The sequence below is a fragment of the Pteronotus mesoamericanus genome, unplaced genomic scaffold, assembly GCF_021234165.1.
Source record: "Pteronotus mesoamericanus isolate MK-2021 breed Mesoamerican mustached bat unplaced genomic scaffold, CSHL_Meso_final contig_46, whole genome shotgun sequence".
Classification (NCBI taxonomy): domain Eukaryota; kingdom Metazoa; phylum Chordata; class Mammalia; order Chiroptera; family Mormoopidae; genus Pteronotus; species Pteronotus mesoamericanus.
Window position 1 is genome coordinate 1486304 of NW_026555170.1, and position 138659 is coordinate 1624962.

Below are 138659 nucleotides of genomic sequence, written 5' to 3' on the forward strand. Positions count from 1 at the left end.
TTTCTGGGACTTGCACTGAGACTTCTAATTCTAGGCTGATCTCTTAAAATTCTTTCTGGATGGGGGAGGATGGCCTCTATTGTCTTCAACACATAGGAGTAAATTTTGGTGACCCCAGAATCTGGAAATGAGTTTTGAGAGTGAAATGAGGAAGGAACCCACGAGGAAGGAGGCAAATGCATAGGGCATGCCAAGAAACTAGGATGTGACTGGTTTGAGGTGCTTCCAATCCAGTCACTGTGCCAGAGCATCATCCCAGACAAGCAGGACTGAAGCAATGAATCTATGGCTTGGACTTCGCTTGTGGCAAATGGCTGGAGTGATCCCTCACCTGTGCTATGGCTCACTTGTTTCACCAAAGCCCCAAGCCCTATGGACTTCCAACATATTGCATTTATCAGCCCCTCAGCTTCTCTTAAGAGATGGTTTGTCCAGAATGATGGTCAGCAAAAAGCCTGGAAAAGTGAAGGGGCTAAACCCTCTTGGGTTAACCTAAGGGAGAGGGCACCCAGGCTGGCCAGCAGCACTCTCCAGCGGACCAGAGCTGTCTTGTGGCACAAAGCTGATTGGGGTGATCTGTTCAGCTTAGCCCTTTAAAAGGCTTTTGTGTGGCCAGCCTCTCCACGTGCACTTCTCTTAATAACATAGTTTGACAACGAGGTCTCAGAGAAGCCCCTGGTCAATCACCGATCATCAGTGTCTTTCCAGTTTGCTAGTTGTCACTCTTTTGGGCTCTTTCATCTTTGGGGGGGTCTCAGCTCAGATACCATCTCCCAAACATCCTGTCTCAAGTCTCCTTCAATGGCCTCTCCCCTCATCACCCTGTTTATTTCCATTACCAGCAACTGTCAAATCTGTGACAGATCTTTTTTTAAAAATCTACTTATTTTTTGGAGCGGGGCACTTGGGCCTCCCACGAGGGACAGCAGGAGGTGGGTCTTCTGTTCACCACATTTCCTGTGCCCTGACGGCTGGACTGGGGTTTGGCCTTGGGCTCCTTCTTCTTACTGAGGGAATCCTGATTCGTTTCTTTTCCTGCGCTGATTAATATGCTTAAATTCAGTGGGTTGCCACATCTGATCTGAGGTTACATTCAATTCACTTATTTTAACTAATTAGTTTATGTCCATTCCACATTCACAGTACACCTTCAGAACTATGGCACATCGTAGGAGCCGAGAACCTGCTGAATGAACAGCTGTTAATTTCCATAAACCCCTAAAGGCCTCCTGTTCACAGTGTGCGCCCCATAGGTGTGGCTCAGGGACACAGACCTGCCCCCGCCCCACCCCCAGCTCCCAAGAAGCAGTCAGGGAACGAAACAGTAGGGTTTATTGAGGTGCATGCCCAGGGCCTGAGGCCCAGCTCTCACCAGCTTCTTGTGGGGAAGAGCCCCCTGGCTTCTCCCAATGTCCACATTCTGGGCGATCAATGTCCTGCCCTCACTCTCACCCAGCAGAGAGGCACTGGGTGACAGCCAAGAGAGGGGCTCCGGGTGGCCCAGGTTGCAGCCACCTGATTCTCTGCCGGGCCAAGCTTCCAGAGGTGGGTGGCAGTGCAGTGACCAAGTACCTCCGTCTCAGGCTGAGAGAGGAAGAGTTCAGTTCCTCCCTGCTCCAGAGGGCCTAGCACCTGCTCCTGACAAAGCAGGGAATAATATTAAATAAAAATAATTTATACAAAATGGCTCATACAAAAAGCTGTGGGATGGGAGGAAGAGATGCCTCTGTGAGAGACTGAGATGACTGGAAGGGGCAGGAATGGGGAAGTATACTGCCGCCTCTCCTACTCCCTGAAACAGAGCCCGCCAGCTGCTCAAAGACTGGAGTGGGGCCCTGGCAGGCAGGGTAGGGTCAGAGCAGGGCCAAGGGATCCTCAGGGGGCCAGGCTGGTGAGCAGGGTGGTGAATTGCAGGGCCTTTCCTGCCAGCTGTGTCACACACTGTGCCATCTTTTGGGCTGCAGAACCAGATGGGTAGCCCAGGGCGGCCCCCTTGACAGCGAGCACAGTAGCCCGCAATTCCTGGCCCAGCGCTGTACCTGCAGCCCCAACCTGTGCTCGGAGAGGGGCAGAGGTTGCCAGCCGGCCGAGTGTGTCCCCAACAAACACCAGGCGGTGAGCAGCCACCACCAACCGCTTGCCATGGGGCACGAAGAGGCGTGGGGGCTGATTGGCCCTGGTGCTGGCCCTCAGGGCTGCCACAGCTGCCTGCAGTGCTGAGTAGTGGCTCTGGCACTGCCCTGCGTAGAAGTGCAGGAGCTGCAGGTCTCCAGCGGGCAGAACCAGCGGCTCTCCTGGGGAGAGGACCTCCTATGGGAAGAGGAGTGGTCAGTGGGCACGCTCTCATTAGTGTCACGTCTGCTCTCACGTTCTCTCTCCTCCCTCCTTTTGCTCCTCAGTCCTTCCTTTCTTCCTAGTGCAATCCCTTTAGCTTTTTCCTCTGCCATCAGAATATTTAGATGCTCATAGCAAGCAAGCGACAGGAAAGTGCTTCGAGTTGATGCCAGATAAATCCGGGTTCACTCAACCTCAAACAACTCTTTGAACTTTCTTGTTTTCTTATCTCTAAACTGGGGAAATCTCATACTGCACTGTCCAAAATAAATGTGATTTTAAGTTTTATAGTAGCTACCACATTAAGAAACTGGTAGGCTTTTAAACTCCGAATATAAAAAATGTTAGTCTGCAAAATCTGGTATGTACTTTATATTACAGCACATTTTAATTAGGACTAGCCACATTTCGAGTGATGGATAGCTGTATGTGGCTAGCGGCCACCATATTGGATAGTGCCAGTCTTAGTATCTGCCTCCTAAGGCTGCGGTGAAGATGAATGGACACAATATACAGAAAAGGCTCAAAACAGAGCATTGCACTGTGCGTCCTGTATGAATACTTAGTAGTACTGACACATGAGATGCTCAGTACAGGGTCTGGCACTTGGTAAATACCTGATAAATAGGAGCTATTGTGATTTAAGACCATTTTAGACAGAGTCAAGGAGACCACTTCACTTTCCTGAGGCCCAGAGAGACTAACTGGCCAATTCAGAGCCCTTGGCTTCTTAATGGTAGAATGGGGATTAGGAGGCAGGTCTCTTAGGAACCCAGGAATTCAGCTGGAAGGAGCCTCAGAAGTCGCCTGGCTCAGCTCTGACCCACAGCCCAGAAGCCTTCTGCTCCTGACTCCTTGGTTTTCTGATTCCTCTCCAACACATTCTTTCCCCTCTTTCTGAATTCCTGATATCCTTTTCTAAGTTCCGGCTCCTTCTCACTGAATTTTAACTCTTGTCTACTCCAACTGCTTCATTTCACTGAACTTTTACCCAATCCTCCTGTAGTTCTGTCGTTGGTTCGGTTAAGAATACCCCTTCGCTGTTCCTGCCCCTCTGCCCGCAGTCCCTTTCTCTAGCATCACCGCCACAGGATTACCTGCTGCTCCGGTGGGCCCCTCTCCAACAATTCAGGATCCCCAGGGAAGGTCTTATCCAGGGGCCTAGATCCCTGAGCTTTATCCATACCCTGCAGGAAGGGGTCAGGGTCTCAGTGCAGGGGTGGGGGGGCAGGGCTGGGTGGCCTCCCTAGTCTCCCTGGCCCTCCCTACTTCCCATTCCTTCTGGAGGTCCCTCCTGCCATTAGAAATTGCAGTCCCTGGACTCCAGATCTGGGAGAGCTCTGGTGGCCAGTCAAAGGGCTCACGGTCCCCAGCCTGGGTTTAGGGGGAGGAACGCGGCACTGGTACAAGTGGTGTTGCCAAGTACTGGGGTCCCAGGCCAGAGGGTGCAGGGCCAGTGGAGAAGGAGGGAAGGAAGGAAGGGAGGCTCTCACGTGGGCCCCAGGCTTTCTCACTTCTCCCTGTGGTTCAACAGGGGGCACTTTGGTTGGGGCTGGCTGGAGGTGAGCTCACCTTCAGGTGGACATAGTCGTACTCCTCGGCCATCCGGATGCCCTCGTACTCATTGTGTTCCTCTGCTGAATCATCCTCCACCTCCTGGCCCTCTGAATGCCCCTCACCCTTAGGGCCTGCATAGCCAGACAGGCGGGGTGGGGGTGGAGGCAGAGGCCTGTCCTGGATGCTGCCCTTTCTTCCTGGAGCAGGAGAGGGAGCCGTGGAAGGGCTGGGGGCCTCAAGGACAGGCAGGGCAGGCAGAGGGCGTCGGGACAGGCTCTCAGCAGAGGGCAACCGGGGCCTATGAGAGGGGGGAGGGCTCCTGGCCAGAAGCAGGGCCCGGGTGTCTGTGTCATTGAAGGCCGAGGCTCTCAGGAGCTCTGGAGATGAGGGTGTCTCTGGCCCCAGCAGGGGCACGTCGTAGATGTCTTCGTCACTGCCCCCGCCTTCCCCATTTGCTAGCAGTTCCTCTGGTGCTTCGTACAGATTGAGCAGGGCTGATGCCCGTTTCAGGTTGGAGGGGGCAGCATAGAGAGGGGGCCCTGGTTCTCGGCCCTCCTCCCACTCCAGATCTGGCTCCAGCTCTGACGGTGGCTTCGGGGCCAGAGGCACATCATAGGGAGCTTCATCCTCTCCAGGGGTTTGCGAAGTGACCCGGGCCAGAGGGCGGGAAAAGGAAGCAGGGGAGTCATAGGGGCCACTGGAAGGAACTCGGAGGGCAGAGTGGGGCACGTCATATACCTGGAGAAGGAGTGGCTAGTTACCATCAGGTTCAGCACTGGTCTCCGTCCAGAGCTATCTGTTTTCTGTGCGACATACGCACAGACCTCTAGCCCTCACCTCCGAGGCATCTCCAGGAGCAGCCAGTTGGGTCCCACCGCCTCTGGGGACCTTGTAGATGGGGTCAGGAGAGGGCAGGCAGGGTCCAGCTGGAGATCCTGAGGTCAGGCAGGGCCGAGCTGGGGGTGGCACCACATACACCTGGGGGATCAAGGGGTGGGGGTCAGGAGAAGGGGGCCCAGGGAATCAGATCACGTGTGCCTTGGAGGAGTGTAAACACCTCCCAACCCCCTCCCTGTCCCAAGGGGAAGGAGAACCCAGAAAGGGTTGGTGGGCAGGCTTTCTACAGCAGAGCCCTGAAGAGCTGTGGTCTTAGGGCTCTCCCTGCCCAGCCTCGCTGCAGGCACCAGCAGAAGGGAAAGGGGCTGTCCTGGCTGGGGGTAGGGAGGGCTCCAGCTCTCACCTCCTGGTCCTCATTGCTGTGCTCTGGGGCTGGATATGGTGAGCCAGGCACCTGGGAGAGGCTGGGCTTGGGTGCCGGACCATCAGGAAGGAGCTTCACTCTGTTGGCGGGCACAATGCCCTGCTGGCCATGCAGGGAGCAGAGGCACCAGCCGTCCAGCCCACCAGCACCCTCCCTCTGCAGTACCCGTAGAACGTCCCCTCGGCGGAAGGACAGCTCCTGGGGGGACTCAGCGGTGTTGTCGTAGAGTGCCCGGGCCAGCAGGGCCTGGTGGGTGAGGTGGGAGTGGGAAGAGGGGTCTTCACACACACATATTAAGTCATGGCACCTCCTGTTCAAAACACTTCAGAGCTCTCGGTTTCCCTCAAGCTAAAAATCTGACCTCCTGTCTCAGCCCTTCCTGACTGGGCCCTGCCTTGTCTCCCACTTCATTCCCTGCACACTCCCTCTTCATTTCTATTCCTGGAACTAGACAAGCTCTTTTCCACCTCAGGACCTTTGCACTCGCTGTTTCCTTTACCCAGAGGGCTCTTCCCCTGACTGGCTGTTTTTCTGTGAGAACAAGGACTGCTGTAATCCTAGCCTCTGCAACAGAGCCCAACCTGGAATCCGTTCTCAATAAACATATATTAAATGAATTTCTTCCAAAGCTTCATGTATTCAAGGAAGTCCTGCTAAACTCTCTCACAGAATCTCCTTTACCTTCCTCGTTCCCCAGTCAGCATCCCCCACAAGCAAAAGGTTAGATGGAGCAGCTGCAGAGACCCCTCACTCTGAGAGGGATAAAAAAACAGAAACCCAAGCAATTGTTTTGTTCTCAGTCTGAGCAAATCAGGTTCTCAGAAGAGACAGAGGTTACCATGGAGAAAAGTGTATAGACTTGTGTGTGTGCACGTGGGCACATGTGTAGTGGGGCTGGTGGACCAACCAAGAGCTAGTATTTATCAGCTTTTTTCCAGTCCTTTCTGGTAGGAACATCTAAGCTTTTTCCTTGGAGAGCAACATGCTCAGGTAATAAATCACAGAGACCAAGCGCAAATTATGTATCCAGACACTGTGCAAGTCTTTGCACTAATCGTCTCATTTAATCCTCACAGCAACCTTAGGAGGAAAGAGCTATCCTTACCCCCATTTGGAAAGGAAACTGGAACAGAGAGGTTAATACTATTCCCCAGCTGGTACAGTTGGTGGAGCATGATTTGATGGAATCAGGCTCTTTGATTCCAGAGCCTGTACTCTCAATCACTCTTCTGCCTCTCCACAATCACAAACCTTATGGATTGACTTCTCTTCTTATTTTAAAACAGTGGTTAAGTCAAGAAAGTCCATGACTCAAACGTGACTCAAGCACATATGAAAGCTTCATTTTACACAATTTCCCTTTGCTAGTCACCCTTCACAGGGCTCTGGTTCTTGGTTAGAATCTAGCTCTCACCACTCACAGTATGGAAATATATTCCGCTTCAGTTATGTTTGCAAAGTGACTATAAACCAGGCAGTGATGGCTTACACAGTGATGGTGGAGAGCAAGCAGTTAGGCATTACTGAGCAAGTGATTCATATGGGTTAATTCAGTAAAATGTCTCAAACTAAAGATCTCTGGCAGGCTGTATTTGGTCACCAGGCCATGGGGAAAAGGATGCCCTGCTCAGCCAACATTAGTGCATGTTTCTCTTGGCTGGTGTTTTCCTTGGCTGGAGAGGCTGTCCAGCCTTCCACGGTGAAATTGTGATTTCAACAATTTCAACAAACTGACTTCTCCTCTTCCAGACTCATCAACCCATTTTATGATTATACTGGCTTCTAAAGGACATTGTCCCACAGAAAGAAAACATGCTAACCAGTTGACATAAGTTCCTGATTAGCATGGCACTTTTCTAATTATAAAATATAAGTCAGTGTTTTGGATCTAGCCAGGGTTTTAAGAGCACAGTTCGGAGGCAGACAGAACTGGGTTTGAGTTCTGGCTCTATCCATTTCTAACTGAGTGACTTTGGGCAGGTTCTTAAGCTTTTCTGAGCCTCGCCCTGACTGGTGTGACTCAGTTGGTTGAGTGTCATTCACAAAGCAAAAGACCTGCCTGTTTGATTCCTGGTCAGGGCACATGCCTGGGTTGGGGGCCAGGTCCCAGGTTGGGGATGTGTGAGAGGCAGCCAATCGATGTTTCTGTTTCTCAAATAAATAAATAAATACATACATAAATAAAATTAAAAACAAACAAACAAAAAAACTCTTTCTGAGCCTCAGTTTCCTCTGTAGAATTCCATATCCACATCTGAATATCCATTTGATAATAAGAGTACTATCCTCACAGGTATGTTGTGAAGACGGGACAAGATAATGCATCCAGCAACCAGGACAGAGCTTAGGGCTAGTAAATGCTCAATAAATATTAGCTGTTTTTAGAATCCTGTGAGTTGGATTAGCACAAATACCCCCACCTCTGTGTAAAAAGAAAAATCTACCTCCTGGGACTACATAGCTGACTAGCTTACTCCTGAGCCAGCATCTTTATGTCAGAGTACATCCCCTGTTCTCAGGATCTCCCCCTCTCCCAACTCCGAACACTCTGGCGGTTTTTCTCACCATCATACAGATGGAGGAATTAAAAGGAGTTTGGTCTGAGAAGGAGTGAAAATTGAAGTCTTCCTACAGGGATATGGGAGGATGTCAGGAGCCATACTTGTCTTTCCAGCCTCCTCTTGCAGAGAAACCATTCAGAGGGGGCAAGAAAGCAGGTGGCAGCTTTGGCTTTGCTTTCACTGGGAATCCTAGGGCCTAGGGAAAGGTGGAAAGGGGACAGAGTTGTTTGGCATTCGAACCGAGAAGTGCAAGACCGAATGCAGAGGTGGGGCTGTGGAGAGCTCCTCCCAGTGTTAGGTTTGAATTCTGTCCAATGGGACAGAACTTGTGGGCCTCACACTTGCAGGAACTCAGGCCAGAGCTGCTGATAGACTGATAGATGATGGGTGTGGTCACCCCTGCTCTACCCTTCCTCAGGGACTAGGCTGACTTGTGAGGGAGGGGCTGCCTTAATGGGGTGGCAGTGGGCCACACGCTTCCTAGGACTCCTCCTCCCACTGTCCCATCATGCAAGCTGTCTCCTCCCTTTGTCCCCAGAAAGTGGCCAGAGGCTAGCTGACATCACCTCCCCCCTTCTTCTATATTCTCTTTCTCCCTGCCTGATCTCCCTCTTTGCTCCATTTCCTCCCTTTCCTTCATCCCTCCTCTAGAGATGGGCCTCCTTGGGCCCTCCCCCCTTTCCCGATTTCCTGCAGTCACCTCCATTCTTCCAGCCCCCTCCCAACCTTTTACTTGCCTCCCAATCACAAGCCCCAGCCAGCCACCAGTGGCCATCTGTTCCCGCCAATAAATGAGCAGATAGGGCTAGACTTGCCCCCTCCCCTCTATCCAGGACAGCCTTTAGAAAGAAAAAAGAGAAAGGGGAGGGGGAAGGGAAAAGGGGGAGCCCAGACCCAGAAGGAGCTAGGGAAGAGGAGAGAGAACGGAAAACAAAAGTGAGAGGAGAAGGACACAGCCTCCTGGGGAAGGGACCAGGAGAGAGACAAAGAAGACAGAAATAAAAGTGACAGGCGTGCAGGGCAGCTGTGGAGTTCTCTGCCCAGTAGCCTCCTCTCCAGGGTGGACTCACCGACGTGGCTATGGCCATGGCTTTGGCCTCTCGCGCGGCCTGCTCCAGGCCAAGCTCGGTTTCGCTGACTTCAGCAGCGGCTGCCCTGCACCATGGAGGCGGCCCCCGGCTTTGGCGCCTGAGTCGTGGCCTCCGCAGAGGTTGGAGGAGGAGAAAGAAAACCCACAAAACTCCCCAAATGGGAGGCAACTTGGCCTGGCAGGAGGAGGAGCAGCGGGGCGGGCTGGGGCGTCGCTGCGGGACCTCATCCAAGGGTGCGCTGTCTGTACTGTCCCCGCGGCCTCCCGGGGGCCGCCGAGTTGGCCAGGCCCCCGGAGCTGCCTGCCCTAGGTCGTGGAGGCACCCCAGGTCCGCAAGGTCCAGCTCCCTTTCAGACTGCGGCAGGCGAGGACGGAACTAAGACGCTCGACGCCTCTCCGGGCCGCTCAGGACAGCCCCGAGGGCTGGGAGAAGCCGCCGGGGCGGTTGAGCTGGACGAGCGAGTTTAGGAACCAACCCCACCCCACCCGGGGTCTGAAAGCAGGGCTCCCAGGGGCTGCGGTCGGGGTGCCTGGGGCATGCGACGGCCCCTCTGCGGGGGAGGGCGGGAAAGTTAGAACTGAGCCCTGTATCCCTCTTCAAACTCGCCCAACTTGGCGAAAGGAGGCCAGGCTGACGCCAAAGGCCTGCGCGAGCGTGGCCGTGCGGTTGCGTTGCCTGAGTGGCTGTTTTCGGCCCAGGCACTCGCACCCCAGGCGGCGAGTCGGGTCGCGCTCTCGCACTCACTCTCAGCACGCCCCGGGTCCGGGGGCGCCGTGAGGGCACGCGGCACGGCTCGGATGGACGGACTGCCTTTCCAAAGCCAAAGAGGGGCTCGCCGGCCCCACCCGCCCTCCTCCGCCACTCGGCAGCAGAGCGCAGGGCCACCTGCGCCAACTCCCACCCGCGGCTCCCTGCCCTCGCCGCCGGCCCGCCGCCCCGCTCACGCGCACCCTAGCCAGGGCCTCTCGGCTCCCCCAGACCTTGGGGCAGCTCCCAGGTGTCCCTGGGAACGGAGTAAAAGGCCACGAAGCAAAAGGAGCAAAGACGAGGCGAAGGAGGGGCAGGGACCAGGGGCCTAGAGGTGGGGTGGACACTGAGGGCTGGGAAGGCTCTGGGAGTCGCGCGGGGCCTCTAGGCTCACCCCGGCTCGCGGCTCCCCTTCCCTCCCCTTCCCGGGCTCCAGGCTCCCTCTCAGTGCAGTTCCTTTCTCCTCCCCTCGGGCCCTCTCCGCTCCGGCGCGGGGCTCCGTCCTGGGGATTGAGAGAAAGGAGGGAGGGGAAAAGGGAGGGGGAGGGAAGGGGAGGAGGAGAAAGGAGGACGATCCCTCCAAAGGCGGGTGTTGAGTTTCAGCTCAGGACCCTCGGGCCAAACTGCACGCCCCCTCCCGGCCCCAGTCTCCCTAGTCTTCTTTCTCCAGACGTCGCGTCGGCCCTCCGGGTGGTCCGGTCGGCTCACTCCTGGGGGCTTGCCTCTCCCTGCCACGCCCCCGATCTCCCCCGCCAGTCCCGCGCCTCTCTCTGCCTCCCTTTCAATAGCCCTACATCTGTCTTCCCCGTGGGAGGGAGTGCACTCCTTCCGCCTTTCTGTGTCCTCCGTAGAGCCTCTCTTCTCCCTTGGCGTTGCCTTTGCAGAGGTGACGGGGTTAACGGCCTTTCCTGCGTGAAGCAAGCCGGGGGCCTGGGTCTGGACGTGGACTCCAGCCCTGGCAACAGAACGTGAATCCTGGGTGTCTGGTCCCAGAGCTTCAGGCAGGCTAGTCGTGCTGCTTCTTACACTCCTCTGCCAGCCTGGGCCTGCCCCTGGCCCTCTCCCTGGCACAAATCTGCTGCCAAGAAGAGCAGGAGAGGGGACCACGGCCACGAAAGGGCAAAACTCTTTCAGAGGAGCTGTGGTCTGGCCTTCCAGGAGTTTCCACGGAAAGGACAGGGCTCTTGGGTCTCCACACCTCTCCTACCATATTACTGCTGCTTGGTGTGAGTGCACTGTCTCTTTCTAGCTACCCACCCCCCTCCCCATCCCTCGTTTTTTTTTGTTTTTGTTTTTTTCCTTTTGGGGCACAACATGTATCAAGGCCTTGCAGGGACTGGAGGGAAGACTTTCTTCTCTTTTGAAGGTTTCTGGTATTTCAAAAGTGAGATGCCAAACAGGATTGAAAAGCTGTAGTCTATTTTTAATATTTACATTTAACAAATTAATACTTCAAATCGTTGACGTAAGAAATGTCCAGATATGTAGAGAATTTTTAGGTTTTTATTTGAGTCAAACTGAAGACAATGTCTGGAAACAAGATCTCAAATGCTCTGGGGAATGACAGTTTTGCCGTTTCTTTTCTACATTTGGAATTAAGGAGGGAATTTAAGGAAGATTACATGAAGGTGGGAGAAAGCAAGGCACAGGATAGTTAACTAGATTATGTGCTCCCTTGAAGGGTGGTTACCCTTCAAGAGGTCTGGAAAAGAAGATTACTGGTACTTCTGGCATTTCAAAGGTGTGTGAACCTAGAACAGTGGACAGGGCTTTCTTAAAAACCTTTACCAAAGAAGTTATAAAAGCCTGGGGCATGACTACCCAACATGACCTGCTCAGTCAAGAATTTATGATCAGATTTCCCTGTGAGGCTATTTTCAGTCACTGCACTTGTTCCTATCCCCGTTTACATCCACAAAACACAAAAAATAGACTATGTATAACCTCATTTGGCAGTAACTTCGAAAATCTAAGGCCCTTTGTGAACTTCAGGCCTCGGGCAGATAGATACTCCCCTCTCCACATTCCACAGGCCCACAGGCATTTTCCAGTGTAGGGAGGAGGTAAGGATACCTGCTTTGACTGGTATTCTGAGAATACCCCCCACCCCCTTCTTTCCTTATTGCCTGGACACCTATGAAAAAAAACGCTCTGGAGCCCTGGCCGGTATGGCTTAGTGGATTGAGTGAGAGCTGGTTTGATTCCCAATCAGGGCACATGCCTGGGTTGCAGGCCGTTCCTCAGCTGGGGGCGTGCCAGAGGCAACCAGTCGATGTTTCTCTCCCTCTCTTTCTCCTTCCCTTCCCCTCTCTCTAAAAATAAATAAATGTAATCTTAAAAAAAAAAAGTCAGAAATCTCTAAAGAAAGAAAGGATACTCTGCAGAGGGGAGGGGTAAAACCTATGGGGCTGATCAAGGAGAGATTCTGGGATGAACATGGGAATGGACAATATTGGTTCTGGGCTTGGTTCAGAGATGGCAGTTCAGACCTGGGCATGGGGCTCGGAATCCTGAATGGACTTGGACTCTCTTAGGATGGGAGAGGAACTTTTAAATTTCTAGAGGCACCTGAAGAGAAAGTTCTTCCATCCCAGCTCCAGCCTCATCCAACTTCCAACAGACCCCAGCCCTAGGAGGCCTCGGCTGCTGGGAACACACACACTAAGGCAGTGCCTCTGTGATCCCTGCCCAGGGGACAGCCAAGGTGAGCACTCTGACTGGTACATTGGAAACAGATGGAGGCCGGGAAAGGCTAAGCAGGAAAGAAGCTCTAGGACCAGGCAAAATTGTTGTTTGGGAGGTGGACAGGGGGGCTCAGTACTTGGGGAAATGCAGGTGTGGGCAGCAGAGTGCAAATCTGCAGGAAAAAAAAGACTGACTCTGAGCACACACAGACTTGGAAGTGAATCCTATAAGCTGTGCGATTTTGGTCAAGTTACATAACGTAACTGAGTCTCAGCTCCTCACACGTTAACAGTGATTTTGGTGAAGAGTGAGTATGTGTGAAGTGCCCTGCACAGTGGTGATTTCCCTCCATGGCTTTTCCTCTTTACCTTGGCTCTGCCCCCATCTTGTGCTCTCGTGAAAGATGAAAGGTTTTTTGCTGAGGGCAGGAAGAGCCTTTCCCTTGTCTTGTACCTCGTCCTTGCCTTCTCTTTCACAGAGGTTTAAGGTGATTCTAGCTTTTTCAGGGAGAGCTGTGGGCTCCAGGTTAGGTTGGAGAAAGCCCAGGCTGGGTGGACAGCTAAGGCCCTGGGAGGCAGCCTCAGGCAGCCAGGCCCTCAGCTTTGAGACCTTACTTTGCTATGTTCAGGGGAAGAAAGGAAGGAACCCCTCCATCTGGCTTTCTGGGCCTCAGTCTTCTCTCCCCTTTCCAGCAGGGCCGCCCTGCTGGCCTCTCCCTCATCCCACCCTGACTTCCTTGACCTGTTCCGTGTTCTTCCTGCTACTCAAAACTTCTCAAATGAATTCTTCCAGTTCTTCCTCCTTTGGAGCCCTCAGCATCCAGATTGCCTGGGTTCTTATCCTTGTTCCAGCACTCGCTAGTGACTTTGGCAAGTTACATGACCTCTCGGAGCCTCTGGTTTCCTCTCTATAACGTGGGTAATAATGGAACTCATGATGTATAAATGTTGGATAAAAGCAACTATTACTGGTATTTGATGTCCGCCTCGAGTGGGGGGAGCAGAATATCAAGGACTCGGGGCCTGCGCTCAGCCAATTCCCATCACCGAGGTTGTGCTTAAATCCAGCCAATACCTCCCCACTGATCTTGGCATAAAATCCAAATGCCCCACGACGTCACCCAACATGATCTGGCCCCTGCCCACCTTTTCCGCCTCATCACATCCCACTCTCTGCCCCGCCCTTTGCTTCCCATCCCCATTGTCTTTTCTTATTCTCAAATATCCCCAGCTGTTTCCCACCTCTAGGACTCTGCAGGTCCTGCTGCCTCCGCCTGGGCCACTTATCCTCAGAGAGGCCTTCCGTGGCTGTCTAAGTGACAGCCACCCCCTGCCTCCATAATTTCCTACCTCATAACACTGTTTCATTGTTTTCATAGCATTTATTATTACCAGAAATTATCTGTTTCCTTATTTATCTTCTGTCTCCTCCTAAGATGGAAGTTTCCTGAGGCAGGAACCTTATCTGGCTTGTCCTCCTCTGCATTGCTACTATTTAAAATAGTGCCTGGTATAAAGTACAGTAGGTGCTCAATAAATATTTAGTGAATGGGTAAATGGACAGGACAGCCGCGACTGCAGGACAGAGCTGAGCAAGCCATGGGCCCTCTCCCTCTGGGGAGATACCAGCACCCAGCTGGAGAGGGGGCTGTGGGGCTCCTTGTCTTGTGCAATCTGATTCTCTGTGTGTCTCCCAGGCAGACGGGGTTCTCTTTGAAGGCAGGCTCCTGAGCCTAAGCATCTTGTAACTAAAGGTGACACTGCAAATCATTAGCAACCAGTACCATTATCACCTATCAATCAGTACATGAAGCAGGGTTTGGGAGGCCCTACCTGGGCCAGGCCTTCAGTTGCAGGACCACAGGGAGGCTGTGATAGATAGGGGTGGCCCTGGGCTGAGGATATCCTATATTTCCTGGCAGAGACAGACGTATTTCAACACTGTAACCCCCAGAACCCCCGCCTCACATCGAGTGAGTGTAGATGAGCTTCAATAAACTCTGCTGAGTCCTGTGGCTTCAGCACCATTTCTGGAGCTGAGGTCCAGAGCAGCTAAGCTGGTTGGTACTTTTGTGGCCATCCAGGTTAAACCCCTTCCCGCCCCCAACACGCACATACTTCTACAAATAAGGAGAAAGGACCAGAGAGGGTCCAAGGTCAAGAGCTGATCAGAGGTGCGGTTAAGACTTCAAGGCAGCAGGTGAAGATTTGAATGTTGTCCTGAGAAAGGGCAGGACAACCGTATTCTAGCTTTCTGCAAGCCCCAGGAGACTTTTGTGACCAAAGGCCACATCTTCTCTGCCCTTTTCTGCTAGGTGCTGATCTCTCTTCCCAGGGGCATGGGGGTGGGTCTCCCAGTAGTTTTCTCTGGCTGCCAGGTCAGGCCCAGGCCGGTGAGAACACACGGGAGGCATCCTTGATGTCAGGTGCTGGGTGACCTTTTCTTTGCTCCCACCTCCAGCATTCTCCCCATTGATACACCCATCTCCCCACACCCCCAAGGATTCCCTGGAAGCTGAAGTGACTCAGGGATTCCAAAACTAGTCACCCCAGGAGGAAAACCCTCTGGAAAATGCTTCTCATGGCAGGGAGTCACCCTGAGGAATCCCACAGAGATGCTACTGAGATAAGTAAGAGGAGAGGCTGAGCAAACGGGGTGCAGGGCGGGGGTGGCTGCAGCGGGGTGTGTGTTGTGGCTCAGATCACGCGGTTCTGTGTCAGGCCTGATGTCCCTAGAGGAGACTGTGTGTGCGGAGGGGCCCTCCCTCAGCCTTTCAGGGGTTTCCTCAGAGAAGGTACTGCTACAGAGGTAGGGGGACACCCCAAAGGCCTCTCCTGAAGGCCAATGTCATGGTCAAACACACAGGTTTTTTGCAACATCAGCAAGTAGTAAGTTGCTGGGATCACTCCCAGCTCTTTTGAGCACCCCTTCCTGGCCTGGGGTCGGGGTGGGGGGTGGGGGGGGAGGTGGGCAGTTCAGGCAAGATCCAGAGGTTTGGGCCAATGTCGGGCTCTGGGGCTTTGACTGGTTTGGCGGAGACCCATAGGGATTCAGGTCTTCTGGAAGGGCACCACCCTCACAGAGCCTCTTCTGGGGTTGGCGGTCGCTCAGGAACACCGAGGGCCACCCTAGGGGCCTTGTGCCCGACCCTGGGCTGGGGAATAGCAGTGAGGAGCCGTGGGTCCCCGCCAGCAGGACAGAATGCCTGAGTGAGCAGGAATGGCCTGTGGCCTCAGTCAAGTTTAAGGGAGACCTGTCCCAGCTGAAGTCCAGGTGAGTAGAAAAGCACTTACATGGGGACTTTCCATCCCTTTGCAGCCAACCAGGGGCTGCAGAGTGTGGCACCTCCATGCCAGGAACTTGGATTTGGAGTTGGTCAGGGCTGGAGTGGAAAACCAGCTCATCCTCTTCCTGAGTGACCTTGCGGAGGCCACTAAATTTCTTTGGGTCTGTTTCCTTATCTTAATATGAGATAATAGGGATGAGGGTTTCCACCTCATGGTTTTATTGGAAGGGAAAATGAGCTGATGCATGGACAGGCCTTGACACCGTCCTGGCTCATGACACACAGAGCTGAGAGGCCAACTGAGTGTGGGAGTGAGAATGTCTTGGAGGACACGGGAGCGGGGTGATGGACTCCTGACTCAGTGCTCTCTTCAGTGTCCCTGCTTTCCCAGTTGCTACTTGTTTGCCCCGAGCCCTACCCCACCGCAGGTTCTAGGGCCTTCACCAGCCAGCTTCTTCCAATCCTCCAGAATGCCCCCTGACCTCAGTACTACTATGCTTTGGCACTGCTTTGCCCTAAAGCAGTGATTTTCAGCCGGTGTGCGGAGACACATTGGTGTGCTACAGTACTTTTTAAAACATGCAACACCCGGCTATTTAGCCGGGCACTGACCTCTCTTTGCTTAGATTGTCAAATTAAAAAATGACAACAGCCAACACAAAAATAGCCGTCCTGTGTGAATGAATCGAAATTATACCTATTTTTTTTGGTCAGATGAGCAAAAAATATAATATAGCTTTTGGTGTGCTGCAGAATTTTAGTAATTAGTTTATATGTGCTGTGAGATGAAAAAGGTTGAAAATTGCTGCCCTCAAGCATTTAAAGGATTCCTCCTCATGTTACAGTTAGTTATTCCTGGCTCTCTTTGTTTATTTCTTGTGTCCTTGGTTACGAGAGGAGTATTTTCTAAGGGAAAGCACATGCAAATGAGGAAACATCATTCTAGAGACAATGTCAATATATGGTGTGTGCAGGGGTGGGGCGGTAGTAGGTGTGGGGTTTGGGGGGGGTCAGTGGGCAAGGATGAGAGAAAAGGCCTGGAGGGAAGTAGGCTCTGGCCTGCTCTCAGCACAGTGCCTCCCAGGCTGGGTGTCCCTGGCTGACATGTGCCTTTGGGGTCAGGCCCAGCCTGAACCACTGTGAACACAGTTGCGCACCCCTACCCTGCTGCCCCAAGCCCCAGCCAGATGGGCTCATCTCACGGCCTGAGAGCAAAAGCTACCCCTACCAAGACCTTGTCCCCAAGGCCCTGTGAGTGGGGGCAGAGGTGGGCAGGCTGGTCCCTGGAACCCAGATCTCCTGCTGGGTTTTAGATGAGGCAGTTACCAGGCCCCTCCTCTTCTTGGCTTTACCTTCTCATTTGTGCAGTGGGAACATTCACCCACAGCTTCTTCCATCAGACCTTGCATATGGAGCCAACACACTGAGGGGAGGGGGCCATTCCGGCAGTCCTGTGGGATCAGGGAAAGGGCAGGGATAGGGGCTTGGGGGGGGCCATTGGAGAGGGCGAGGGTAAGTAGGGAGCAGGTGCTGGACAATGAGGAGAAGTCATAGGCGATGGGGTCAAAGAAGTTGAGGTCATTGAAGATGAGGAAGGGGTCACAGAACAGAAGGGTTGATGGTCACAGGAAGAGAGTGGAAATGTTCACTAAGGTGGGTGATCAGGAGGACTTCTGAGAAGAAAGGGAATGGTGGAGACAAGAGTATAAGTGGGAGCAGCAGAGATCGTGAAAATGAGGCCCCTCAGAGAGAGGACAGATAATGTCCCCTAATTTTGACTCCCAAGCCAATCAGAGAAATTCCCATAATGCTCGTTTTAAAGTCTCAGAAGAGCAGAATACTATTGCTTTGACTCCACACAAAGAACAAAATTTACCTAATTGGTTTCCAGGCTTACAATGAAGTTCATCACAACTTCCATGAGTACAGCATTTTAAGCAGCTTTGGAACACTGTCAGGTTTTCTTGGGTTTTGTTTTGTTTTGTTATTTTAATCTCAGGTTACTCCCTCCAAAAGGTAGTGGAAATAAATTTGAATAAGCAAAACAGGTTTGCTGAAAATAAAAGCAGGACTCCTCAACTGCCCCAGCCAGCCTGCTTCCACGGGCCCTGCCTGTCAGCCTGTACAGCGCCGCCCTGGGAGAGCAGCATCTGGCATCCAGCATGTTCCAGGTGAGTGCCAGAGGCCCGGTGGGGACAGTGCCAAGCAGGAAAGCGGCAGGGGTGTTGCTGGAGTAGAGGGAGGTTGGGCTCTGAGGTTTGGGGCTGGGGATCAGGTGGAGCTAGAAACCAGGATCTCAGGGAACAGCTGGGAGAGGGGCACCCGGACTAGCTGGGAGCAGTTGTCTCACTGGCCTTTTCCTACAGGTGGTTGCCTTCTTAGCAATAGCCATGGGGGCCCACGCCCTCAATTTGCGGCTTCAGAAAGACTGTGTCCTCTGGCCCAGCTGCTTCCCCGGCAAAGGACAGGACCCCACTGAGGAGCTGCGGAAGTTGAACACTGTGCTCATGCCTCCCCCAGAGACTGATAGCCTTGCCCACCATGCGGAACTCTGCAGGGCCAGCGAAGACGGGCCCCTCCACAGCAGGTCCATCTCCCCTTGGAAATACGAGTGAGTCTGGTGTCCCCTCCTACGTCCTTGCATATGTGCCAGGCAGGATGCGTGTGAGGGGCTGAGGGAGGTCTTCGCAATTCCAGCCTACCTGCCCCTTTTTATCTCCGAGAGGCCGTGAAGGTTTGGGTGTTGGTCTGGGTCCTAGCTCGGACTCTTACTGGGCAACCTTGGGCCCATTGCTCAAGGATTCAAAGCTCAGGTTATATTTCATCTGTAAAATGAGATAATACCACATAGGCTAAGGTGAAGATCATATGAAATAATATATGTAAAATCTATATTTAGTACATAGAATGTTGGTTCTCTCCTCCTCTCCTCCTCTTCCTCCTCTTTCATCCCTACAATGGCCATGCTTTTCTAACTAGAATATCAGGGAATCACGGTATGATACAGGCACGAAGCATCCCAATAACAAATGCTTTGTCCAGGGATGTGAGTGGGTTATAAATATACCAGGTAATGAAATCCTCAACCCGGGGGAGGGGAGTACAGCTGGGTGGCTGGAGCACCAGCTTGCTTACCTTGGATCACGGGCAGCCTTACTCAGTGTGCCACACAAACGTTGTAATTCTCTATTCGTGCCATGATGTGAAAAATATTAGGAAGCACTGAAATAGAGACAATGAAACAAACTACTAAAAATTAGGCCTTAGGGACCCTAAACATACTTCTGCTTCTGTCTTGTCCTCACAGGGTGTCTGTGTTCTTACCCCTCTTAAGTCTAGTCAGGCTTAACCTTGGCTTTGGGGATGAGTGGAGAAGTTCAGTAGGTAGGGAGGAGGTCGGCTCTGATTGGGACTAGATCCAAGGTGAAGACTCCCAGGCACCACGCCTTGCAGTGATTTCAGAAGGCTGGCAGGGTCCTGGGCTAAATGTGAAGGGTGGAAGCCCCTTTGGGAAGGCTGGAGGTCAGATGGCTAGCTGGGCTAGGGACCAGATCCCCCACTGGGAGGTTGTGAGCCCCTCATAACCACTCAGGTGGTCTTCTCCAAAGTGGGTTCTTTGCAGTACTCGCCTCGCAGGCTGCCCTTCAGAGAAAAAGCGGTGATGTCCAGCAAGTGTGGGTAAAGCTGCTCTAGCCCTGACCACTGGTAGACTCACAATGTGCCCAGCACATTAAAGTCTGCAAGAACTCAGCAGGAAAGAAACCATTAAACTCATTTGATCGCAGAACCAAAAACCTTTTCTTGCAAGGTACTTATAAAGGAACCCACTTTGGAAAGTGCTGTGTTAGCTGAGTCTTAGCTTCTGAGGGCTTGTCTACATGGACAATGGTCTTACAACCTAGTAGCTATTTCCTGCTAGGTTCTGGAGTCCCAGACGTAGGGAACTTCTATTTTTCACTTTTTTTTTTTTGACCACTATATCCTTTCAGAATAAATAAATAAGTCTCACCGTGCACGCTAACATGTGCTTATACCATGTGCACAGATGGTGCCGGGAGGGAGTGCAGGAGATGGGTGACAGTGGCGTCCTCTGGGGAGTGGGACTGGTAGGGAGTTGGACTCTTGGTCTTCATTTTACACTTTTTAATGTAAGAGTAGTTTTTACTTTTATAATTAAAAACACCCTCAAGTGTAATAACAATTACAAAGAGAAACTTCATGCCAGAGCACAGTGTGTATATCAGATCGCAGAGCTGGTCTGGTAGAGGCTCAGGCGGGAGCCTGCTGCCCTGGCCTCCTGTAGGGTTCCAAGACCCGTTGGAAAGCTATGCTTCCGTCCTGACCCTCATGGTGGGGGAAAATAAATCTCGGGGAGAAGGGGGTGATTTGTTCGAAGTCACCCAGCAAGTGGGTGCCAGAGCTAGGGCAAGAAGCCAAGCCTCCCAACCATACCCTTTCCTTCCTCTGGCTTTTCCTCCCTGGTTCTGGCTCAGGCCCTGTCTGTCTGGCTAGCTTCCCTCCAGGGCCTGACTGACTAGTGCAATCCCCACAGGTTGGACAGGGACTTGAACCGGCTCCCCCAGGACCTGTACCACGCCCGCTGCCTGTGTCCACACTGCGTCAGCCTACAGACGGGCTCCCAAATGGACCCCCTGGGCAACTCGGAGCACCTCTACCACAACCAGACTGTCTTCTATCGCCGGCCATGCCCTGGAGAGAGGAGCACGAGTGATGGCTACTGCCTGGAAGGCAAGCTCTATCGTGTCTCCTTGGCTTGCGTGTGCGTGCGGCCTCGTGTGATGGCCTAGTCATGCTGCCCTTGGCTGGCCCCTGGTTGGAACACTGGAGCTGGGTGTACAGCCGTCCACTGTGGTGAGCCAGGATGCCCAAGTGCTCACCTCTCCAAAGTAACGCTTGGAGCAGCGGGATCATGGGACAGGATGGGGACTTTAGAAGAAAGCACACTGTGCACTTTTTGGAGTAGATGGGAAATGCAGGTGAAGCAAAGGGAGCAGCAGCTGCTGAGGCCACTGGAAGCTGGTATCTAGTATCCTGGCATTTCCTCTCATAAAAGTCTTCGAACCTCTACCCATTCCTGAAGGCCACCACCCCGTCTCTTCTTTTCTTTCCATCCTCTGCTGTCATTGTAAGCACAGGCACTTTCTTGATATTTTCCCCCTTGCCAGCAGAGAGCTCCTTATTTCATTTATTTGTTCATTTGTTCGTTCTTTCGTTCATTCATTCATTCACTCATCAAACATTCAGTGAGCGCGTTACTAGTCTTCTGAACGGGTGACTCTGAGGAAGAGGCTGTTATTGAGCATGGAGAGACTTATTCAAATAAATAATCTGTATTTAAAAGTGGCTTGATTTGTCTTTGGCATCCTGGTGCCTGAACATCTTGTGGTCCCCAGCCCAGTCCCTTCTCCTCCCCATGGTCAGCCCTCACCTACCACTCTCACCAGAGTTTCCGCTGTGGCCTCCCAACCCTCCCCTTCTCTGGCTCCCTGGTCCGTCCCCAAACACCAGGGTGGGGGGTCAGGCCACCCTCCTGGCATACTGGAGAGACAGAGGCCCATTGAGGCACTGCGGCAGGAACAGAGCACCCCCTTGTCCCCCCAACAATCTGCCTTTGTCCTTCATCTTGGCTGCTACAGCTGGGTCTTGGGGGTGCTGCTGGGTGCACTCCAGCTCCCACCCTCCCTAAAAGGAAAAGCAAGAAAAGATGGGCCACGGAAGAGGGTTAAGGTTAGGGGAGGGGGTGCAAACTTTTTCAGGATTAGGTCCTTGGGGGTTCCTAGTCCAGCCCTGTTTCTTGGCTCCACTCCCAGCTCCTCCCGGTCACCACAGACATTGCGCCCCCCCCACCCCCCGCCCATTCTCCAAGTAAGGGGAGGGCTGGCCACTCCTCCCCAGTCCCTCCCCTCCCCATGCGCCTCCTGGGGGTTGGTGCAGACACCAGCGGGGCAGCTGGGTGAAGGCCCTCTGGGCAGGCCTCCCCGTGGCTGCCTCTTCTCCTAGGACCCCCACAGCAGGGCTGCACGCTCTGCTTTCAGGTTTCTCTAAGGGCCTTTCTTCTTCTGTCTGCTTCCCTGTCCTGCCAGGTTTCCGTCTTCCTGTTTCCCTTCCTGGGCTGCTGGCAGTGAGGGGCTGTGCCCAGTTGGCCTCTTGGAGATGCTCAGTGCTCTGGATCGCCGGGACCGGCCTCCTGAAGAGGGGGCACCTGCAGGGCTCCAGGGCTTTGCTGTGGACAAGACCTTCCTCTCCTCCCTGAAAGGCATCCTGCTGGAAACTGAGCTGGTAACAACAGCCACCCCAACCTGACGCCTCCGCATCTCTTAGCCCTGGCCCCCCTGCCCCGCCTACCACCCCCTTCCCAGGCTTTCTGGGCGCCACTCCTACCCCCAGCTGCCCCTCCTTCACCTCCTCCCTGCCTTCCTGTTGCCTCTGCATCTGGAGGCAGTTGCAGCAGGTCTCATTTGGGGCAGCTGGGGTTGAAGTTAGACAGGGCAGCTTTCTGGGACATTGAGGGGGTGCAAGACACAGGGATGGGATGAGGGTACCAGCAGCTTGTTTTTCCTGAGCTCTAAGGTGGCCACTTCTTGGCATGTCTAAGAAGTCCAACTAGCAAAAAGGGCAGACTCCCTGCAGCCCCATTGTTTCTGTTTATGCTCCATGTGAAGATCTGTTCCCAGGAAAGGATCTTCCGCTAGTCACTTAGCGAGACCTTAGTGTAAAGGCAAGTCTTCTCCACACTTGCTATCCTACAGGGCCAGAGCTGAACGGAACCCCTTCCCCCTCAGATCCACCATGGAGCATGTGTCTCCTAAACCTCATTTCTTGCCTTGGAGCCATGGGCTCTGGATCTTGTTAGAGGAGTTTGAGGCATCCAGGATTCGGGAAAGGATTATGGGACGTGGGCTGCCTCCTGGGGCCCAGGGCTGGTGCAGGCAGGACTCCAGGGGCTGTGCTCACACCGTGTTCTGTGCCCCAGCAGGACACCAAAGGGCCAGAGCCACTGGGATGCTGGGGGAGGAGGCAGCTGGTCATCCCCACATTAAAAGATTCGAATCCCCCTGGACTGGCAGAGGTGGGAGGCAAGAGGCTGCCCCTCAGCAAAAGCCAGCAGGGATGGTGAGACCTCCAAGGACAGGTGGTGGGGGCCAGCCTGGGGGAACTCCTGAGGAGAGGGAGGCCAAGGCCAGGCCAGGCCTGTGTCTCCTTCCTGGCAAGTCCACACACTTGGTCTTGCAGGCCCTGACCTTCATCATCTTCATCTGCTTCACGGCCTCCATCTCCGCCTACATGGCCGCGGCGCTGCTCGAGTTCTTTATCACCCTCGCCTTCCTCTTCCTCTATGCCACCCAGTACTACCAGCGATTTGATCGGCTGAACTGGCCCTGTCTGGTGAGGGACCCCACCTACCCCACCCCATTCTGGTCCCTTTCTTCTCCTTTGAATTTGGAGTTTTCCCTTCCTCTCCCAGTCTCTCTCTTTTACTTGGGTCCCTCAACCCCAGCTAGGCTTTGTACTCAAAGTCTTTTTCTTCCCAAGCTGTGCCCTGTACTCAAAAACTGCTTTTACCTACGCTGATTCATAGCTGCTGGGCCACCGACAATGAGGGAACACATCCTTTAGATAGGCTCTCCCACTCATTAACGGCCCAGCTCCAGCCCCAGCCCTGCCCAGCCCTCCCTCCTTGGTTGGCATCCCCTAGGCGTGCCCCTTGGCCCCAGCCGCTGAGCCTGGGTCAGCCGCACCCAGCCCCCTGGATTTCTGTCCTGGTCATTGTGCACTCACCTGCATCCCTTTCTTGGATGGTGTGTGAGCTCCCTCCCTCTTTTTCTCTCTTCAGTGCTTTATGTAGTGCCCAGGGATATTTTTATGCAGGAATTCAGTGCCCGAGGGCTAAGTGCTGACTAGTCTGGAAAAGTTCAGGAGGATACCCATGCCTTCTGACTTCCCTTTGATCTGGAATCTTGGCCCACCCAGGATTTCCTCCGCTGTGTCAGCGCCATCATCATCTTCCTAGTGGTCTCCTTTGCAGCTGTGACCTCCCGAGATGGAGCTGCCATTGCTGCTTTTGTGAGTCCAGCCCCCCAAAGCTCTTCAATTTCCTAAGGTCCTCTGGTGCTACCCACTTCCTGTACCTCCTCCACCCAGGCCCAAGCCAGTGCTTGGGACTGTGGCCCATACTTTGCCTTAAGCTACCCACATCCCTCTCCCTAATTCTAGATGGCCTTTGTGGTGCCATCCACCACACTCCTGCTCCACAGGTTTTTGGCATCATCCTGGTTTCTGTCTTTGCCTACGACGCCTTCAAGATTTACCGGACTGACATTGTGCCCAGGGCCACCCAGGGTGAGTGCTTGTGCTCTGGAAGAGGAGGTGCCCCTCTACCCCCTGCCCCAGGTGCCCCAGCCTGATGTGCCCTTCCCTGCCTGGCTCCATCTTCACAGGGGACCAGCAGTGACTCCAGGGCTACAGCCGGACCAAGGGGACAGTGGAGCCCAGACACACCTCTCCTGGATTTACTAGCTCTCTAGCTCACTGTTCCCCACCTCAGAGCTACAGAGATGAAGACTGGCCTGAGAAGTCACGGGGACTTGTTTGTGGGCCTGGTGCTCTAAGATAGGGCTCCCGATGAAGCTGGACTGAAGAAGGGTATTATGGAGGGAGGCGTGGGCAGGAGAAAGCTGGTCATTCCCAAATTAAAAGATTTAAATCTTACTGGTCATTCTTTTTCTTCCCTAGGAATTAAGGATATCAGGAATCCAAGGAGTATTCATGGAAATGTTGCCTGAAGCAGGTCATGGTCCTTCTCTGGGGCCAGGTCTCAGTAATGAGGAAGTAGGGGGTTAGAATGAAGGCAGACATTCTCAACACAGAACTTTCATGCCATGGCCCTCTGTGTGCAAGGCTGCTTTGCTGCGTGCCTGGTGGTAGTTGGGCACCTGGAGCTCTGTGTCTGAGGAGGGACAGCTTTCCCAGTGTGAATGTCCACCTGCCACTCCTGTGCACACAGATTTGTTAGTGGGTTTGAGGCTAGGTGCTTGCCTGTGGTGTGTGTAAAGCTCCTCCTTGTGGTATGGGGAAGACTAGGCCTGCAGGCCACAGGGCAGAGGTCCCCTGTGGCATCAGAAGAGGGCAGAGGTTCCCAAAAAGCAAGCACTAGAAGAGCCCTTAAATATCAGCCATCATTCCACATAAAAGAAGACAGGCTCATTAGGGGAAGTGACATCCTTATTTGTGACAGGGCTGAGACTAGAACCCAGTACTCCTAACACCTCAACCAGTATCTTAGATACTGTACAGAACCCCCTAATATTAGCTCAGAAAAAACATGGCGCAACCTCATCTCCAGCTCCCTCCACCAGCATGCCCCTCTTCCCAGCTTGCCAGCACCGAGCAAACATTTCCTGACCATCTCCAGTGTGCAGACTCTGTGCTGGGCCCGGGGGTTCAGAGGTGGCAGACTGGGGAAGAGGCAGGCTAATGAGAAACAGTTATGGTTCTCCCCGATGGATGCCCTGGGGAGATCTGCTCAGGGGGAGCTTGGAGCAGGCACTGCCAAAGCCTGAAATCAGCCCTGAGGGCCCATGACAGTCCAGTGCAGCCAGGCTGTCCCTGCCCAGCCCTCCAGAACCCAGTGTGACCTAGCTCAGCAGCTCATCCGAGCTGACTTGCTGTGTCCTCTCTCTAATGCTTGTTTGCTGCTGTCCTGAAATGACTTCCTTCTGGGGTGCTCCTTCCAGGCGCAGGCCCCAGCCCCCAAGCCCTGCCTGAACCCTGGGACTCTAGTCGAGGTGCTCTGCCCCCTTGATGATAACCACAGGTCTCTTGGTCTGATTTCTCTGGCCTCCCGCTCTTTGTTCTCCTCGCCTCATGTCCTGATTCCTCACCAGAGCTGGAACCAACGCTTTTGTGTTCTGGTCTCTGCTCGCAGTTCTCAGGGCTTTCTACACAGCCCATTCTGAAGACTGGTAGCTCACCTTAGAAGGACAGGGTCAAGGCCTTGGCCTCAGAGGAGGGCTAGAGGGGGCTTAGCCAGGGGCATCCAGGAGATGGGGTGTCAGGTGAGGGGATGAGGAGGTCAGAAGAGCCTGGCTGCAAAGCCCAGCAGGGGCAGGGATTTGCGTGGAGCGAAAGGGGGTCAGGACCAGGCTTGTTCCCTGAGCAGCAGTGTGACCTAGACCAAAGGGTCCCTAGTGGGATCCCAGAGAGGGCATAAGTGCCATCCTCAGTATGTACCCACTTGTGCATCCATGCTCATCTGTGTCTGTAGGACAGGTCAAAATGAGACAAGCAGTACCCAGGTTTGGTCCACACTGCATATTGGTTTGGACTCAGTGTCTGCTGGCCCCGGAGCCTCGGTCTGCCCTCATGGTGAGGAGCTGAGCCACAGAGGTTGGGAGCAGTCCTTGGCCCCAGCTGACTGTCCCTGGGGCTGATGGGGGGAAGGACTCCTTGTGGGTTACTTCTAAGGGGCTGCTGAGCACAGTGGGATCTGCCCCACCCCTCTATCTGAACCTGCATCCCCAGCCAGGTCTGCACCTCTCCTGGCATCAGTGGGAAATTCATGTTGGAGGAAACGGGTGTCCCAGGATACTTTTAACCCCTGTGGCCTCAGAGGAGGGGTAGGTGGAGGGTGGTTTCAGTTTTGGCACTAAAATTCTGTCTCCTGGTGTCTAGAATTGGTTCACGCTTCTGTGCTTTTTTCTCCACTTTTCTCCCTCTTTTCTCTTATCAACTAGAACTGAGCAGAACTGAGACTCATGGTTCTGTTGCCTCAGGAAAGACACCTTACTTCTCGGGGCCCCAGTTTCCTCCTGGATAGATTGGAAAACCTTGGCTACCGCAGCTCAGACATAGGACAGGGCTGCCCTCTGAGCTCAGCACAGAAATGACAGCGGCACAGGCGGAGTCTGGCGTTCAGATTTATTATACGATAGCAAGAGCGAGGTCCTGAAGGCAGCGTCACTCTTCATCATGCAATTTTTGCTGAGAAAGGAATAAAGTGTGTGAGGGGGCAGCTGGCAAGAGGGAGGAAGAATGTGGAGAGAAATCTCTAGGGCTTAAAGGGGCCTAAGGGAGATGTCTTAGAGGGAGAGGTTCAGGCCTCAGGAATCTTGGGGTTCCATTGAAGGAGTTCTTGTGGCTTAGCATCCTTTAAATGGAACCCTGAGGGACTGGGGCTCTGTAAGGGTTCCAGTCTGTAGGGGAGCTCTGAGCAGGAGGGGGATTCTCAGGAATGGGTGCTTTGGGACTCTTGGGGTTATCCAAATATAGGGTAAGAAGTGCCCACTCAGAGGGGTACTGATGTTGGAGGGAAGCTGGTGTCGGGGAAACTAGCCAGGCCTGGGGAAGGGACCCACCTTCGCGCCGATGTCACGGCTCTTGGCCCGCAACTTGTTGACCTGGGATTCGGCAATGTCTGCCCGCTCCTCCGCCTCATCCAGCTCGTGCTGTACCTTGCGGAACTTGGACAGGTTGGTGTTGGCCTGCTCCTCCTATGGGTATTCAGGGGGTGGGAGGATGAGGTGATGAGAGGGGGTGAGGGAATGGGGCTCGGTGCTTTCACCTTTCACCCATGTTCCTGCAACAGCCTTGCCTGCCCCTGGCTTGGTACCCTCATCAAACTTGTCCAGCACTCAGAATCCTTCACGGCCAGCCACTGCCCAAGATGAACCCCATGCTGCCTTGTCCAGCGCTACTCAAAACCAGCTTCACTGCACCTGTCCAGCTGTGAACCTGATACATGCTCCCGGCCCTGGGGTTTCCTGCGCAGGCGTGCTCAGCAACACCTCACATCCACACTTTTCTGCCCACCCAGATGTTTTCTTCACGGCAGGATGTCTGGTCAGTTTCCCTTCCAGGCTCAATTTCACTGCCACCTTCCAGCCTTCAGCATCGTCTGGCCCCCTGATCCGCATTAGCAGCTGCACTGCCTACTCTTGGGCTTATTGGTATATGAGTTATAAGAAGCTTGTGGGCATGTCCTGGGTCAAATAAGCACTACTTATTGTTAACTCAGAGTGCCTGACACAACTCTGAGCACACTAGACACGTGTAACAAATGTTTGAGAGTTAAAGTGAATAGCAAACCCATTGCCCAGGCCCCATGCTGGGATGGACATTCATTGGTTCAAACACACAGGAACTGTGTTCATTAGAGTGGAACAAATCATGAACTCACCGCCTCCTCAGCCTGGCGCTTGTAGGCCTTGACCTTCAGCTGCAGCTTGTCCACCAGGTCCTGTAGCCGGAGCAGGTTCTTCTTGTCTTCCTCTGTCTGGGGGTGGATGGGCAGGAGAAGTCAGTTTTTGAAGAGGAGCAAGTGCAATGGTCTTCCCCTGCTTTGCCATCCCACTCTTCTCCCCTTGCCTTAGTTGCCCCTCCCTCGAATGGGCCAGAGTGAAAAGGTGACAGAAAGAGCTATCTCTGACATTACTTGTAGGTCAAGGGGCCCAGGCAAAGTTCTCAGTCAGAGATCTAAAATGCAATGAGAGCTGGCCCTGGCTGAGTAGCTCCGTTGGTTAGAACGTCGTCCTGATATACCAAGGCTGTGGGTTCAGTTCCCAAGCAGGGCACAAATGAGTCAACCAATGAATGCATAAATAAGTGGAATAAAAAAAATCAATGCTTCTCTCTCTGTCTCCCTCTTCCTCTCTTTCTATCTAAAAATCAATCAATCGATACATTCTTTTTTTTAAAAGCAACAAGAGCCGCCCCCTTAAAGCTGGAAGTTGGGGGAGGGGCTCAGAACCAAATGGAATTCTATCATCTAATAATATGGAGACATTGGGCTGTTCCAGCTCAAACTTAGAAGTTCCATCAGAGTGACCAGCCAGGAAATGGGAATGGAGAAAGAAGAGGACATTATAGTCCAGATCATTCCAGTCTATCATAACTCAATATTCTAATATACTGTACTGGGGCCAGATTTTGGCACCACGATCACTGACTCCAATGTCACTTGATCTTTCCAATATTTACATCATTGTATGTGCTAGGCTGATAGTACCTAGGCTGACATTATGTCCACAGTACATTTGCAGTTCTACATCTGTTTTCTCTTTCCTGTGCCTCATATCCAGTGTCAAGTAGACCAATACCCCTTTCTCTGTTCTGTCTTTCATTACCAGGCACATTGGTCAAGGGCAAAAGTTATGAGCTATGCATATTAAGGTCTTAGAATATTTTGGGATCTTCTTCCTCTAAGGCCTTCTATCCATTGTCCCAGAAGATCCATGGAAGATCTGTCTTTTCCCATCCCTGACTTTTATCCCTAAAGTGCTACGCAATGTCCCTCCCAAGCAGGCCACTAGAAGGTGGAAAATTTCCTTGGAATATTCTGAAGCCTTCATGATAGACCTTCAGGTTATTAAAAAGCCTGGGGAGATTCTGGTTAAAAGAGCTTTCAGAAAGTAGAAGTAGATTCTCTTCCATTCACAGGAAAAATTCATGGACCTAAGCCAAACTGACTCTGGAGTATGTGAAAGAAAGTGAATCTAAAGACAGCTTCTCAAGGAGCAGGTGCCAGGAGGGCCTGGTGGCATTTCCTGGATGGGGATTTGGCATAGGGTCTGTGGGGGCCAGAAGGTGGGGCTAGGGCAGCACTACCACTCCTGATGGCCCCACTCCAGAGCAGCCACCAGCCGCACCTGGTAGGTGAGCTCCTTGATGCGGCGCTCACTCTTCCTCATGCCCTTGATCGACTCCGCGTTGCGCTTCTGCTCCCCCTCCAGCTCGTTCTCCAGCTCCCGCACCCGGGCCTCCAGCTTTTGCAGCTGCTTCTTGCCGCCCTTGAGGGCGATCTGCTCGGCCTCATCCAGCCGGTGCTGCAGGTCCTTAATGGTCTGCTCCATGTTCTTCTTCATGCGCTCCAGGTGGGCGCTGGTGTCCTGCTCCTTCTTCAGCTCCTCCGCCATCATGGCGGCCTGTGGATAGGAGAGAAGTGAGATGTGGTCTGGCTGAGTCCTCTCACACCCACCGCGCAGCAAGGAGACCCTGGTCGGGAGCAGGCGAGCGCGGTGGGGGTACTTACGTCTGTGATGGCCTTCTTGGCCTTCTCCTCAGCGTTCCTGCACTCCTGCACGGCCTCCTCCACTTCTGACTGGAGTTGGGTCAGATCTGACTCCATCTTTTTCTTCTGATTGATGAGGCTGGTGTTCTAGATATGGGCAGAGAAAACTGTGGAATGTATACTTTGTCGCCTAATTCTGCACCTTTATCTAGAAAGAATCAAAACTGGTCATTTGTTAAAAACATGTCTTGCTGTAGTATATATTCCTTGTTTTTCACCTGCTTTCCCTTTTCTTATGAAAATAGATATGTCCTAAATGTTATATCTAAAAGTATCAGCTCTGAAGAAAGACTTCAAGCAACAAAGCGCTTATAGTTCTGATCTTGAGCTCTCTAGTAACATGTCTATACAAGAGCATGAAAATATTTCAAGGAGAATGGTAATAACTTTTTACCGGGACAATGTCCTGGAAATCATTACAGTTACAGAGAGAATGTAGTAGGGTAAGGAAGAGAGGACCAGGTCAGGGCATGATGTTATTCCCATACATCCTAGACTGTGGAACAAACTCTACAGGGCACTGCAGTTAGATGGGCCCAGAAGGGCACTGCAGAGTGCAGCAGTGTGTGCGGGGCTGCGGAAGAACAATGTTCTGTGGAGAATTTGGTTTGCAAGTAGGTGCAGTTGTGCTCCTTTAAACTTCCAAAGTCCCATCTTTTACAGAGCAAGATGGAAGTGCCTTCTAGATCATTGATATCGAATAACAGCATGTATTCCACTACACCCAGACTTGTGGCTTTGGCAGCCATCGCCAATCAATCGGGGCACTTTTGAGGGTGGGGTGCTGGGTGGAGGTGGGCAAAGTGAGAAAAACTGGGGACAACTGTAACAGCACAAACAGTAAAACACAACTTAAAAAATCGTGACTCTCTCAGCTTTTAAGTCTACACCCCCTTCTCAGGTAGTAGTTTCTTAGCCATGACTAACAAATGAGAGTTGGCTCGAGAGATAATTTGCGATCTTGGTTGGACATACTCACTCAGAACCTCTGGTTCAGAACATCTAAGTCCCAGGCTCTGCCCCTCAGCAGCTTTTCCCTGAGCTCCTCACCTGGGAGTGCAGCAGCTGCACCCGCTCGCTGGTCTCGATCAGCTCCTGCTCAGCCAGCTTCCGAGACCTCTCCGTCTGCTCCACCACGGACCGCAGCTCCTCCAGCTCAGCCTGCAGCAGGTTGTTGCGCCGCTCCACAATGGCGATGTTCTCCTTCAGGTCATCGTTGGCCCGGACTGCGTCGTCCAGCTGGATCTGGGTGTCCTGTGGATCAGGAGGATGGGCATGAGAGAGGCAGCTGGCCGCTGGGCCCATCAGAAGGCTGTTGCTCCGAACTGGATGTCGATGGAGAACCCATTGTGGTGGCTCAGGAGGAGCCTGTGTGTTGTCTCTGCAATGGCCTTGGGGCAGGAGGGACCCGGGCCTGTGATGGGACACCACCACCCAACTTGGCCACGTGGAGGCCATCTCCTCTCTGGGAAGCTGACTCCCTGCTTCCAGGAGTCACCGGGTACCTTCAGCAGGCCCTGGAGGTTCTTGAGCTGCTTCTGGGCCTCAGCGGCCATGCGGTTGGCATGGCTGAGCTGGATCTCCATCTCATTGAGGTCGCCCTCCATCTTCTTCTTCACACGCAGGGCCTCATTGCGGCTGCGCGTCTCCGCGTCCAGGGAGGTCTGCAGCGAGTCCACCATCCGCAAGTGGTTGCGCTTGGCCTGCTCCATCTCCTCATCCTTCTCAGCCAGCTTCCGCTCCATCTCTGCTTTGATCTGGTTGAACTCCAGCTGGGCCCGAAGGATCTTGCCCTCCTCGTGCTCCAGGGAAGCCTGGGAGGGTGGTGGGGAGAGAGGGTTGAGGCAGGGAGTCAGGGCATGTGGTGGGGTGGAGAGGAAGGCTGATAGGATGCAGGTGGCAGCCAGGACTATGGTCTGGAAAGGAGAACTGAGAAAAGATGTGGAGGTGGAAACTGCCTATTAGACACCTGCGTGCTCTGCGGGGAGGAGATGCAGGATGTCCTGGGCTTCCTCTGCTAAGGAAAGGGTTTAGACCTCACAATTGCCAAGACCGCCCAGCATCAGCACTGTATGGTCGTGACTCACCTAATACATCATAGAAAAAAGAGGGAGTTTTATAACCACAAAAGGAAAACTTTACCTTTGCTTCCCAGGCTCCTCATCCTTTAGTGAAAAAAATTAGAAGCCCAAAAACTCAGGGTTAATCCTAGGTTCTTAAAAATGAACAGGAACAATAGCTAATATATAACAAGTGCTTAAGTGTGTTACCTCATTTATTTTCATAATAACCATGCATAAATCTTATGAGGTATGTACAATTAATTTCATTTTCTGGGTAAGAAAACTACAGTACAGAGAGGTTAAGGAACTTGGCCAATGACACAGTGGAGGTGCTGAAGCCATTTTAAACTCAGGTCTGTTTGACTCTAGAGCCCACAGTGCCACCTACTGTCTGAGGGGTTACTATGATGGCCAGGCTTAAATTTTATAAACCTTATGGGAAACCAAACCTTCTGGCCTATGATCAGGCTGTGATGTTTTCTTTGTACAGACCTTGGCTTTGGAGGTGGTCATGGGTAGCGGGTGGACAACCTTGGACTAAGCATAAGGAGCTAATGGCTTTGTCTTGGGGTCAGGGTGAGGAAGACTTGGGGAGTCAGAGACAGCAGGGTTGGGGGAGCAGGAGAGGGTCCAAGGCAGGGGTGCAGGCAGAACGAGGCCCTCACCTCGGCCTCCTCCAGGGCTGACTGCAGCTCCAGCTTCTCCCCCTCCAGCTGCTTGCGGATCTTCTCCAGCTCATGCACAGTCTTTCCTCCCTCTCCCAGTTGCTCCGTCAGGTCGGAGATCTCCTCTGAGGGTCAGAGGGCCAGAAAGCTCAATGCTTGTGCCCTCCCTGACCCTCAGAGGCCTTCTTTGCCCTCTCCCCTCCCCGACCTCGGGCCTCAACACACCCTGAAGGTTCTTGTTCTCCCTCTTGAAGGTCTCCAGGTGCTCCAAGGACTCCTCATAGGCGTTCTTGAGCTTAAAGAGCTCTGTGCTGAGGGAGCGCGCCTCCTTCTGCGAGGACTCCAGCTCTGACTGCGACTCCTCGTACTTCTGCTTCCATTCGGCCAGGATCTGCGGGGACAGGGTTGGGGCTCAGTGTGCAGCCCTGCCCCACCTCCAGGGGCTGCCCAGGCCCCCTGCCCGGGCTCAGCCTCCTCCCTGCCTCCAAGGAGGGTGTTCCTGGCCTTGGACGGATGCAGGTAGCCCTGCTCCACCCGCTGGCTGCGGCCCCCAGCAGGCCCCACCTTGTCGAAGTTCCTCTGCTTCTTGTCCAGGGCCGCGGCGGCTGCGTTGGAGCGCTCCACGTCCACCATCAGGTCCTCGATCTCATTCTGCAGCCGGTGTTTGGTCTTCTCCAGTGACGAGCACTTGGCATTGACGGCCTCCACGGCCTCCTCAGCATCCTGCAACCGCTGGGCCAGCTTCTTCCTGCCAGGTTGGTTGGGTGTGTGTGTGACTCTCCCCAGGAATAGCGGGGACTTGAGACACCCCCTCTCCTGGACTGCCACATGAGGAGGACTCTCTCCCTCCCTACAGCTCCTTGGGATGATGAGCAGCCCCTTTAGGCCTTGGGACCCCTGCCTTGAGGGAGCCAAGGCTATGTCTAGAACAGTCTCCTTCCCACATGCATCATCATCTGGGTGGCAGCCCCCACCTGTCCCCATGCCAGGCTGATCGATGGTAGCTCCTCTGACCAACAAGCTTTTTGCTCGTCTTATACGTGAGCATCAGGTATAACCCGGGCCAAAAGCTCGCCCGTCACAGGAAGTGAGCCAGGGCCACTCAGGGTTTACTCAGAGTGCAGGATCCACGCACCTCTATTTTCCGCCACATTTCTCCACCCTCCTCTCTCTCCTGCCTCAAATCCCCTTCCCATTGCCACTTTGCCTGTTACACCCCGTGTGCTCTGGCTCCTTCCTTTCTTAGATTCAATGTGGGGGACTGCCGAGGACTTACTTGGCCTCCTCGAGCTCCTCGGTCCGCTGGATGGCGTCCGTCTCGTACTTGGTCCTCCACTGGGCTACTTCTGAGTTGGCCTTGGACAGGACGCGCTGCAGCTCAGCCTTGGCCTCTATCTCCTCCTCATACTGCTCCCGGAGCAGGTCACAGTCGTGCCGAGCTGATTGCACTGCGTGGGCCAGGGCGTTCTTTGCCTGGGGAGGTGAACACCAGGAGTGGGCTCAGCTCCCAGGAAGGCGAGAGGCAATGCCTTCCTCCCTTCTGAAAATCTTTGTCATATCTGTGAACTTCAACTAAGCCCCAGCCACATTCAGGGTGTGAAATCTCAACATCCTGGAATAGCTTTCCAGTTTGCCTGCCCCACCCCTTACAAATAAGAAATGAAGCATTTGTTGATGCAGGTGTGGCTTAGCTGAAGACCAGAAGAACCTAGATAGGAGGTCTTCCCAATACAGGGGCCTCTCTTCAGTCTCTTTCTGGTGTTGATATTAGGTGCCCCAGGGCTGTCCTCAAGCCTGTCCTACTGCTCCCTTGCTGGGCCTCACCTTAACCTCCTCCTCCAGCTGCCTCTTGAGGTCTTCCATTTGTTGGGTGTAGGAGAGCTTCCCTCGGGTCAGCTGGGAGATCAGCGCCTCCTTTTCTTCCAGTTGCCGGGACAGCTCGCCTGGAGGAGGGAATGTGTGTTTGTAGGCCATAGAAGAAGGCAACTGATAGCCTATCCTGGGCTGGCGCAGGGCTTGTTAGGGATACCCACCATTTTCAGTCTGCAGTTTGGCTCGCTGGGTGGTGAAATCATTGAGGGAGCGTTGAGCCTCTTCCAGCTTTGTACGGTACTCGTTGGCCTGGTCCTCCAATGTCCGAGACATTTTCTCCAGGTTTGCCTTGAGGCAGTAAAGGGACAGGGAAAGGTGAATGTGGGAGGGACTGGAGTTGTCAGGGAGTAGGGGCCATGTGGACCAGAGGAAGGAAGGGAGGGTCAAGGTGGGGAGAGCACAGAGGACAGGGGGGTAAAATGGGATGGTGCTGGAGGGGCACAGTCTGGAGAGAGTGCATGAGTTAAAGTAAGGGAAGAGTGGTGAGGAGACAGAAATGTGGAGGGCAAGGGAGGGACAAGGGAGAGAGGGAGAGAGACCAAAGGGTGACGGAGGGAGTGACAATGACGAGATGGCAGACAGAGAAAGTGAAAGGAAGGTGAAAGCTGTTAGGGAAAAGAGGGTGAGGAGAAGCTGAGCATAAGCCCACCTTGGCCTTGATGACCTGCTCCATGTTGGAGGTGACATCGTCCAGCTCCAGCTTGAACTCGCTCTTCTCTTTCTCCAGCTTCTGCTTCACACGCTGCAGGTTGTCGATCTGCTCGCTCAGCTCAGCCACACTGTCGGCGTGCTTCTTGCGCAGGGCTGCTGCCGTGGCCTCATGCTGCAGCGTGGCCTCCTCCAGGTCCCGCCTCATCTTCTGGAACTCAGCCTCACGCTTCTTGTTCATCTCAATCTGTGCAGAGGTGGCCCCGCCCGCCTCTTCCAGGCGCTCGCTGATCTCCTCCAGCTCCCGGGACAGGTCTGAGCGCAGCTTCTCCACCTTGGCTCTGGCAGTGCGCTCAGCCTCCAGCTCCTCCTCCAGCTCCTCGATGCGTGCCTGGGCCAGGGCACAAAGGGCTCAGACCCATTGCCTGGATCCCTCCATCCGGAACCCCCTCCTCCTGTTCTACAAGACTCCTGGCTCAAGCACTCAGGCCCTGCAGAGCATTGGTTCTCTAGCAGTCAGTTGGCAATGCCTGGAGACGTTTTTGACTGTCATGGCTGGGGAGGGAGGTCATGCATCTAAAGGCCAGAGGCCAAGGATGCTGCTAAACATCCTATAATGCAGAGACCATCAATATAAATTTGGTTGAAGCCTAAATTTCAGGGTATTTCCCAGGGACATCTCAGACCCAGCCTGAGAATCTGCAGCCCTGAATCCTGAGTATATGTGTTTGGAAGGGGATCTTTAAGATCTTGTGAGATCCTGAATCTCATAGATTCCACAGATGCAGTGGGGTTTGCTCTTTGAACCATAAGGCAGGAAAGCGAGTGCTTGCACTTTACAAATATTTGCAACAATATGCCTCACAACAATTAAAAGCTTATATAGTTTTCCAAGTTGACCACAAAGTCCATTCAGCTACATTCCTCACTCTCCAGGATTTGCTTTACTTACACCAAGGCTGGGCTCCAGTTTTATCATTCCCTTCCAGGCCAGCTGAGTGCCCTCCTTTGCCTCTACCTCATTTTTCTGGTCTTAGCTTTGGTCTTGGCTAAGTTAGAATAATGTCTCATCTACCATTTTGATCTGTTGTCTGACTAGCAATGAGCAAAAGGGAGGATGGATGGGACCCCCTCATCTGTGGTTATGGACAGTGTTAATGGAACATGTGTGGGTGGATTCTGGGCACAGGAGAGAGAGGACCACTGTGCCTCTGCTCCCAGGGTGGAGAAGCTGGGACTATGTATAAGAGCTTGAACAGGAAGAAAAAGGAGCCACCGCTTGTTGCCAAGACCTCGTGACGGTAACAGTACTATTTTTCTGGGTCCATGAATCAAAGAAGTTGCCCAGTCACGTGGTGGAAGAATCTGAGGGTATTCTGACTTTCTGTCTAAAACCCAGGAGGAGCACCAAAGAGAGAAGGGCACATTATCACTGATGGCAGGTCAGCTACTGAGCAGCCCCCAGAGGAGTGGAATTGTGTTCATGTGTCACTTGCCGCCTGTGCCATGGGCTCCAAATGCCGAAGGGGAGATCAGCTATCTCCCCTGGCTGTCATCTGACCAGAAAATGAGAAGATAAGGCCCTGCTCTCAGTAGCTGAGTGCCTGTTGCCTTTGGGGTCACTATGGTTAAAGCAAGCCATGTAGCTTCTGCAGTTACAAAAACAGGATGACAGTGTCTGCCTTCCTTGTTTCCAGGGTTCTGACAAACATGGGGCTAAAAACACATTAAAATTTGGCATGTATTAAAGGTAAGGTAGACTGTGGCTGTTAATTTAATATAATCTCCTCCTGCAGAGGGATGAAAAGGCCATGGGAAGAAAGAAGAACCTGTCCTTGCCAGTTGGCTGGCTGGCTTCTAGTTGACAGAGTGGTTTCACACACACTTTTTCCTCTGGTCCTCTGTAAGCCAGGGGTTATTAGTCTCATTTGACAGACAGTAAGAGATTCTGAGGCTCTGAGGGAAAGTGACTTGCTCAAGGTTGTAGTAGTTCACCCCATATCATGGGTGCTGACAGGGATTTAGCCTGGGTTAGTGGCTGGGGTCAGGACCCAGGAAGAGTATAAACAGAGCAGCCTATAGAAGGTGCTCCATGGAGGCACTTCTCATTCTCATGAAGAGTGAGAAGAGTATCAAATACTAGCATTTGTCCTAGAGCAGAAAACCCATGAAGCAAAGCACAGCTCAGAAAGGGAAGCCCTTTTTATAGATATGATTCTCCTTCATCCCACCTCCACAGACAAAATAGTCTTGCTTCAATAAGACATTATTGTTCTAGCCCTGGCTGGTGTGGCTCTGTGAACTGAGCGCCAGCCTGCGAACCAAAGGGTCACTAGTTTGATCCTCAGTGTAGGACACATGCCTGGATTGCAGGCCAGGTCCCCAGCAGGGGGCACACGAAATGCAACCACACATTGCTTCTCTCCATCTCTCTCCCTCCCTTCCTCTCTCTAAAAACAAACAAACAAAACAATAAACAAATATATCTTTAAAAAAAAGACATTATTGTTCTAGTAAGAGAAGGCTGGTGTTTCCAAGTGCCTGTAAGTCAGGACTGGTGGGGTCTTTGGGGTGGCCTAGAATTGAGGATACTGTTTATAACCCTAAGCAGCTCCAGAGGCCACAGGTGCCTCAGAGCGATTGAGCCCCTCTTGCCTGCAGTGAGAAGAACTTTACCTGGTTTTCCTTCAGTTTCTTCTGCAGCTGAAGGGCCAGTGCCTGTTCATCCTCAATCTTACTGTTCTGCTGATTAATTTCAAACTCCTTCCTGGAGGAGAAGCAGGGTGACAGGTGGTCTTTCTTTCTCTGTGACCAGTTTCTTCTCTTGCCTAAACATGCCAGCACCAGCCCCTCCCCGCTGGACCAGAGGGTGAATGGGGGAGGGCTGTGATTGACACCTCATTCCCCTTGTGCCCAAAGCAACCATGGCCAGTAGGGGTACAGCACCCTCTGCTCTATCCCTCCTGCCAGACACCTTCATTAGCCCCTCCAGGCCACTGTAGGCTCCTACTTCTTGAGCTTTTCTTCCAGTTGCTGCTTGTCATTCTCCAGGTCCATGATGCTCTCCTGGGTCATCTTCAGGTCACCCTCCAGCTTCCTCTTTGCTCTCTCCAGGTCCATGCGTACTTTCTTCTCCTGCTCCAGGGATCCTTCCAGCTGGTGAAGAGAAGAAAACAAATAGGGTATAGATTACTTGAGATCTACAGTGCATGCTTGTCTGGTACCCTCTAAACTCAAATTCCAAGGGACTGGAAGTCAAAACCAGCAGAGAAATCCGTGCAAGTACAGAGGATTTGAAGGCCCAGACTAGGGAGGAACTACAGAGAACAAAAAGGCTCCAGGAGTCATAGAAGTTATTTCTAGGGATCAGGAACCCCTTGGCCATTGGTGTTGCCTGCAAAATTCTGACCTGAGAGGGATGGAACATGGTTAGAATTACTCACATCGTCCACCTGCTGCTCCAGCTTGACCTTAGACTTGGTCAGCGTGTTGACCTTGTCCTCCTCAGCCTGGAGGTCATCCAGGGCCTGCTGGTGGGCCTCTTGCAGAGCTTTCTTCTCTTTGGTCAGCTTGGCGATGATCTCATCCAGCCCAGCCATCTCCTCTGTCAGGTTCTTCACCTGTCAACCAAGAACCCCATCCCTTTTAGGGTCAACGGTCACCAGCCTGGCGACCTCTATGGCGATCTCCAATGCCAAGGACCACATTGCTATCAGGATCTCCTGAGCGGCCTAGTGTTGCTTAAGGTCAGTGTGGTCTTCGAATCCTGAGGAGAGGAGACCTGGGCCGGAAGCAGAGAGAGCTGCCCTCACCTTGTTCTCTGTTGCGTGCTTCTCTTTCTCCACCTTGGCCAGTGTCAGCTCCAGGTCATCAATGTCCTTCTTGAGCTCAGAGCACTCGTCTTCCAGCTTGCGCTTCTTGGCAGTGAGCTCGGCGTTCATCTCCTCCTCGTCCTCCAGCCTCTCGGTCATTTCCTTCACCTTGGCCTCCAGCTGGATCTTGTTCTTGATAAGCTGGTCGCAGCGCTCCTCTGCATCATTGAGGTTGTCTTGTTCCTGGAAGAAGAAGACAGAGAGAAGAGCTGGTGATTAAAGGCAGTAGAGATTCAGGGTCTTAGTCCCCGGTGATGAGATGGGCTATAATCTAGAGGAGAGGAGAGAGGTTAAGAGACAACCATGTAGTCTCACCGCCTGCACTTGGAGCTGTAGGTCATTCTTCTCCTGCAGCAGGGACACCATCTTCTCCTCCAGCTCCTTGCGGCGGGCCTCCGACTTCTCCAGGGCCTCTTTGATACGATCAAACTCCTCCTTCATGTTGGCCATCTCCTTCTCTGTCTCTGCGCTCTTCAGCAGGGGCTTGATCTTGAAGTACAGCTTCATCCAGGGCCAGTTCTTGACCCCCATGAAGGCCCGAATGTTCCACTGGATTACCAGCAGGGCATCCCTGGGAAAGAAGTATGGGGGAAAGGAGGAGCACAATGAAAGAGCCCTTCCCAATCATGGGGCCAACTTCACTTGGTTCCCAGCCTACCTAAGCAAGTTTGTAGGCATCTGTGGGCAGGAACTTTGTCTTGTAGTCTTGGAAAGTACCCCCACCCCAACATTACCACATTGAACATGGAGTTGTTCAATAAACACTTATTAATTGATCAATTAAAGTAAAAGGCCCTAGCTGGTGTGGCTCACTGGATTGAGTGCCAGCCTGTGAACTGAAAGGTCATTGGTTCAATTCCTAGTCTGGGCACATGCCTGGGTTGTGGGCCAGATCCCCAGCTGGGGGGTGTGCAAGAGGTAACCGACTGATGTTTCTCTCACACACTCTCTCCCCCTCTTTCTCCCTCCCTTCCCCTCTTTCTGAAAATAAATAAGTAAAATCTTTAAAAAATAAATAAATAAACAAAAGGGCAGTTTACGTCTTCCATACTGGGGTCTTAGTAGTAATGAAAGCTACCACTTACAAAATGTTTAATATGTTCAGCGTTTCTAATCTTCTAAGAACATCAAGCATGTTAAAAGTTTTATTTTACATATAAGGATATCTTTATTATGTAAGTTATGAAGCATGAAACAAAGTGACTTTGCATGAACCTATTGCCCAGGCAGGTAATCAAGCATTGTCAGTGGTGGCTCTGTCTCTGTGCCCCTTCCCCTTCTCTTTCCTGGTCCCCCCACCAGAAGCAGCCACTGCCCTGAATCTTGTGGTTTTCATTTCCTAGCTTTTTCAAAAATGTTTTAACCATGTATGTATGTATCTTTAAGAATGATGCCACTGTCTTTTTATTATTTCTGAGCTTTATGAAAATTGGATCACACTGTATGTATCTTTCTATGACTTGTTTTTGTTTACTCAACAATATGCTTTTGAGGTTCAAACATACTGCACCATGTAGTTGTAGTTCCCTCCTTTTCTTTGCTGTGTAATATTCCACCACATGACTATACTATTTACCCATTTCCCTGTGGATGGAAAATAGAATCATTTCCAGATTTTTGCTATCTTTACCAATGCTGCTATGAAGATTCTTTTATTGTGTTGTACACATGCAGGAGTTTCTCTGTGGGCATGTACTCATGAGTGGAATTGCAAGATAGGCAGTTGTTCATCTTTAAAAGATGATAAGTTGTTTTTCAAAGAGATTGCACTAATATACACATGTGTAAACAGTGAATAACACTTCTTGATTTTTTGTAAATCTACTGTGTTTAAATAGTATCCCATCAGGGTCTTAACTGGCACTTCTCAAAGGAAAAAAATTTTTTTAAGAATTCAAAATGAGAACCAGAGTTGTAAAATCATTTGCCCAGGCCAGCTGGTAAATGATGGAGCCAGGATTTGAACTCAGGTATTCTGACCAATGCCAATTGACACTATTTGCCTGCCTCTTACATCTCCAGGAGCACTTTTCCCTTCCCTCATGCCTCACCTGCGCTCCACCATTTTCTTGAACTCAATACGCATGAGCAGGCCCCGGGACTGGGCCTGGATGCGGGTGAGGATGCGGCTCAGCCTCTCATCTCGCATCTCCTCCAGGAGCCCCAGCAGCCCCGCTTTGAAGAACACCTGTGGCAGGGGGGAGAGCCAAGGGGACCACAGCCTCAGAGAAGGAAGGGTATCTAGGGTGGAGGAAGAGTGGGGGAGACCCAGGCTAAACTCCCAGGCGACCCATCACCTGCTCCATCCGAGACCTGGGAGTGAAACGTGAAAGACAAGACAGAAAGGAAGCCTGGCTTCCAGCCTTTGGGTTGATACAGGGAGCCAGGAATCAGGGACCTGCCATCCCAACTCCCAGCGCGTCCCCTCAGCTGGCCACACATCCTGCAATTCCACCCTATGGAGCTCTAGACTCACCTTGGTGTGACCAAACTTGTACTGGTTGTGGTCGATGTCCAAGGAGCCCAGCAGCTTCTCTGCTCCTTTTCTGCTGTCGATGAACTGCCCTTCGGGGATGGCCGATGGGTTTAGGATACGATATCTGGGAAGGAGGTGTCCGGAGTCACCTATGGTTGCACCTATCTGCTCTGCCTACAGAATCTGGGGCCACCTGCAGACTCCCCTCCTCACCAAGGCTGCCACAGCTCCCCCTGTCCTCTGAGCCCTGGGGCGTCCTGTACCCACCTCTGCCTGAAGTCCCCGTAGAGGATGCGGTTGGGGAAGCCTTTCCTGCAGATGCGAATGCCTTCCAGCACGCCGTTGCAGCGCAGCTGGTGCATGACCAGGGGGTTGTCCATCACCCCTGTGGTAGTGGAGAGGAGAGAGGGGTCAGCCTCAGGACAAGTGATGTCAAGTGCCCTCCCCAGACTAGACCTTTTCTCATGCCTCACCTGGAGCCTTCCGTTCATTGGGGATGATGCAGCGCACAAAGTGAGGGTGGGTGGTCTTCAGGTTGGCCATCAGCTTATTCAGATTCTCCTGAGGGTGGATGAGAGGGAAGAGTCAGGAGCCACAGAGACCACCCCTTTGGTCCCTGATGCCTGAGTACCAGAACCAACAAAAAGATAAGGAGTTGACACATAATTTATGATGAGTTCAAGCTTGTGTAGAATTAACATGTCACAAATGACAATGCAGCTCGAATTTCTTCGCCCCACCCCAAACCGAGAACATCTGGTTAGGGAGGTGCAACAAAGGCTCTGGGCTGGGCCTGCCCACCAAAGGTCTCTGGGTTCTTCTTACCCGGTGGAGGGCTGACACGGTCTGAAAGGATGAGCCCTTCTTCTTGCCTCCTTTGCCTTTACCGGCATCCGCTAAGTAAGAAGAGAAGGAATGATGAACAAGAGCTTTAAACTGAGGAGCCCTCAGGCAGACGTAGGGCTCTGCCCTCATTAACTGTGTGATTTCTTATTTCCAAGTCTCAGTTTTTCCTTGTGGAGGATAGTAAGTACCTCTAAAGGTGTGAAGAGGATTAGATAAGATCAGCATGTAAGCCAGTAGTTGCCACATAGCAACAGGTGATGAAATAGTATCAGCTCTCTTCTCCCCCCTTCTTCTAACCTCACCCTTCATGCTTACATCTTTCTACTTTCTACTTTTCTTCTTGTATTTCATCCTGCTCATTTCAGTCCACACCCTTCCTCTTCTTTCTCTGACCTGGAAGTTCATTCGTTCAGTGATCCTCTCAATGTTTACTGAAAACTTCTGCAGGCACATCTTAATGCTGGGCCTGGTACAGGGATGTGTGTGCCACCCTCCCTGACCTCCAGGTGCTCAGTCTTGAGATGAGACAGGGCATCTACACTGATATTCACAACACAAAATGGAACATGGCACTTTCACAGAAGGGGCACAGATGAACTGCTGCGGGATCTTCTGGCCCCCATCCCATGGCTTACAGGCTCCCTCCAGCCTCTAGAGTCATGAGCTTTGAAGCAGTGGGTCCCTGGCCCCTTGAACCTTCAGAAGTGCTCTGGCCCAGTGCCCTCTTACCAGAATCAGCGGAAGCATACGTGGAGAAGAGTGTGGCTAAGAGCTTGAGGGAAGACTTCTGGTAGAGGCCCACCACCGTCTCATTGAGTGGGTCTTTGTTCTTCTCCAGCCAGCCTATGATGTTGTAGTCCACAGTGCCAGCATAGTGGACCAGGGAGAAGTGGGCTTCTGGCTTCCCCTTGACATTGCGTGGCTTCTGGAAGTTGTTGGACTTGCCCAGGTGGTTGTCATAGAGCTTGGCCTTGAAGGTCATGTCGGTGGCCTTGGGGAACATGCACTCCTCCTCCAGGATGGACATGATGCCCATGGGCTGAGAGCAGGGTGGGGAGGTAGAGGGAGCATCATTGAGCACATAACAGATTTCCAGAGCCCTGCACCCTGACACAGCATCAGCCCATTATGGCTGGCAGGCCACAGAGAGCCTGCTGGTATCTCTTGTTCTCATATAGCAAGCTGCTGTTCTTGGAATTAACCTAATTCAATTATATTCAAATCTAGCCTCTATAACCTTTTTCTGCCCCAGAGTGCCCATTGAAGAGCCATGTACCCCCAATCACCCTGCAAGGCCCCCAAGGCCTCCCAACACAACCTTTCCTTCCTGGACAGCTCCTATCCCAGAGGACAGTGAGGGCAGGGACCGATATATGTCAGAAACATCAGACTTCAGGGCTGGCCAGGCTCCTGTCTATATGACAGGTAATAATTCTTCAAGGGGTGATTAGAGGGATCCAGGTTCTGCACAATATCCTGCTCTTCAGAAAGCATGATGGTTCTTGACTTTTCTTGGGGCAAGGATCTTATTGAAAATTTGATGAAGAAAAGACTGTCTCACAGAGAAATGCATGTACACACACACACACACACACACACACACACACACACACACACACACACAGTCTTTTCCATACAATTTCAGGGGATTGTGAGGCCACTGGAAGACCAGTACACTAGATTACCACCCAAAGCCTATAGGAAGCTCTCCTAAGGACAGTGGCTGGGCTGGGTGAGAGTCAGTCCCTCCGGACTCTGGTCCTCATCAGCAAAGCCCAAGGGCACCCTGAAGGCAAGTCAGCACTGGGAGCCTCCCACCAGCTTCATCCTTGTCTCCTGAGTATATAGATAAGAGGGACTGAAGACAAGCTTATTCTAAGTGAACAGGAAAAGGATGGAAAGCCAACATCTCTAGTTTCAGCCTAGGATCTTTCCATGAATGGTGCTTCTCATGGCACGTCAGCGGGACCAGGAGTCCTCTCCTTCACTACATTCCCCTTCTTAAGGCTCTGAGACATGACTGCTGTGAGGACAAGGTCCTGGGAACAGAAGGAAGGGGCTTGCCCTGTCTATGCCTGCGACTCTATAGTCGGTGAAAACTGGACCTAAAGAGAGGAATAGGATTCTAGAGATTCTCTGGTTTCTTGGCTGCAGAAGGAATGGACCTGCCATTTTGTCTGGATGGCAAGGGAAGGGAACAAGCGAGGGGGCTGAGGCAGCACCTTCTCAATGAGGTCAATGCAGGCCTGCAGGTCCATGCCGAAGTCGATGAACTCCCACTCGATGCCCTCCTTCTTGTACTCCTCCTGCTCCAGCACGAACATGTGGTGGTTGAAGAACTGCTGCAGCTTCTCGTTGGTGAAGTTGATGCAGAGCTGCTCAAAGCTGTTGAACTGCAGGGGGAATGAGGGCGGAGCCAGATCAGGTAGGCAGGTGTCCGAGTGGCCAGTGGGCTCAGCCCACGGCTGTGTCCAGCCCAGCAAGGAATGTGGCTGGTCCTCTCCCCTGTCAGAGCATGGGGGGAAGTGCCCCCGAAGGCAGCTTCCTTCGATGACTGTCTCCGTCACAGCTGAACCCCACTGCCTTCCTGGCGCCTGGCTACCATCCTGTCACGTGTGCCCATGAGTACGTTATTCTCCCTACTCCCAGGACTCCCCCACTCACATCGAAGATCTCGAAGCCAGCAATGTCCAGGACACCGATGAAGTACTGGCGTGGCTGCTTGGTTTCCAAGGTAGCGTTAATCCGCATCACCATCCAGTTGAACATCTTTTCATACACTGCCTTGGCCAGTGCCCCAATGGAATAGTACACCTGCTGCACGTTTTGCCCCTTGGTGACATACTCGTTTCCCACTTTCACCCGAGGGTGGCACAGACCCTTAAGCAGGTCAGCTGAGTTCAGCCCCATGAGGTAGGCAGATTTGTCAGCATCTGGTAGAGAAGGAAAGGAGTAAGCAAGTGCTTTCAGCAGACTCCTCTTCCCTGACCAGGGCCAGAGCCTTTCTGAAGCATCAGGTCCCTCTCATTAAACTGCTGCAAATGGAGGCCTAGAAGTGCACAAGGTTTGCTGTGGTGACACCAGCAGCACGTGTCTGAGTCAGCCTGAAACACAGGTCCCTTCCTTCCCCTAGGGTCTCCCACAATACGGAAGCACCTCTTGCCTCCATCTTTATGTCTGCTGAGTGTCTCTGGTCCAGGCTCTTCACGATCACTGCTGTTAGTATGTCTTGAAAACTCTCTGTACCCCCTTGTCTCTCCAGAGCAGGGGTGGGAGGAGGTGTACTCTGCTCCCTGCCTGCTTCGTTCCGTCTCAGGACTGGCCCAGGACTGGGTATGCTCTACTCAATCCACATGTGGACGAACCTGACTGCCTGGGAAATTGAGTTCCTAACAGTATGTCAAACAGCCTCTCTGCCCCCAACTCCCAGCTCTCCAGATGTGCCATCCAATATACCTAACCTATTTAGAAGATATTTAGTTTAATCCCTAGCGTTTTGTGATAAATTGTGAAATGGCTGTCATGACACTCAGGCTGGGCATTTTGATCTGGATACAGAGAAAGGCTCCTCAAAGGTAGGTGAAGAGGAATGCTCTCAGGTGTTTGTCTATCAGTATTCATACTTTCCTATCCCCTTTTGAAAGAAATTTTGCAACAGCCCCAGAGGGAGCTGGGAGGGACGGTCCTCCGTTTCAATGAAGAAGACACTGAGGGCCAGAGTGTGGGTGACACACCAATGCTCTGAGCTGTGCCCTGACCTCTGGCCTGCTGCCTCCTAAACAACATGGCAGAGCCTGCGAGGGGCACCTTCATATACACACTGCATCAATGATGGGGACGTGCAGAGCTCAGGGTCTGCGTTTTCCTGGGCCTTGGAGAAAAAGTGCTCAGCCCACTTCTGGTCAGTGCTTCTCGTGTGGAGAACTCGGGATTAGGGGGGGCCTCCCTCCTCCTGGTCTGCCCACCTCTCCCATGTCCCTGTTCCTCCTCAGCCCTCACCACGCCCATCTATGCCATGAGCCTCAGGTCTTCTCTGGGAACAGTGGGTGGCTAGAGGCCTGGCTAGGCTATAACAGAGCCTGGAGGCAGGGCTGAATAGGGAGGCAGGGGTGCGGATCCTACCCCTTGGGAAAGACATCTCCCTCTGACTGCCTGCTTCTCAAACTTCTGGTTTCTTCCAACTTTCTCCATTGTTGTCAACCTCGTTCCTTAAGAATTGTTAAAAGGTACCACTTTTGGACGCAGTGTGGGAGACCCTGCTCTGAGAGGACTGTCTCCTCTTGGGGGTGAACACCCAGCACCTGGGGCCTTCCCAGCGCCTTCCCTCCTGCCCCTCCAACCTTCGGTGCCGTCAGGCTCTGCCTGCTCCTCTCGCTGCTTTTGCTTGAACTTCATGTTTCCATAGTGCATGATGGCGCCTGTGAGCTTGTAGACACAAGATTTCTCCTCAGCAGCGAAGCCCAGCACATCAAAGGCATTCTGGACAGAGTGAGAGAGGCAAAGATGAGGTTGCAGTAGGTGGCCTGGGAGTCCTCTGGAGCCCTCACACCACCTCCACACTCACATCTGTGGCCATGAGCTCCTCGGAGTCATCGATGGAGGCCACGGACACCTCTCCCTGAGATACGAAGGCGTAGTCGTAGGGGTTGGTGGTGAGCAGCAGCATTTCTGTCCAGGCAAGGGGCAGGGCAGGGCACAAGGGGGCAGGGAGAGATGGGGGTGGGGCAGAGAGGGGTTGGGAGAAGGCAGGAAAGGACCAAGAGCAGACAGAGAGGAAGAGAGTCAGAAAGGACCACGGAGAGACTCCAAAAGAAATGAAAAGGGAAGTGGGGGGGTAGGTGACCTAGAGAAGGGAGACAGTGAGGAGATTACACCTACGAGAAGGAGAAGCAAATAAAGAGAAAGAGAAAGCCAAAAAGGAAGAGGAGGAAAATATGAAAAAGAAAGGGTGGAAAAAAGGGAGGCAAGAGGAGATGCAGAAAGACCCAAAGTAGGGCAGAAAGGGAAAGCCACTGAGCAGATGGAGGAAAGGGGGAGCTGAGTGGGGTGGCGGGGCAGGGCGAGGAAATGGAGGGCACCCGCCCTGTCTGGGGACAGCAGTGGGGCAGCCGGGGCATGGGGCCAGGCTCACCCAGCAGCTCTGGCTTCTTGTTAGACAGGATCTGGTAGAAGATGTGGTAGTTCCTCTCAGCCTTGAGCTGGAAGATCACCCGGGACTTCTCTAGGAGGTCTGAAGTGAGGAGAGCAGAAGGTGGGTAAGGAAGGGGAGAGAGACAATACAGCAAAAGGGTGGAAATCAGGTTTCTACAGCAAAATGGACAGAGTCAGGGGAAAGCCATGGTTTGAGGAACACAGGACTAAACTAAAGCCAAGAGGCAGATGTAGACAGACACAGAAGATGGAGGGGAAATGATGTACTAGAGCCACCTGCAGGGAAAAGAGGCAGAGGAGGAGCACCCGGCGAGGTGGGCAGGGCTGCCTGCATACTCACAGGTCTCTATGTCAGCAGAAGCCAGCTTTCCAGTGGCTCCAAAGTGGATTCTGATGAATTTCCCCTGGGGGCAGATGAGACAAAGAGTGAGGGAAGTGGCCAGAAGAGACAGAATAGGGATCTTAGACCTCAATGTAACTCAGAATGCCTTGGAAATATAAATGACTGATTTGGGGTCCTAGTTGAGCCAGGAAAGCAGGGAAAGGATGCCCGTACCCACATACATCCAGAAACAATGGCACAGGAATGAGGACAGAGAGAATGCCTCCTGTTTGTACTCTTGATATGACCTCATGTAATCTTCTCAGTACAGATGAAGGGACTAGAGCTCAGACAGGTATGGCACTTGCTGGGCTAGGGTAAAGCTGGGAAATTGGCTCCAATATCTATGACCTCTTCCCACTTTAATGTGGAAGAGCTCTGGAAACATACATAAGGGAAATCTAGAATGTGGCCAAATCTACTCCATTTCTTGACTATGGAACAGCTGTGGTGACTCTGGGTCTGTTTTCTTGAGTTTCCAGAGCAAGGCTGAGCCAGGAAGGTTGTGTACGTGTGAACACACACTTGTTGATATTCCAAAGCCAGACACAGGACAATCAGCTGGGTGTCATTAGTACCAGTAAAACAGTACCCCCTTTTTTTTATGTTAAGGCCAGATGAGACCAGTTGGTAGTGGTCAAGGGCACTCACGAAGCGGGAGGAGTTGTCATTCCGGACGGTCTTGGCGTTGCCGAAGGCCTCCAGGGCAGGGTTGGCCTGGATGATCTGGTCCTCCAGGGTGCCCTGCAGAGGGAGCAGAGCCCTGGGAGTTCATCTTCTGTCTACCTTCGGGCACTGGTGAGAAGGGCAGGGGGCTGCTCTGGTCCTGGGAAATGGGGACGGGGCTGGGTGGAGTGTTGAGGAGTCTGCAGCTCCAATGGGCATATTCGGACTTTAGAGTGTGTGACTTTTGCCAGGAAGGTCTTGAGCACTGGGCTCAGTGCTGCTGCCACCACCATTCCCCAGGTCAGGGGTCAGGGACACCAGGGTCAGTCTGTCCCAGACTCTTTCTGCTGAGCCTGTGGTCCATCCCGCACCTTGTTTGCATTGGGATTGTCCTTCTTGCCACGGTCGCCTATGGCTGCGATGCTGGCAAAATACTGGATGACACGTTTTGTGTTCACAGTCTTCCCTGCTCCGGATTCTCCGCTGGAGGCAACAGGATCTCATCAGAACCTAGGATTCCCACTGCTCTCTATTTAGAGTTCAGCACTGCCCCCTCCTCCACCAGGAGAATTTGCCCATCATCACTGGTCACTCCAGCACTTCTCTGAGAGCGCAGTGCCCCACGCTCCTTGCAATCACAACCTTAAACCTTTCCTCCCCTCCTGACCCTGAGGAATCAGCCTGGGTCTGCCCAAGCCCATCTGTGTGTAGGTGGCGCTCACTCACGTAATGAGGATGGACTGGTTCTCCCGATCTGGAAGAGAAAAGAGGACAGGCAGTTGGGTCAGGGCTGAGGGCCTAGGCCCATAGCTGAGGGGCTGAGGGGCACAGGTCAGGGACACAGGGCCCACCTGTCAGCATGTACTGATAGGCATTGTCAGAGATGGAGAAGATGTGGGGCGGCGCCTCACTCCTCTTCTTGCCCCGGTAGGCAGCCACCACCTCAGCGTTGTACACCGGCAGCCACTTGTAGGGGTTGACGGTGACGCAGAAGAGGCCTGAGTAGGTCTGGAGCAAGAGACAAGCAGGCATGAGAGGTTGGAAGGGAGAACCTGGGAAGGGCAGTGGTAGCAGGCAGGAAAGTCCCTGGTCACCCCAGTTGGCTCCTCTCTTCTTGCAGCTGACCAGGGGCAGGAGGGGGGAGGGGGTGGTGGGCCCCTTGGGAGATATTTGACCTTCTCGCCTTGAGAATGTTGCCCTGGCCTACTTGGGTCTTGGTCCAGGACGGGCTCCCTGCCATGTGCAGAATGCACTCACATAAATCATCCAGGCTGCATAGCGCTCCTTGAGGTTGAAGAGCACAGCGGGCTCGTGCAGGAAGGTCAGCATGGCCATGTCCTCGATCTTGTCGAATTTGGGCGGGTTCTGCTGCAACACCTGGTCCTCCTTCACGGTCACCGTCTAGGGAGGCAGCATGGGCAGTAGGACAGGATGTCACCTTCCAGTCTGGGGTCACCAGCCTCACCCACTTACCTCTTCCCAGAACACAGGCCACCACCCAGCCTCGCTCCCCCAGCTCTTCTCCGACAAGTACCCAGGTCCTACTTCAGAGTGCCCCAGAAAATTTGCCCACCCACTGTCTCTCCTACCCTAGGGATCATCCTAAAGTCCCTGCATCTTGTCAACACCCCAGATCCTGTGTCCTTGAGTATTTTTTTTCAGTCCCTGCTTCAAGTGTCTAGGGGCAAACTTGGAGGGCTACCAGCTCTGCTATCTGTGCACGTAACCTTATTACGTTACTGTGACTCCTGGGGCAGTGCTTGGGGCAAACCTTCACCTCTACTGGAAAAATATCCCATCTACCCTACCCTACCTTCCCGATGGCCACTGTCGCTGGTTTGATTGGCAATGGTCAGTTTGCCATGCCCTGGCGTCATTAGATCCTGTGGGCAAGTATTCCAGCATTTGTTATGGTAGAGGACACTGTGGCTTCAATAATGAAATGATTTGCTGGCATGGCGGCTAGTTAGTGGCAGAGCTGGGGTTGGAGTCAAAGCCCACGGTGGGCTATGGCCCCTGATTCCACATCTCGATGGGATGCAACATTCAGTAAGTGTGTCTGAGAGGCATATGGTTCTAAGCTGCTGCTGGTGACCAGTGCCAATTCTCACGGCTCGTGTGAGGGATCAGGGACCAGGGGCTTCTGAGTGCCAGTCACCAGTCTCAGGACTGAGCATTCAGTTTAGGAATTCCTGCTCTTTGTGTCCATCTGGGTCTATGAGTTTGCTCTTGGTTTGAGTGAGGAGAATTTGGGAGTTTGTCTGTGGAGGAAACTGAGGCACAGAGAAGCAGAATACAAGTTCGAGAAGGGAGCTTCATGGGATGTTGTGACTATGTTTTCTATCAACAAGGCCCCCCTGAGGAGGAAACCAGCTGAGGTTTCCAGCATTCTTTCTGGCAAGGGGTGTGCAACGCTGGAATGGCGCCCTGTCACACCTGCACAGGCCCGCCCGAGAAAGGGCAGAGTTCTCCCTCAGATACGAGGCTCCTCAAGGGAGCATGTCCTGCCACCCCTCTGGCTTTGGCTCTTCTCCAAGACCTATCAGCTCCCGCTACAAGTGGCTCCACCCTGCACCTCCCCCAAAACCTTCCCTCCCCTTCCCCTGGCCCTGTGCTTCACTCACCTTGCCGTTCTCCGTCTCGGCCGTGACCTTGCCTCCCTCCCGGGATGTAATCTTGGCCTTGACAAACTCCTCCTTGTCATCAGGCACGAAGCACTCAGTGCGGATGTCGAAGGGCCGTGTCTGGGCCTCCAGACGCTCCTTCTCTGACTTGCGGAGGTACTGGGCCGCCTCCCCAAAGTCGGCCATCTGGGCGTCCTCACTCATCTTGTAGCTCCTCTGTGGCCGAAATAGGAGGGCCCAGGCCTTAGTGGGTGGCACTGTTCTGTGTACCCCAATTCTCTGCCCCACCTTCTCACCACCTGGGTCCTATCACTCTTCCCAGCCCCTCCCTTCAGAAACACCTGGCTGGGGTCCAACCCTCCTTGCTCAAGTTCTGTTCCCTTGCCCTCTAAAGTGGCGCTGAAGAAGAATCTCTGCGAGGGGTCTGCATGGGGCGGAGCTGGCTGGAGTTTGCTAAGGAGGGGTGCTGAGCTGCTCCAAGGGCAGACAGTGAGCTCCTGGTCTAGCAACCTGGCTCCCAGGAGAAAATTGAGTGGTTCTCACCTGGTTACCACTTTACAAAGAATTCTGGAGTCTGGACGATGGGTGGAGCCACAAAAGTGCAGTCAGGCTGAGAGAAGAGATAAAGAGGGTGAAGAACCATGGCAGCAGACCGCCGGGGAGAAGAGCGGGGTCGGATGCGGAATCAGAGTGGGAAACAGAGAGAAGCAAGGAGATTAGAACCCCCAACCAAGAAGGAAGAGCAAGGGGGAGAGACAAAGAAGCATGATGAGTATTGACAAAGACCAAGAAGCAAAATAAAACCAGACAAAGAGAGAGAAGCCATCAGAGGAGGGAGAATGATGGAGACAGTATGGGGAGGGCGCAGAAAGCAGGAGATGACAGATGCAGGAAAGAAAGGCAGATGGGAGAAGAAAAGAGGTTTCTGGTTTTTCCACTGAAACCTCCTCTCTGTCAGTGGGAACTTCCCGGGGCTGGAGAAAGGCAGTTCTAGCAATACCCTGGGGCCTCCAATTGACCTGCACTCTATTCCCTCCTGTGAAGACAGACTCTCTCAGGGTAGGAGCTCTGGGGGTGGGCCACAGAGCCCCCACCCAACCCCGACTCTTACCTGATTCAAATGAGTATCTGTCTGTCCTTGGAGCCTGATCCTTTTATATCCCGCTGCCCCCACCCCGTGCCTAAATTTGGAGTTCTTCCGGAGGGACCCTCCCTCCCACCTCTCTCTGGTGCTAGCTCCTCCTCCCTTGAGCCTTTGGCTCTGGAGGTGAGAGAAGGACAACCGGGCCTCCAGATTTGCCCATGAAAGGTCTGTTGCCCTAGCCCCTCTGGCTCCAGGGCCTTTTTTTAGTCCTTGGGCACATTCCTCCCTTCCAAAGGACTGATGGGCAGATAGTGGGAAGACAGGACCTTCTCACACCACCTCCCTCTCCCTTACCTTGGTTATTTTTAACCTAAAGGGTGAGTTGAGCACACTGGGTGAGGGTCACCTTCTCCTGCGGGCCAGATACTTGTCCCCAGTCCTCCAGCCACAGGCTCCCCCGCCCTTGTTCACCCTCTTTTTCACCCTGGCTTGTCCTCACATAGCCTTAGTCTTGGAGCATCTCCCACTCTCCCACCTGGGGTCCTGCAGTGCTGGGCACTGGGAGCTGAAGCCCAGGATGCCCGGGGAAGGGGTCTGCTGATCAGCTCCGTGACTGCTGTGCTGCCCTCTCTCAGCACCAAGGTTGTGTCTTGTTACCTTCTGCTCCCCAAGTTTTCATTAAGGTGTCCTCCTGGGGACTTGAGGCTGTGCTGCCTTGGGGACACATCTGGAGCCCCCAGCCCCACCCCTAATGCCCCTGATACATTGCCCACCGTCCGACTTCTCAAGCAAGGGAAGCGGGTGTTCCCTCATACCACCACAGCAGACCTGTACTCAGACCCACAGTCCAGGACCCTTACATACGAACGTGACCACCACATGTCCACACCCATGCTTAGCCATACACATGCAGGATTTTCACACTTATAAACCTAAGCACCCTCACATTTGCACACATACACTTTTACTCTCCCACTGACACCCTTTGCTCCTGGTGGGGGGCAGTGAGGGGATAAGAAGCATTAATCCCTGGGGCCTGAGGGAACAGGGGTGGGGGTGGGGAACTGCTCCCTTCAGCCTCTCTGGACTGCCAGAGGGTACAGGTGCCGCTGAGGCTGGCTGGGGCCTGGCAAGCCTGGGGATTTACAACAGTTGGGCCCTAAGCGCTTTGTTGCCTGGGGTGGCGGTGCCGGTGGAGCTCTGCAGTCTGCCCCCCCTTCCCAGGTAGAACTCTGGTGCCCTTTCCAACGATTTTGGGGCTCATATTCACATGCCTTTCTTCATGGTGTCCCCAAGTGCCCTAGGTCCCCAAGGGCTCCCTCCCCAGCCTCCACCGATGTCACCTCTCAAATGCAGGAGGTGTCAGGTCTTCAGCAGCCATGACTGTTATGACTAAGTGGACATTGTGTTCAGGAAACAAAGCCAGACTCCCCTGCCCTGGCTTTCCCCTACACCCTCACACCCAAGAATACTCTCCCAGCTCCCCCCTCTCCCCCCTCCACCCCATCTACTGTCACCTCTCAATATAGCTCTAGAGTGTGGAGGTGGGTAGGACAGACAGGGGTCAGCTTCTCTGGGTAGGAGAACTTTCCACTAAATACGTGGCTTCTCTCCCAAGGTCTCCAGCTCCCCAGGACCCTCCGCTGCTCCATTATCAGACTCAGGGATATGCATCTATCTCCAGATGACTTGTATCCTATATCCAATGTCCTGTGAGTCAAGCCCACATACCCATCTCCTGCAGGTGCTTTGTCAAATTGTTACCCAAGGGAATACAGGCCACCTGTCCCCAGCTCGAGGTCACTTGAGGCCCCATTGTGCAAGCTGGGGGGTTAGTCCTGGCTCAGTGCCTCAACGCCTGGTTCCCATTGTCCTGGGGACGTGATAAGGGGCTGAGAACACCAGGTCAGGCTAGGGCAGGTCCAGGTGACAAAGACTAGGCTTTGTCCCTAGGGAACCCTGTGCTCTGAGCAGGCCAGATTCGATATAGGTGGAGAGGCGGGTGAGGGGTGGCAGGCAGTTCCTGCTGTGTCCTATGGAAGGAGGAGGAGGGAAGGGGCTAACTTGGTTCCAGGGCTCTGCCCCCTCTGTGGTCTGGTTTGCCCTCCTCTTCCTTTCCTAGGCCCCTTCCACTCCTCTGGCTCTCACACCCGTACATGTTCTCCATCCTCTCTCGGCTCCTCCTAAAGCAGTTCCTCATTCTGCTGGACGTCCTAGAGCATGAGGGCAAGGGATGGAGGCTCCAGCCACAGGTGAGGGGATGAAGAGGTAAGGCCAGCGTCCTTGGCGCCAGGTCGCCTCTCTTTGCCTGGCTCCCTGTATCTCTGTCTGTCTCTGTGTCTGGCCATCCTTTCCCTCTTCCTGGTTCCCTTTCTCAAAGTCGGACTTGGCCTCTGCCATGCTTCTGTCCATCCCGGGGTCTGACATGCCTATATTTTCATAAGTCTCTGCCTTCTCTAAGCCTGACCTTTGCTTGCGCTCTGCCTGTCTCGTCTCTGCCTCCACATCTTGCTCCAGAGTCTTTGTTGACCACTTTCTAATCGCACTGTTCTCAGCTTTCCTGATTTTTTTTTTTTTTGCATCCGAAGGTGACCCAGGATTCTTTCCTTGGTCCAGGATCATCCCCCCAGCTCTTTCAGCTCCGCTATCCAAGGCTCACCCTCCCTTCTTCTCTTCCATCCCCTCTTAGCACCCTCCTCTCCTGTGGCTCAGCTGCCAGTCCTCTCTCACATCCACTATCGCCTGCCATTCTCTCAGCATCCAGATCCTGCTCTGTCTTCTGCTTTGGGAACTTAGATTCTCTGGGTGTCCCCTGCATCTCCCTTTTTGAGAGTGTCCTTCTCTTTTCCCTGCTCATCTCCTCATCGCTCTCCAAGTCCTTCCTAGGAAGAGGAGTGGTCCTAGGGTGGGAGAATGGAGACAGGTATGAGGAGAAAGGTGGGAGTGGCTGTGGATCTTTTCTCCTCACTTCCTGTATCTTTTCTCTTTGTCGGTTTCCCTGGTCCTCCTGTCCCCCATTTTCCTGAGCTCTCTCCCTCTCTCTCTCCGCAGGTCTTCCCTTTCCCTTTCTCCCCTCTCCCTTCTCCTGTAATCTAACACTGGCATCCCTCCATCCTGGGAAGGGACCTTGCCCTCATACTGTCTGTTGCATTCAAAGCTCAGAGGTCAGAGTAGGGGATGGAGCGGGAGCTTGGCCGGGAGTGAGCGGCTGTGTGTGGCAGGCTTGGGGACATTCAGTTCAGGGTGAACCAAGGCTTCAGGAGCCTCAGCAGGAGGCCGATGGTCCCATTGCCTCCTGAACACCTGCCTTCTGTGGCCCACAGTCCCAGGCCTTTGCTAAGCAGCCCAAGTGTGGTTGTGACTCGAGGGGCCTGGGCTTGTTTCTTTGGAGTGGGGCTTGCTTTTTCCTCCCAGCCCTTCAGCAACCCATCCCTTCCTCCTTTTCTCCAGAGTCCTGCTCACACATGACTCTCCCCAGTCCCTCATCTGCCTTCCTCCCCTAGAGATGTCCACATATAAATGGGCCAAAGATCTCCCACTTTCTAGCAAGTCCAGATGAGGATGGTCTTGGGGAAGGAAGTGACAGTGGGAAGAAATGAGGGAGAAGAAAGGAGTCCCCTGGATGGTGGAGCCAGGCCTCAGTTGATGAGGAGATGAAAGTGGGCTGGGAGCACAGGCTCCTGGTGAGGTGGGGGCAGGGGCCTGGCCTCTGGGGGTGTTTGGAGACAGTGGTGGCTGTGTCTGGAAGGGTAGTGGGCTGCAGCTGCAAGTCCTTGTGCCCTTTCAGAGACCTGACTTGACTGAGGCTTAGAGGACATTACCCAGCCTATCTGAGGTCATACCTAAGAGGGTATCCTACATACTAACCCTTCTCCCCATGGCTCAGCCCTGGTGTTGGTGGTGGTGGAGGGGGAGCGGTGATCAGAGCTGGGATGTATGTCCACAGCAGAGGGGCTCACACGCTCGAGGCAAGTCTTTAGAGTTTCCCTAGAATCTCTTTAACCTTGAGTGTCTCTGAGCCAGGAAGAGGGCTGGGAGGAGAGGTGTCAGCTGCTGAGGAGGAGGTGAAGGGAAGCACAGGCATCATTGCACTGGGGATGCTCAGAGCCTCACAGGATCCGTGGGGAGGCCTCCTTGGTCTGGTCTGTGAAGCTGCCCCTCCTTCCCTCACCCCTGTATCCACCCCCGTATGTGTGTCCTCATGGTTGGCAGGCAGGGAAGAAAAGTCCAGAAGTAGGATCTCACGTCAAGGAAAATTGCTTTATTCGCCTTCCTCCAAAAGGGCTGCTTTATAGGTTCTAGGACTGGATTCTGTTGGCATCCTCAGGGCTGAGCAGATCAAGAAGCCATGGCAAAGCTACTCTTCATTCAAGCCCTTTGAAAGGAAATAAAGTCCAACTTAGGTCTGGAAAGGTGGGTGTTGCGTAGGGGTTGGCATAGAAAACAAACGGGAGACAGGGCACTCAGCAGGGCGGTGGACTGCTGGGTGGCCTGACAGGGGTCCCCTGTGACGGCAGGAGTTGTGTCCTAGGGACTGGTGTGGAGGGCATGCTCTGGGTGGTAGGGCTCTGGGGTCTTCCAGAGGGAGCTGTGCGGGTGAGGACAAGAGGTGCTCTGGGATGGCCACTTTAGGTTTGCATTACAAGGTTGTACGTCAAAACTAGGTGAAAGAGGAGTGGAGACTAGCAGCTGGGAGAAATTGGAGCATGCTGGGTATACATATCAAGTGGGGTTTTCTAGGGTTGCTGGTCACCCTAGGGCTGGTATTTGCAAAATCACTGAAAGTGAGAGCTAGAAGAATCTTAGAAATCACAGAGGATTGAATCACCTTGCCCTCTAGGGCCTTGTGGGGGACGAATAAAGAGAAGGCATCCTTGTGTTGGGGGCTGAGTCTAGGCACTGATGGGGGGCACACTATCATAGGGATCACTAATACGGCCTGGGTGAGGGTGGGGAACTCACCTTGGTGCCAATGTCACGGCTCTTGGCCCGAAGCTTGTTGACCTGGGACTCAGCGATGTCTGCCCGCTCCTCTGCTTCATCCAGCTCGTGCTGAACCTTGCGGAACTTGGACAGGTTGGTGTTGGCCTGCTCCTCCTATGGGTGTTTAGTGGGGAGAATGAGGTAAGAGGCGGCCCCGGGGTTCTCAGCCTCCCAGCCTGGGGCACCGGCTCCCATGCCTGTCCTCCAGGCTCAGTCCCAAGCAAGGTCACTCACCGCCTCCTCGGCCTGGCGCTTGTAGGCCTTGACCTTCAGCTGCAGCTTGTCCACCAGGTCCTGCAGCCTCAGCAGGTTCTTTCTGTCCTCTTCCGTCTGGGGTCGGGGTGGTCAGGAGTGAGGACGGCATAGTCACAGGAGGCGTGCCCCTTCCCCCCACTTGCTATTTTTATTCTACTTTCTGATCCTCACCAAACACTTGCATTCACCTTATAATTTTTCACCTGGCCCAAAAGAGTATAAATATTTTTGCTGGTTTGTATCAGAAAAGGGTCTAGGGAGCTGATAGGACTCTCAAAATTGTGTAGAAAATTGTGCGTGTTTGCTGTTTTGGGTAGCAGGCTCTTGGAGGTTCTGGGACCCTGTGGAGTACAATCCCCCAGTGCTAGAACCTAGCAGGAGCTGGCAGCAACTGCAGGAAAAGGACATAGACTTGATCGAGATTAAGGACAAATGTGCTTAGAGGTATGGTGACTTTCTGGATTGGACAGAAACAAAATCTACTAAAGTCTGACTCTAGAAAACACCATGGAAAGCCAAAGTCTACTTTATCTCCTTGTGTAACTGAAAAGTTTTATGATTTGTTTGAATGGTTTTGGTATATTTTTGGTTTATTTTGGTGGTGATGGTGCCAGGCCAAAGCCTGGCCACATATTTGCTTTCTGGTAACACTGCAGGCTGCGCTCTGTCTAAAGTTCTGTGTGTCTCTGCAGGGGACAGGCTGAAGGTAGAGCTGAGGGGGAGCTGTCAGCCAGGAGTCTCTGCGCCTGACCCCTGAGCCAGGGAACACTCAGAGTAGAACAGGGCTCAGCAGTGTGTAATTGGGCATCCAGGGGTTACACTCCACCCCTTGCCCTGGCAGAGGCTCACAGAGAACACTTCATTCCTCTTGGAAGGTTGTCACCCTGGCTGCCATAATGCAGAGAGCCCTACCACAGAGCAGCCACCAGCCGCACCTGGTAGGTGAGCTCCTTGATGCGGCGCTCACTCTTCCTCATGCCCTTGATCGACTCCGCGTTGCGCTTCTGCTCAGCCTCCAGCTCATTCTCCAGCTCCCGCACCCGGGCCTCCAGCTTCTGCAGCTGCTTCTTGCCGCCCTTGAGGGCGATCTGCTCAGCCTCGTCCAGCCGGTGCTGCAGGTCCTTAATGGTCTGCTCCATGTTCTTCTTCATGCGCTCCAGGTGGGCGCTGGTGTCCTGCTCCTTCTTCAGCTCCTCCGCCATCATGGCGGCCTGTGGATAGGAGAGAAGTGAGATGTGGTCTGGCTGAGTCCTCTCACACTCACCGCGCAGCAAGGAGACCCTGGTCGGGAGCAGGCGGGCGGGGTGGGGGCACTTACGTCTGTGATGGCCTTCTTGGCCTTCTCCTCAGCGTTCCTGCACTCCTGCACGGCCTCCTCCACTTCAGTCTGGAGCTGAGACAGGTCTGCCTCCATCTTTTTCTTCTGGTTGAGGAGGCTGGTGTTCTGAGGGCCAGGGTGGGCAGAGCATAAAAAGCACTAAGCATCCACGACTGGCTTCCAAACCTCACCTGCTGGGTCCAGCAGCCTGTGCTTTCCTCCAGAAGAGCCCAGGGGAACTGCTCACCTGGGAGTGCAGCAGCTGCACCCGCTCGCTGGTCTCGATCAGCTCCTGCTCAGCCAGCTTCCGAGACCTCTCCGTCTGCTCCACCACGGACCGCAGCTCCTCCAGCTCAGCCTGCAGCAGGTTGTTGCGCCGCTCCACAATGGCGATGTTCTCCTTCAGGTCATCGTTGGCCCGGACTGCGTCGTCCAGCTGGATCTGGGTGTCCTGTGGATCAGGAGGATGGGCATGAGAGAGGCAGCTGGCCGCTGGGCCCATCAGAAGGCTGTTGCACCGAACTGGATGTCGATGGAGAACCCATTGTGGTGGCTCAGGAGGAGCCTGTGTGTTGTCTCTGCAATGGCCCTGGGGCAGGAGGGACCCGGACCTGTGATGGGACACCACCACCCAACTTGGCCATGTGGAGGCCACCTCCTCTCTGGGAAGCTGACTCCCTGCTTCCAGGAGTCACCGGGTACCTTCAGCAGGCTCTGGAGGTTCTTGAGCTGCTTCTGGGCCTCAGCGGCCATGCGGTTGGCGTGGCTGAGCTGGATCTCCATCTCATTGAGGTCGCCCTCCATCTTCTTCTTCACACGCAGGGCCTCATTGCGGCTGCGCGTCTCCGCGTCCAGGGAGGTCTGCAGCGAGTCCACCACCCGCAGGTGGTTGCGCTTGGCCTGCTCCATCTCCTCGTCCTTCTCAGCCAGCTTCCGCTCCATCTCTGCTTTGATCTGGTTGAACTCCAGCTGGGCCCGAAGGATCTTGCCCTCCTCGTGCTCCAGGGAAGCCTGGGAGGGTGGTGGGGAGAGAGGGTTGAGGCAGGGAGTCAGGGCACATGGTGGAGGCAGGGGTCTGTCCATGTTATGGATACAAAGTGAATTCAAGAGTGGTGTGAGTGGTTCAGTTAAAGAAACATTAAGAGGAAGAAGAAAAGAGAATTTAAAGGGAAAAAAATAGGCCTAATATAAGGTAGTTCAGGCCTCATAGAGAAAAGCTAGCAATAAAGGTAAAGAGGAAAATGAAGAGAAAGGTGTTACTAAGGAAACAAATGCACGCAGGTATAGAATGTAAAAATCCCAAAGAGGGAGGCAGAGGTGGGAAGGGAAGGAGAGTGAAAACAGGAAATCTTTTCTAAGATATGATAGGTAAAATGTTTGTGCAAAGTAAGCTGAGTGACCTTGAACAAATCAGACAAAAGGGAGATAACAATAGAGACCACAGCCTAGAGCTCTACTCCCCGCTCTGCTCACCCCCCAACTCCACACACATACCTCTGCCTCCTCCAGGGCTGACTGCAGCTCCAGCTTCTCGGCATCCAGCTGCTTGCGGATCTTTTCCAGCTCATGGATGCTCTTCCCACTGGCACCCAGCTGCTCAGTCAGATCGGAGATCTCCTCTGTGGGAGAGGCCCGAACAACTCAGCTGGGGGCTGCCCTGGTCCCTTGAGGGAGGGCATGCCTCTTGGAGGCCATATGTGCACCACAAAGGGGCATTCTTCCCACTTCTCCCTGCCCTTTGGGCCTCAACGCACCCTGAAGGTTCTTGTTCTCCCTCTTGAAGGTCTCCAGGTGCTCCAAGGACTCCTCATAGGCGTTCTTGAGCTTGAAGAGCTCTGTGCTGAGGGAGCGCGCCTCCTTCTGTGAGGACTCCAGCTCTGACTGTGACTCCTCGTACTTCTGCTTCCATTCGGCCAGGATCTGCGGGGACAGGGTTGGGGCTCAGTGTGCAGCCCTGCCCCACCTCCAGGGGCTGCCCAGGCCCCCTGCCCGGGCTCAGCCTCCTCCCTGCCTCCAAGGAGGGTGTTCCTGGCCTTGGACGGATGCAGGTAGCCCTGCTCCACCCGCTGGCTGCGGCCCCCAGCAGGCCCCACCTTGTCGAAGTTCCTCTGCTTCTTGTCCAGGGCCGCGGCGGCTGCGTTGGAGCGCTCCACGTCCACCATCAGGTCCTCGATCTCATTCTGCAGCCGGTGTTTGGTCTTCTCCAGTGACGAGCACTTGGCATTGACGGCCTCCACGGCCTCCTCAGCATCCTGCAACCGCTGGGCCAGCTTCTTCCTGCCCAGGAGGTGGGGGTGGGAAGGGAGGATGGGGAGGATGGAGAGTGTGGATTTGGACAAGAGGAAATGACATGAGACTTCTGGAAAACAATACTTGAAAATTCAGACGTGTGTGGAAGAAGTCTGAGGATGGGCCCCAGAGGGAGGAGATCTGAGCAGGCAGAGAGTTTTGGTGGCAAGGGATGAAGAACCACAGCACCCAGGAGGGTCTTCTGGATGGCATCCCTCTAACCCTGGGCCAGCCTTCAGGCTGCAGACAAGGAGGGCATATGAGCTTCTGCGAGCCACCCCATCTCCCCCTGCCACAGCACCCTGCCCCAGGTGGGAGCGCTCTGCCCTCAGACAAACCTTTTGTTCGTCTTATATTTGAATAAGAAACATAACGCGAGCAAAAAGCTTCCCTGAGAGGAGAAGGAGATGGGACCAGGGCAGGGTCCTCCTGTGTAGTCAAAACTTAGCTAAGTATCCATCCCCCGTGGCCAGTCTACTGGGGATCAGGCAGCATTGGCGTCCCGTCTGCAAAGGGGCCTCAGCCAGAGGCGGGCTGCCTGGGACTCACTTGGCTTCCTCGAGCTCCTCCGTCCGCTGGATGGCGTCTGTCTCGTACTTGGTCCTCCACTGGGCCACCTCTGAGTTGGCCTTGGACAGGACGCGCTGCAGCTCGGCCTTGGCCTCTGTCTCCTCCTCATACTGCTCCCGGAGCAGGTCACAGTCGTGCCGGGCCGACTGCAGTGCGTGGGCCAAGGCGTTCTTTGCCTGGGGAGGTGAACACCAGGAGGTGGGCTCAGCTTTCTCCATTAAGCGACATCAGCCCTTGCCCATCTCCTCACCCTATTTTCAACAGCCTTTCCATGGCTCGCCTATCTCTAAATCCCCAGTGGACCTGGAATGGTTTACTGAGTACTAATGAGAAAGTCCGCCCATGCAGCACTGCGCTATTTACAAAAAGCTTCATGCCCATCACCCTGTGCTCCTCACCGCAGCAGGCATTATCATCCCTGCCTCCATTTTGAAGGGAGAAGGCAGAGGCTCAGAGAGGTTAGGTGATTTCCCCAAGATCACCAAGCTTTAAGAGGTAGGTTAGAATTTGAGCCCTGGCCTTTTCATAAAGCCGTATTCCTTCCCCTTTTTCAAGAGCCCAGGAAAACACTAGGAATAGGCTTCAGTGAATTTCTTTCTCTAGTTTTAAATTGCCCTGCTAACCCAGGACCCACAGGCACCCTTAGCCCGTGGCCTCCCCCGCAGCCCTCTGGGAATGGCAGCAGAAAGCCTCAGCCTGGGGATTGGACTTAAGAGGCATGTGGTGGGGAATAGGCCATTACTCCTTTTGGAATTCTGGAAGAATAATGGATGAACAGCAACCCCAATCTGGGGAAAGGAAATGATGTGGATGCAAGGCCAGCTGCTATGCTCCTGGCAGGGGGCTGGTGGCCTGAGTATAGGCCTCACCTTAACCTCCTCCTCCAGCTGCCTCTTGAGGTCCTCCAGCTGCTGAGTGTAGGTGAGCTTCCCTCGGGTCAGCTGGGAGATCAGCGCCTCCTTCTCATCCAGTTGTCGGGACAGCTCACCTGGAAAGGCACCAAGGCACACCCAACTCTTGAAGGCCAGACACTCCCTCTCTCCCCCAACCCCTCTCCTAACCTTCGGGCCCGTTCTCTAGAGAGGTATGTGTGTGTCTACCCAAGCCTGGGGCAGTGCTCACCATTCTCAGTCTGCAGCTTGGCCCGCTGGCTGGTGAGGTCATTGACAGAACGCTGGGTCTCCTCAGCTTTGCTCCGATGCTCATTCATCTGGTCTTCCAAGGTCCGGCACATTTTCTCCAGGTTAGCCTGAGAGAAAAAGGAGAGTCAGACAGTACTTGTAGGGGGGCACTTTCAGGGGTATAATGGGAGCAATGAAAGGAGAAGCAAGAGGGAAGGCATGGAAGGAAGGAGAGATCAGAGAAGCGGGTAGAAGAAGGAAAACAGGAAACAGCCATCAAAGAAGAGAGGAGAAGGCATGGGCAGAATGTGGAGGTGAGTGAAGAAATTGGAGGAGGGAAGAGGCTAAGCAGAGACCCACCTTGGCCTTAATGATCTGATCCATGTTGGAGGTGACATCGTCCAGCTCCAGCTTGAACTCGCTCTTCTCTTTCTCCAGCTTCTGCTTCACACGCTGCAGGTTGTCGATCTGCTCGCTCAGCTCAGCCACACTGTCGGCGTGCTTCTTGCGCAGGGCTGCTGCCGTGGCCTCGTGCTGCAGCGTGGCCTCCTCCAGGTCCCGCCTCATCTTCTGGAACTCAGCCTCACGCTTCTTGTTCATCTCAATCTGTACAGAGGTGGCCCCGCCCGCCTCTTCCAGGCGCTCGCTGATCTCCTCCAGCTCCCGGGACAGGTCTGAGCGCAGCTTCTCCACCTTGGCTCTGGCAGTGCGCTCAGCCTCCAGCTCCTCCTCCAGCTCCTCGATGCGTGCCTGGGCCCGGGCACAAAGGGCTCAGACCCATTGCGCTGGAGCCCTCCATCCGGAACCCCCTACCCCTGCTCTACAAGACTCCTGGAACAGCAAGTCAGTTTAGTTCTACCAGTGGAGGTGTGGAAAGAAAAGGATTTGGGGGAGATGGTTTGGACAGCAGAGTTAGCCATCCTTTAGGCCGGAACATTTACATTCTCTTTACTGGAAGGAAAGTGGTTGAAGCTTGTTCTTGAAGAGGGACAAAGACACCTATGCTCTAGGGATAGCTAAAACAGTTTAGTAGGGAAAATAATAAAAGTTAAAATGAGAGAGCCATGTTTGTCTGACCAGACAGCTAAAGACCTACCAGTGTCTGCTCTAGAAGTAAGAACCAACCTCACAGACCATCAGGGCTGAAGAGACCTTAAAAGCTACCAGGCAACAGGGGAGTCTATGGAGACCCAGAGATCTGCAGTGGGCTCCCCTACTGTCATTGGCTAATCTAGAACTGAAATAAGAAGCCAAGATTTCTGTCCCCCAGACCTGTGAGCTTTTCAAGGTGTCTTCCTACAGCATGCCGAGGTCACCCAGTCCCTCATGGAGGTGTTCCGTGGGGGAACTATGGTAGCTCAGTGTCTCCCTTCATGGGCCCATAACAATTGCCTATAATGCTGGGGAGAGGGGGTTGGGAAGCTGAGAACTAGTCCAGGGAGTCCAGCACCCACCCTGGGCATCCCAGAATTTACCTGAAGCTCTTTGATCTTCTTCTGCAGCTGACTGCCCAGGGCCTGCTCATCCTCAATCTTTGCATTAAGGGCATTCAGCTCAAAATCCTTCCTGTAGGAAAGGAGGGAGGGTGAGGCCAGGGAGGCCATTTGGGCTCCAGGAAAGCCCACCAGCAGTTGGAAATGGTGACGAACAAATGAACAGCAGGATTTCATCAGAAAAACAGCTTCTAGAGCTGATGGAGGGCCCACATGCTCAAGGATTGAAGTCCAACAGAAAATGCAATGGGAAGAGCACTGCAGGTGGAGTGATGGGACCTGGGCTCTGAGGGACTCTCCCTCTTTTGTCTGTGAAATGAGGGGGTTGGTCTGATTGTTTCAAAGACTCCTTTGAGTTCCAAACAGTCTTTAATTCTGTCGCTCTTACTTTGAATTTGGTTAATCTTTCTGACCCTCTGTTTTCCTCTTTGGTAAATTGGGGCTACCAATACCATGCTTTAAAGGTGGTTTGAGGATCAGTGAGATTATATTCACTCCAACAAATACTGTGCCTGGATAAGTATGAAGCCTCCTGGACAGACATAGCCCAATGAGGATATGGATCATGATGATTCTCAGAGTCTTTCAAAGGACTGAGTGTAAAGCACCATAGGATCCTTGATTACCCAAATAGGTTCTGCAGGTTCACTGTTTACCAAGTTGGAAGTGGGACTATACATTTTGGAAGGATTTGCAATAAGAATTAGAACCACAAGTTCATCAGAACAAAAGAAATAGTTCAGACCCTGCACTGCTCAAGTGCAATGGCTGACCCATTTCTCTGTGCTCTGGGTTCTCTGTGAGGGACCTAAAAGAACATTCTTGAGAGGCTGTTGTTTGGAGCCTCCTTCCATGTTAACAGCCAGTCTCCAAAAAGACTTGTGTATAAAGGGAGAAAGCTGTTATTTTTCACCCCGTTTAAGTACCCAAAAGAAAGAAAGGGCTTGAAGGATTCAAGTTAGACTCTGCTGGGAAGGACTGCTGGGCCCTGAAGTGCATGTCTGGGGAAGGAAAGCACTCTTCCTAGAGGCTTTGACCACAATTTTGCTCCCACTTATTGAAACTGCATGAGGCTGTTGCCTCTGAGGATGGATGCCTTGGGTCAGCTTAGGTTGCCATCCATAGGACAAGCTGCCAGGTTGGGGAGGAAAAAAGGCAACAGGGAGGGGAATACACTACTTTTTCAGCCGCTCATCCAGCTGCTGCTTGTCATTCTCTAGGTCCATTATGCTCTCCTGGGTCAGTTTCAGGTCACCCTCCAGCTTCCTCTTTGCTCTCTCCAGGTCCATGCGCACCTTCTTCTCCTGCTCCAGGGACCCCTCCAGCTGGTGGAGAGAAGGACCAGTGTGCTCCGTAAGGACAAGTATCCAGACTTGGTGATTTGAAAGCTTAGCCACTCCAGGGTTTGGGATGTCCAGTACTTGGGAAAGCTTCCCCGGAGTAGGCTAAATGTTACCAGGGAGCTGTGAGACTGCCTAGCATGTAGGGATGCTTAGTAACGATAAATGATTGAATGAATGACTGTGGGATGAAATCCCAAAGCCACATTTATTAATTCTGCATCCTATAAGCACCTACTTGGTTTCAGGAACCATGCTAAGCACTACAGAAACAAAATTGAATAAGTCCAAGTTTCCCCCTAAAGGCAGCTCACAGTCTTATGGCTGCGACTGAGTCAACAGAGATATGCACAAAGAACTATTTGTGGAAACAATGATCGCTGAGGACCAGATCCTGCCTAAAATATTAGAAGTCAGAGGATCTCCTTGAGAAGCCTCAAAAGTTCCCAGAGAAATGCATCATTTTCTGATGAGATAATCCTCTAAATCCTCTGGTTGAAGGTAGAGATATTTAGGCTTGAACCTAAATTGAAATAAGGAAGCCTATCTCTACTGTTGATCATATCAGTGGGATGATCTACATAACCCACACTTGATCACTCTTCCCCTTTTTTATTTCCCAGCTCCCTTCTAGAAAGGTTTTAGGAAAGAGAGCACTATCTAATTCCACCGCACAAACACACACACGCGAACACAAATGGACATGGTCTACTAGGCCCTGTGACAATCTACTCACATCGTCCACCTGCTGCTCCAGCTTGACCTTGGCCTTGGTCAACGTGTTGACCTTGTCCTCCTCAGCCTGGAGGTCATCCAGGGCCTGCTGGTGGGCCTCTTGCAGAGCTTTCTTCTCTTTGGTCAGCTTGGCGATGATCTCATCCAGCCCAGCCATCTCCTCTGTCAGGTTCTTCACCTGTCAACCAAGAACCCCATCCCTTTTAGGGTCAACAGTCACCAGCCTGGCGACCTCTATGGCAATCTCCAATGCCAAGGACCACATTGCTATCAGGATCTCCTGAGCGGCCTAGTGTTGCTTAAGGTCAGTGTGGTCTTCGAATCCTGAGGAGAGGAGACCTGGGCCGGAAGCAGAGAGAGCTGCCCTCACCTTGTTCTCTGTTGCGTGCTTCTCTTTCTCCACCTTGGCCAGTGTCAGCTCCAGGTCATCAATGTCCTTCTTGAGCTCAGAGCACTCGTCTTCCAGCTTGCGCTTCTTGGCAGTGAGCTCGGCGTTCATCTCCTCCTCGTCCTCCAGCCTCTCGGTCATTTCCTTCACCTTGGCCTCCAGCTGGATCTTGTTCTTGATAAGCTGGTCGCAGCGCTCCTCTGCATCAGCCAAGTTGTCTTGTTCCTGAGGGTGAGGCACAGAGGGGAGGTTAGGTGGGGTCTTTGCTATGGTAGGTGGAAGGAGGGAGAGGCTCAGGCCTCCCTATAGGAGCTCCAGAATGTCCCCTCTCTGAGAAGAACCTCAGAAGAATGGAGAAGGGAAGAATTTCAGGGCAATGTGTTGGGAACATTGGGGGATGGGAACAGAGGGAAGGAAATCAGAAATCTCTTTATCTGGCCTTCTTCCTCTGATCTCCTCTATTGAAGGGAGGGAACTAAATAAATATACACTCTTTATATATTTACACTGTAGTGAGATGGGCATCTTTAGGGATGAGGATATGAGATTCAAAGATAATGCATAGTTTGCTCAAATTCACAGAATTATTGAGCTGTGGATCCAGGATGAACGCAGGTGGAAAGCTTGTGTTTTAGAAGTTAGTTCTCCCCACATCTTCCTTCCCTTTCCTTCTCTCAAGGGACCCCCTTTGGAAGTCTTTGAAAGTGTTGATTCCAGAATCTTCTGCTTGTGAGGGGACAAGGTGGAGAGACCCTGAGTGGGGAGGAGCAGGGTGCAGGCAGAGCTGGGTGGAAGAGTCAACAGCAGCCTAGAGCCTCACCGCCTGCACTTGGAGCTGTAGGTCATTCTTCTCCTGCAGCAGGGACACCATCTTCTCCTCCAGCTCCTTGCGGCGGGCCTCCGACTTCTCCAGGGCCTCTTTGAGGCGCCCAAACTCCTCCTTCATGTTGGCCATCTCCTTCTCTGTCTCTGCGCTCTTCAGCAGGGGCTTGATCTTGAAGAACAGCTTCATCCAGGGCCAGTTCTTGACCCCCATGAAGGCCCGAATGTTCCACTGGATTATCAGCAGGGAGTCTCTGCAGGGGCCCAGTGAGAGGGGTGGTGAGAGATCCCTTCTCTTTCCTTTCTAAAGGGCTCTAGGAGGCCCTGACTCCTGGGCCCTTTCTCTCATCCACCCCCCGTTCTCTGACCATGAGGCCCACCCTCTGTCTCTATGAGACACTCCTGCTGGTCTCATTGTTCAAAGATCCCATGAGCTTTTCCTCCTGGCATGGCCCCTGAACCAGCTTGGGCCTCAGGCTGGCAACCTCCTTTTGAGATCTCACACCTGCGTTCCACCAGCTTCTTGAACTCTATTCTGGAGAGCACACCACGGGACTGGGCCTGGATGCGGGTGATGATGCGGCTCAGCCTCTCATCTCGCATCTCCTCCAGGAGCCCCAGCAGCCCCGCTTTGAAGAACACCTGTGGCAGGGGGAGAGCCAAGGGGACCACAGCCTCAGAGAAGGAAGGGTATCTAGGGTGGAGGAAGAGGCGGGGAGACCCAGGCTAAACTCCCAGGTGACCCATCACCTGCTCCATCCGAGACCTGGGAGTGAAACGTGAAAGACAAGACAGAAAGGAAGCCTGGCTTCCAGCCTTTGGGTTGATACAGGGAGCCAGGAATCAGGGACCTGCCATCCCAACTCCCAGCGCGTCCCCTCAGCTGGCCACACATCCTGCAATTCCACCCTATGGAGCTCTAGACTCACCTTGGTGTGGCCGAACTTGTACTGGTTGTGGTCGATGTCCAAGGAGCCCAGCAGCTTCTCTGCTCCTTTTCTGCTGTCGATGAACTGCCCTTCAGGGATGGCCGATGGGTTTAGGATACGATACCTGGGAAGGAGGTGCCCGGAGTCACCCATGGCTGCACCAATCTGCTCTGCCCATAGAATCTGGGGCCACCTGCAGACTCCCCTCCTCACCAAGGCTGCCACAGCTCCCCCTGTCCTCTGAGCCCTGGGGCGTCCTGTACCCACCTCTGCCTGAAGTCCCCGTAGAGGATGCGGTTGGGGAAGCCTTTCCTGCAGATGCGAATGCCTTCCAGCACGCCGTTGCAGCGCAGCTGGTGCATGACCAGGGGGTTGTCCATCACCCCTGTGGCAGGAGGGAGGGGGGAGGAGTGTGTGGGTAAGCACTGGACTAAGTGCCAAATGTCCTGAGTTCTGATCGTGCCTCTGCCACTTAAGAGCTGGTCATCTTAGCAGATCAGTTTATAATGATCTTTAATTTCTTTTCATTTTTTATAGCTTTTAAGAGCAATCAAAGGCTTTCACATTTTTTATTTTGTTTATTCTTATTATCACAGGGTAGCCAGAGCAGGTATATCTCATTTTTCTAGAGAATAAACTAAGCCGCGAGAGAGTAAGAGACTTGACCAAGGTCACTAAGTTGAACAGAGCCAAGCCTTAAACCCAGACACCCACTTATCAGTCCAAAAGGGATGAACAATCCTTGTATGTCTCCTTAAGGGTTGCAAGGCACTCATGAGGTAGTGTCCATCAAAGTGCCTTACACATTGCCCTGAGTTACACATTCCAAATGTAAGGTAGCAATGGGGCAGGGCATGGTCTGAGAGACCTCATGGGGAACAATGGAGGAGAATGTGATTTGGAAAGCACTGTGGTGGGAGACTAGGAGATGACTTAGAAGGACCTGTTCTTGGGCAGTGAGTTTCCGGGAGTGGACTGGTCCCAAATTCTGGGGCTCACCTGGAGACTTGGTCTCATTGGGGATGATGCAACGGACAAAGTGGGGATGTGTGGAGCGCAAGTTGGTCATCAGCTTGTTCAGATTTTCCTGTGGCCCAGAAAAATGAGGGAAAAGTAAAGAAAGTATAAGAAATAAAAGTAAGAAGAGGAGAGGAAGAATGGAAAGAGATGGAAAAAATGCAAGGAGCTAAGGAGAATGAAGGAATGTTGGGGGAAGGCACGGGGGAGGAGAGAGAGGATGGAAGGGAGGAAGGGAAGAAAAGAGGTGAGATGGGAACCGAGTATGGGAAGAGGCCAGCAAATGAAAGGGGAGAATGTAGAAATGAAGAGATAAGAAGACAAAGAGTGGGATCACAGATAGAATGAAGAGACAGGGAGGGGGAGGGGTAAGGATGAACAAGACAAGGAAAGAGTCTTGCTGGTCTGGGGCTGGGCTCACACACTTACCCTGTGCAGAGCTGACACAGTCTGAAAGGATGAGCCTTTCTTGGCCTTGCCTTTGCCCTTATCAACAGCTGTGGGAAAGAGAATAAAGATAAGGCACACAAGTGGGTGTCTGGGAAGATTAGGGCAGGGGTGAAGAGTCACAGCCTCTGGTTCACATCCTTGCTGGCATTTGGCCTTCCAGGGGAAGGTCTTCACTGTGGGTGCCTCAGTTTCTCCACCTAATTCTACCTCAATTAGCCTGTAAACCTTGGGCATAGCCCGACATGGACATGGTGGGCTGTAGCAATTGATCTGTTTCAGATGCAGGGCAAAAACCTTGTTCCTTAGTCCCCTGGTTCCCAGTCTCTACTTACGTGTATCAGCCCCAGCATAATTGGCAAACAGGTTGCTGAGCAGCTTGAGGGAGGATTTCTGGTAGAGGCCCACCACTGTCTCATTGAGTGGGTCTTTGTTCTTCTGCAGCCAGCCTATGATGTTGTAGTCCACGGTGCCAGCATAGTGGACCAGGGAGAAGTGGGCTTCTTGCTTCCCCTTCACATTGCGTGGCTTCTGGAAGTTGTTGGACTTGCCCAGGTGGTTGTCATAGAGCTTGGCCTTGAAGGTCATATCGGTGGCCTTGGGGAACATGCACTCCTCCTCCAGGATGGACATGATGCCCATGGGCTGAGAGTGGAGGGGAGAGCATCACTGAGCATGTCACATACAGATGGAGATAGATCCTGCTCTGGGGTTAATATCTGTTTATGGAGATACCCCTTTGGGCATTAAGGTATCAGGCTCAGCTCTGAATATAGTTACCTGCTAACTAACACCTGTTCAAGCTTTCCCAAGGTGGAAGACTTTGATTTCGGAGGGACCTTTGTGAAAGTCTGGGGATGTAGATACTATGGGTGCTTTACATATCACTCATCATCCAGATCCCTGAGATGGTGGGGTTAGAAATGGGGGCACTCTTACAATTCCCCACCCTACCCTCAAACTTTCTGCTCTTTGGATGGGTAAGACAGGATGGCTAAATACACTGGTGTGGGAGGCCATCCTGGAGGTACCTGTCCTCTCTGTGTCTACTCTTAAGCCCCTTGGAACTCAGCCCTCCTGGGTGCCACCCTGTCCTGGGTGGCTAGGACAACACAGGACTCAGGAAACTAGGGCTCCACATTCTTTTGTTATCCAGGTCCTGCTCCTCAGAAGAGATGGAGCTGCCATTTTGACTGGGGCGTTCAGGTGGGTGTGAGTGGAGAGTTCAGGTGGGGCTGAGGCAGCACCTTCTCAATGAGGTCAATGCAGGCCTGCAGGTCCATGCCGAAGTCGATGAACTCCCACTCGATGCCCTCCTTCTTGTACTCCTCCTGCTCCAGCACGAACATGTGGTGGTTGAAGAACTGCTGCAGCTTCTCGTTGGTGAAGTTGATGCAGAGCTGCTCGAAGCTGTTGAACTGCAGGGGGAATGAGGGCGGAGCCGGATCAGGTAGGCAGGTGTCCGAGTGGCCAGTGGGCTCAGCCCACGGCTGTGTCCAGCCCAGCAAGGAATGTGGCTGGTCCTCTCCCCTGTCAGAGCATGGGGGGAAGTGCCCCCGAAGGCAGGACGATGCCTGTCTCCGTCACAGCTGAACCCCACTGCCTTCCTGGTGCCTGGCTGATGACCATCTTGTCATGTGTGCCCATGAGTGCGTTATTATTCTCCCTACTCCCCACTCACATCGAAGATCTCGAAGCCAGCGATGTCCAGGACACCGATGAAGTACTGGCGTGGCTGCTTGGTCTCCAGACTGGCATTGATACGCGTCACCATCCAGTTGAACATCTTTTCGTACACTGCCTTGGCCAGTGCCCCAATGGCATATGACACCTGGAAGGTAGGGGAGAGACGCAGGTGAGCAGACTCATTGGGAAGAGTGAATTTCAAAGCTCCCACTGCACCATGCAAGTCTCCACCACCATTTATCTTCTGAAGATGACCCACCTGCTGGACATTCTGCCCCTTGGTGACATACTCGTTGCCCACTTTCACCCGAGGGTGGCACAGCCCCTTGAGCAGGTCAGCTGAGTTCAACCCCATGAGGTAGGCAGACTTATCAGCCTCTGGAAGGAAAGGGCAGGTAGCAAAGTTGATAAAGAGATGACTCTTCTGCAGATGCAGCCTTCAGTGACTCCACAGCTGCTCCCAGCATCCCAGACTCCCACCTTCAGTGCCATCTGGTTCAGCTTGCTCTTCCCGCTGCTTCTGTTTGAACTTCATGTTTCCAAAGTGCATGATGGCACCTGTCAGCTTGTAAATGGAGCTCTTCTCCTCTGGAGTGAAGCCCAGCACATCAAAAGCATTCTGTAAGAAGGCCCCATATTGTTGGACCACAGGAAAGGAAGAATGGCAGGTAAGTGAGGGTTCTTTTCAGTTGGAGACAGAACTCTATGAGTTCTGAGATTCCCATACCCAGAGGTGACTCCAAAACAAAGACAAGAAGTATCAGCACAGAGGGCAGGCTGCCACGGTCCCAGCATCCGGGGTCACAGCTGTCTTCTGGGGTGCTCTGGGTTACCTGCACGCATTTCCTACTGTTGCCCTTTTTCTAAGCCCCATACTTGCTTCTCTGCCTGGGCCTTCCATATCTGTCCATATCTGCTGCTTGCCTAACAGCTTGCTCAGCTCACGGAATCTTCATGACCCTTCCCTCCCTCCTTTCCTTAATGAGGCCTTATTTCTTGGCTTGTCTGCCTCTCTGTCCCATGGCTTTTAGCCCTCTCTGGTTTGACTGAACACCAAATACTGGCCAGCCCTGTCTCATCACACCCACACCCGAGCACAACCCTGACCAGAGGGACATGCTGATCTTCAGGGAGGGATATACCACTGTGAGCAACAAGACAGCCAATGTCAGCTCTACTCCCGGGCCAGCAGAATGGCCATTTGCCCCTTACCACCAATACACTCACTCTCGACTGGGTCCTTACACACTTACATCAGTGGCCATGAGCTCCTCAGAGTCATCAATCGAAGCCACAGTGGTCTCTCCTTGGGAGATGAATGCATAATCATAGGGATTGTTGGTGATCAGCAACATGTCTGGGGAAGAAGATGTGGTTAGGATGTGGCACAAACCTCTGGCTCTCACTGGGCTGCCTGCCACAGCCCAGGGCCTGTAGAGGAGCACAGGACAGGGCTTAATGTGGCTCCACATCCCCCAGAACTGAATCCAGAGTGCCATAAATCCAGTACATGCCAACAAGCAGCCACAAACAGAAGGGACCAGGTTGCCATGGAGATAGTTGGTCTCAGTTGGTAGCTCTGACTCACCCAGCAACTCAGGTTTTTTATTAGACAGGATTTGGTAGAAAATATGATAATCTCTCTCTGATTTCAGCTGGAAAATAACTCTGGATTTTTCCAGAAGGTCTGTGAACAGTAGGGGAGAAGAAAGAAAAAGAAAGTTATTGGATTTAGGTACAAGGAAACAGAAGCGAATGGTAAATGTGGCAAGCAAAAAGCAGAGAGAGAGGGAGAGGAGAGAAGGGGAGAGAGACTCAGACATAGACACACAGAGGTGGAGATGGAGACAGAGACCTAGGAGGAGAGAAATAGTCTCAGAGACACACAGACCTGCAGAGACAGAGATGGAGAAAGACCAGAGGAAGTCTCAGAGAGAGAGAGATGGATATACAGGCCTAAAGACATAGACACACAGAGACAGAAAGAGATGGAGAAAGACAGAGGTCCAGAGATCCAGAGAATGAAAGAGAGAGAGAGAAAGGTTGAGATCAAGATGGTTAGAACAAGGGTGAGCTCAGGCTGAGCCCTAGCAGATTCATGGCACTCACAGGTCTCTATATCTGCAGATGCCAACTTTCCAGTTGCCCCAAAATGGATTCGAATGAATTTCCCCTGGAGACATGGAGGAGAGGAATGATGAGTTGAGGGAAAGCTCATATTTGATGCCACCCCTCAACCAGCCCAAATCCCAAGGTCAGGGACCACTCACAAAGCGGGAGGAGTTGTCATTCCGGACAGTCTTGGCGTTGCCGAAGGCCTCCAGGGCAGGGTTGGCCTGGATGATCTGGTCCTCCAGGGTGCCCTGCAGAGGTCAGGAGAATGGCAGGTGAGAGGGTTCTCTTGACTTTTTGCAGCAGGAGACTTTGTTGGACAATAGATCTACCTTGCTTGGGTTCTGGTCCTTCTTGCTGCGATCTCCAATGGCAGCGATAACAGCAAAGTACTGAATGACTCTCTTGGTGTTAACTGTCTTCCCGGCCCCGGATTCTCCACTGTCAGGACATGCAGAGGCTCATTAGGCAGTGCACACACACAGCTTGAAGCCAGCAAGCCTGGTCCTACTCGACAGTGGGAGCCCTGACACTGGCAGCTAATGGGTACTAAACCTCCCAAACACATAGCTGCACTCTGACGTACACAGGGTCAGGGGTAGCAACCAGAAAGATGGCACAAGAAGGTGCTGGGTTTGGGCAGGTGGAACCTAGTCTTAGCTGGGCAAAGCCAATCAGAGGAGAAGGGCCTGGGCTGTTTTGAATAGGAATGGGTGGGGCTGGAAGAATAGGGAAGGTTTCTGAAAGGAAGAGTGGAAGAAGAAGAAGAGTTGAAGAAGACGTGGTGAAACTGAGCTTAGGGATAAATGATGAATAGGAGGAGAGCGGGTGAAGGAGATTGGGGAGGGAAAATAAGAGAGGGAAGGTGGAGGGCAAAGAGAAAGTAAGGGGAAATGCTGCAGAAGAAAAAAGAGCTGATGTAGAGGTGGAGGGAAAAGAGTGGGCTGTTTTCCTGATGGGGCTGGGGACCCTGATGGGGCTGGAGTCAGGGAGCTTCTGGAAGGGAACCAGGTAGGATCCACACTCACGTAATCAGGATGGACTGGTTTTCTCTGTCTGTGAGGAGGAAATGGGGAGGGAGAGTCAGGAGCCACATAGGATGCTCTTGTTTGGTGTTCCCCCACCCACCTCCCCACCCCCTTCCCTTCTCCAGGCCTGTCCCAGCTGCCAAACCCCTCAGGAGGAGGAAGAGAGCCAGCATGTGCATTTCCTCCCGTGGGGCCCCCAGGAAAACCCTTCACTTGGGGCCTGTCACCTGTCAGCATGTACTGATAGGCGTTGTCGGAGATGGAGAAGATGTGGGGCGGCGCCTCACTCCTCTTCTTGCCCCGGTAGGCAGCCACCACCTCAGCGTTGTACACCGGCAGCCACTTGTAGGGGTTGATGGTGACGCAGAAGAGACCTGAATAGGTCTAGGGGTAGAAAAAGGAGGAGTGAGTTGCCAGTGAGAAGGATGGCATTAGAGATAAAGATCCCAGGAAACAAAGAAGAGAAAGGAAAATCTATGAATACACTAAATCTGGGTAATGCCAGCCCCCAGCGTATTAGAACTGAACCAAGGATATAGGAACTAGGACAGAGCGTAAGACTGCATGAACACAAAGAACAGAAACTCTTGTCTCCAGGAGGTACATACGTATGGACCAGGAAGCTACCAGATTCAGAAGGATGTCACAGGTGGAGCACTCACGTAGATCATCCAGGATGCGTAGCGCTCCTTGAGGTTGTAAAGCACGGCGGGCTCGTGCAGGAAAGTCAGCATGGCCATGTCCTCGATCTTGTCGAACTTGGGTGGGTTCTGCTGCAACACCTGGTCCTCCTTCACGGTCACCGTCTGCAACAGCCCACATGCAGAGCATACTGTCAGCCCTCCCTCAGCAGGGAGAGGAGTCGGGAGAGTTGCAGGACAATGGTATTCAATACAGAAGGAGGCAGGATCAGAGAAGGAACACTAGGTGTTAGGAAAGAGCAGGGCAATTTGAAAGGTGCAGATCCCAACGTAGAGGAAGGAGAAATTGGACCTTCCTCAGGTCTACGTGGGCTGGACCCTGGTGGCACCCATCTCTGTCTACCCAAGGTGGGGGGGGCGGCGTCCAGGGTGGCTTCTCATGCCAACCCTGCCACCGACCTTGCCATTCTCGGTCTCAGCAGTGACTTTGCCACCCTCTCGAGACACAATCTTGGCCTTGACGAACTCTTCCTTGTCATCAGGCACGAAGACATCCTTCTTGAGGTCAAAGGGCCTGGTCTGGGCTTCCAGCCGCTCCTTCTCTGACTTGCGCAGGAAGGGAGCGGCAGCCCCAAATGCTGCCATCTCTGCATCCGCCATGGCTGCGCCTGCAGTGGCAAGAGAAAGAGCTGGCTACCCTCCCCTCTGCTGTCCTGTACGTAGGGGGCCCATTGCCTAACACCATGCTCAGCAGTCAGGAGGGATCACTGGCAAGTCCCTTGTCCCTTGAACTTATCCCTTAACCTGAGAATGCCTGGCAAACCTGTCAGGGCATAAGGGGAGGTTATCTTTTGTTCAGCCTGGGGCTCTCCTGGAAAAGGAAGGAGGGTCCTGGGCTTCTTGTGGGAGCAGGAATTTGACTATATCCATCTCTGACCCTTGTCCTTCCCTGGCCCCCTCATGAGTAACATGTAAGGACTCCTGGTCACCAGGACATCCTCCCTAAGGCCAGGCAGGAAACTAGAATTCCATATTTTCCCAGATCCCCCCACACCCCATCTGCCGCTTTTCTTACCTTGGCTTCTCAAAAATGTCTATGAGAAAAAAGTGTCTCAAACCTGCAGGGGACCTGGAGAGAGGGAAGGCTGGTTCAGGGCCACCCCCCTGCTGCTCCCTGGCTCTGCCCTTCAGCACCCACTCACCCACCCCTCCCCTACGGCTGAGAATCAGTGGGAAATGGTAGTCAGCTTCTCTGGTCCTGTCCTCTCCCTTGCTTTCCAAAAGCACTGTTCCTCTAATCCCCTGAGCACTAATTCTAGCTTCTTGACATCAACTCAACTCTGAGCCCTAGTCCCTGTCCCTCTTGGGAAATGGTCTCACCCTCGCCTATACCCATCTAGTGAAACTTGCTTTCCTTGAGGCACCTGATGAGCAACAAATGCTCACATTTGTTCAGAGCTTTACAGCCTCCAAAGCATTTCGTGCATATTCTCTTACTCAATCCACCCCATTCTACAGATGAGAAAATCAAGACTACAGGGTTTGCTTGTCCAAGAACACATAACAATAAGTGGTGGAGCCAGGACTTGAACCCTGCTCTCATGACTCTGAAGCCAGTTCCCTTCCATCCTGTCCTCATTTGACTGTCAGTCTCTGTGGACATTCTCAGAGGGTAGACCCTGTGGGCATTCTCTCATAAACACACCTACCACACAGCCAAATACGTCCCACATGTTCTTTAATAAACACATGTGCCCGCTCCTCATGTCTCACACAGACATACTCCTTTCCTTGACATGTCTCGGCACACACCCCCTCCAGTGTGCCATTATGCCTTAACAATAGATGTGCCCTTAAATATATGTACAGCATAAATAGGCTCATATGCTGTACACTGTCAAGTATACAGAGACCTGAAACAGCCACACACCTGCCTGCGAACTCCTTTTGAGGAGTGTACACACACTGTAGTAGTCGTGACTCCTGGATGTGCACACAGCACCTCCACATGCATGGACATGACATTGGAGACCTCATACTTCCTAAGTAATCATCCTCTGCCACCCCCTTCCCCCTGTGTCTCCCTCCAAATGGAGCTGCTTGTCCTCAGGCATGATCATAAACGCATGTCTCCCACTTGATATTTTTGCATGTTAGGCAGTGAGGCACATACTCTCCCTCATCATGTGTTCAAACCATGCATGTTTGTACACACACCACACACACATGCACACCTCTCTATTGCATTCTGGTCTCATATGCTTTGATACAGACATCTCCCAGTAATACATGAGCTCCCCACTCCTCCCAGGGCACATACACACATATTCAGACCTAAACATGTGTGCTCAGTTACCAGACCCAGTACTCTGCATGAAGCCCTGCTTGCAGCTTGCTATTCTTAGAGGAGCCCTTTTCTAAACCTGGGGCCTCTTATCCCAGAGGAAGGCTTCCAGCTCCACGCTCCTACCTGAGAGCAGACAGGACAGAGTGCAGGACAGAGCTGTGGAGACCGACCTGGTTAGGGGCCATATATATGGGGCAGCAGGGCGTCCCCACCCCCACCTGCACCCAGTCTCCAGCCGGATTTAGAAAGGACTGTTGTCACTAGAAGCATTTCCCCCAGCTCCCCCTTCCTAATAGCACTCCCCTCCCCTTTTCCAGCTAGGAAACAATTGGAAGTGGTCGTCATTGTTATGGCATGGCGTGTGCAGGGTCTGAGTTCCACAGGGCGGGGATGGCTCAAAGTGCAGCCAAAATATCTCCCAGGCCTCACATTCCACAGCTGGCAGGAGGGGGAACTAACCACAATCGACCACCCTGTGACCTCAGGCAGGCAGGGCCCTGGCCCTCCCCCGGGGCTCTCCTGGACCCTGACACTGCTGCCCCTCAGCCCCCTGCCCCAAGCACTGGCCTCGCCCCTTGCACAGTATCCTCCCTGCTTGCTGGCTTGGGGCCTGCATCCAACTGTGAGATGGGAGGGGGCTCAGTGTTGGCAGCAGAGGGTAGGGCAGAGTCGGGGGGCTGTCTCTCAGGTGGGGGCTAGACCGAGGCAGCTGGAAGGAGGTTTCCTGGCCAAGTGACAAGAACAATGACCAGAAAGCTTACAGATGGGGACTCTGGCTCCAGTACTAATTTCCTTGGACCAGCCAGGTGATGTTGAGGTCACTGAGCCTTAGAGCCAGATAGGACTTAGTGATGGGTCCAAGTTCTTCATTTTATGGAGAGGGGAAGTACCTTCTTTAAGGTCGAGCAGCCAGTCAGGGCAGCAAGATGCAAGGGTGGAAAGAAAACTCAGCAAGTTGGGGAGAGAGCCCAGCCTGCGGAGGGAGGTTGGGAAAGAGGGCTGGGGGTCTAAGGAGGCAAGGACCCAATGTGCGCAGGGTCTGGCTTCCAGATGGTCCTGTCAGAAGGAAATTTTGCCTGACTCCTTTTCTTAGCTCTGCCCACAGGTACTAAATGTCTAACCCAGAGCCAGACACTCTGGAGCCACAGATAACACCACTCCAGCAGGATCCCCTTAACCAAGACAGCCATTGCCTGGCCCACCTAATCTCTTGTGTTCCGCTGGGACAGTCTCTATCCAGACCTGGTGAGACTGGTGCTCTGGCAAGTGGGGCACAGAGACAGCAAAGATCTCCCCCTTTCCTGCAGGCCTTAGGAGCAGCCACAGAGTTAGTGGGGAAAAGGAGCTAGGGCTCAGCCTGTAAGCACAGGGCATAGCCAATGCCAAGTTTTTCCAGCAATGGTGGTGGGGGGCGGGGGGGTGTTGAAAACCTCGCTGCCTCCGTGTCCAGGCAACCACTGCGTGGTTTGGTTTGGAATCCCCCTCCTTCCCAACCTCAGCTCTTCAGCGCATGTGGGTTAACCCATCTGATCAGCTGTCAGCTTGGAAGGACAGTGGCAGGCTCTGGGGATGGAAGCAGAATAGGCACACTTTCAAGGTGGGGTGGGAACAGCAGGGAAGGGCAAATCTATGTGGGAGGCCTCAGTGGGGGCTACTTGGTAACCAAGGAACAGCATGGGGGCAAGTGGGGGTAGACCGTGAATGTAAGGGCCTTGCCCAGGGCAGCCGCAGCTCTGCAGCGCTGAGGTGCACAGCCGCTAGCGCAGGGCCCACGGGCACAGCTGCTAACATGTCCTGCAGAACAAACTCTGGGGGGGCCCGATGAGGCCCTGCCAGGTGCCAGGAATTAAGCCTGCTGGTATTGGCAGTGAAGGGCAAAATCTCCTTTATTTTTTTTAGAGGTTAATTACTTTTTTATTGTTGAATTATATTGTAAAGCCTACATCTGCAGTTTAATCAGGAAGAAATGCTGTAGCAAAATCTCTTTTCATCCCCCACTCCAGCTTTCCAGGCCCAAAGCTACCACCCCTCTCAGATTTTCAGGGCTCATGCATAGATGTCGGCAACTGAGATGCACCCAGAATGCTTGGGACGTGGCTGAGCCATTTCAAAGCCACTGTCTTCACCATGGGCCAGCCTCCATGGCTGTGGAGCTGGGAAGTCTTTCCTACATTTAAGAAATCAAATGTGCTTTGTTTTCCTCCTGGTGGGCTTGGGGGCACTGGCTCACTGGTATTACAGTGTTACTGTTCTCCACACCCCATTGCAGAATAGAACTCAGCCTCCCTGCCTTTAGACTCTCTGCCTCAGATCTCCAATCTGGAGACAGATTGGAGTGTCTGATGTTCTTAAACTGCCTCACTCATTCCCCAGCCCTCTGGTACTTGCTCTTGGCTCCATCATGATTCTCTTCCTTCTGCTCACTATTATATGAACTGAGAAGCTTTGCTGATTTCTTCATTCACTAAGTATTTATTGAGTGCCTACTATATGCCAGGCATTGTTCTAGTGAATAAGAATCTAATGGTGACCAAATAAAGACCCTTCTTCCAGGCAGCTCTAGTTACCGAACTGTTTGCAGAATTGAAATCCAAGCCTGAGCTTATAGCTGGTGCCTTTGCTCACAGCACATTCCTGGTAGGGGGAGTGAGGGGCCAGGGGCCCCACTAGGCAAGGGTGGGCAGGGATCTCAAAGAGGGTACTACAGAGTGATAGCAGACAAGACAAAGGAGAGCAGAGCAAAATGCTATAAATAAAGAGGGCCTGGAGGAAGGCCCCTTGACCGAGTAGACCAAATAAGGTCTGGAGTGGAAGGAAGGTGATCTGTCTCCCCTGCCCCTCCCTCCTCTCCCCTCGCCTCTACCCTCTTCCCTCCCCTTCCCTCTCCGGCATTGTGCCTGCTTTGTCTGGGCTCTGTCACCACCCTGATCAAGTGTCAGGCCCAAACTGGGGCCATTTGCTGTGAACATGCCAGTGGGAGTTCAGAGGAAAAGTTGCTAAAATTACTACCGGGAATGGGGGGAGGAGAGGCACACTAGGGCAAATTAGAGGAGACCCCAGAATGTCCCTAAATCCAAAGGGATGGGAACAGGAGAGAGGTAGAAAGAAGCAGGGGCTAGGCCCAAGAAGAGGAACGAGGCACCAGTTGTTTGTGCACATGGGAGAGAGGACCCACCCTAGAGTGGGGCTGAGCAGTCCTCCCCGCCTGCACCCAGGATCTCTGACCTTGGGGGCATCTCAACCCCAGCTCCACGTGAGCCTGAGATTAGGGCCTGAGCTTTGTGCATGTCTCAGGTTTCCCTTTACAAACAGCTGCTCCTTCTTGTCATTCTTTTGTCTTCCTGCTGGCTCCAGAATCTTTTGTACCCTTCTGCACCCCGCCCTCACTCCCTAGTCCAGAGTCTCTGCTTTTCGATAGACAGTGGACAGCTGGAAAGGTGGGGGCAGGGCCTGGGTCTGGCTTAGTTTTGTTTGGAGTGTTTGGGAAGGTGAATCTTACCATCAGAGAATGTCTGGATGGGCACAGCTTACCCCAAAAGGAGGCTTTGTGGACTTGGCCAGTCTGGGTCCGGGGCTGGAGGCCTCAGAGGGCATGCCTGGTGAGTTTTAGGGTCAGTCACATAGATTCACTGCATTTTCCAGCTGTGTGGTAGAAGTCAGTCACAGGGTCTCCCTGAGTCAGTTTCGTCATCTGTAACATGGAGATAGCCACATTTCCCTTCTAGGGCACTAGAGTTTCCTCAAGTAAAAGGTCCAGCACAGCCCCAGACACTCAGGGGCCCTTACTAAGTGGCAGCTTTTATTGTTAGGAACACAGACCTAGTTGTACGTGGGTAGAGAAGTTACGCAGCCATAACTTCTCTGCCCCACTAAATGGGATGGTCTGGGCCGGGGCGGATGACAGACTCAGCAATTCTGTGGCCTCTTCCACCCAGATCGTGGCTGCCCTTGGGAATGCCATGGCCAGGAGGCCAAGTCTTCAGGCTCTCCCAGGCTCAGTCTAAGCCCGCAGCCCAGCCCTGAGGCCGGGAGAGGCAGCACTGCCCATATGGGGGCATGGACTAGCCCTCATGGCAGGCCAGTGTGCTGAGCTGAGGTCCACCTAGAGTTGCCCAGGCTAAGTGGTGACATTGGCCAAGGATGTCTCACAGGAACAGAGGCCCCAAGGTAGAGGCTGCTTGGCCATTAGAGCCAACAATCAGATAGATTTTTGTGTGTGTCCTGGCAAGGATCTTAGGGATCCTTGAAGATCTTAGGGATTCTGAGTGGAGTAGCCTGGGGGAGCTGGGCTGGCCTTAGGAAATGGGAGTTGAGCAGTAAAAAAGAAGAAGATTAAACTGAAGCCCTCAAAGATGGGAACCACCCCTGGGCCGCAGCCAGAATTAGGATAAAGAGGGGCTAGCAACCTCTGGGTATTTCCAAGGTATTATGATGTGAAATAATTGGACAGACTGAGAAACAGCATCCCGGAGTCATTTGCTGGAGCCTTGCACATTGCTCCCTCTATATTGGGCCCCAGCTGGGGACACAGCACAGGCCCCTGCTCCTCCACCTGAGGACCTGCTCACAGGCATCCCTGAGGTTGCTGGGCCTGGAGCAGCCCAGGATATGGAGACACCATGGGATTGACTAGGAGTGAACAGTAGTTGCTCAGTGAGGAGCCAAGAGGTTGAGTAATCAGCAGCACCCTTTCCAAGGGGAAAAGAAATTGTGTACTTCATTCCTTTCTTCAGATGCCCCACTTCCTTAAGCAGGCCTCCCTGAGACCATCACCTGTCTCCCTGCCTCTCCACCCACCATAAATGCAGTAAGTACACATGAGTGCACATGCCTACAGACAAACACACATGTGCATAAGCGTATATCTCTGCACAAAGACCTCTAACACATCGTTACCTTCTGTACTAGTCTTAAAACAGGGCATTGGTGTTAGATGAACTTTCCAGGAGTGCCTCCGTCCCAGCTTCCAGCCTATCTCATTCTTTTTCAAGCACCCAGCTGGGCCCCCGTCAGCCACTTAATCAGACAGCTTGCTGACCTTCCTGAATGCCCAGCTCTATGGGGACCACAAGAAGATCCCGTGGCCTCTGACTCATAGACACTTCCATCAGCTCAGGAAGCCACAAGTACCATACTTGAAAACAAGGGGGGATGGTTCAAGTCTACTCAGTGTAGTCCTCATCCCGAGCAACCCAAAGGCAAAGAAGCTCTTGTTCAGTGTGGGTTGGAACAATCAAAGTTTTTTAGGTGGGTGCCTGAATTGGAGCTTGAAGGGAGCAGAGTAGGGCTTTAAGAAGCACTGGGAATGGGAATGTAATCTAGGTGGCCAGAGTCACAGTGTGACCAAAGGCACGGCAAGGGATGACATGCTGAAGTAGCAAGGACCCAGAGGATGTATTCCTGGTTGAATTATGGGGGTCTGGAGATTTCAGGTGGGGCCACATTGTAGAAGAGGGGAAAGGGCTGTTTGTGCATGGAGAGCCTACCTGTGCCAGGCACCATGCATATTATTGCCCTTAATGCTCACGTTCGCCTGTCAATTAAATTGGACTTTATGGTTGAACAATGGGGCCCAGGGAGGCTAGGACGTTTGTTCAAGATCGAGCAGCAAGTATGGTGCTGGGATTCAAACCCCAGTATGTCTTGCTCCAAGGTTCTTTCTACCAACACTACCGTGCTTCCCAGACCAGCAAAATGGACACTATCCTGGAGGCAATGAAGAATGACTAAAGCTCTGGATCAGGGGCAATCACTGTGACGTTGTGACAGCAGAACTTGAGGGGCCTCTCGGGAGTATTACTGGGTGCTTTTAAGGAGAAGAGGTTGGAGGCAGGGGGACCTGAGAAAACGACAGAGTGGTAGTCAAGGTCAGGAGGAGCATGTGGCTAGCAAACGTGAAGAGAAAAAGGCAAAGCCGGAAGGATTTCTAAGGATGAAAAGAACATCTTGCTGACATACTGGACATGGGAAATGAAGAAGGAAGGCTCGTAGCTTCATGATGTTTGGCAAGGACAGGGATAGCAGCCAAAGGGAACCAGCTCTTAGGCAGACAGGAGGAAGGGCTCAGTGTCTAGTTGCCGGGTGTTGGTGGTGATGATGGGGCACCTGGTGGAAGATGATTTGCATCCCTGTAGGAGGTTGGAAGTATGGGACTGGCAGTGAGCGCGCTGAATGAGACCGACTGCCTGAGGGTCAGTGGAAGAAGCAGTGAGATTGGAGAGAAGACGAAAAGCGTGAGGAGATACCCACAGTACCAAGATGGAAGAGGGAAGAGAAGCTTGCAGAGAGTGGAGAAGGTGACCAAAGAGAGCCAGGGAACATGAGATAAGGGCAGTTTCCTAGAAGCCAGAAGTGTTTCAAGAGGAACAGGTGGCTGTAGTGTCAGATGCCAAAGAAAGTCTTCGTGTCAGGGAGACAGAGAAGAGGAACTTGAATGATCTTGGAGCAAGCACCTTCTTAGAGTCACAGGGCAGAGCCAGGTTGCAGTTAGGTATTAAGAAAAGGATGAATGAACAGGAAATGCAGGTGGTGGTTGTGAACTATGCATCTGAGGAGCTTGGCAGTGAAATGAAAGAGATTAGACAGCAAGTAGAAGGGGAAGAAGGCCAAGTAACACTGTTTTGACACCAAACACATGAAAAGGGGGTGATAAAAGATGGTCTTGTTTTATTCCTTATTCTCTTTTACATACTCTGGGGTTCTCTTTCTTATTCCCATCTTTCTGTCTGGAAGCCTGAGAGGCGGTCCGGAAATACCTGGGGAGCTGAGCTGCTTACCACCATAAAGTGGGCTTGCAAATGTGAGGATCAGCCTGCTCTCTCCTCATCTCCAGATACAAACATAGGGAGTTTGGAGCAGAGTGTGGGGAAGCTCTGGCCCTCGCCAACTGGCCTTAGGAAGGTCTCGGCTTCCTGTGTTCCAGGGTATGAGGGCTAACGTAGGGCTGGAGAGCAGGGAGTAGCCCTAGAGAATCATCTGGAAATACAATTAACACCTGTGACTCAGCTACTTCTCCTTGCTTATGCCTCAGCATTTTAATTTTACCTAAAAAGATGATATTTCTTGTTTGATGTTACGGGTGCCTCTCCCTGCCCCACTCCATAACCTCCCCATGGGACAATTGCTGGTCTCTGAGAACATGGCTCTGGCTGGTGTTCCAAGAGCATGGAAGGAAGAAGGAAGGCTGATCCTTCTCTGATGTCCCTATGCTGCAGTGTCCTGTAACATTTCTGCTGCTGGAAGTGTAAGCCAGGATTTGTGCCAGACTTTAATTCTCGTCCTTTGCTACATATGCTCCAAAGTTCTACACAAATATATTAGAAACTGATAAAGAACACACAGAGCTGCGCATATTATGCAGGTACTTCCAGCCATGGGGAAAGGTAGTGAGTGACTTCCTGCATCTGCTTTGGAGTGGAGAAGCCTGGGGAACTGACTGCTATTTTCTCTCAAGAGAGCTTTGCAGGGGCAGCAGGCAGCGTGCTTGCCAGGTCACCTTGGAACTGTGGACCAGACCAGGGACCAAGAGCTGGTCAGGCTCTTTGGTGTCAAGAGCTGGAGTCTTAGCTTCCTTACCTGCAGCAAGGCAGGAAGGGCCTTTATCAAAGGGCATTGGATTTACTAGATAAAAAGACCCTGACCCATTCTGAGTAGGAAGAGTTGAAAGGGAACAAGATGGTGGAGTAGTTGGTTTGTTGGGAGTAGGGGAGAGCCAGGAAAGGGTCTATGGGGAGCTGGAGAGAGGGGCACGTCAGCAAGGATAAGGCTGGCAGAATTGAAGTTCAGCTGTGCAGTGAACAGGCCAAGGCTGCAGAAAGGGGCAGAGCTGCATAGCTGTGTGTCTGTGCGTGTCATGAGCTGGGGTGTTAATGACCTTGCCTGAAGGGCAGAGCTCATGGCTCTGAGAAGTCAGGGCAGGGGGTATAGGTTCCAGCCTGGCCTGTCCATGCCTGGGCCCCTTGTTTCTGAGATTACAGCCCTTGCTGCCAAAAGCAGCTCCATGAAGCTGGTGTAAAACAAAGCAAAAGGTCCTTTTGTGATACTAGGTGCCTAAGAATAGCTCTGGCTGGGCTTGGGGAGGTGTCTACCATGGGCTGCATGTCCTGGGTCTTGTTCTCAGAGGTGTTCCTATGCCTGCTGTCTGGCGGTGATGACTGCCAATTGTAAGGGGGTGGAGGCTGTCAGTTCACGCCGGCCTCTGTTACTCTGCTTGTCCAGCTCAGCTTTAAGGGAGGGCAGAGCAACAGGGCAGAGGGAGGAATGGACAAGAAACTGGTCTAAATGTGTTGGGAAAGGGAGACAAAGGCCAGCGGTCTGAAAAGCAAATCTAGCTCGTGAAGCTGAAGAGAGTAAGGATCCTGGGAGGAGAGAGAGTAGGTCAAAGTGGCCAGGAGAGAGATGGAAGTGGGAAGAAGGCTAAGTGGGAAGGGCTTTTAGGAGGTGGTGGGAGGAAGCAGAGCAAGGCAGAGAAGTAGGGAGAATAGATGCAGAAGACAGGGCACATGGGAGGAAAAAGGATGAGGTATTAAGATGGTTGGAGATGAGGGTGGGCAGGGTGTCAGAAGGAGGGGGAAATAGATGAGCATTAACAGAGGAGAGCAGATGAAAAGAGAAGAGAAAGAAGTGGTGAAAACTGTGAGCACTCTCACTTAGACATGGGGCAGAGGAGGGAGTGGTGCAGCTCTTGGAAGGGCTTGGAAAAAAGGCTCTCAAACACCGTTCCTGTGAGATAACAATGCAGTTCAAATCCCTCCCTAATCTCCCCTCCTATTATTAGCCCTGCATCCTCTCAGAGAAGAGGCCACAGGTCCCTGGGCATTGTCCTTTCCCCCATGCCCTTGGCTAGAATTAGACAGACGTGCCTGTGTGGTCATCTGCTAACCATGGTCCTCATGGTTTCTGGCAATGTCACTGGAGAAGAACGTGGAGAGGTGGCTGGAGGAGACAGGAAGGTCACAGCACACCCTCTGTGGAACAAGCAACACCCAGACACCAGAAGGGGTAAAGCAGATCAGAGGCTTCTTTGTCCTCAAAGATTTCTCAGATCAATTAACACATCGCCAACATGATCACAGGTCTAGAGTGACAACAGTTAACGTGCAAAATAACTGAAAATTTGAGAGGCAGAGCAGTGAGGAGAGTGGGCAATTAGGAAGGTTTCTGGGGTAGGTAAGCCGGAGGCGGTCCCCGAAAGGGCTGGGTCTTGAGCAACCCATATTCATGGCCACTGTCCATGCTGTTGGCTTTCTGGAGGAAATAAGGGTGATGAGGGCAACTGTGTCCACCTTTCTGGCACAGCCTCTAGGAAGCAAGGTTCCCATAGCCCAGACAAAGAGTAGCCGCCTCCGGGGTTTCAAATAGACTGGTATTTGTGCCTATTTACTTGAAACTGCTGTTTCTTCCTTGTCCAATATGTTCTTTTTTAGTTTCCCCCTTGCCCTCCCTCTTGCCTCCAGTTTCCTTAATATTCATTATTTTGATATTTTGAATGGTCAAAAGATTTTATGTATATTTTTATCTCGAGCTCTTTCAACTTGGATAAGTCTAAATAAAATACATGATGAATAATGTACCAATGAGGTTGAACAGCTGCTGTTCTCTATTCATGTAAGGGTTCCAATTGCTCCTGCAGGATAAGGGACATAGATGAGATTCCCTGGATCTTATTCAGGGACGGGGTGGAGGTAGCTCCTCTCTCCCCCTCCCTCCCACCTCCCCTCGCTCTCACTGTTTTCTGTTGTTGTTTTTTGTCTTTCTGTCTTTTCTTCTCTCTCTCAAATCTCTTTCTGCTTCCTCTCTCACCTTCTTTATTTTCTCTCCCCCAAATTATAAAAGTAATGCTCACAGAAAAGTAACGTACAGCATGGGGAATAGAGTCAATAATATAATAACTATGCACAGATGGTTACTAGACTTGTGGTGACCATTTTGTAAGATATATAAACACTGAATCACTGTGTCACACACCTGAAACTTACATAGTATTGTATGTCAACTATAATTAAAAATGAATTTTTAAAAAAGTAATGCTCATTGCTTTAAAAATTCAAACAATGAATCTCCTATAAAGCAAAAGAAGTGGGTTCCCTTCCACTATTCATAGTCCCACTCCACAAAGGTAACCATGGTCATTAGTTGGAGTTTATCTGTCCAGACTCTTTTATGTGTATGTATAAAATATATGTTGGGTTTGTTTTCTTTTAACTGTGATATACAAAAAGGAAATGTTTGTAGTTTTTGGAGGCTTCAAGTCATGGGTGTTTCCAGAGTTCCCTCCCCCGGTAACTTACATTTGGATAATATCAGAGTCTCCAGCAGTTACACACTAATCCGTTATCAAATGTGAACCCAAAAAAGCCCTGACTGATGTGGCTCAGTTGGCTGGGCATCATTCAGCAAAGCAAAAGGTTTGATTCCTGGTCAGGGCACATGCCTTGGTTGTGGTTCGGTCCCTAGTCGAGGTATGTGCAAAAGGCAACCATTCGATGTTTCTATCCCTCTCTTTCTCACTTCTTTCCCTTCTCTCTAAAAATAAATAAATAAGATCTTTTAAAAAATGAATTAAAAAATGAACCAGAGAAGAAGGATCTGTAAGAGATGCCAGGAAACATTCCCTTTCTGCCTCTTCTTTGGCTCTGGACATCCTCCTCCTAGAGAACAGGGCCACTTGACAGAGACACTCTGCCTGCGGGCAGAAGTGACAGTAGGTACATGGTGGGGTCTAGGATCGTGAGAAATTATCCCAAGAGAGCAGAGGCAATTATCCGTCTCTGCTGTGAAAAAGTTTTGTTTTTCACAGCAGTAACACTAACATAATGATACTTGATCATTTCTTTTGCAAAACCGATTCTGGATTGTCCCATTTCTCATGCTTGGGAATTTATCTGGCCATTTCTGTTTTAGGCTCTGTAACTTATTTTTTAGGTCACATTTGTACCTCTCCTTTTTTTGTGGCAGCACTGAAGAGGCCTTTAGCCAAAAGTCAATCAAAACTTCTGGCCAAGATCCTAATATAGTTGGTGACTCTGATGCAGCCCTTTAGAGGACAGCTGGTGTAGTGTGGATGGCTGGTTTCCTGATGCAAAAGCATAAGCCCAGAAGCATCTGAAACACTCTGCTCCCTACTCTTCTCTTGCTCTGTGCTGCTCCCATGGGCCCGCCACTCCCCACTGCAGACCCCAGACTGAGTCAATACTAGTACCTCTGATTTCTTCTGGGTCCCAGAGACCTATGTCCTGGCCAGTCAAAGGGAACAGTCAGGATGGAAAAATAAGGAAAGAAAAATCCAAGGCAATTGTTATAGATCCTGACAAAGCAGGGTCAGTAGGATAAGGGCCTGAAATATGAAACCATCTTATCATACATACAGGGAGTGTGCATGTGGAGGACTAAAGTGGGAGGAAGGCTTGGAATCAGGAGGTGGAGGGTGGGAAAAGAGAGCACAGGGAATGGAGTCAACAGCCCCAAAGAATACTGGTGAGCCCTAGGAAAGCCTAGCCAAGGATCCTAGGGAGGAGAGCGGAAAGCGTGGCCTGGCTCCTCCCATCCTTTTTCCTTTCTCTCCTCTCCTATGCCTCATTAACCTGTAGAATCAGTCTTGCAACTGTATCTGACTCTATTTCAGGCCCCAGGCAAGAGGGATAGAATGAACTTCTGCCTGCACTTGGAATCTCAACATCAAGCCATCCTTGCTGCTCTACCCTAGTTCTAGAAACTTAGCTTCTATCTTGTTCCTAAGACTTAGGCACCACCCTGTGTCCCAATCTGGTAACTGAGCTCTGGTCCTGTCTTGGTAACCTTCTTAGTTTTTCTGGCTTCTGTCTACTTATCAGAGATTAGATTTTCCCCTTAAGCCCCAGATTGGAAGCTGGGGGCCCTGTTTTCTGACAATAGAGGGAGACAGCATATCTTAATGATTTAAAGTAAGTTTAACATCAAAGAGACCATTGTTCAAAACCCTGACTCCACGATGGACCTGTCTGAGAAAAAAGTGAAGTGGTATGCAGAGTGTTATGACTGAAAGTGTGATCCATGGACTAATACATCCACCCACATCAATGGGAGCTTATTAGGACTGCAGAATCTCAGGCAGCAACCCAGACCTATTGAAAGAGAATCTGAATTTTAACTAGACTCCCTCACCGGCCCCGCCCAGGGATTAAATGCATATTAAAGTTTAAGAAGCGTCAGTGTAGAAGAAACAGCACAGGCTCTGGAACTAGGAGGATCTTGCTTTGAATCACAACAGCAAACTGGAAGCTTACCTGTCAAATATGAATGGTAATACCTACCACATATATTTGGCTTTAGGAGTATGTATATGATGTTATTTTAAAAAGTTGTATAACCATTATGGAAAACAGTACTAATATTCCTCAAAAAATTAAAAATTGAATTAACATAGGATCTAGCAATCTCACTTCTAGGTGTATATCCAAAGGAAATGAAATCACTATCTAGAAGAGATATCTGCACCTAATGTTCATTGCAGAATTATTTACAATAGTCAAGACATGGAAACAACTGAAATGTGCATTGAAAGATAAAGGGATAAAGAAAATGTGAGATGCACACACATGCACACTTACACACACATGCACACTTGCACACGCATGCACACTTTCACGTGTGTGTGTGTGTGTGTGTGTATTCCTTTCTTTTGGAGGAAATACTTTTAAGTTAAGGCTTGAAGGGTGAGCTGGAGTAGGTAAAGGAAAGAAGAGCTGGGTAGAGAGGTCAGCATGTCCAGAAGCCTGAAAGGAATTGAAATGAATTCAGTGTGACTAAAGAATGGGAGTAATCACGGGAAATATGGCAAGAGAAGAGCCTGGGAGGCAGGTGAATGCTGGTCACGAAGGGCCTTACAAACCAAATTAGAATTTAGACTTTAATCTACATGAACCGAGCAGCTATTAATGTGCTTTTTTTCACTGAATTTTTTTTCTTTTTTACACAGAGAGAGGAAGGGTGTGTGTGTAGAGGGGAGAGAGAGAGAGAAAAAGCGAGTGAGTGAGAGAGAGAGATCGAGAGATCAGTTTACTGTTTCACAATTTATTCGTTCATTGGTTGATTCTTGTATGTGTCCTGACTGGGAATCAAACCCACAGCCTTGGTGTGGTGGGGAAAATGATGCGCTAACCAACTGAGCTACTCTAGCCAGGGCTCCATTAGTGTGTTTTAAGAGGGGAAAGTGATGTAACTGATTTTATAGAATAGGTAGTAAAAAACGACATTAAGTTTCCTGATGCATTTTGTAGAGAGGATTCAAGATTTGTTGTCACGAGTAGGAAATGAAGAGAACTGCCTAGAGAAGCTGAGAATTAGAGATGAAAAATGGGAAGAGGTTCAGGAGAAAGGAACCTAACGTTATTTCTATTATTCTATAGATTTCACTTTCATCATGTCATGTCTCCTCCCTTCTTTTCCATTCTCTCCTTAAAATCACTAGGCGAGGTCCCAGTCACAAGTGTCTTCATAAAACAGAGGCAAAGAAAGAAGATCTGACACACAGAGAAGAGGCAATGTGGCCAAGGAGGCAGATATTGGAGCTATCAGCTTGGAGGAGGCAAGGAATGGACTGTCCTCTTGAGCCTGCAGAGGCTCAATATCTTGATTTCCAATACCTTGATTTCATACCAATGAAAGCAATTTCAGACTTCTGGTCTTCTGAACAGTGAAAGAATATGTTTCTGTTGTTTTAGGACACCAAGTTTGTGGTAATTTGTAAAAGCAATAATTGGAAATCAATACAAAGTAAAAATGTAAAACTCTTAGGAGTGAATTTAACAAAAGAAGTGCAAAATTCACTCTCTGAAAACTAGAAAAATATTATTAAAAGAAATTTTAAAAGACCTAAACAAACAGAAAGACATCTCATGCTCTTGAATCAGAAGGCTTAATTTTGTTAACATGGAAATACTCTCCAAACTCATCTACAGATTCAACACAATCCCTATCAAAATTCCAGCTAGCTTCTTTGCAGAAATTTACAAACTGATCCTAAAATTCATATGAAAATGCAAGAGACCCAGAAGAGCCAAACAATCTTGGAGGACTCACACTTCCCAATTTCATTTTTTAAAACTTTTATTTATTGCCCTGGCTGGTGTGGCTCAGTGGTTTGAGTGCCAGCCTGCAAACCAAAGGGTCACTGGTTCAATGACCACTCAGAGCACATGCCTGGGTTGCAGGCCAGGTCCCCAATAGGGGGCACACAGGAGGCAACCACACATTGATGTTTCTCTCCTTCTCTTTCTCCCTCCTTTATCCTCTCTCTAAGTATAAATAAATAAAATCTTTTAAAATTTTTTAAATTTATTGATTGATTTTAGAGAGAGAGAAAGAGGAAGGGACAGGAGGAGGGATGGAAGGAGGGAAGGAGAGAGAGAGATCGAGAGATCAGTTTGTTGTTCTACTTATTTATGCATTCATTGGTTGATTCTTGTATGTACCCTGACTGGGGATCAAACCAGAAACCTTCGTGTATTGTGATGATGCTCTAACCAACTGAGATACCTGGCCAGGGTGCACACTTCCCAATTTCAAAACTTATTACAAAGGTACAGTAATCGAGATGGTATGGTACTGGTATAATGAAATTGAATTAAGAGTCCAGATAGATCAATGAAATTGAATTAAGAGTCCAGAACTAAACCTGTACATTTATGGTTAATTGATTTTCAAAAAGGGTATGAGACAATTCAATGGGGGTAAGAATAGTTTTACAACAAATGGTGCAAGGACAACTGGATATTAAAATGAAAAAGAATGAAGGTGGTCCTCTATCTCACTTCATACACAAAAATTAACTCAACGTGGATCAAAGACCTAAATGTAAAAGCTAAACTCTTAGTATAAAACAGACACATAAATCTCACAATCTTGTATAAATCTTTAGTTATGACACCTAAAGCACAAGCAACAAAGAATAATTAGATAAACTGGACTTCATCAAAATTTGTGCTTCAAATGATACAAATGATACACATCGAGCAAGTTAAAAGACAACACACAGAATGGGAGAAAATATTTTCAAAACATGTATTGGATAAGCAATTTATATCCAGAACACACAAAGAATTCTTACAATCAATAATGAAAAGACAAATAACCCAATTAAAAATGGACAAATGATCTGAATAGACATTTCTTCAAAGAAGATATACAAATGGCCCATAAGCACACCAAAAAAATGCTCAACATCATTAGCCATTAGGGAATTGCTACTCAATATCACAATGAGATACTACTTCATACTCACTAGGGTGGCTATAATTAAGAATACAGATTAAAATAAGTGTTGGCAAGGATATGGAGAAATTGGAACACTCATTCATTGCTGGTGGAAATGTAGAATGGTGCATCCTTTTTGGAAAACAGTCTACAAATTCCTCAAATGGTTAAACAGAGTTAAAATATGACCCAACAGCTACACTTCTAGGTATACATACCCAAGAGAAATGAAAATGTACTTCTCCACAAAAACTTGTATAAATGTTCATAGCACTATTTACAACAGCCAAAAAATGCAAACCCAAATGTCCATTAACTGATGAGTGCATAAATAAAATGCGGCATATCCATACAATGAAATATTATTCAGCAATAAAAAGGAATAAAGTTATGATACATGCTACAGTAAAGATGAAGCTTGAAAATATCATGCTGCCCTGGCTAGGCTCAGTGGGTTGAATATCAGTCTGCGAACAAGAAGTTCACAAGTTCGATTCCAGGTTAGGGGCTGTGCCTCAGGTGTGGGCCAGATCCCCAGCTGGGGGTGTGTAAGAAGCAACTGATTGGTCTTGTACGTGTTTTTCTCCCTCTCCTTCTCCTTTCCTTCCCCTTTCTCTAAAAATAAATAAATGAAATCTTTAAAAGTTTTTTGAAAAAAATTACGTTATGCTATGTGAAAGCACCAGTCACAAAAAGTCACATTTTGCATGATTCCATTTTTATGAAATGCCCAGAATAAGCAAATCTATTAGATCACAATGATTAGTGGTTGCATAGGACTGGGTGTGAGGGGTAAATGGGGAGTCACTGCTGCTGGGCACATTCTTTTAGGGAATAATAAAACTATTCTAAAAATTGTGACATTTGCACAACTCAGTGAATACACTAAAAATTATTGAATTATATGCTTTAAATGGGTGAATTATATGGTATGTGTATTAAATTTCAATAAAGCTGTAAAAAAAATTTACTTAGTATGTATTGGGTTGGCCAAAAAATTCATTTGTTTTTTTCCATAAGATGGCTCTAGTAGCACTTAGCTGACTTTAACTTCATTCGAAACAGTTCTATTAGATTTTATTGTGACAGCTGTCATATAAGCATGCATTTTTTAAAAACTTATCAAAATTGGTGAATTTTTTTGTGTAGCCATTTTAATATTGAAGATGGAAGAAAGTAAGTGACATTTTTGGCATATTATGCTTTATGATTTCAAGAAAGGTAAAAACGCAACTGAAACACAAAAAAGATTTGTGTAGTGTATGGAGGAGGTGCTGTGACTGATTGAATGTGTCAAAAGTGGTTTGTGAGACCAGGCTGGTGTGGCTCAGTTGGCTGGGCATCATCCAGCAAACCAAAAGGCCGTGAATTTTATTCCGGGTCAGGGCCCTTGCCTGGGGTGCGGGCTCAGTCCCCAGTCAGGTGCTTCTCTCCCTCTCCCTCCTTTCCCCTCTCTAAAATTAAAAAAATAAAAATAAAAATAAGTGGTTTGCAAAGTTTCCTGCTGGGGATGATTTCTTGATGGACAATGCTCCATGGTTGGTCAGGTAGAGTAGTTGAAGTTGATAGCAATCAAATCGAGATATTAATTGAGAACAACCAATGTTATACCATGTGGGAGATAGCTGACATACTCAAAATATCCAGACCAATAAAGTTATTGGTGAAAATGAAAAATGCATCTTTTATTTTACGGAAAAACCATATGGTCTTTTTGGCCAAACTAGTATGTGCAAATGTTATGAATGATTGCGTTTTATGTTCTTGTCTTCTTTGCCAACATTTGATTGGCCCTAGGAAACTTTTCCTAATACAAATCCTGACAAATGGTACAAAAACTGTTGGTTAATTGACTGTTAAAGCACCCTGAGCTTGCATGCTGGGCCTGAAGCAGTAAATGTTAGAAGCAGAGGCATGAGCATTGGATACCCTTTGCCTTCTTCCTGAGTTCAGCAAAAGATTTAAAAACCAGGATTTCCTCACCCTGGCTGTTGAAATAGAGAGATTAGTCCTTCCTTAACTCTAGAAGGCGGCTCTAAGTCAGACAGAAGTTCTGATTTCTGGGCATAGGTCCACTCTGTAGTTGCTAGACGAATTCAAGACCATCACTTGCCCTTGCAGTGCTTATTTCCTAAGGCAGACCAGGGGAACAATTAACACCTCTCCAACTTACTTTACCTGTGAGAAACAGGAGTGGACTGATACATTTGAGAGTATTGAAGAAGGGCATAACGAAATACGGAGAGGCTGGGTTTGAACCAAGTTCTGCTAACTTGTATGACTAGGGGCAAGTCACGTAAATCTGAACCAGCTTCCTTATTTGTAAAACGTACTCCCTTTCATACCCCCACAACTGGTAGGAGTGTAGAGTGTTGGGGAGGAATCTGGGGGTTTTTCCGTACCACCCCTCGGTGCGCACGATGACGACGAGCGTCCTGGTTGTTCGTGTCTGAACCTTAGGCTTCTCTGGCCCAATTCTTTTATTTACAGATTAACAAAGCTCGGTGATCGAGTGACTGCTCCGTGGTCACACAGAAATACGGTCACAAAAATGCATCCAAAGGCTACGGGATCTGTGAGCAATCTCGCGCGGCCTGCGGAGTAACACCGTGGCACCTGCACAACTTAGGACTTCCTCAAAGTTACGGGGAGACCCGCCACCTACAGGCCAGTTCAGGCCCCGGAAGGGAAGCATCCGGAAGAGACTCTGGGTATGCGGCATCCAGGAGCCAATACGCTCTCAGTTACCTCGACTAACTCCTCTTTTTCCATTGGGCCTCTTTAAGTGTCAATCAGTCACTTTCCCAGTTTTTATTGGTTCAGCTTCAATCATTCTACTCAATTTGCTAATCGCATGCTTCTTTCCCAGAGCAGGGCATCTTTACGTCATTTGGGTCTCCGCCTAAATCTGACGGATTTAATCAGTTCTTCTATTCCATTGGCTGGACCCGGTCCCTTTTCTTGTACATCCTGTTCGAGGCGGAAGTGAGAGATCCGCTATTCCTATTGGCTTAGATTTGCAAACTGCGGTTGTCCATCAGTCTCTCAACCAGGAAGTATGGCTCCGGAAGAGGTGGGCTTTGCGAAGATGGCGGCTCCGGTGATTGTGGTATGTTATCTTTCTCGAGTTGCTATCGTGGAAGTTTCTTTTATCCTAAGTGGCTCAAGCAAATTATTGGCGTGAACCTCCCTGGCACAGCGCGGGGAAAAGCAGCAGTACGGAGACAGGGCTGGAATTATCGCTTCTTTCCAATAACCTTTTGAGGGGCTGGCCCGCTAGAAGGCGAGGACGCTTGTGAACAGGAGTGGGAAGGCCGGAGGTCTGGGCGTCTGAAGGAAAAGGGGCTTTTCCATCTCGTAATCCTGAGGAAGGAATGGCTTTTCTTTACTTTCGCTCCTGTAGGAGGTGCTGGAGTCAGACCTGTCAAGTGCTGTGGCGCTTTTGAAAAACCTCCAGGAGCAGGTAAGTAGCGTCACCCCTTTTAGAATAGATTAATCACGGTTTGACTTTGTGTGTCACGCCTCCAGACTTTGGTGATCTGGGGGCATGTATTTGAATGCTACCAAATACCATTCAGAGCAAAGTGATTTGATGAAGATCTTTTCAGGTTACAATGAAAAGTAATTGATTTCTGCATCCAAAGGGATGCAGAAAACTCAAGAAAGAAATTATCTGTATCAATTTTCTTTATACTTACAGCTAAGGAAGCAGATGCTGGGAAAGGTGATGTGATTTGCCCTTGGCATGCCCAGCTAATTTACGTTTATATAGTTCTGTACACTACAAGTTCAACCAGTACAGATAAAGTTACAGTCCCCCCATCACCACTGGCCCAGTCCCCGTCGCCGGCCCATGGGTTTGGTAAGGTGGTTTCTTTAGCTTTAAGAAGAGATGAAAGTCTTTTCTATCCGTTGAAGAAGTTTCAGAAACCATCTCTCCTATCATTTCCCAGAACTGAAAAAAGATAGTATTGCACGTTGGACGGAGTTTAAGATAATTTTTAGGTGGTATTGTTTAGCTTTTGCCCTTCACAGCTCACAGAGATCATGACGTATTCTTGTCAGCTGGTTGTGTTTTGGTTTTTTTTTTTTTTTTGGTCTAATTTCAGGTAATGGCTGTAACTGCACACATTCAAGCTCTGACAAAAAGAGTTCAAGCTAGAGCCTATGTTACAGAGAAGGTAAGATATACATGAAGAGTAAGCATCCCCTGACTTGATGTTATCAACAGTTCTTTCATGATTGGTTTATTGAATGTCTGTATGTCGTAAGCGTTGAAGCTTTAAAGATGAAAAAAATTCAGTTTTTGTGCTGAAGTCTAGTGAGTAAGACAGATCAAAGTAGTAGGTATAAGCAGTAGCAGCCATGTCACAGACTCTTGATGAGTACCGTACAAGCGAAGGAGAGAGTAATTGCCAGAGAAACAGGAAGTCAGGGAAGGCTTCTCAGAAGAGGTAAAAGGATTGTGAGGAATAAACAGGAGTCTGTAGAGAAAGAAATAGATGTGCGAAGGCACAAAGACCTGAAAGCATGGTGATACTGTGCGAAAGGAGGTAAGTCCTTTAGTGTGGTTGGATGTACATTATGTGTATGTGTGCGTGCGTGTGCGTTAGGCGTAGGAAATAAGACTTGAAAAGTAGTGACTGAAAAGTCTTGTCAGCTGAGGAGTTAACTATTGCATTTTATCTAATGTAAGATGCTGTTAATTGAGGACATACTGCTCACTTTATGTGTATACAGTGCTAAGGAAAAATGCTGCCTGTTCATCTGTGATGTAATGCTAAGATACCATTGATTTAAAAAAAATGCATCCTGACTTCAGAGATGTCAAAATATGACAACAATGTGCATCGTAAAATTGAAATATAGTAGTTTATAAATTAAGGTCTTGTAGAACCTTCTCAGGGATCATTTAGTATGGTCAGTATAGACAGAGGGTTCTGGATCCCTCCTACTTGCTTCAGCTGGAAAATCTGATGTTACCTATTTTATATATGGAGTTTTTGTCCTAAGATGATATTTAAGCAAAACATTCCATAGGTCAACAAAAGTATGAAAATCATGGCATTGGGATAATAAGAATCACTGAAGGATTTTTAATCATGGGATTTATGCTTTAGAAAGCAGTTTTGTGCTTTAGAAAAATAGCTAATAGCATTTTAAATATATTCTCTTCGTCTTTTCTTTCTCATCATTAAAGTTTATTCTTGTCTATTTTTATATTTTCTTATTTTTTTCAGTCTTTGCTTTTTCTTCCTTCTTTGTTTTCCTCTCATGGGCCTGTAACCCATTTTGTACTTGACAGTGCCCAAGCTGGTTAGAAGAGCCTACTTCTCAAATTCTTGGCTGTCTTTATTCTAGGTGCCATGGTTTGTTCCATTATAATGCTGTTTTGAGAGAGGCTGCCAGCATCTATCTTACATCACTATATATTTGTTTATTCATTGAATAGATATTCACTGGCTTATCACCAAAGACTTCTACTAGGTGTTTTGTAGGTTACAAAGTGCTTTCATGTTATCTTATTTGAGCCTCATAATTACTCTTTGACACGTGAAGGAAATACTGTTCATATTACAGATGAGGAGACTGATGTTAAAAGTTAAAAGGTTAAGTAACTTACCCAATGTGTGACTATTAAATACCTAATTCAAAATTTAACTCAACTTCTCTGTCTTTAAATCCTTTGCTTACCTCCTATACTACACTAGTGCTGATCTTAAGAGCTTATCTTGTTGACTTAAAGATATCTAGGGTGTAAGTATTAGAGTCTGATATGGAAGGTCTAGGACTGAGTTTGAATCCCAGCTCCACTCCTCTTAACTGTGTAATGTTGGGCAGAGTATCTAACCTGCCTGACACAGGTCTTCTAGGGCTGTGGACTTTCTTAGTTTCATTTTGTGTAACAGTGACTCCTTTTTTTAAAGAAATAACTATAACTTGTCAGTGCTCACACATGTTCTTTTTTTTTATTTAAAAGAATAAACTTGTATAATTTTACTTAATTTTTTGCCTGTAAATATAATAAGCTTTTAATTTTAGCAAGATTTTTTTTTAAATTTTAGAAAGTTTGGAAATTATGTAAAAACACAAGGAAGAAAATTAAAGACCAATATAATCACTGTTCTGAGATAATCACTAGGGTACATTTTTTGAAAATTTCTTTGATTATAAAAATAATATATGTTTGATGTAAAAAGGTCCACAGTACAAGCACTCCGTTTATTCCTTTTTCTCAGTTTAATCTCCATGATAGCAGTTGTTAAATGTGTGTTATTTTCCAGACATACTTCCGTACATACAAAAAGTGTGTACCTCATATCCCCCATCTTTAGTTGAAACCATTTATACACACTTTCTGCATAGTGTAGAGAGTGTGTTGACATGGAATTTAGTATGATAGACATTATGTCAATATGTATAAGTCACTGTTTTTACCTATGTCACGTAAGTCCATTGTATGGGGCTAGAGTCAGTAATCATTTTGATTAAATTAGTTTAGAATTCAGCAGTGTATGGAGACATTGAAAAAAAATTTTATAAGAATTTATTTGAGCCAAACTGATGACATAAGCTGTGGAATAAGATCTCAGATGTTCCTGAGAGTAACAGTTTTGCAGTTTCTTTTATGCATTTGAAATTAAGGAGAGGATGTAAGGAGATTGGAGAAAGTAAGGCAGAGATTGGATTATAAGATAGTTAAGATTATGTACTGTCTTGAGGGTTAAGACCCTACTTCTGACATTTCAAAGGTGTGTTAACCTTGATGCACAAGAACAATGGGCAGGGTTGCCTTAAAACCTCTCACTAAGAAGGTTGTAGGTTGTGACCACCATCATTATTTGCCCATAAGGAATTTATGATCAGATCACCCTGTGAAGTTATTTTTCGTAGAACCTGTTTTTTCCTCCACAATTCTCCTTTTTGGTCACAAATCAGTCCGAAGGGTGCATTGATGACCAACCTTATAGTCAGGTAGCATGGTCTCAAAGTGCTGGGAAAGCTCATTCCTAGGAGTCTCAGTATTGATATCTTGTTGACCTGTGGGGATGGGGCAGTACTGTTGTAATCATGGGATCTGAGTTGAGGCAGAATTTTTCCCAAAGAATGGAAAATTAGGTAAATGGAAGGCAATGAGGTCTTATGATCTTTATTGTGAAAAAAACTCTGGATCATTTCTGTCCTATGAAGTATCATGATCTGAGTTTTGCCTTACCGTCTTTCTGTATTTGGCATTTAATGTGGCATTTACATGAGCCATGAAAGAGTATTAACAGATATCTCATACATGTTCAGTAATCAAACAGTTGGACTATTTGGAAAAAACTCCAAAAACAAGTATAACTGTTACTATGACTAATATCATTAGCGGACAGGTAGAGACAATCAAACAAAGTATATTCTGAGTTCATCATCAATCTGTAGGTACACAGGCCTTGTCTATGTCTTGGGATAGCTGTCTACTTTGGTGTCAGTGGCTGCTTATCCTCAAGAAATCTTTCACATCTACAGACGGAGGTAGATGTCCATTCACAGTTAGGCACCCGATAAGATCCTTTCCAATGAGGTTGGAGGGTGTGTCTTATTAGATGTCCTTCCCAATAAACAATATCTCCAGGTGGCAGTCAGTGATCTTTAAAATAAAGTCTTTGTCTTCTGGGAGTCCACCAAATTCACCTGATGCAAAGCAAGGAGCTGGTAGGGCACGGTGGGCCCTTGCTTGTACCTAACACTAGATCCAGGTCCATGGAGTGGTCCTGGGTGGGCTTTTTCAGATTCCTGCCAGTTACTAGGTAGATGTTGACATCAAACCATTTCCCAGCTTATGGGACACCCCGGCATCCTCCCTGTGTCTTCCGCAGCCACTACAAGTTACACTGGGACCAGATTGTCTTGAGGGGGTGTCAGTGAGGCAAGGCCAGTGATGCTGCTGAACATCCTCCAGTGCCTGAGCAGTGCTCCACAAATTATCTGTCCCCAAATGTTAATAGCCCTGAGGTTGAGAAATCTGTCTATAGTCATTTTGGGGGATACATTGATTTTCTTGCTCTCATTGTGTTTCAGTAGAGCTCTAAGCCTTGCTTCTCTCATGTTAGCATAATTTCTCTGGCCATTTTAGGTATAGCCACTCCCTTGAGACTTCTCCAGATACCTTACATGAATTTATTGGGAAACACTTGGACTTGGAAAAAATGATTCTGTTTGCCCTAGGTTCTCCTCTTTATTCTCTGGCTAAAACTGAATTTGCATCTTTTACTGTTTTATTCAACTCAGGGTCTCAGCCTCTTGGAAGTGAAAGACCAGCTACTGCTCATGTACCTTATGGATTTGAGCCATCTCATCCTGGACAAAGCCTCAGGAGGGTCTCTCCAGGGACATGCTGCAGTTTTGAGACTGGTAGAGATTCGTACGGTATGAAGCATTTGGTGTGTTAGCGTTCTAGGTTTCCAAATCCTGAACTCCAGGACTAGCACACAATAGCTATCATTTAAGTGGATGTTATGTTTAAGTGAGGAAACCGAATGAAAAATAGTATTTTTTCTCTTCATTTGTTCTAGTTTGTGCATATTTTTGGGTGCTTTATCTGTCAAGTTAATATAGAGACTCTGGTATGTGCTTAACTTTGGGAAGGGTATGTGATCCATTTTAACCATGTTATAGGTTTTGGAAAAACTTCGTCCCTTGGACCAAAAACTGAAGTATCAAATTGACAAACTGGTCAAGACTGCAGTGACAGGCAGCCTCAGTAAGTGGGGGAAACTGTAGGGTTACGTTGGGTCTATCATTAAGTCCCAAATCTTGTATAATTTCTTGTTGTTTGTTTTAATGTTTCAGGTAAGAATGACCCACTCTGTTTTAAGCCTCATCCCAGCAATATGATGAGCAAGGTAAGGGGTCTTGTTACCCTCATTTTCCTGAGTGATGTAAGCCTGAATGGGCCTTGTGGTGATCCTGGGTTCTCCTGAGATTTTCTTATTTTTGTTGATTCCCAGCTGTAAGAATGTTGAGTATGAGATTCTCCCTTCTCCCTTTTGTTTATATTCCCACGTCCCCAGGTTACGCCAGCTTTGGATTTTCTAATCACCCATCCAACTAACACTAAGTTTGTGGGCATTATGTTCTTTTTGTAGTTGAGTTCTGAGGATGAGGAAGATGATGTGGAGAAAGGCAAGCCTGGGGCTTCAGGGAAGAAGTCTGCGAACGGAGCAGTTAAGAAATATGTTCCACCACGCTTGGTTCCAGTACATTATGGTATGAACTGTGGCTACTCCCTCCTCCATGTGAATTGTGTTTCTCTGCTCCTTTCCTCTGTTCTGAGATAACCCTTGCTAATTTTTATCACATAGATGAAACAGAGGCTGAACGGGAAAAGAAGCGCCTAGAACGAGCCAAGAGGCGAGCGTTGAGCAGCTCTGTCATTCGTGAACTTAAGGAGCAGTACTCAGATGCCCCAGAGGAAATCCGTGATGCCCGGCATTCTCATGTTACTCGCCAGAGTCAGGAGGATCAACACAGGTCTGAGTCCTTGTGATTAGACATTGTTTTCCAGGCTATAGAGACCTGTTCTTTTGCTTTGGGTGAATGTGATTAAGTCTGGTTCCAAGAGAGCCCATGTTATATAGAAAACGGAGTGGAAAACTTGGGAGAACAGCTTCTAAGAATTAGGCATTTGAAGTACAGAATAAGAACTAGTGAAAAAAATCCACCCTCCCCCCAACTGTTTAGGCTGAGCAAATGCTACATCAAGAGTAATATATGGAGTTCCACCGAATAGGACTTTAACATTCTGTATTTCATTATCATAGCTCTCACTTTTGTGCAGAAGGCCATAAAAGCAGGTTTTTAGATAATGGCATCGAGAGCACTGGATAAGTTCAGGGAAGAGAAGTAGGAAAGTGATTATAACTTGAGTACAGACTCATTGACTTTGCCGAGTTGATAGGCTTGAATGAAAGGACCCATGTAGCTAATTTTGTTTATGGGTCTGAAATATAAGAATTTGCTAATATAATAGTTTAACTATTTCTATGGTTGGGCTTGAGTTCATCTCTAGGGAGGAGGGAAGTTCTATCACAAAGGACATTTCCTTGAGGAAGCTCAGTAGTGAGAATTTGGTACATCCTTACCAGGTACTATATTGCCCTGCTATGAAATTTCTTGAGAACTGTCTCAATAAGGGTGAGTAACTGTCTGGGCCCAGGTTCTGGGCTGCAACTTTGTGTCTTAATGGACCGAGCATGCTGGAAACAGTGTCTCTTTCTCTGACAGGATTAACTATGAGGAGAGCATGATGGTGCGTTTAAGTGTCAGCAAGCGAGAGAAAGGACGGCGAAAACGAGCAAGTGTCATGAGCTCACAGCTTCATTCTCTCACGCACTTCAGTGACATCAGTGCTTTAACAGGAGGAACCCCTCATCTTGATGAGGTGAGGTTATAAGACAGTGGTGGGAGATGACCTCCGTGTTTTTAGCCAAAAGTATGTGGGGCTTCTTACCATCGGAACTTGGGAAGGGATACTAACATTTGCAAGCTCACTGCTATTCCTTCACTTCTCCATCTGTCTCCAGGATCAGAATCCTATTAAGAAGCGGAAGAAGATACCTAAGAAAGGTCGGAAGAAAAAAGGTCAGTAAATGGCTGGGACTTAGATGATCAAGTGCAGGGTGGAGAGTATGAATTGGGAGGTCAGCTTTGGATTTGCCATCCTAGGTCTTACCAGCTACTATAGTATCTCTTCCATGCTAGACATTAGTCTCTTTAGATGTGGGCTTTTATTTTTCTTCTTTCCCAAGCTCAAAATTAGCATCATTCACAAAAGAGATTTTTGGATTCTTTCTCCAAGGTCTCACAACTCCTGTTCAGGTGTCCTTAAATAGAGCTATAAAAGTGTCACTTGAAGGAACCATTATTCTATTTCAGTTTCTTCCTACTTCTAGTTAGTCTTTTGTCCTGGGACGATATAGAGTAGAGCATAGGGGACCCACCCCTGTTGAGCCCTTCTTTCTAGATGTCTTTTTATTCTGTCCCTTCAGCTTTCCCAACGGTCCTTTGCCTCATTCTTGGTTTCCCTTCCTTTCAGGTTTTCGGAGGCGGCGGTGATATGGGTGTACATATTTATATATTGTTTTGTCATCCTGATATACTTCTAGTTTCACTGTACGCAGTTTTTTTCCTTGGAATTTATTAATTGCTCTGGACATGTGAGAAGACCTTTATTAATAAAATTGATTCTACTTACGAATTGACGCCCCTTTTGCACATGTATGACTCAATTGCTTTGTGTGGAGTATTTTAGATGAAAGGGTAATAAAAGGGAAAGGTGAGATTTTTGGGGAGAATGGGAAAAGTTTGGCTTTATATAGTTTTCTTTAATAACAGAAACTATAAATTGGTTATTTAACCAAAAAAAAAAAGGTAGCGTAATCAACTCTTCCAACTCACCTTGTTCCAAGTTCCTCTATGATTTGTTATAATACAGATAATCTGAAATACATGGATTTTAAATTTTATAATGTGTCTTGCTGGCCACCAGGTGGCATTAGTGGTTCAAAAAATTTTGGTGCTTGACAAATCACAAGCAAGCTAGAACTTCCTCATCGGTGAGGTAACTCATAACCACTTTTCTGCAGTGTTTTTTTTTTTTTTTTTCTTTCTAAAATAGCATGACCACAGGACTGATCTTAGCTCACCTACTGAGAGAGTTTATCTGGAGAGAGGAGTAGAGTGAATGAGAAGATTATAGAGTGTGAAGAATCAGTGGAGTTGTGTTTTTTAGCCTCTTGGACCCTCTTTCAACTAAGGCCTCAGTTTACCAATCAGTAAAGGCCAGCCATTTTACAAAGAGCTTGCAAAAGAATTCCAGCAGGCAGGCAGAAAGCAAGTTCCTAGTTTGAAGACCAAAAGAATAAAAATCTCGCAGATGTCTTCCCAAGTCTGGAAACTGGTAGGCGTTACATATCTGAGATTTTCTGTTTTCTTCATGATGTGTCAGTGAGAGATCCCTCAAGCCTTGGATAATACAGACACTGAAAAGCAGAATGGGAAAAGAAAAGCCGAGGAATCTGTAGAGTTAATTCATTGGAGTTTAAGGACTTGGGGTCTCATGAACACCTAATTTTGAAGTCTGACATTCCTGGGTAGTGTCATAAAGAGGGATATAATTTGGGTCATTGCTTCACTAAAACCTTGTTGGTTCTGATTTCTATGAATCTGGATTTCTACTGGTCTGCTTGATAGGGGGTTAGGGGGTGGGGCATCTGTTTCCAGTCAACGGCAGCCTGATAGAAAGTAGTTAGAAGACAGCCTCATAATGTTTTCTGTTAACTGTGATGTTGGGCAAATCACTTAACATCTCTGGTCTTTAATTTTCCTCAGCTGAAAAGTAAATGTGTTAGACAATCTCTGAGATTCCCTCTAAACCAAAGAGCCTAGAGCTGTTTCTCATAGATGACGCCAAGGTGTTCTTACTTCGGGGTCTTCTCTTAGTCCCTGGCAGACCTGAGAGTGTCTGACATGCCCAGGGCCCTCATACTTCTATGTTTTTGAGTGAATCTAAGCAAAGAGGCACAAGAACAGATTTAGAGTTTCTTTTTCTTTTCTGGCTAAACTAACTGAACTAGAGGTTCAGTTAAAAAAATGCTTTAGGACTACATCTGCTTAGAACTATTGCATTTACTTCTTATTTACTAAAATTTTTTGGATTGTAGGAACTGCCAAGGGAAAGAAGTTTACATATTTTTTTTTTTGAAGCTCTTAATTTGTGTTACATACTGAGCTAAGTGCTTTAGACTTAATCCTTACAAAGTATATGTCATCTCTATACTATTAATGAGGAAATTGAGACATAGGTTATTTGCCCAAGGTTACAACCAGTGCCTGTGGAACACAGAGGATGGAGGACCTCAGGTGTCCTGGGGTTTATGAAAGTCTTCAGAGTTTTTGTTTTTTCCTTAAAAAAAAAATGTCGGTGAGTAGTTTATGACCTCAAGCTCTCCCCTCCCTGCTGCTCATATTGCAGGACTTACCTACAAGGAAACCACAAATTCCAGACACTCTTTTGGCCTCTTGGTATAGCAGTGAACTGAACAGACAAAAAAATTCCTCCCTCCGTTTGTAGATCTTATGTTAATTCAGTTCAATCTTTCAATCTCAGGACACCTTGTTATCACTGTCCTCATAGACAGCAGGCATTATTTGAAAGAGGTTTCCAAAAAAGGTTGAATAATATCTGAGAATAGTTGCCCCAGAGTCATCAAAGAGTGTTTAGAGTACATCTTTGACAAAGTTTTACGTGGATTTTCAATGTGTAAAAGGCATACGGGAGATTACTTTTTTAAAAGTGGGAATGAGGGGTCCAGCAGCTCTGTTTTCATGGCCCTCTTTCCCAGAGATTTCTGAGGACCTCCAAAGAACCTTTAGGACCATAGAATATAGTTTGAAAACCACTGTAGTAGAACAAGGGAACTGAGACTTAGGATTTGAGGGTTTCTTTATGGGCATTATTTTTCTTCTTTCTCATTCCTACCAATAAATTCAGTTCTCTGGTCATTCAGACCACATGAATGTCAGGTTTCCTCAGTGCAGTACTAACAGATCATTCACTTCAGGTGCTCACTAAGTAATGTCTAACATGGGTGCACATGAGCACCTGTTCAATTTTATCATGTGATGATAGATAAAGAGTCTTGGCTTTGTTCCGGACAAGTAGTTTAGCATCTCTGCCTTAGTCTTTTCTTTCTTTTAAAGATTTTATATATTTTTAGAGAGGGGGGAAAAAGAGAGAGAAACATCAGTGTGTGGTTGCCCCTCGAGCACCCCCCTCCTGGGGAACTGGTGGGCAACCCAGGCATGTGCTGTGACTGGGAATTGAATTGGCGACCCTTTAGTTCCCAGGCCAGCATTCAATCCACTGAGCCACATCAGCCAGGGCAATGCCCTTAGTATTTTCATCTGGTGGTGGGGGGAGACGGTTTGACCAAGACCTGTTTTTGCCTCTAAAGCTTTTGATAGGATTTTATGAAGGCTTGGAGAAATGTCTCTCAGGAGGTCATGCAGTCTTCATGGATACCTTATTAGAAAAATATGTTTTGTCTATAAGGAAAGCATGGCCTGATTGTGTCCCTTTTCAGCACCATGGAGAGGTCAAGCTCATTCCTTGTACTGGGTTGGTGAAGGTACATAGCTAAAACAATCCCTAGAGCTGAGCTGTGTGTGTAGACCCGCCCTTTTGCAGAGCTCAGTTTATCTGCCCAGTTTCCATTTCTGACTGGTACAGGTTTGAGTGAGTGTCAGCAGTAGTCCTGAGTGTCCCCATCCTCCCTGGGATCTATTAGGTGTATAAACCTCATGTTCATGTTTAGACTTATCTAAGGATTTGGCCAACTTAACAGAGGCAAATGAGTGAAATCCTGCCTTCTGCCTTGTTGGTAACATCACCCATATTATGATGCACAAGGTTTTTAACAGTCATTGAGAAAAATTCTCTTACTCTTTTTTGCTTACAGACCCTTGAGAAGACTTGTAGTTGCTTTTTCATTCCTTGGGCTCAGCCTCTTTTTCTGCCTCTGCGTGGAGAAAGGCATCATTGCCCTGGCTCTCTGCCCAGTCTTGCTTTGTATTTCTTTGATCTCATTGTTCAGAGGGTCTCAGAGAAACCCCAAGAGCCATGCCTTTGCATGTTTAAGCTATTGATGCTTTTGAAATAACAGCATCGCTGTGTAAGAAGTGTATTAAAGGTCTATCTTGAACAAATTTGGGTCAATAGGTGGCAGTAGTCACCTAGTCCCGAGGCCCTGACACCCCCTGAACACAAGCACATTTGATGGCCATTATATTTAAGGTTGTGAGAAAGGAGGCTGAAGTAAAAATGGGGGGAATGCAATCCTTTCTGTTGGAATTCAAAAAAATGCTGAAATGTACTGGATTACTTCTGTGAAGGTATTGGAGTAGGGAGATTGCTGTCAGCTGTGAAGGGCGTGGTAGGAAAGGGGGGGTGCTCAGAATTGGGGGAGTGGTGTGTGGGCACTAGGGCTTCTGAGAGTTAAGGTAAGACTGTGTTAAATGAGCACCAGTACTGTAAGAATTGAGTCCAAGGTTGCGGGGAGTAGAGAGAGGGAGCGAAGTGGAGGAGAGAGAGGGAGCGAAGTGGAGGAGGGAGAGGCAGAGCTGTGTGAAGGGATCGTGGAAGGGGTGGGCCGTGATGGGGAGGACTGCGGGGGGTGGGGGAGGCTGCTGCAGTACTGAGCCTATCTAGTGGGGGAGGGGAGGGGAGATACTAGTCTGTGCTGCAGCTGCATTGGCTCCCCTCCCCCACACTTCCCAAGGAGCCAGAGCAATGCTGGCAAATCTGTCCTCATGTATTTATTATTATTAAAAATGTGAAGGATCCTTCCTCCCTGGAAGCACAACAAATACCACTGATCACATTTCTCTCCCCCCCCCCCCCCACCCCGCAGAGCATTTTGCATTCTCTCATTCTTTCCACTCTACTCCTCCCACCCCCAGGTCTGTTGGACTGGTGGGGGGACCCTTCCCTTTCCTTCTCGGAGCTTGGTGGCTCCCTGGGGGTTTCTAATGATGGTTGGGAGTTGCAAGGCTATGCTGGGAGGAAGCAGCTGAATGAGGGGGCATCCATGCTCCAGGGAGGGAGCTGTACTCCCACATCCAGTGGGGAAAGGAAATCACTTGGAAATAAAGATGAAATCCTTTCTCTAGCTAATGAAAGAAGAATCAGGTGCACACATTCCTTTCTGAACCTGGCATTTCTCCCCTTTCGTACCATTTTCCTTTCTACTGCTTGAGTTCAGAGGGGGAAACCCCTTTGGAATGGAAAAAGCCTGGAGTTGTCTGTCCTCCCTCCCTTAGGTTGTTAAGTCCCTCTCCTCCCAGGAGAGCCATATAGAATTTATTCTTCTAGCCTGCGTGTTGTGTTACTGAGGGGTTTGAAGGGCAGAAGCCATGGCTTCTCCCTCCCCACCTGCACCCCAGACTCCCATGCCCTGGCGGGGGCCTCTTTTGTTGCTGTCTGTAACCCTTCACCATGCCCATAGGTGGTGCTGCTGTTGCTCTGCGTGCAGGGTCCTCCTCTCCAACACCATTCCTCCCCACCCGCTGGCGCCCACCCTCTTTCCCCAGCCCTCTGCTGCCTGATTGTTATTCCACCAACGTCTCCTCTACTGTTCCCTTCCTCAAATTAATTTTGTGGCGCTCTTTTTTCCGCAGTGCCATCTTCTTCCCCTCCCCCCTGCTCCAGCTCTCTTGCTTTCTCTGTTTCTATTTCTCTCTCTCTCTCTGCAGGATTTCCATCTCACACCCCAATCTAAAATCTACACTCTTTCCTACTGTTTTTCTTTATCTGTAAGACTACTTTTGGCATCTTACAGATGACTCTCCTAATGAAAAGGAGCTGTAGGTGAGAGTGGGTTAGAAGAGAACAGGGTCAGGGGAACTCAGGGGTCAGTGTTGAGGGCTAGGTCAAGAGAATGACGAGGCTCTGTGACGGGAATGAGTGGAGAGGCGGAAGTGAAGGAATCCTTTGCTCTTCAAACCTATTCAGTTCCTGGATTTGGATAGTGAGAGTTCAGCTGGCAAGGGACACTGTGTTGCTTGAATGTATAGGATTTTGTTCCACCCGTTGCGAAAATGGGCGATAGGGAATCACAAGAACTGAGATAACAAGGGCTTCGTCCAAAAACTTTCGGTTTCAATTGCTAAGGATTGCTCTGCTTTTGTTATCCTTTGTTTTGAAGATTCTGGAGGAAAATCATGCTCTGAAACCTGTTCTGTGCTTTCTCATGACATGTCCTGCTACGGATCTCTTGAGTCCTCAGAAGGTTCTTGCCAGGGTAGCTATGACACGTGATGGGCACTCTTGCTCTCTCGACACTGCTGAGCACAATTTTGGCTGCAGGGTCTTAGCTATTGTAGGCTGCCTCCTCCTCCTCCTGTTATTCCCTTCCATCCTTTATCGCGGCCAAGTTTACATGGTTGTCCCACTCAGCTGTAGCTCCCTTTATTGTTTAGTCTTTCCAGAATGTAGCCCAAACTCATCCGACCATTACCCTAACTCTTGCCCCACCTGCTTAATTTTACCTGGAGACCCCTCATTAAGTGACTAGTATGACCCCTCAGCTAACTTGCCAGTGTTGTTGACTGTAAAGTTATGAATTTCTAGGATGGCTAATTTTCTCTTACTGAATTCTTTTTATGGATTAATAATAGTGTTGTCATAATTCCCTGAGTAATAGTGCTGAGTCTTTGCCTTGGAATTATCTGCAACATGGACAGTGTGGCCTCTTTCTTTCATTCCCTGGCGCAAGGAGATTTTCCTTAGCTTACGTGGCAGCCCCAGAATGACAGGCTTCCATTTCCCCAGCATGTGTGTGTCAAGGCTGACTTTTGGATTGTGAAGAGAGGCAGAGTTGGCCTGCCCAGCAGAGCCCTGGAAAGAGCCATAGTGAAAAATGTGCTAGAACATCACACCCTTCACTTTATTATCTGAGCCTTGGAAGTGCCTGTAGAAACCTCTCTTTTGTCTGCCTCTCCTGACTTCTAAGGTGTGTATCTTGGGGAGGCACATGGGCCAGAGGACTCTTTGTTTAGAGACTTTTCTTGTCCTATTCAGGACACTCTAGTTAGGGTCGTGGACTCATGTAGTATAGACAATGGTCCCTGTTAAGATTCCTCTCTTAGAAGCAAAGCTCAATAAATATTGTTGCAGTGAATGGTAGGGCTTTCCAGGTTTAGTACTTTTCTACAGAAGAAACCTATAAATTAAGTTTTAACTATTTCTTTGCTAGGTGCCATGGTGCTCTAGCTAAAATTGGTTGATTTTTGTTTTTTTCTTTCCACTCAGGCCCTATTAGGGGAGTGATTTACCCAAAACTGTACAAATAAAGCAGGCAGGATTTAGAACCTAAATCTTCTTGGACATCTAGACTTTTTGTTGACTACCCCTTGGAAACCAATGTTCCCATTTCACCCCCAGAGACAGAAGGTCAGGTTCTGTGTCTAAGCCCGCCTCAGCAGGGCTGCCGAGGGAGAATATCAGAGGTAGGAGAGGGGGTGCGCGGCCAGGAGACGCACCGGGCTCGCCGAAAAGGGACTGGCATTCCCCTTGGGTATTACCCAGTCCAGCCTGTCGGAGCAACCGAGACAGTGCCCAGGTAGGGAATTTCCAAAGCCCTGGCCTGTATTTTCCATTTCAGATTTGGTTTGACCTTACTGCTAAGTAATATACCCCTTCTCCTAAGCTTTTTCCCTCAAAAATATCTTGGGCTGGATAGCACTTGGTGGCAGATGCTGGAAACTCTGCACTCTGCTCATTTGCAACTAACTTCAGTCTTAGGACTGCTAACAAAGGCTCCCTGGACCACCTATTTCCTCCTCCTAGCATGGATAATCCTAAATCTTATAGAATTTCTAGTGTAAAGCCATCATTGTGGCTGTATTAATAAATGTTCTTATAGTTTTTACTGTTAATTAAAACCTAGACTAGAAATAAATTCAGACAGCATTCATATATTCCCACTTTGACTGAGTCGGTAGCAACTTACTCTGAGAACTGCTTTGTCTATCCGCCAGCCTTGGGTTTAGCCCCACAGGTGAGCTCTGGAGAATAAAAAGCCACTGAGTTTCTACTTCCTCTCTCCCAGTTTTGATTCACTCACTGCTAGCTCTTGCAGGAATCCCTAGGTGGTGAAGAGATCAAATCATAATTCCTAGCCAGGAAAACCCTGTCTCTTAGCTACAATGACCCTTGTCTGCCATTGCATTCAGCTCTATGGCAGTTAACACCAGAAAAGCTTTGTCTGGCTTCACACCCTCCTCAGTTTCTTTCAGCCAAGTCTTACGTAATCTATCACTGATGGCATACTTCCTTTTCGTCCTCCTTTATTCTCTCCCAAGGCTGTAAGTTCCAAAGCTTCCTAGATGCCTCCCACCCAAGGGGTGCTTTCTGAAACCCGGCTTCTCCTCTCTTTCTCATTCCTTAAATCCTCAAATAAATCCCCTCATGGAACATTTCCCTCAGAGTATCAGCTGACACCCTTACAGAGCCAGCTGGGTGCTGCCAAAAATCCCATTCCTCACCCATCTCCCTGCTGGAGCTCCTGGAAGCGGATTCTGCAGCCTCCTGTCATCCTAGCCTCCTTTTCTGTTCATTTGGAAGTTTTTCTCCATTGCTTTTGGTAAATTCCTGGTTCCGCAGAAATGTCCAGTACTTAGGAAGGTCCTGCAGCATGCGTCCCCTGTCTCCGGCTCTTTGGTTGACCCTCAGAAGGTTCTGCTCCTGCCCCCTCCCCGCAGTGCTGCCATTCCCCTTCTGCCTGGCCTAGGCTGGGCGGGATCGGTACGTGGAAGTCCTCTGCACAGACACTCCAGCCCTCTTTATCCAGCTTGGCAAACAAAGCATGGCTCTGCCCCTGACTTCTCCTCTTCCTTCTCCATTATTTATTTCTTCTCCTTCACCTTCTCCCACTGCTCCCTTCCCTTCTCATGTACACCCTTCATTCCTCTTCCTTTAAAGCTCCTCTTGTCCACTTGCTCACCGTCGCCCATCTGTGCCCACTCCTGCCACTCCCCATCTTTCATTTTCAGTGGCTCTCTTCCTCATCGCCTGCTCATGCTGAGGAAGCAGCGTGGTATTGGAAGAATGGCTGCAGAGTGGGTCCCTGGTTGTCAGAGTAAGCTATCACTTTTTTTTCCAGAGGATCAGTGGCTATCTTTTCCCATCTTGTTTTCAGTGGTCCTTAGGAGCCAGGGAACCCCAAGATGTTGGCTTGCTTTGGGGCTGAAGAAGCTCTTCACTTCGTCCAGTGTTGAGGAGGAGAGGAGTCGTTCGGTCCCCATGCCCGCTTCTTTTGCTCTTCCAGAGTGTGTGTGTGTCATGTTTCTCCCTCCCTTTCTCTCGTTTGCCCTCTCTTTCTGTCTCTTCCCAGTACAAAGCAGCGGCAGGACTGAATGAGTCTGTCTAGTGGCTCTGCCAGTCTATGCCCCTCACTTTTGCCCCTCCCCCCTCGCTGTGTGTGCTGTTGGGTGGAGGGGGGTTGGAGGGCGGTGGCATGGTGCCAGCCAACCCAGAACCATCTGTGGTGCCTTCTGCACTGAGGCGAGCTCTCTCTCCCACCCTCCTCCTCTTCTACCCTTCCTCCCCCATTTTTAATTAGCTGCTGAATTAATTAAATCCCACATGCTAATTAAACATTCCTACAGGGAAGAATACGAGGTCAGAAAAGTAGGGGGTGGTAAAGCAAGGCTTCTGTCCATTTAGAATAGGAGATTCAGGGATAGGAATCTAGAGGAAAGGGGAATAAAGGGTTGATGAAGAAAAAGCATCTAAGAGTGGAAAGAAACCTGATAGAGGTATGAAGAGACAGAATGGAAGTCATGGAGAGTGGACTCTATTAAAAAAGGAAAATAATTAGACATTAACATTGGAGAAATGAGAGTGTCTTTGAGCCTCTAAAGATTAGAGGTAGAGCTGTGGGTCTCCAACACTAGCATGCGTGAATAACTTGAGAAATAACGATACAGAGGATGCTCATTTGCTGCCTTGAATGTCTTCTAAAGAAATAAATCTTAATTTTAATAGAAGTGCCTTAGGTTAGAATTGAAGGAGAACTTCCTTCTTGCAAGGCTGTGGCACGCTCTACTGGAGAAAATATTTGGGAGATAAATTCTTACCTGTCTAGAATGGTTAAAGTTCGCCTAAAGCTAGGGGAGGTGATGAACTTTGAAGGTTTTTTATTTTTTTCTAGATGGACACATAGTAATCCTTAAGAGTGTACTATGTCCTGGAGAACCAAGAAAATCCAGGATGGGAAAACTCAGGATTCCTCTTCAGTTTCCTTTCCTTATTGCATTCAGGGTGAACTTTGAGTTTGCTCCTTGTGGTCCTGTCAACTTTTTCAGGGTGAAACTTCTCTTCAAATCAGATAATTACCGCCCTGGGAGGGTTAGAGCACTGACTCTGAGCCAGGACTTCAGAAAGGTGACTCTCCAATGGTCAGCATGGCTTCCATCCTCGACTAAGGGAGGGGAAGACCAGCGAATGGAGTTATATTATGGAGCAGAGGGGAAGTTGGGGTGTGTTTTGACAAGGGTATGGCTGGCACCACGTTTTTCATTAAGGTCACTGACAAAAAGAGGGACAGCTTGCTAGTCATTGCTTTTCTCCTCTGAAAAGAAAAGAAGACTCTATTCAGCACAAATCTAAATTCTCCCCATCTAACTCCCCCATTAAGAACTAAAGTCTGGGGGTGTCTGTTAGGTTAGCAGAGCCTCTTGATGGCAGCTACGCCGGTGTCTCTCTCAGTCTGAAATACACTGGGAGCAAGTACCATCTTGTCTACACCCCTAACCACCGTTCACTTAGATGGCATTCTCTGCTATTATTCATACTGAAATATTAGTTTGCTTAAAAAATCACATTTAACTGTACAGAGCACTGAGTATCATTAATTAAAGAACATTTATGGAGTACCTACTATCTGTCAGGCACACTAGGCATTCATTAGGTTTAGGTACAAAAATTAGGAATAAGAGAACTTCATCTGAGGGGTTTATATTTTGATTCAGGAAAAAAAAAGATGTATTCTAACTCTGTGTGTATATGTGCAAATGTGCATGAACTTCTTTAGCACCTATTGCCTGTAATGCTTTTGTGACCTCTTGTTTTATTACTTAACTCTTTCTTATGCATGTGTCCTCTCTGTCCACAGAGATGGTAGCTCCTTAAGGGTAGAAAGCCATGTCTTTAGAATCAGTTACACATTTCACTAGCCCCAAACTACATGCTTGCAGCTATTCAGCTGTGTTGATTAACATACAACCATATATCAGGGAATAAATGTTGCTTTAGAATCTGTGACATTCCTAGTTATGGCAAATATTTGTCCTCTGAAGGGAGTTTTTATTTTTTAAAGTTACAGCAAGCATGACGTAGGGTAAGATAAATATGTGATGAGTAAGATAGGTTACTAAACAGGATAATGGTGCTTAGTCTGCTCAGAGGGATTTGAAGCCAGTTTCTAAAGAGGGGCCAGGGCTGAGGAGAGGGAGTGGAGTGTAGAAAAAAGGTCACAGGCTTGTTTTTATATGTACTCGGTTTCCTTTCACTTCTTTAAAATATTTTTAAAAATTTATTTATATTTTTAGAGAGGGAAAGGGAGGGAAAAAGAGAGGGAGAGAAACATTGATGTGAAAGAGAAACATTGATCAGTTGTCTCTTGAACACGCCCCAACCAGGGGACTGGGGATCAAACCCACAACCCAGGCGTATGCCCTGACCAGGAATTGAACTGGTGACCTTCGCCTGTGGGATGACACCCAACCGACTGAGTCATACCGGCCAGGGCTCCTTTTACTTTTTTTATAGTCATTTTCCACCATCTTCCCACTCCAAGATTACGATTAGGCCATTAATACACATTCATTTCCTGTTTTGTTCACTTAACATTGTGGCATATTTTCTTATGCTATTAAAAAATCAGATAAAAAAATAATGAACACGTGAGCACTGGCTGGTGTGGTTCAGTGGACTGAGTGCTGGCCTGCAAACCAAAAGGTCGCCAGTTTGATTCCCAGTCAGGGCACATGCCTGGGTTGTGGGCCAGGTACTCTGTTGGGGACGTGTGAAAGACAACAGATTGATGTTTCTCTCACCCTCTCCCTCTCCTTCTGTCTAAAAATAAATAAGTAAAAAATTAAAAAAAAATAATGAACATGTGATATTTCATTATGGAGATACCATAATTTGTAAAACCATTTTTTGGTAGATATTTAAGATATTACCAAGTTTTTTGTTGCTGTTTTTTCCTTCTATAATGGATCCCCACACCATATACAGAAATCTGTCATTTTCTGAAGTGGAACTTCTGGAGCAAAGGATGAGGACACCCATTCTGGTCTGTGGATTGACTGCATTAGAATCACCTAAGGGAGCTTATTATTATTTAATTTCTTAAAAGGGTTTATTTTTAAGTAGGTGAAAAATTTCAATACTACAAAGGGAGTACAATGAGATTTCCTTCCACTTTTGTCTGACATTTCACCTCCCCAGAGGGGTTCTCTGCCTGTATAAGCCCATATGGAGATATAGAAGGCTTGTAAAAAAAGATAGAGCTCATTGGAACCCACCTCTCAGAAATGCTAATCCAGTCTAAGTGGAGCCTTGGAAAGCCTTTTTTTACCCTCTAAAGTTTTCTAGCAGATTCTACCGCGCAACCAGACTTGGGAAGCACTGAGTTAGATGAACTCTTGGGATCCTTTCCAGCTCTAAAATTTAATGAATAAAACTCACAGAATTAGTAATTTAAAAAATAATAATGATTAGTGTTCAGACTAAATCACAACCAGGTATCATAAAGATGTTCTTTGAAATGATCTCAGGGATCTAATTTTTGATGCCTAATTTATTGTTATTAATGCAAATAATGGCTACCATTTACTAAGTGTTTATCTGTGCCAGGTTGTGCAGAAAGTACTTTATACATTCTCACTTCAACCCAAAAGCACCCCATGTGCTAGTTAATTCTTGAACCAAGGCTTTGGGAAGATTAAGCTGCTAGCTCATGATCAAGGGACCATTCAATGACAGAACGAAGATTATAACTCAGGCCTCTTCTCCAGGCCGATTTCATTCCCTTCTTCCCTTTCACCCTCATCGCGAGATTATACTATGTCTGGTGTCTGGTAACTTGCTTTTTTCACTAAAAATGTATGTTAGACATCTTTCATTTCACATATAAAGGTGGCCTTTATATTTTAGATAATTTTTAGGGTCGAGGAGGTATTTTTGTCATTATTCACCGCACAGACATACATTTCTAAAACAAATTTCAAACTGTACAGATAAGAGAAATCCTCTTGATCCTTACTCCCTCAATTCTTATAACCACTGTTATCAAATGCATGTGTACTTTCTGGACTGTTTCATACATTCATGGATTTACAGAAGCATGGTTTTGTGAGTGTTTGTAGATGTTTTATTTTACAATAATGAGAACATACTATAAATAGGGATTTGGAACTTGCTCTTTTATCTTAACTTGAAAATCTTGCCATGTCTTTACCTAAAGATCTTTCTCAATTTTTTAAAGACTACATGTGTATAGTTTATGTAACTATTTCCCTAATCACAGGAATTATTATAAACACTGCCATTGTAAAGAATGATGAATTATTTGTTTCATAAATGCCTAGAATAGAACTGCTAGATAGAATTTGGAGATGTTAATAGAGACTGAGGTTGGCCTCCACAAGCCTGACACAGTTTGTGCTTCCCCCCACCGTGTGTGAGCGCGCCGTTTCCCTCGCCGCCACAGCCACACCGCAGCTCTTCCCGTGAATTTGTTTTATGTTAATTGCTTCTTCTGGATGGTCTCTTGCAGAGAAGCCAAATATTGACAGACCTCTTTTGATTAAACTCTAGGGTAACTTTTCCCCTATTATTTCTGACCTTTGTCCTAGACCTATTCTCTGAGATACATAAGACTTTTTTTTTTTTTTAAAGAAACTAATTGTCTAATCTTGTGTCTCTTCTGGCACATCCTCATGCTGTTTGTATCTCCCGTTTGCAATCGCTAATGTGCCTGGAATGGTTTAGGCATAAACCTGCTTATAGCCAGAATGGTTTCTCTCAATTATTTTTTGGCACAGGGAGAGGCAAGTCGAAGAACTCTGTAACACTTTATTTCGACGAACTGCTTATTTTCTGTTTTAACACTTTGTTTAGTAGCTATTGTTTTTCCGTCTTTGCCATCTGTTTAGAATGTGTGTCAGGCTCCCTTGAGTGAAAGCCACTAAAGGGTGAGATGGTCAGGAGGCCTTTGGAGTAGGGCAGCCCTGGCTACGCCCACCCGTGGTGAGAATGGGCCTGCCCTGTGAGAAGGGCCACGGGCACCTTCAAGCCCTACTGACTTTTGGATCACTTACATAGGAACAGGTAAACAGCAAAGAAAAATAAATAAGCAATACTAACATTAAAGTATTAGAAGAAATAAACATCATTTGCTACATTAACAGATTCAGTTGCCTTAATAGCTATTCGAGAAAACAGAAAGGAGATAGATGAATTTGGGAAGCCTTCTATTCCTTAAGGCCTTCCTTGATTTTTCTCTTGGGTGAGAATGGAAGAGTAAATATGTAAGAGGCCTCTTTCAGCCCTTGAATAATTTGGACTGTTTGCCTCTGTGGCCATAGAAAGTGCAAGATGGGTAATTTAGTTTCCAGATCCTGATGCCATGAACTGATGAAGGAAGAAAAAAGTGACAGTGAGGGATTATTCAAGAAATTCCAGAGCATTAGAGCTGAAAGGGAGTTTGGAAGTTGTTTAACAATGGCATATGGCTTAATGGGCTTTGGAATGTAGAAAAAACTGGCCTTGAAATTCAACCCCTTTCTAGCTGCAGAGCTTTTGGCCAGTCACCTATCCTTTCTGAGCGTCAGTTACTCCATCTGCAAAATGAAGATAATAACTACTTCATAGGATTTTTATGAGGAATAGAAATAAGTATAAAGCATTTCTAACCCTGGTCGGGTGGCTCAGTTGGTTAGAGCATTGTTCTTATACACCAAGGTTGTGGGTTCAATCCCTGTTTAGGGCACATGTAAAGAATCAACCAATGAATGCATAAATAAGTGGGACAATAAATTGATGTTTCTCTCTCTGCCCCCCCCTCTAAAAAATCAATCAATAAATAAAAAATTTAAAGCATTTTTCATAGTGTATTGCCCATAGAAGGCGCTTAGTATATGGGGTTAACACGTGGGCCAGCACCCTAATTTGCATGAGGAAACCTGTTTAGGGAAGTGAAGTAGACAGTCCAAGTTCACCAGCTTGTGAGTAGCAAAGTCAGGCCCTGGATTTAGATTTCTTGACTTTTGGCCAAGTTTTCTTTCTACCACCTCACAATGCAGTTGTTTTATTCTTTATTTTCTTTACTTTAAAGAAGAAAAGAAAATAAAGAAGCATTCTTTATTTTAAAAAGAAAAGAAAAATTATGCTGCCACCACCCTTCCACTCCCTCCCCCCACCTCCATGCACATTCTTCTTTGTTCTTTTTTGTGTGTAGAGAGAGAATTGGGACAGGAGCCCTACAGAGGTATGGGATAGGAGGAAGTATTCAGTTGAAGAGACTTAACTGACCAGTTTATCAAAAGGTCTTGCCAAGCTGGCAGTAAACTAGTGATCCTGGGTCTAGCTCTGGCTATAACCAGTGAGGAATGTGTGCAGAGCTCTTCCCCTCCCTCGCCCTTATTTCCTACTGCGCTCAAAGGCTCTGGTTGGCCAGGACTTCCAAATGGATGAGGCTGATTTAAGCCTGTATCCTATAAGCCAACGCTGTTTCCTCCTAACCAGGAGCTAGTGAGAAGAAAATGGCTGGTTGGCCTTTGGAATTCTTTTGCAATCTGCAGAGGGAAGAAGGAAGGAGGAGGTGAAACTGGAAGGTCCAAGGCTGAGAATCTGGCCTCGAAAAAGAGATGCAAATGTCTGGGAATTCTTGGCTCCCTTATTGGTCCTTTGCAGAGATTTCCATGAATGGATGAAGTTGGCAACACTTACCCACTCTCCTTTTCAAGCTTCGTTAGGGATTTTTGTAACCTGTGCTAAATAGCATGGCTGCTGCCCTGGCCAGGTAGCTCAGTTACCTGGAGCATTGCCCCTGCACCAAAAGGTTGTAGGTTTGAGTCCTGATTAAGATCCATACAAGAGGCGACTTTACCGATGTTTCTCTCACATCGCAATGTTTCTCTCTCTCTTCCTTCCTCTTTCTAAAATCAATATATATATATCCTTGGGTGAGGATTTTTTAAAAATATTTTTAAAAAGATAGCATGGATGCTAGATCCCGTCACTGTGGTACCTTGTGCTCTGGACCTTTACCTGCCTTTCCTGACCATATTTTATCTTTTCCTACTTCCATTCCCAAAAGACCTTATTTCTGTCTGGAGACAGTGAATAAATGAAATCAGCTAATTACTGCTAATTAGTTTGATTTCTCATGGTATCTTTCCCAGATAATGCCTTTGCTTAGGTAAGAGAAGCACTTCTGGGCATGGGTAATTTGGGCAGCATGGTATTTGCAACAGCTTGCATTTGTTAGACATGCACTAACTCTGAGCACTGGTTTTGGTCGTAGGCACTGTGCTAGGTGCTGGGATAAGACACGAGCCTCTTATGGAGGAGTTCACAGTTTGGAAGGGAGTCAGGCATGTTCAAATAGTCATTATAAATAGGGTGTGCTCTGGGCACACCATTTGTGTAAGGTCTTATGTGATATCAACTGAGCGAATCCATTGGATGTGTCAGGGATATTTTGGGGCCTTAGTCAAGGCCTGGGTGGTAGTGGTGGGGGGGCCTACACACTTTAGTTGTCTGTAGACTCTGGAAAGCTGATAGTGTGGTAGAGTCAAGACTCAAGAGTTTTTTATTGGAACCAATACACACTTGTATCTAAGAGGAATTTCCTTGATGGAGCAGAAGCCTTGATAGCATTGTTCAGTTACATTTAGGAGTAGGGACAAGTCTGTACATGCTTTTATACAGTTCTCTGACCTAGAGCTGGATTAGTTAATCAATAATTTTATTGAGCACCAACCATGTGCAAGGAAGATATGGGAATCAGGCATAGAGACTCCTTTCCTGATCCCAAAAGCCCAAGGTCAAGGTTCAGGGCAAAGCTTGTAGGGTCAAAAAGAAGGAAGGATAAGCGATTTAGAAATTACTATTAAAACAATTGATGGCAGGAATTGAGCTACCAATAATTACATCTTTTTTTATTTGTTTTAAATAGGTACTCTATAGCTCCTTGGTTGGAGCTAGCTACTTAGTAAGGCTGTTAATAAATACTTGACTGACTAAGATTTATCAATGAAAGGAAAGCCATTTCTGAGGGCCTTAGTGAAGTGGTATTGGATTGCTTGAAGAAATAAAACTCCCTCAGCTCCTAAGTGTGTATAAATGTATAGTGCTTTAGGATCCTTGAATGGAGATGGCAAACTAAGTGCAGAATGCCGCATTAGTCTGGCCCATGCCTTTGGGAAGCCCTTGTCCCATTTTATGATATGTGTATGTATTAATGTAGGGTGAATATCATTCCCTCTTTTTAAATGAGATGAGGCAACTGAAAGACAGGCTGACTCTCCCAAATTCACACAACTAGTAAGTGGTGGAAGTGGGACTGGAACTCAGGTCATGGTCCAGGGTACTTTTCTTTACCCCTGGCTGAAGCCACAGGCAGCTTCCATCTCATAGTGGGACAAGGTGAAATAACTAAGGCCTAGGAAGGCTTAAATGACTTGTAGGTTATGTTTTGAGCTGATCTTATCTTTGTTTCAGAGAAAGATATTTACTTAAATGTCACCTTCTCTGTGACCACCCCATTTAAAATTGCCCCTTGCCCCTCCTACACACACCCTTATCTCCCCTGTTCTATTTTTCTCCAGAGCATTGTCACCATTTAACATACATATGCCTAGAGATGGCTTACCTACTGAACACTGCCTTATGGTGCATTTTAGGCTGGCATTTCAGAAGCAGAGGTATGAATAGCAATTAGAATGAGCCCTGGACATTGTGGGTCTTTGGCCTTGTCTTCTGGCTGAGAAGGGATGAAGTTAAGTAAAAGAATCTTAGAAGTCTGCTTAGCTGGATTCAGCTTCTATGTCAAGGATAACGCAGATGAAGTAGAAAATGTTTGGAAGAAGAGATCTGAGAAATAGAGCACTTGGGTTCCTTTGCCCTTGCGCTTGGTCCTAGGCTCTATCCTGCTGGAGCAGGCCAAGAGGGTTTTGAGTGCTTGGGTTCCCTAGAGCAAATTCTGTAGGCTTGTCCAGTTATGACTAAGGCTACTGTATTAAAACTTCAGGTTTATGCAAGATATAATGATTGGTGAGAGATTATTCATTTATACAAATATTCTGGGCATTTATGTGCTATGTACTACAAAACCTGGGAGACTAACACTGAGCAGTCCTGAGTTCCTATCTTGGCTTTGCAACTAATTTTCTGAGTAACTATTGGTAAGGCACTTAACTTCTTTAAAGCTGGTTTTCCTTGTTTCTCTCTAGGTTTTAAGACTCCTGTGAAATCATAGGTCTAAAAGTCTTAGAAGTCTACAAAGGAAGGAAGGAAATAAATATTTATTAGCATTTATTGAGTAATTCCTAAGTGCCAGTCACAGTATTTGCTGTTTTCATTGGAAGAATTAGCTCATTTAATCCTCACGACCACTTGGACCATTTCACAACCATTTTAAAGATGAGGGAACTGAGGCTCAGGGGGATTTGTCCTCAAAATCAGTAACTTTTTCAGGGTCCTGTGTCTAATACATGAGCTCCTTCTTGAGGGTCTTGGCCCTCAAGAGACTTCCAGGGGACCCTGCCCTGAGTGTCCCTTGGGGCACTATTGCTTGTCCTGACACCAGTCTTTACTGAGCTGCAGGATGAATAAATAAATTGTTTTTGTTTTTTAGTGGCATTAAAGTGGGGATCATGAAACACAGCAGTCTTAAGCAGTGTTCTGTGTCAATGACCTGGATGAAATAGATTAAGGTGTTTCCAAGATCTCTGACTTTGCCCAAACCCAGTAGACCCAGCATTTGACCTTCTGATCTCTCTCCTTCCTGACCCTCTTCTCCCTTGGCTTCTCTGACCCACCCTCTCCCATTTGTCTTTGAATCTCTCTGTTCCTTCTTGGTCTCTTTTGGCTCAAGCATCTCTCCCACCCCTTTAGTGTTTGTTTCTCACTTGGCATTTTCTCCCTGGTTGACACCATTCATTCCCAAGGTCTCAACCCCACCAGTTTCCTAATAATTCCTAAATACCTACCTTCAGCTCAGATTTCTTCCTTAAGCTTCTAACTCCTGTATGCATTTTCTTGATGGGTGGTACTTCACCTGGATGATCTAACAAAATTTTGTGTAACACTTCTAAAACCAATGCTATCATTTTCTCATCACATCTACTTCTTTTATTCACTTTCCCAGTAGGTAGTTCCAATATCCTCCTGATCTCCCACATGCCAAAAGTGAGGATTATTCTGGATTTTTTCCTCCACTCACCCCTATATACCATCAATTAAGGAAAGCTTATATTACTTCCTTTTTCTGTTACTACTGTTTTTGTTCAGTTTCTAATTGTCTCTAACCTCAACCAGCCATAACCTCCTGTTATCCCCACCTCTGGTTTCATCCCCATTCAAATCTAGCCTCCAATTAACAACCAAAATAATCTCCTGGAAGCATGAATCTTACCAACATTCCCTTTGGTTGCTCTTTATAGTCTTCGGAGAAACGTTCACATTTCTCTTTTTTTTAAATATATTTTATTGATTATGTTCTTACCGTTGTCCCAATTTTTCCCCCTTTGCCCACTTCCTTCTGGTACCCCTATTCTCTCTAGCAATCCCCTCCCTTAGTTCATGTCCTTGGGCCATGCATATAAGTTCTTTGGCTTCTCCATTTCCTATACTGTTCTTAACATACCCCTATCTATTTTGTACCTACCAATTTGTATTTCTTAATCCCTGCACATTTTTCCCCTTCCCCCTCCCTGTTGATAACCCTCCAAATGATCTCCATATCTGTGATTCTGTTCCAGTTCTGCTTGTTTGCTTAATTTGTATTTTAGATTCAGTTGTTGATAGTTGTGGATTTGTTGACATTTTAATGTTCATAGTTATGATCTTTTTCTTATATAGTTCCCTTTAACATTTTACATAATAATGGCTTGGTGACGATGAACTCTAATTTTACCTTTTCTGGGAAACAGGTTATCTGCCCTTCAATTCTAAATGATAGCTTTGCTGTGTAGAGTACTCTAGGTTGTAGGTCCTTGCTTTTCATCACTTTTGAATACTTCTTGTCAGTCCCTTCTAGCCTGCAAAGTATTTTTTGAGAAATCAGCTGACAGTCTCATGGGAACCCTTTTGTAGGTAACTCTCTGCTTTTCTCTTGCTGCTTTTAAGAGTCTTGCTTTATCTTTAACTTTTGGCATTTTAATTATGATGTGTCTTGGTGTGGTCCTCTTTGGGTCCAACTCGTTTGGGACTCTCTGTGCTTCCTGGACTTGTATGTCTATTTCCTTCACCAAATTAGGGAAGTCTTCTTTCATTATTTTTTCAAATAAGTTTTCAATTTCTTCCTCTTCCTCTTCCCCTTCTGGCATCCTTATGACTCAGATGTTGGTATGTTTAGAGATGTCCCTTAGCCTATCCTCATTTTCTTTAAATTCTTTTTTCTTCTTGCTGTTCTGATTGAATGCTTTTTTTCCCTTATGTTCCAAATTATTGATTTTATTCTTGGCTTCATCCCCTCTGCTGTTGGTTCCCTGTAGTTTTTTTATTTTTTTTTTAATTTCACTTAATGCAACTTTCATTTCTGCCTGCTTTTTTTTTTTTTTTTTTTTTTTTTTTTAATGCTGTTGCAGTACCAATGATTTCTTTGAGCATCCTGATAACCAGTGCTTTGAACTCTACATCTGATAGGTGGCTTATCTCCATTTCATTTAGTTCTTTTCCTGGAGTTTTGTTCTGTTCTTTCATTTGGGCCATATTTCTTTGTCTCCTCAATTTGGCAGCCTCCCTGTGTTTGTTTCTGTGTATCAGGACTGTACACGGAACTGTCTAATAGTTCTGTGACAGGTAGAACTCTTTTGACTCTCTGTCTTAGTAGTGTGGTCTATTGTAGAAAAAGCACCAGTAAATTTTGTGGGTCAGAGCCTTAGGTAATCACTACAGCAAGGCAACCTGTTTTACCCCTTTGTGGCTCTGTGTTGGAGGAGGGCTTAGAGAGGGGACAGTGCTGCTCCCTGGCCTCTGGAGATTTCCTGGGAGGAAATTGACTCCTGGCACTTGCCCTGCTGCCAGTCACCTCACTCTCTCCCCTTCTTCCTGCATGCCACTTATGCCCTTCCAGCTATTGCCCTGGTGCTGAATCCCAGAGAGGGTGGGTGTGCCTGCATCCGAAGTCTGTTGCGGGCCCTTTCAGAGGAGCCTCTTGAGAATCCCCCAGTTTCTTCTGCTGCTGCAGCCCCCACTGGTTTTTACAGCCAGAAGTAATAGGGACTTACCTTCCTGGTGCTGGAACCCTGGTCTGGGTGGTCTGGTCTGGTGCTGGGATTGCTCATTCCTTGGGTATCCCTTCTGACTTTTATCCACTACACGTGAATGTGGGACTGCCCATTTTGCCATGTCTCTGTGCCACTCCACGTCTCCATGCCTGTCCACATCTGTCCCTTCTACCTGTTTGGATGAATGTGGATTCTTTAAATCCTTGGTTGTTGGAATTCCATATAGATCGATTTTCTGATGAATCTGGGTGATATTTGTTTTGTAGCCTAGTTGTAATTTTTGCCATAGTTGTGTGCGGAGGCAAAGTATGTTTACCTATGCCTCCATCTTCCTGAACGACCTGTTCACATTTCTTAATGTGTTATACACAGAAGGCCCTTCCTGATTTGTCACCTGCATATCTTTACCTTACACCTTATGCTGTACAGCAACAATCTGCTTATGGTTCCTTGTTCTCATTGTTGTTCTTTTGCTGATATAGTACACAGTTCCGGACGTAGACTAGGTGCCCATTAGTTGAATGATAGTGAAATATATAAATGTGAGAGTCACTAGACTAGACGTATTCCAGGTTCAGAGCTTTCAGAATAAGATACTAGGAAACCAGCCCAGATAGAGTCTAAAAATTCCCCTGAGAGTTTGTGTGAACTTTATTGACTTTATAAAGTTCTTTTCTGCTCTTGGTTTTGTGGTAAGGGGCTCGAGTCCCTTGGAATTCGGACACTTAGACCTAGTTTTGAATCTGTCACTTGGGGTAACTCTCATCCCATCTCTAGGCCCAGAATCACTGGGTGAGCAAGGCAGTTAATAAAATGGGCTCTGGAGTCCAGGCCTCTTGGTTGTAACTTCATCTGCTCCTCTTAATAGTTAACCCCTCCCTGCCTCAGTTTCTCCATCTATAAAATGGGTTTAAGGATAGTCCCTATCTCTCACAGTTGTTAGATGACTTAGTATAGTTCCTCATATAGAGGAAGTGCTGAATTAATGTTGGTTACTGTTATTATTATTGTTGTAGGTAATATAGTTGGCCTTGGGAGACCTCCAGATACAGGTGATTAGGAGGCTAACCTAGTGGAGGTAGAGAGAACCCAGGGCTCCTTTTCAATCCCTAGTCCTGGGATCTGACCTAGGAAATGAGAAGAGTGACTCACTTTTTCCTCTCCGTGGAATGGGTAAGAATAATGCTTGCCTCTGGCAAGGTCTTGAAGAGTAGAAGAACCAAAGACGAAAGAGAACAGCTGTGAAAGGAGACCTAATGGGTGTTGCTCACCTTTGTTTGTACCTTTTCCTTGATATCTTTTGCCCTAAGCTCCCAGAGCCTTTGTGCAGCCCTTAGGACACTAGGACAGCAGTGAATTCCCTTCTTGCTCCTGGTTTGTTTCCATTTTCCTCAGCCTCTATCTTAGAGAACCCATGAGTTTCTGTGCTGGGGTTCAGATGATGGTCATTGTGTCATCCCTTTGGGAACATCTGCTTAGAAGTCACCTTTCCTGGACAAGCAGAGTTCCCTCAAGGGGCAGTGCCTTCAGTGGTTGTAATGTTAAGTCCCTTTCAGGTCTGTCCATTAGAGCCTGTGAGGGTAAGAGTCTGTATTGGGCCTGGTACTTGGAAGTACTCCAGCTCAGCTCAGTCCCAGGCTGCTCCCCTGGTGTGTGCTGAATTTCTCCATGTAAAATGGGCAGAGGGGGATGCTTCCATTATTCTAGACATGCTCATTTTTATATGTTTACATTTCAAGATGACATTATTTATTTATTTTAAGGATTTTATGTATTTCTTTTCAAAGAGGGGAGAAAGAGAGGGATAGAAACATCGATGTGCCAGAAAAACATCAGTCAGTTGCCTTTCACATCCCCCCAACTGGAGACCTGGCCTGCAACCCAGCATGTGCCCCAAGAGGGAGTTGAACTGGCAACCTTTCGGTTCGCAGGCCAGCACTTAATCCACTGAGCCACACCAGCCATATGCCACTCAAGATCACATATTTAAACTTAATTTCTAAAGAGACTGTCAAAAATATAAGGTAGAACATCAAGATACTCTAGGATATGGTCTTATCTACAAGATAAGTCTCATCTTAATTCTACACTGCTGGCCTCCACTTTTTCACTTTCTTTCCTTGTTTCTCCAAGTGCTGTTTTAATTTTTTGCACCTCTGTTGGAGAAGAAAATGGCAAGTCCACTGGCTAGGTCCACTTCTTCTGGTCCTAATCCCAGGCAGAGCCACATAGTGGATAGGTAGATTCAGAGGAGAGACAGCAGTAAGTCTCATTTAATAAGTTACCTTGCTATGTGCCTGTACCAAAGTTCCTCAAGGTGCGGCCTAACCAATACTTGTTATTATAGTCACCTTGGGGGAGTGGGAGAGTTGTTAAAATGCATATTTCTAGGTCCTTCTCCTGTCTCACTGAATCAGTCTCTGGAAGGTGACCTGAGAATAAGCATTGTAAACAAGCTTACCAGGTGATTCTCATGCTTACTTAAGCTGGAGAATAATGGCTTTAGAGGTTGGTTTTTTTAGTCTTGAATAGCCTGCAGTAGCAACCTGAAGCTGGCTGAGGAGGGCTAAGTATTCTCACTTAGTGGAAGTCAGAAAGCTGCTTGGGGTTCAGCAGAAAACATCCACTTAAACATCTGGTTTTCCTAAGAGGCATGTTCCCAAGGCTGTGATGGAGACAGAGGAGGTAGAAAGTACTGAAGTGATGACTCATCTCTCCCTGTCCCTAGCCCCAAATGATGGAATTAGACAGGTCTGACTAAAACATGTATCATTCTAACCTTAGCTTCATTCATTCAGCAAATATTTATTGAAAACTACAATATGTCAGGCACTATTATTTGTGTTTGGGATACACTCATGAACAAAGCAAAGATTTCTACCTTTGCAGAGCTTACATACCAGAGGGGAGAAATAGAAAATGAACAATAAACATAATAGACCTGACCGGCATGGCTCAGTTTGTTGAATGCTGTGCTGAAAAGCAAAAGGTTGCTGGTTTGATTCCCAGTCAGGGCACATGCCTCAGTTGCAGGCCAGGTCCATGGCTGGGGCACATGAGAGGCAACCGATCCATGTTTCTGTAACACATTGATGTTTCTTTCTGTCTCTTTTTCTAAAAATAAATAAATAAAATATTTAAAAGATAAACATAATAATAAATGAGTCAATTATATAGTATGTTGGTAGGAAATACAGGCAATGGAAAAAAGAAAGAGTAGAGCAGCGTGAATGGGCTGGGTAGGGGCAGTGTCAGTATTAAATAGGGTGGCTGGATAAGCCTCCTGAGGAAGGAGCAGGAGGAGGACCAGGCGCTGGCTGCACTGCCCTCTGGGAAAACGCACACCTGCACAGAGGACAGATGTAACAAAGGCCCTGGAGTGGGAAGCAGATCTGGTGTAGCTGCAGTCTGGGTCGCAAGGTCTCAAACCATTTTCCTAGAAAACTTACTATCACACCCTGGCTGGTGTGGCTCAGTGGATTGAGTGCTTACCTTCAAACCAAAAGATCGCTGGTTTGATTCCCACTCAAGGCACATGCCTGGGATGTAGGCCAGGTCCCCAGTTGGGGGCATGCAGGAGGCAACTGATTGATGTGTCTCTCGCACATCGATGTTTCTCTCTTTCTCTTTCTTCCTTCCTTCCCCTCTCTCTAAAAATAAATTTAAAAATTTACAGCCATGACCCTACTTCTTTTATGGTGAGGACCTTAAATCTGACAGTAGCCTTAAAAGATGTGCTAAGCTAAAGAATTGGAGAAGGTTGGCACTGGAAGGGACCTTAGGCTCATTCCCTTCTTTTTAACAAAAATGCAGGGAAGTCAAGTGCCACACTAAAGGTGTGAGAGATGGGACCAAACTGTAGTTCCTTTCCTGCTCACTAGTGTTAGATTTTTCTGGGTAGCTTTGTTTGAGATTAATCTTCTAGAAGACACAGCCTTCTGGTTCATGCTGGGGGCTGGGGTGTGGAAGTGTTGGGCAATGAAGACATTTCATCTTCCCCCAGGGTTTCTGCCTGCCTTTGGCTTTCCCTCTGCCTATTCCTGCCCCTCAAGGGCCATTACTACCCAGTCTCTCCTCCTCTTTGCTGCTAATGGTGCAAGGCTTAGAGAGTGGCTGTCAGGCAGAGTGATGGTTCTAGAAGACCATATACAGTTTATCAATATTGGATTTTGTAGCTCGCCTCTACCAATACCATTGTAGGGAGCTGGCCAGGCTTGGCAATGCTATTTGATAACAGAATAATCATCATTTATATTGCGGCTCTGGAGTGCCTCTGCTACTGACAATAGCTCGGAGCCTAGGTGTCAGAGAGAGGGAAGGGGCTCTTGAAGGGGACAAGAACTGGGTTGGAATCCATGACCCTGGAGAGCTGGACTTTGGCCTCTCTTACTAAACACTGAGGGCGGATAACTTAACAAAGAAGCCACCCGAGGATAAAAGCAGCTCCAAAATGCTTTTATTTAAGTGTCTTGTGAGATCATCCCGGTTTTCCCTCTTGCTCTCTCTGGTTGGGTAGTTGACTCTACTTTGCCCACCCCCCCGCCTTTATCAGATGGTTCTTCAGCTAGAGGAGTGGTCAGCAGGTGGACAGTGGGTCACAACTCTGAATTGGCTCTGCCATCCCAATACCAAAGGGCTATCCTGTCAGGAACATGGAAGGGAAGGAGGAGATGGGATATTGGTGCATTTATAGACTTGCCGAGCTCCAAGGGACCTCACCATTCATGGAAATTTGGATGTAGAGCTCTTTGGCAAGTCATTATTACGTATATTTCAAAGCTCTCTCTTTAAAATGGTTTGGTCAGTTAGCTTATGAAGAGAGTCATCATTCTTGTGAAGTTGTGGGGGTTTGTGCACTGGTAGGGTGGGTGTGAAATGGTGCAGGCTCCCACAACAGGATCCAGAAAGCAGAAACAGTGTAATCATGTTCTTCAGCCTTGGAAATGAGCAAGACTCCACCTATCTCCATTGTTCTCCATCTCTCCAAAGGGCCCTGTGAGAAAAGATGGGCTCAGGATGTGGGCCCTGGAAGGTTTCTGAGGCTGGCTCCCCCATCTCCTCACTCTAGTGAGTCACTCGTGCCTACAAGTCTATCTTCTAGAGGATTCCAGTGGACCAGCTAAGTGACCTCAGGGACTCCAGATGCCAAAGGGAAGATAGAAAAAGGGAAGTGCTAGGAATACAATAGGAGGTGGCCCAGGAGACATTTGGGGTTTCCTGAACAGAATGGGTTGAGGTAGTGATGGGAATACAAGTTTCGGTTGATAGCAACGTTTTATAGTGGGGGCAGGCTGACCCTAGAGACGGAAAAGTGCTAGATCCAGACACAGGAAGGCTTGGGGAGCTTTTGTAAAACTCTTGTCCCCATCTCCCCTTCTACAGGAATACAGAATACTCTCCAGAGGCAGGTAGATGTCTCAGGGTTCCAAAGAAGCGGGGAGGCAAAGGGCAGGGGTGGGAAAGACCAGGCCCACGCCTGAGTCCGCAGAGGGAAAGGGGTCTTCATGAAGCTCTTCCAGAGTGAATGTAAACCCCACGCTGGCTGTGTTCTGGAGTCGGGAGATCTTGGTCCTAATGTCAGTGCCATCATCCAGTGGCTTTGTGACCTTGGATAAATCACTTCACCTCTCTGAGTCTCAGCTGCTTCTACTGTAAAGTTAAGAAACTGGGCTTAATGGTTGCTATGGTCTCTTCCCAGCTATGAAAGTATAGGTCTGTGTTCTAAAGAATGAAGAGGTTTCTCTAACGTGGGCTGGCGTGGTGCTTTTCTGAATTACGTTTGGAAGGCCGGAGCCTGGGTGCTGTGCCTCTGTTTGCGCAACGTTAGATCCAGCTGACCCGGGGCCAGCCTCTGGGCTATAACCGTCCCTCGGCAGAGCTTTCCCTGATATGAAACACTGCTTCTGTGGGAACAGAATTAAGTAAATTAGAAATTTTAAAAATGAGGGTTCCGTGACCCAGGGACTTTGAGAATCATTGGGTTAAACATATTCAGTCAAGGGTTTCTTTTTCCTTTTTTTCTTTTTAACAAGACTTCTCAGACCCTTTAACACACCAATACATACTTTTGAATCTTTGAAGAGGGGAAATATACAGTATTTTCCCAAACTAATTTGCTTGTGGGATCCGTTTTTCTGAGGAGCACTCATCAGATTAGCGTTTCATAAAGCACCCCTGTAGAGTGAAAGAAGTTTCACTCCATGGCATCTCTCTTTCTTAGAAAAGTGCAACTTGCTTTTTCCCAAATTCTTGGCCTTCCAGGCTCGTAGGAGTGTCCACTTTTCCTACTCTGGAATCCCAAAGACAGTCTTTTGTCATGGTCTTCTTAGGGCAACCTTGCAGGCATTGCCAGTGATTTTTCTGCTAATTGTTACTGAATTCTTATTGAATCGATACCCATCAGGGTTTCCCATATTGATCCCCTATGTCTCTCTGCAGCAGATGCTCACAGAATGCCCCCTTCGCCTTGACCAAAAAGTAGTGAAGGGCAATTCAATGGGCTTCTCTGAGCCCAGAGCCTTCTCCTGTGACCTGGGCTGAGGGTCACTGTGGCTGGATTGACAGGTAGTAGCTGTTGACTCTCTGGTTTGGGGTTGGTTTTCTAGAAGAGACAGGAAAAAAGCTGCCAGAGTCTCCACCCTAGCAATATCTACTTTTCCAGGCTGGACCAGGAGGAAAGGTGAGCTTGGGGGTGAGGAATCAGCCGTGTCTCATTTGGGCAAGAAAGGCTGGGTTGCACTCTCTTGAAATCAGACAGTTTTTACACCCCATTTTCCATGCTCCGGTCTCCACACTTTGCCCTCTTTCTCCTTCATTCTTTTGGGTTCTTTCCATCTCCTCCCTCTTCTCCTAAGCAGACAGGCTCTCCTTCCTCCTCCCCCATCCCAATCTCCTCTTTACACCCCCTCTATGTGCCGCCCCCTTCCCAGCCTGGCAGCCTGCCCTTTAGGAATGTTAATTAGCATTCTCAATTTAATTAATTCAGTAGCTAATTAATGATTGGGGACTAGGGGGTGAGGAGCAGGGGTGCAGGGGAGTTGGGGGCTGGAGGTGGCAGGGAGAAATAGCGGAGGCTGCAGAAGGCATCGCAGATGGCTGTGCGGTGGCTGGCACGGTGCCCACCGCCATGGATGCAAACGCACGCACACATACACACACACAAAAAGGAAAGGGTGATCGAGGAATAAAATCAAAAGCAGGGAGAGAAGGGCACAGGGGCCCTGGGAACTGGGGGTGGGGAAGGCTCTAGATCTATTTGAATCTGCTCCGGAAGTGGAAGAGGAGGGAAAAAAAAGCCACCACAGGCGCAGAGAGAGGAGCGCTCTCCCGATACCCCACCCCACCCCCACCCCACCCCAGCCACCCCTCCTCCCTGGCATGGGATTCATGGGCACCAGCTGAGGACAGGGTCCCTCCCTCTGCCTGCCATACACATTGGCACCGAGGACCCAGAATCAGAAGGACAGGACATTCCCAAAGAAAAGAGTTTTTCTTTTAAGTTGCTTTTTAAAATATATGTATATATATATATTTAAAACATTGCACCCATTTTGGTGTGAGGGCGAAGGCGAATGAAAGAAGGTGACCGGTGACTGAGCCAGGAGGAGAGAGCACAGATGGCTTGGTGGTGGTTTGGTGTGGTGAGTTGTGGGAAGGAGAAGAGGGGGTCTGGTAGAGGTTGGGGGTGGGCAGGATGAGGACCCTGTTTTCCTCTTTTCGTTTTACTGTGGATGAAGGAGAGAGAAAGGGGGTGGGGAGAGAAGCGAGACAGATGGCAGAGTGGGGAGGCGGCAGCCAGTGCCGGCACTGCCCAGCCTGGGCGGACCCACCCCCCCTCCCGCCCCCCCAGCCTGCCAGCTTTCCAAATGCCACCCTTCCCCCATCCTCCCCTCTCCCCATCCCCCCAGCTTGGCACTGATCTCAGAGAGAGAGGGAGGGAGGCTGGGCAAAGAGCATCTGTTCCCTCCATTCTCCCAGCTCCATCGGCTGCCAACCTAGGGCCATCTCTGCCTCCATCACCCCTCCGCCCGCCTGCCCGCCTGCCTACCCACCCAATCCCAAATGGGTGCCGGATCAGGTGCCGGATCTGGTTGACTCCTCGGGTATACCAGTCACTATGCATTGCTGTGTGTGTCTGCCACTGCTGCCTGGCACTCATGGGGCCGTGTGTGTGCGTGTGTGTGTGTGCGCACATGTACATGTACGCATAAGCGCGTGCTGTATATGAGCCTCCTGAGCATGGGTGGGGGTTGACACTGCGGTTGCCAACCTAGTGTCCAACCAGAAGGACAGAGGGATGGAGCAGAAGAAGGAGGGGAGAGATTTGGGGCCCGGGAGGGCAGAAGAGGGTACATGAGTTGCTTCATGCTGCCTGCTTATAGGCATTGGCATTATAGCTGCCACCCTTGTGCCTGTGGAGATGGAAGGAGGCAAGTGGGGAGGGGAGCAACAGCAGGAGTCCTGGTGCTCTGGGAGGAACTGGGTACCCGGGAGCCATTGGCATCGCATCTGTCAGGCTGGTGCCTCGAGCTGGGGCCATGGAAACGGGCCCCGGGAGGTAGAGAGGAGGGGCAGGGATATGTTGCTGATGTGGCTGTTCCTCTAGGGCTCAGCTCTAAGAAATGGATGGGCTATGAGGAAGTTAGCCCTTTTCCAGTCTGGAAAAGTAAAGTGGTGGATACAGTAGCCCGCGAAGTGCCAAGGAAGCCTCTACAAGCCAGGGGGAGGGACTGTGCCACTGTTCCCCAGGGAGAGCTCGTTGGGGCTGGCAGTCCGGCCCTTTGTCAGAGCACTAAAGGAGAGGCAAAAGGACCCGGGTGTGAGGCGGATGGGTGGGTGGGTACTAGCACTGCCCACGGAGCCTGGCATAGGCTCTGGCATTGTGAGGAATGGAGGAGGGTGGCAGTGCCTCTTGCCAATCTGGTTGGGAGGGTTGTGCCAGGAGCGAGAACGGAGGAGGCAAGATGTGTGTGTGTGCGTGTGTATGTGTGTGTGTGCGTGCGTGTGTGTGTGTGTATGCACTATTTGGGAGAACAGACTTTTTTTCTGCCAGGACCTCCTTCCCATTCCCTCTTAGGCATGGGAAGTGGAGCAACAGACGGAGAAAGGCATGAGAGCACAAAGGAGAAAGCGCGCCATTGCCAAGACCCCAAGGAAGAAGGATGGAGAGGCTGGCAGTCCTGCCTGGCCGCCAGCCAGTTTCCTGCTGAAGATGGCCCAGTCATCTTGTCTGGTCTGTATATGTTGCTCCGGGGGAGTGGTGGGCGAGGGAAGGGCTTGCTTGCTGAACTGGGATCTAGAATGGGAAGGGCACCTTTCTGCGGATCCCATTTGGACTCTCCACTCTAACAAGTGAAGTGTCTGATTTTCTCCCTGGGGCCTTTCTCTCCTCCCCCTTCCTCTACTCCACCCTGCTTTCATCTCTCTGCTACCACCTGGGTCCTATTCCTTGGCACCCAACCAGCTAGATGCTGCCACGCTTGGCAGAGCTGCACTGGCACGTGAACAGTGTCTCAGATCCTGGCACTGCGGCAAACCCAAAGCCGCCAGACATGCTCATGACTGCCACTTGGCGGCAGTGAGAGAGGGGGCAGCACTGCCAAGCGTTGGGTGGAGCTCTGTGCTGGAGGCTGGCATCAGAGGATGCCCCATCAGCGGGGCTGAACCAGTGCTCTCCAGCCCATCCCAATTCCACCTTCCTCCCCACTAGACAGCCACCTCTCGCCAACCCTCACAGCCCCCAAGAAAAAAAATTTAGATGGTGCCATACCAGTTTACGCAGCTATTTCAACAGAAGCTGGAGTACAGAGGGAAAAGGGCATAGGTGAGAGCCCCACTCAAGGCTCCAGGCCAGTGCACTGTACACGCTTTGGTCATCAAGGATAGACAAAGTCCTTAGGGGGGCGAAATGAGATCCTGGAGAGAGGTCAGCCAGCTCTGTTGTCACAAAGATGGTGCCAGAAGAGACTGAAAGGGAAGAAGTCAGAAGGAGAGACCCTTAGGCCTTGCTATTGGGTGGTGAGGTGTTTTGTTCTTTTATGTATTTCTTTCTGCCCTGTGCCTTGTAATTGGCTGAACTGTGGTTGAGATGAACCAGTTCTCTCTCCCTTTTTAAGAGACCCATATTCAACAACCGTCCTAGAAAGATGGAGAGATGCTGTAAGTCCAGAAATAGGCAGATGTTAGAAAGACAATGGCACTTTGGACTTGTCCTTCCCAAAAGTCTGTTCAGGGGGATTTTGTGTTTAGGGATTTCTCAATGGAACTCCAGTTAGAGTTGGGTAAATGTCCATGTCTTTGAAATCCACCCCAGAAGGGAGACCGTGAATCAGCAATGGGTCCTGGTAGAGAGGAAAGCCCCCAGGAGTAGAGTCCTAGCATCTGTGGTGACACAGACTGGACCTATTCCTCCAGAGGCAGTGCCGTTGGCAGTCCCACAAAACGACCTTGAGCTTCTGAGCCTCCGTCTGGAAGAACTTCTAGCAGGTTGTGCTTTCCCTGCTTCCTGAGTAGCCAAAGACTGGGGCAGTGACTAGGAAGCTCTTCGGGTAGAATTGGTTCTGGGTAATGGGGGAGGCTGTGTAGATCTGATGGGAGATAGGACTTGCCTAGAGGGAAGTAAAGCCATTGCCTGTGCTGGGCTGAGCTACTTGGAGCTGGGGGAGTTCTGATTTCAGCATCTCATGACGTGGAATGAAGCTTCAGAAGAAGGAAGATGGGGTGGGGGAAGAAAGAAAGAAAATAAGCGAGGTGGTTTCCACAGCAGAGGAGAAAGCAATGCACTCAGCCAGCCACGGGTGTGAGTGGACAATGGTTATAACTTCTCCTATTCAAGAACAGCTCACATAAGCAGGAGGCACAGTCAGGCTTCCAAAATATTGGAGGTTGGGGGGATGTTGGGGAAATGAAGACAGTCTGAGGTGATTGTAGGCTCCTGGGTGACAGCCCCCGGGGTGGCAGGGCTGGACCCTGGGCTGGAGAGTTGGAGGCAGGGTGCAGGTGTCGATGGGGCTGAGTAGTCTAAATGAGTGTTTCTCACACTCCAGGGAGCACAGAGTCACTGCAGGAGTTTCTGATTTAGTGAGTCTGAACTGGCGCAGTTCAGGAATGTGCATTTTACACAAGCACTCAGGTGACCATGACACAGGTGGAGGAACCTTTGAGAAACTGTTCGAGGAGATGGCAGTCACCTTGTATGACAGTTGGTGTAGTCTGGAGTTAACATGCCTTTTGAATCTTTCTTCTTCCTCTCTAACCATAGGCATGTCTTTATGTCATCAGGCATGCGCTACATGTTGTGGGATGTGTGTATGTGTGTTGCAGGTGGGGCAGCAGGAAGAAAAGGGGCGATGGTGAAGTCAAATCAGGCAGATTTAACTTGTGAGAACTATTCTTCCCATTGACAGTAATATGGTTGGCTACCTTGTATCTCTGTGGTCCTATCAGATTGATGTGGATTCTGTGGCTCCATACAGGATGTGTCTTAGTTATACCTCTCTCCTGAGGCAGGTAGGTCCCGGTCATGGGAGTAGGTGAGCGTAGCAGTGCCTAGCCTTCTGCGGATACTCAGCAAGTTGCAGGTGATGCTGTCATTTGAGCACTTGGTGGACTGTCCAGGAGTGAGCACAGTGCAGGTCCTTCCAGTTGAGAAGACATGACACAGGTTTGGGTCTCAGGGAGGAGACGCAGATGTGAGCCATTGCCAAGCTCCAGCTGATTACTTGTTTCGATGTTTTAGCCATTGTATGGTTGTAGGAATATGAGTCAATCTTGGGTCACCTTCCCCCTCACTTTCTTTCTGGTCCACTGATAATCAACCTGCTTCCCCACTAGCTTCTAGCCAGATAACCAGTCCATGGTTGGGGAGCTGCAAGAAACACCAGACTCAGACTACTGTCTGTCCTTTGGGTCGAAGGCTGTCTGGGTCATCTCTATGGAGACTGATGTGGTGGGTACTCACCCAATCCTATGTTCCCCCCCTTTAAGTTAGTTTCTCCCTGGGAGGCATTCCTTGGGGATCACTTCCCATCTTTCCAAAAACTTGATGAGTCATAGTCTAGCTCTTCTACCCATGTCCTCTCCCTGGCTTTTCTTTCATCTGACCTTTTCACAATGTATAATCCTGTAGACCATGAGGCTGGTTCTACACCCTCCTTGTTGTAGCAAGAGCTTCCTTGATGTTGGGGGCATTTATTCCTTACTCAGTCCTCTAGAAATGTCCTCCTCCTGGCTTACAAGTTTCTCACTATTGTTCCCCACTGGTGGTTTGAGCTTCCCACCGCAACCTAGAGAGAAATGCTCCCCAGTACTGGGCCCTTCCTGTAACACAGGGTCCCAGCCCAGTTTACCCCTATGTTGCATGCAAGTTTTCCCCAAGTTTCCTCCCGATTTCTCTTCTACATTCCCTTCCCTCCCTAGTGTCACACACCAAAGGAATATAAGGTCCTTTCCCTATGGATTAATGTTCAGCATTTGGTCACCTTTCCTGACACTGCTTACACTTCTTTGTAAGCTTTTCCATGTACTGGAAGGTGTTTCTACTTGGGCAGTGTTTGTGCTGGGCCTGCGACATGGCCCTGTGCCTGTATGCCCAGGGGCCTATGCTTGCTGACATTTGTATCACTGCAGCTCTCTGTATGCAGTTTTGCTTCTGTTTCTGATGGTGTGCTTGCTTGTTTTCTTGGTGCAGTTATATACACAGAGCTCTGTACTTCAGGCATAAATAGATTGCCTGGGCGAATGTCTCTTGACACAGATCAGGGTGGTGAAGACTTGGGGAATCAGTGATCTGCTCTAAGCCCTGAAAGTGGTTAAGGAACAAATACAACGAATTAAGGAGGTAGGTGCTATTGTGCCTGGATTAACTGGCTCTTTTTTTGTTCTTGTGCATGCTTGTATAAGGATACTCAATGGTCTAGAGGGTCAGGGAACAGGGTTTTCTTTTTTGTGGCCTTATTGTAGACCCTGCCCCATTTGGCCACTAAGGCTTCAGATTTTCTCATATTCTTCTAAAGACCTTGATTTTTGTTCCTACTTGAGAATTGGGTACCTTAAGCTGTCCCCACCCATGCCCTGGTTTAGAGCAAAGATAGTCAAGATCATTTGCACCTGCTGCCTTCTAATACTGACCCTGGAAGTAAGTAAGGTAGACCAGAATTTGGGTGTTTAGGACCCACATGTGTCAGAAATCCTAGGCCTTTGCCCCATGCCATGGAAGACCAACATTAGGAACCGTTGATTCAGGCTCACTTTAGGGCTGTCTGTGGTGCATTCTACAAAACAGGGGTTGCTGTATCAGGCGCTTGAGTTAGGGTTACTACTCCACAGGAGAAGCAACACGATTTAACCCAGGTGACTTGGCACTCACCTCAAGCATTCTGCAAAGGGCTGTGCTGACTCAGCCTTCAGTGTATCGGAACAGCTCACTGCATCTCTGGAGTGAGAGTGCTGCTGCTGAGGACCTCTGATCTCAGAAAGGGGTTGGGGGGATGTTTCCAGCCTCTGGGAGCCTATAATGGTATATCCTCCAGAAGTATGTTGACTGACCTAAGTCAGCAGAGTCAGCCAGACTCTTGTCCCCCAAGCCACAGGGTTCCTGGTAAGGACAGTTGCTCCTGTCTACTATTGTTAATGTCCCTGGGGTCTCCAGGCCAGGGTATCTGGTGTAAGAGAATATGTTGGAGGGCCAGAGGAGGAGTGACTTCTGGCTATATTAACTCCTGGTGAAAATATCCATGGTTGTAACTAAAGCCAAGCTACGCTGGCTGTGAACGCCTAAAATGCATGACACCATACCTCTAATCACCACATGCTAGGTGTTTGCCAAGGTTTTCTTTAAAATGTTTCTTTTCTCCAATTTTTTTCTAATTTTTTTTGTTTGG

General features: G+C 49.3%; 5 protein-coding genes across 8 annotated transcripts; 3 read left to right on the forward strand and 2 right to left on the reverse strand.

The window, feature by feature from the left end:
* Window positions 1-1373: 1373 nt before the first annotated feature.
* On the reverse strand, window positions 1374-9156 carry EFS (embryonal Fyn-associated substrate). The gene is made up of 6 exons (XM_054577742.1): window positions 8784-9156; window positions 5132-5398; window positions 4729-4869; window positions 3907-4629; window positions 3432-3521; window positions 1374-2310 (listed from the first exon to the last, which is right to left on the reverse strand). The coding sequence occupies exons 1-6, from the start codon at window positions 8799-8801 to the stop codon at window positions 1876-1878; spliced, it is 1674 nt and encodes a 557-aa protein (XP_054433717.1). The 5' UTR covers window positions 8802-9156; the 3' UTR covers window positions 1374-1875.
* Window positions 9157-17684: 8528 nt separating this feature from the next.
* On the forward strand, window positions 17685-20330 carry IL25 (interleukin 25). The gene is made up of 3 exons (XM_054577783.1): window positions 17685-17693; window positions 17889-18133; window positions 20075-20330. The coding sequence occupies exons 1-3, from the start codon at window positions 17685-17687 to the stop codon at window positions 20328-20330; spliced, it is 510 nt and encodes a 169-aa protein (XP_054433758.1).
* Window positions 20331-21502: 1172 nt separating this feature from the next.
* Window positions 21503-24206, forward strand: CMTM5 (CKLF like MARVEL transmembrane domain containing 5). 3 transcript variants are annotated; one of them, XM_054577743.1, is made up of 5 exons: window positions 21503-21822; window positions 22777-22929; window positions 23515-23607; window positions 23799-23883; window positions 23982-24206. In XM_054577743.1, the coding sequence occupies exons 1-5, from the start codon at window positions 21697-21699 to the stop codon at window positions 23993-23995; spliced, it is 471 nt and encodes a 156-aa protein (XP_054433718.1). In that variant the 5' UTR covers window positions 21503-21696; the 3' UTR covers window positions 23996-24206. The 3 variants fall into 3 exon arrangements, with proteins under 3 accessions (XP_054433718.1, XP_054433719.1, XP_054433720.1); XM_054577744.1 differs by lacking the exon at window positions 23515-23607; XM_054577745.1 differs by lacking the exons at window positions 22777-22929; window positions 23515-23607.
* A 2240-nt stretch (window positions 24207-26446) lies between these two features.
* On the reverse strand, window positions 26447-77628 carry LOC129074142 (myosin-6). 2 transcript variants are annotated; one of them, XM_054577837.1, is made up of 39 exons: window positions 77602-77628; window positions 76207-76260; window positions 75591-75799; window positions 75153-75296; window positions 74718-74874; window positions 48976-49003; window positions 48621-48732; window positions 48235-48327; window positions 47542-47605; window positions 47182-47280; window positions 46615-46718; window positions 46391-46529; window positions 44715-44983; window positions 44273-44443; window positions 42780-43089; window positions 42030-42100; window positions 41678-41765; window positions 41472-41589; window positions 41205-41328; window positions 40780-40916; window positions 39044-39299; window positions 38669-38911; window positions 38300-38476; window positions 37867-38012; window positions 37533-37623; window positions 34858-35247; window positions 34370-34496; window positions 34161-34279; window positions 33613-33809; window positions 32901-33084; window positions 32562-32727; window positions 32337-32461; window positions 31114-31422; window positions 30659-30862; window positions 29570-29695; window positions 29187-29462; window positions 27719-27814; window positions 26898-27032; window positions 26447-26523 (listed from the first exon to the last, which is right to left on the reverse strand). In XM_054577837.1, exons 3-39 carry the CDS (start codon window positions 75789-75791, stop codon window positions 26500-26502), a joined length of 5820 nt encoding a protein of 1939 aa, XP_054433812.1. In that variant the 5' UTR covers window positions 75792-75799; window positions 76207-76260; window positions 77602-77628; the 3' UTR covers window positions 26447-26499. The 2 variants fall into 2 exon arrangements, with proteins under 2 accessions (XP_054433812.1, XP_054433811.1); XM_054577836.1 differs by lacking the exons at window positions 74718-74874; window positions 75153-75296; window positions 75591-75799; window positions 76207-76260; window positions 77602-77628 and adding exons at window positions 49101-49257; window positions 49507-49650; window positions 50874-51089; window positions 51417-51483; window positions 51985-52038.
* Window positions 77629-95760: 18132 nt separating this feature from the next.
* NGDN (neuroguidin) lies at window positions 95761-103914 on the forward strand. The gene is made up of 11 exons (XM_054577838.1): window positions 95761-95818; window positions 96113-96172; window positions 96819-96890; window positions 100984-101121; window positions 101371-101455; window positions 101545-101597; window positions 101841-101961; window positions 102057-102225; window positions 102979-103135; window positions 103278-103335; window positions 103790-103914. Exons 1-11 carry the CDS (start codon window positions 95768-95770, stop codon window positions 103807-103809), a joined length of 984 nt encoding a protein of 327 aa, XP_054433813.1. The 5' UTR covers window positions 95761-95767; the 3' UTR covers window positions 103810-103914.
* The last annotated feature ends 34745 nt before the right edge of the window (window positions 103915-138659 follow it).

What these genes read in the sequence shown, in the direction of transcription:
- CMTM5 (XM_054577743.1), top strand. Translation starts at nt 21,697, where the DNA reads ATGCTCAGTGCTCTGGATCGCCGGGACCGGCCTCCTGAAGAGGGGGCA. An exon ending in TCCTGCTGGAAACTGAGCTG is followed by an intron (nt 21,823 to 22,776) that starts GTAACAACAGCC and finishes TTGGTCTTGCAG; the next exon opens with GCCCTGACCTTCATCATCTT. An exon ending in GAGCTGCCATTGCTGCTTTT is followed by an intron (nt 23,608 to 23,798) that starts GTGAGTCCAGCC and finishes CCTGCTCCACAG; the next exon opens with GTTTTTGGCATCATCCTGGT.
- IL25 (XM_054577783.1), top strand. An exon ending in ATCTCCCCTTGGAAATACGA is followed by an intron (nt 18,134 to 20,074) that starts GTGAGTCTGGTG and finishes CAATCCCCACAG; the next exon opens with GTTGGACAGGGACTTGAACC.
- LOC129074142 (XM_054577836.1), bottom strand. Translation starts at nt 51,077, where the DNA reads ATGAGTGAGGACGCCCAGATGGCCGACTTTGGGGAGGCGGCCCAGTAC. An exon ending in CTGGCTTCGAGATCTTCGAT is followed by an intron (nt 44,444 to 44,714) that starts GTGAGTGGGGGA and finishes TTCCCCCTGCAG; the next exon opens with TTCAACAGCTTTGAGCAGCT. An exon ending in TACGGGGACTTCAGGCAGAG is followed by an intron (nt 41,329 to 41,471) that starts GTGGGTACAGGA and finishes CCTCCTTCCCAG; the next exon opens with ATATCGTATCCTAAACCCAT.
- NGDN (XM_054577838.1), top strand. Translation starts at nt 95,768, where the DNA reads ATGGCTCCGGAAGAGGTGGGCTTTGCGAAGATGGCGGCTCCGGTGATT. An exon ending in GAGCCTATGTTACAGAGAAG is followed by an intron (nt 96,891 to 100,983) that starts GTAAGATATACA and finishes TATTCAACTCAG; the next exon opens with GGTCTCAGCCTCTTGGAAGT. An exon ending in GACTGGTAGAGATTCGTACG is followed by an intron (nt 101,122 to 101,370) that starts GTATGAAGCATT and finishes ACCATGTTATAG; the next exon opens with GTTTTGGAAAAACTTCGTCC.
- EFS (XM_054577742.1), bottom strand. An exon ending in ACAGCAATGAGGACCAGGAG is followed by an intron (nt 4,870 to 5,131) that starts GTGAGAGCTGGA and finishes TTGATCCCCCAG; the next exon opens with GTGTATGTGGTGCCACCCCC. An exon ending in CTCCTGGAGATGCCTCGGAG is followed by an intron (nt 4,630 to 4,728) that starts GTGAGGGCTAGA and finishes CTCCTTCTCCAG; the next exon opens with GTATATGACGTGCCCCACTC.